Here is a 144179-nt window from a genome sequence, read left to right as displayed (position 1 = left end):
TTTATATACACGTCGTTGCTTTCCCAACGACGCACGAGTAATCAATATGCACTTACATTGCCGTTGCGTACCGAATGTTGTACTCGTGTCTAACGCCTCCTATTATCAAGCAATGTGACAGTGATGCAAAACGCAAGTTTCCTTGCATTAGTTTGTATATAACCAACAGCGCAAGAATTTGCTTCTGATTCAAGGATCGAACAACCAACGACTGCAGTCGAACTTTTGAAGAACAATTAGACTAAAAATTAAACATGGACGTGTTTGATAGGTAGAATGTTTTGTTTCGGCAAAATTTCATTCGGCTGATGGATAAGGAATAAAAATAAGAATTGAAGAATTTATCAGCTGCATTTACTCATAATGATATTCAGCTGTGTATTTATTCATAATATTGATAATGATTCATTCGATCTTCGAGCAAGAATCTTTTATTTTAAAATGCATCAAGTTTGGTCGACGAAATGATAGCACACATTCAAAATTATAGTACTTATTTTTTTATTAAATTGAACAAGAGATATAATACATCTCATTATTTTCCACCGTTTTTGGAAGGATATTTAGTTTTCGAATATATTCTTCAAAACGTTTTTACAATTCAAGTATTTTCAAATTGTCTATTCCTTTCATAAACCGCATTCACTAATTTACCACGGTTTTCATAGTTACATAGGTTTTTGATTATTTTCAATTAATTCAAATCGGGGGGTGCAAATTGGTCGATTTAAAGCTGAGATATACATTTTATCTTTCTGACAAAAAGTATTTTCTCCCAACTTTGACGGTCATGCTGGAAGATTAAATTTTTGATAGAAATATATATTGCATACTCGTTAATTTGAGCTGCCAAATACTATTAAAGCACATCTGTCGCAGCCCTTTCCCAAAAACAAGACGAAACAGCAAAATTTTCAAACTTTGCGTGCTGCACTACCAATTACTCATAGTGAACATTTTTTGTCACACACACATATAGAGTGCCGAATAACATGTAAAAGCAGATGCGAGAAAATTTCTTATGAAATAATAAGAAACGAAATACAGAATAAAATTTCTTCGTTCTTGGCTCAGTTTTCGAGAAAATCAAGTTTGAATATCATGTATATTCTTGTTGTTGTTGGTTTTTTTTAAATTAATATGACATCTCGGTCATTAGCAACGTACGGATCGGTTGTTTTAGAATTTTGTAGAAGAGACAGGTGTTTTTCAGAAATGCGATTGTGTTTTCTATATGGTCCTTACAAGTGAGAGCTGTTTCTGTTGGTTTTATGTTGCAACTTTTATGTTCCGACTTGCTCAATTTTTTTGCACTCGTGTAAGAAATGTTTGGCTGTTAGAGGTGTGTTACATGGTGCGCAGTAAGGTGGTTCTGATTTTTCGAGGATGAAATTGTGGGAAATACCAATATGGCTCGTCCTTGCTCTAGTCATTAAGATTCTTTCTCTTCTATTTTTGGTGCCGTCGGGAACTGGGTTGTAGAAGTCCTCTGATGGACCGAGTGGATTTGGTCTTTTTGTTAAGGTCCAAATTCTGTTCCAGTCTTCTTTTATTGTTACCTTAAGGTGGTTTGTTAAGTCTCGATGGAGGATGCCAGTAGATCGGAGGGAGCGGCTGGAGAGTTAGCTGCTTCTTTAGCAGCGGTGTCTGCTAGCTCGTTTCCAGTGATTCCTTGATGGGATGGGATCCAAATGAAGGTTATGTTTTTGTTATTATTAATCCATTCGGTGTATTTTTTCCTGAATTTTCTGAATAATTTCGTGCTTGTTGTTTTTCAATGTAGCTGGTAGAGCCTTTATTACACTCATAGAATCTGAGAAGATGGCTACGTTGAGTGAACTATTTATGCTGGCCACTTCTAATGCACGTAAAATATGCTTCGCCAGTGAATATTGACGCACTTTTCAGAAGTATTACATTTTTATATATCATGGTTCCAGCAAAGTTAGGATTCGTGGAATGACGTATAATTCATGTCGTATTTATAAACATTGTTTATACGACGTCAAGCAATCAGTTCTTATTTAAACACCGCGACGATGAGTTATTCGAACAGGCGTTGATATAACTCGGATTTTGGCAGCCTCTGATGGTAATTTATCAGTAACTATTCGGTATTACAGAACGAGCGATTATATTCTAATCGTCGTATGCCAGATCGAAGAATTTTCCTTGTATTTTTCTTTCCAATCCTGCTTTCTCCTAATGTTTATAAGCACGAAACATGCTATACACCGCTCAAGAATCCATAATCTTGCCATAATGGCACATGAATTTAGCAGAATTTTCAAACTCATTTTTCTCGAAAACTCGAGCGGAGAACGAAAAAATTTTATTCTATATTTTCTCTTATATTCTTCGTCAGGAATCGTGCCCACTTTTATTATTTTATTTTTTACGTTATTTGTATTATTTTATTTATTCGCACCCTGTATACATCTCTCAGTTTTTCTGCCAGAAATCGGATCGAGATGGTCGAAGTTGATGTTTAAATAAAGAGCGCGCGATGTAGGAAAGTGAAACTTCCCAAGATTCAAAGAGCTTTTACGTTGAAGCGTAAAAAGTAGGAAATACGCTGGGAGACAGTTGGAACGATAGTCGACTAAATGAATGGTTCAATCAACGTTCAGATATTGATTAGTAGCCGGATGAGGAACGTGAGAAAAAAGACTCGGAGGAAAGTGCTGAGTGAAGCGACGGCCAAGTTATAGCGTAATAAATTAAAGAGTTTCTTTAAATGATCTTCCTGTGTTAGTAGGATAATTCATAAATTATCGCTCGTTGGCGCTATTAATAATTCGAGATTGACAGTTATAATAAGTGGAACAACTTTTGGACTTTTCATACGTATCGAAATATTACATTACGTGTAAATCAACATATGTAACTGTAATTATAAATCTATATATGTGATATTACATTACATGTAAGTCACTGTCATAATTTAAAAGGCAATAATTAAAATGAATAGATTTATAAAACAATGTTTCCGTCTAAACGGAAATCGATATTAGTTTTGACAAAAAATACCGATAATATCTCTCAAGCAATTGTAAAGAGCTATAGTTTGAATTTTCAAACTGTTTGAGTTGTTTCAATCAGTTTCCCAATGTTAATAGTCATTGGCATTTTTATTTTGGCTGTGTAGATAATTGATTTTGTACATAGTAACATAAGGAATATAATAGAAAAATAATAAGTATTAAGATTGTGAGAATATAAATGTGTATTGATTTTCGTACAAGCAAATTGTTTTGTTGTTTGATCAAACGATAACGATCTATAGTTGTATCATTTTCAATCGACAGAGTAATTTTAATCGTTCCTCGAGTAGTTTCTTCATATTTATTTTCTTGTTATTGGTACTTTGGAGAGAGTTTTCCTTGCCTCGCCAAGTAGTAATATCGATTCGGCAGACATCATTCTAGTTAGGCTAGAATTTTTATTCCGGTCTTTGCCTAATAACATATAGTATATCTTGCGTAATTCAAACAATCGTTTAATCATTTTTCTTGGACAACGTCATTAATATCAAAGTAATATAAAGCCGTCCTTGGTTCTAGTGTTTAATATTACATTAGATTGTACTACAAATATCTTTCAACAATCGGCTGTATTTTAGTTAAAAGTAAAAACTCAATTTTCAAAAAACTTACTTACATGTATTTAATGACACTCTAAATAAAATACGTTCCATTTTTTTGAAAGTACAACATTTTTCGATTTACTCCATAATGAAATAGAAATGTGACATCGAAGCAGCAAAGATTACAATTAACATGAAATCAAACTGTCAATCATTATTAAATAATGGATAATCATTGATTAATAAATATAATAAATAATAAATAAACAAATAAATAATCGAATATAATATATAATATATGATATATATTATATATTATATATAATAATAATATAATAAATAATCGAAGAAGTGATTGTATTTTTGATTATGTCATGTTATTTACAAAATTGTTCTGAAATACTTGTTCGTTTATTATTATTATTAAATAAATGTTCTAAAATATCTGTTCGTTTATTATTATTATTTAATAATTGTAATTCTAAAATATCTGTTCGATTATTATTATTAAATAATTATTATTAAATAATTGTTCTGAAATGCCTGTTCGTTTATTATTATTATTAAATAATTATTATTAAATCATTGTTTTAAAATATCTGTTCGTTTATTATTATTACTAAATAATTATTATTAAATAATTGTTCTAAAATACCTGTTCATTTATTATTATTATTAAATAGTTGCTCTAAAATACCTGTTATTTATGAGAAATATTCTTACAACTATTATTGCTGTGGGAACGATTGAATAATTTCCAAGTTTCGAAAAACTTCAATTCTCCATCCACATAAAATTTTGAGAGGAGAAAGGGAGGTCCCGAAATATAAGATTTTAATTTCTGGTATTTATTTTTAGTTCCTAGGATATTAATCAAACTTTCGGTACAACGCATAATCGTATTATCAATTCCACGTTTCGTAAGTTATGTCGATATTTCGACATTCAAAATTATTTAAACCTTTCGGTTCATGGAGGAAAATCCCTTCTAGTCCTCTAATTTGAAAAATATACCTGAACGTTACTTTTTGATACAATTACAATATTTAATTCACTAAAATCTTCATACAAGAATGAAAAAAAAACATTTTTTTTCCGCGTTCTTCCAAGCAAATTGTATCGATTTGAATTTACACAATTTTGCGATCCTTCTTATTCTTTTGTTTTGTAAATTTTTTGTTACATTGAGGAGCTTGTCACTATTAATCTCATCAAAATCTGTGTAAAATCTCGAGCAAATAGTATAATTTTCATCAGTTTTCTTTTCTCACAATCAGTATTATTTAATTATTCAAATGTATTATTTTAGCCATGTACAATGTAATTTTAATGTTTACTATATGTTTGAAGATATGAAAAAGTTTCAATTTGAATGACAACGAAGGAATAAGAATTTATAGCTTTGCTTTGTGTCATATAAAACCCAGTTTCCATACAAGAGTAGAGGTATCTTTAATTTTTAATTAGAAAAAAAGTTTGTTGGAAATTTTATATATTGCAACACATAGCTAACTGCAAATTTTCGTTTGGGACATCTTTTTATCAAATCATGTATTGTATAATTTTCAGTATACAAAAATACAGATTATTGTTTTGTAATGGAAAGAAATTAATCACTCAATCAACTAGAACTACCGACGATTAGAATGTGAAATTTCTATCAGAGATGTTAAAGTAAAAAAAAAAAAGGAGAAACTTTATAATACAATAGGCTGTCTATGTTTTTATTTAAATATTTTACTAATAATTATTTAAATCTCGAACAATTATCTTACATTTATAACATATTTAAAAAGAATCATAAATTGATCAGTATTTTGATATTTAGTGAAAAAGGGTATAAGTGATTATTGATTTATTTGAATAATTACATTCAGTACGAAAGAAATCAATTACTGTTTAATTCAGCTGCAATAAAAAAAGTGTCTTTGAAATTGCTAAAGTAGAAGAATAAAAAATAAAAAAGAAAGAATAATATTTTTTCATTTGGAACTTCGTTTTCGCGAAAAATCTGGTCTGAAAATTTGTCAAACATATTTAAATCTGGTTAATTTTAGATTGGACAGGAGTGAGTAATGAACAGAAGATTAGCTTACATACAAAAATGGAAGAAAAACGTAGGACAAAGTTTTTGAAATTTTTAAATTTAATTTTCTCGGAAACGATGTGCCCTGTCAAAAAATTTCGGTTTACATTTTCGATTTATTTTTGCACGTAGACAAACATGACATTATTGGTCATTCACGTCTGTCCAATTCGAAATTAACTAAATTTAAGTAACGACGTCTTAAATGAAAAAGTTTCTTCTTCCTTTTCGATGCATATATTTTTTCACATAATTTAGTAGATGTCTTAATTTTAAGTTTTGTTAAATCTGTTGTACGAATATTTATCGACAATATATACGATAGATTTTACGAAATTAATTATTAAAATATACTAAACTAATGTCTACGTGAATATGAATATGTTAATAATTTTCAATCTCGAGATAGACTTGTTTATTATATATATATTAAATAAATAGATTTATTTGTCACATACATATTAATACATTAAAAATTATATGATTCCATTTATAAAGACTTAGTCTCCGTTTAATATCCTCTACGAGTTCACTTATTAAAAATCTATAAACGTCGGATTACGTGTCTTCGATGTTAAATAATTTTAGTTTGATACATTCTCTTCATTATTATCAATCGCCTTTTTTAAATGCATATGCGTATTCTGGTCAAGTTTGACTTTGGACAGAGCGAATTGTGAGTTAATATTTAAATCATAATTGTTGAATTTAAAAATATAACTGGCTAAATAGATAGTCAAGAGGGAAACATTCTGATTTGAGATTGTAAGAGTACCGAAACCAAGGTTTTATAAGTGAAGTACCATTTTGAAGATTCACTGAGATAATTTTTAACTCGACAACGACAACCGCCGCTTAAAATGGCAAACAAGAGCAAAAAAGCAATCGAGATGTTAAATAAACGACTGCTGTTTTATTATTATTTTGTAAGAAAGTAAGACGATTGCGAGAGGGGTGGTTGTGGGAAGGAGATTGCTCGTTCAAAGTCTATATTGTTCGCTTCGTGTTTCATTTCGTGGGCAGCATACGACCAGAAGTGGAACAACGAGCCAGTAGTGGATAGACGAAGAAACAGCGACTTATTAATCAACCTTTAAGGATCGTCTGCTGGGGGAAAAAAGGTCTGGTTGAAGGCGGAGGATGAAAACGAAGAAAATGGCATCGGGTTCTTCTTTTCTGTAGTTCTCGATTCTCAATCTGGGGAGTCGGAGTTGGGCAGTAATCAGTTACTTTATAATCGCAATAATTCCAATAAGTAGATAATCTTGATTAACTTTCGCAATTTGTTAATCAACAACTTTTCAATTACAAATACTTTTATATATTTATATCTTATATATTTTACATTATATTTATATTTTATATATTTTATATATTTTATATAATTTATATATTTTATATTATATTTATATTTTATATATTTTATATATTTTATATATTTTATATAATTTATATATTTTATATTATATTTATATTTTATATATTTTATATATTTTATATATTTTATATAATTTATATATTTTATATTATATTTATATTTTATATATTTTATATATTTTATATATTTTATATAATTTATATATTTTATATTATATTTATATTTTATATATTTTATATATTTTANATTTTATATTATATTTATATTTTATATATTTTATATTATATTTATATTTTATATATTTTATATATTTTATATTATATTTATGTTTTATATATTTTATATTATATTTATATTTTATATATTTTATATTATATTTATATTTTATATATTTTATATATTTTATATTATATTTATGTTTTATATATTTTATATTATATTTATATTTTATATATTTTATATTATATTTATATTTTATATATTTTATATATTTTATATTATATTTATATTTTATATATTTTATATATTTTATATTATATTTATATTATATTTATGTTTTATATATTTTATATTATATTTATATTATATTTATGTTTTATATATTTTATATTTATATTAAAATTTATATTTTATCACGATCTACAGAGTCAGGCAGTTATTAAATGGTAATCATAGTAATCGAAATCGTTAATCGATTAATCAATTGTTAAAATGAATTAATAATCTTGCTTAATTTTTGCAATCGTGAATAATTTGTAAATTATTAAGCAATTAATTTACATGTTAACACGATCTGTTATTTTTTCACATTGCAAAACATGTTCAGGCGTATTAACAATAAGTACGGTTGTTCTATACGGTTATGCTACAATTAGTAAGTGTTACTATTGGAGTTTGTAGCTTGCAATTTTGAATAGTAGACCAAGACCAGAGAAAATATCCACTTTTTTTCTCTACATTATTATATTATTATTACATTTATAACAATTCATAATAATTTGTCAAATTTTACAATTCTCCGATACATTTTTGATACAAAAACGAGTGTGCATCGTAACGAAGAATTTCAAAATTTCGATCATTCGGCAAGTCGTACGGAAGATTGTGCCAATAACGGCTCAACAACTACACAGACAAGATTTTCAACTATAGTTGATGGAAGATTTTTTTAGTATTAAAATTATAAGATGTGTACATTCCAAAATAATGCAAATATTAATTATGTAATTTCTACAAAATACACACAGTGTTGTACCTATACAATCGTAACCAAAAGTGATCATCATCAAATTATTTTGCAATTAGTGATTATTAAATTGATCATCACATTTGATTACAATGATTTTGGTTATACATTGATTAGTGATTACTGATTATTTAATACGTGATCAATATCTTGATTCCACACTAATTAATAATTAATTTTTATTAATCGCTAGTAATTAATTTTTATTTCTGCTTAACTTTGTTCGGAATACGTGAAAAGTTTTTTTTTTGGAAATATGAATATGTATTTTAACGCGATAAATTTCACAGTTTTTGGCACGAAAAGATTGAAACATTTGGCTAAAGTTTCGTTTACATATTAAATTCAATTAAGATCCATAACGATTAATATGAAAACTGTTTTTGATAGGTTCAAACTCGGTCCATTTAATTCACAAAAATTTTATTCCACGTTCTTTGCTTATATTCGCAAATAGAACATTCTCCAGTAAATTATAATCTGTCACGTAAATTTTCAAACTCGATATTTTCGAAAATGAAATATTTAGCGAAAGAACTTTAATCTTTCTTTTTGACTCGATTTTTCACGTAGGATCATCTCTTACTCGGAAACATTGCGTGTATATTATAACTCTTCTTTGAAATCATATCAGAAGTTTTAGTAAACCAAAGAACAAAATTGTAAATCAAAGTTTTACAAATAACACGGGGATAAGAAATAAATTTAGAAAAATTTATTGAGATTGACTTGAAACAAGAGCAATTTATTAGAATAAATTTAAAACGAATCGGAGCAAATAGAAAGCTTAACATCGCTCTTACAGAAAGTAAAAGTAAAGATTGCAGAAAGTTAAAAAAAAACTGCTTGAAATGTGAAAATTTAGAGTTTCTTAGATAAAATAATGACTGCCTCATTAAAAAGATAAAAGAAAGAAATGTCCTTTGTTATTGACAAAGTTTTCCTAGAAGAAAACGGAAAAGAGAAACCGGCGCCGATATAATTGATGTTTTCAAAGGGAAATGATTACACCGATTTCTCCTTTCAGCTTTGTAATATCATTCGTTGAATGATAATTCATGCGAAATTTCTCGAGAAAGAACGACGTACTCTTTTATACAAAGTGAAAATTGCACTTTGTTTCACTGTCTTACGAGCAGAGACAATGATTATATTATTTCCCTACTGTAGTCGGTTGTAATTATATTTAATTGCCAGTAATTATTATCCTTGTCTTTGTTTGAACGCTGCTTCAGATTCGCTACATTGTTCGTGACGAAATACTTTTAATTTGCACACACGCGCGTGAAACCTATTGAATCTAACCTAATTTAAATGTTGAATTCGATCAGAGAGAAATGATTGGAAACGATCCGAATGGAAGGATCAAATATGAATTTTCATTACGTGAAAAACGCGTTTTATGTTCGAGCTGTTCAGGTTTCGTAAAATTCTCAGCGTGCAACAGTAATAACAACAACAACAACAACAAAAAACGACAAAGGACAGAGATTTTTCGCTCGTCTGCGCAACTGATTTCAAGATTCGCTTTCCTGCTGCCGCTTTTCTGTTCAATAAGTTTAAAAGAGGGACACCGGGAACGCTTTTATTGCTATGAAATCTGGGAACTATAGCGGTGGAACAAATTTCTGGCACCGAGTCCTGGATGTGGCACGCTTCTGAGATACTGTTAAACTCTTCTTTCGTTCGTTTCACGACTCGTTTCACTCCTCGTAGCCACGGCCAGTCGTTGGAGAGATATTCGATGATCGACATTCGCTTTTCTATGGATTCGACTAGCTTTCTCTGTGGAATCCACTCTTCATTTCATTACGTTCCTTCCGGGCGGGTGAATGATACTTTCAATCAGTAGAGTCAGTTTCAATCAGAGCGATTGTTTCTGTTCTCTTTAATACTGATCGTACCACGCCCGGTTTCAAAAATTCACTTTGTGGTTTGTTCATTTAACTTTATGAAAATTCTTGTCTATTACCTGATTAATCAGTTTTCAATTTCTCCCTTCTTTTTTTGCTGGTTTCTTTCACTGAGAAAAATTTATCGTTTGACTTATCGGTTGATAGGTTGTTTACTTGGAAGCCTAGCTCTGAACTCAACTAAGATCTGCACATTTTAAATGCGCTAGTAGCGACAAAATTTCTAGAAAAAAAAAAAGAATGACATTAGTTGGAAATATTCAAAGTAACGAGAGAATATTACCAAATCTTGCAAAAGCAAGAAAGCAAGATGTTTCTCGACGTTAGGTTACAAATCAAATGACTGTACTCTGACAATTTATGAGACCAAATTAAGGAGAAAAGGATACCAGGTTCGAAGCATAAATATGTAAAAATTCAAAATAAAACATAGCGCATATCTGAATAACGTACTACAATAATAATAAAATCGACGTCGTTCTGAGTGATCAAAGTACATTGTGATTGGCGAGAAAGTTTTGTGCATTATTTGTTACAATAAATCACTAATTCGATAAGTATTGATCGTAGTTTAGTATTTAACGTGACTCTTGCAAATTTTATTTATACGGCTATATTTTCTTGAACAATAATTATATTTGGAATCATAGTTTTTGATACGTTGTTAATGTTAATTATTGATATTTATTAATTTCTGATTGTAGGTTAGGTTTAGGTTTAGGTTAGGTTTAAGTTGACTGACTTCAAAAAATACATAAATTGAAACGTTTGAAGGTTATTCTTCTCACCATGTTGATTTAATTCGAATTTCAATTTAATACGACAGTACAATAATTTATGGTCTTTTTTTTTTACTCTTCAAGAAAATATTCGAACTAAAATTCTCAGGTTCCTGAATTGAATGTAATTTCAAGTCTTAACAAACACGTTATTGTCACCCATTCATGCTGATTGTCATTTTTTATTGAAATTTTCATTTCTTTGCCTTCAAGATCATCATGGTATACTAGGTCGTTGAATTCTAGATACGAGCTACAATACTATCAAGTTAAAAATATGAAGTACCTTTTAAAAAAACGAAAGCGACCTTGACAATTATTGAAAAAAAATTTTTTTGAAATTTTTGTTGAACTCTATAGTCAATTGAAAATTGATCAACTTTTGTTGAAAACATTTTTTTGTCAGATTATCGCAAATACTTAAAAAGTGTTACATGGGTCACCCTGTATATATGTACATATGTACGTACATGTTCCTGTATTCCTATATATCAGTTACGTATATAATTTTGATCTTAAGAAATTTAGAATTGTCTTTTCTTTTAGAGAGAATGTCAAGTCTTGCGCATTTTTCAGGAAATGAAAATTTATTTCTCAATACAAAACGTTACAATTTTAGATTTTCTCATGTATGTATAATGTTAAATGCAGAGAAATTGCCTGCATTTTACATTGTTATATTTATAACACACAGTCGTGAACAATCCAGTTCACTTTTAAAGCATGAAGCCTCCTTTGACAAGCCTACGTCAGTTTTTTCCAAACACGTTTTGTTCTTGAAAATTGTGAAAATTCAGCCTCTGAAAATATTGAAACATTTTTTTTTATGATTAAATCCTAATTTTTTTATGAAGATTGAAGTTTTCTTCTTCTAGTGATCTCTTAAAACTTGCAATTCTTCTTCTGGCCATTTTATTGAATTTAACATTAAGGTTAAATAGCAAAATATAATTTTTAACTTTGATATTCAAGTTTCGATAAAATGGCAGAAAGAAATTTTTTAAGGAAAAAATAGTTTTCCTTAAAAAAAAAGTTTTAAGTAATTAATATTCGTTATTAAATTAAGGAATTATTAAAATTGACGAATTTATATAAAAAACTAAAAAAAGTTTTAAGGAATTTGTATAAAGAGAAGACTTCAATTTTTAAGATTATAGCAGATTTAGTCATGAAAAAGAAATTTTTGAATGCGTTTAAATTTTTACAGTTTTCGACAACAAAGATTGTCCTTGCTGCAAAAACATCTTTGGAAAAAAGAAACTCAAGATTGCCAAAGTAGAGGCTTTATGTTTTAAAATGAGACCAATTAGATTATTATACGATTTTATTAAAGTTTACAATATTGATTTTTAGAAAATATCGTTTTACGGACTACTCTTTGGTAAATTTTCCATATCTTTCATAATAGTGTACAATATAATTATGATTGTTGTAATAAAAACAAACTAAACAACAAGGTAAATGGAATACAACAGCTGTTATGTCACAGATACGCGTATGCCGGCAAAAGTTTGCTATAGTACCGACAAATTTATTCAAATATCTCGACAATTATTCATAAACCTACAAAAACATAACTTTGCAAAATATCCCCGAAATGATACGTTTGGGCAAAAAATTTTGCTTCTTAGATGTTGTAAAGTAACATGAAAGTTATTTAAAATTGTGTTGTAAAATAGCATGATAGTTTGGAATGATTATTGCCATGCCAACTTTTATTTCCTATGTTTTCTATGACCTGTTATTAACGTGTGCAATAAAATTCTTTTCATTTCACAGAAATTTAACGAAAGAAATAATTATACAAATTTTTAATACTTAATTTAAAAAATTGAAGAATACTTTTTGCAATTTTGATCTTTGGTCAAAAATTTCTCAAAATTAATATTCTCCCTTATTTCCTCGGACTCTTCTTATTAGATTGTTTAAAAAATTGTAGCATACACCTTCATTCAAAAATCTTGGATCACTTTCATTTTTAATATTCAGTCAATAAGTAATCCTTATCGTGAATTATCGTGTATACAATAGAATATAATACAATAGATATGCAATACATAATAGTATAATAACACAAAGATAATAACACATAATAATATACTAACAGAAAGAAAAATAATGTGCTATATTGTTTTTATTTTATATTTGATATTTATAGTATACATATGTAATGCACATTTTATTTATAGTATATTATATCTTTTACTATTAAATATAGTGTAGTATATTTATTTATAGTATAGTATATAGTATATTTTATTTATAGTATATTATAATATAGTATATTTTATCTTTTACTATTAAATATAGTGTAGTATATTTATATATATTATAGTGTATAGTATATTTTATTTATGGTATATTATAATATAGTATGTTTTATCTTTTACTATTAAATATAGTGTAATATATTTATTTATAGTATAGTATAAATATTTATATTTATAGTGTACATATTTAGTTGAAAATATCTTTCATAATCATTATATTTAATTGTATTGTATGTATCATGCTTACTCTAAATACAACAATTTACATTGCATATTGCATATTGCGTATATAATTTATACTTTTCAACTGTGTAAATATTGTAGTTGTTTTACATAATTTATTAATTTATAATTCATATTTATTGTACTATTTTCATTATATAAATGTAGTATTTTTCCCAAGATTTCTGAACGAGGGTGTAAATTCAATAAACTTCTAGGTATTTATGTCGATCATTAGGTGACATCACTATAGGAGCGGCCGTCTTGACTTGATGCATCGTGTAATCACGTGTTGTCATCTTCGCATGTTTCATGTGTATCTTTCTGTGGTGACTGTCGTCACAGCGATTGCAACATAAGGGATGATGGATTTATATTACTCCAGCTAATGATCGTAATTGATACTAATGAACAAACAAATGATCAGATAATTTAATATAAACTGTTAGGTTGTGTAATAAATTCGTTTCTTGGTTTTTGAGGATATTAAAACTATGCATTGTAGAAAATCCAGTGGACAATATACATGATTTATTCACGTTGAACAAAGGAACATGTGGTATCGATAAATTCTGCTTACAATTGTAAATAATAGAAAAATGTGAAATTGAAAATGTGTTACACAATATTTAAAATATTAAAAGATTTAAATTAAATTAAATATTTGTTATTGCAGAAAATGTTGAACTTGAGTTTGTTAAAATATTCACTGTACTATATCGACACTGGAATGTTGATCATTTCAACGGAAGAGAGATGTTTTTTACGAGTAATAATTATATAATTCAAAGAATGAAAAAAAAGATATATATATATATATATATATATATATATATATACAAAATATACATATAATACAGATATAATTTTTTCATAAAAAAAGAGACTTTCAAAGTTACTTAATTCATTTGTAAAGAATAATCAATTGTGCAATACGCGTTAATTTCATCATTGATGAAATTGACGAAATCTAATAATAATCTAACAATTACACCAAGGTAGCCCATATTTTCAAGACCACGTTCTGAAATATAAAGAATTGTGTCTTTCCCTTGAATGTCAAAATTTTCAATGAAAATTATTTTGTTCAGCTCTTGTTAATTCCATATTATAAAATAAACATGATAAGGATGTGCATTCATGTGTTAGCTTCTCAAAATCTCCAACAGAATCGTCGATAATTCCAAAATAAAAGTGGAGGTCAATAATTTAAACCACCTACTCTATACATTCATTCGAGTGGATGATTCTTTGGCTCTATAACTTTCAGTTCGGTACCAAATCGGTATCGAATCGCAGTCGACTCTGTGCCCTGACAGTTTGATTATGGGAATAATTCAAATACATATGTACGTTATTGTATACGTTTTCACACGACGGAAGATAAAATTTTTGCGACAATGTGTCTTCTTTCAGTTTCGTCAAATTTACTTTCATCTTTCATTTTCAACATTTTTCTCACGTACGTACGCTGTGTATAATTTGTATGTAATTAATATATAGCTGTTAATAGGTCAGGACAGTGTGAAAAATTTTCAAAAAATCGATTTTTTTTGTTTAAATAGTTTGAAGTCTTAGAAATAAGATACAAGAGATCTTAGCCTTTAAAACGACTTATTTTGGAATATAATAATAAATCCGCGGATACAGAATAATTGAATTTATATCACTGTTTACGATTTTAAGCTGTATTATAAAGTGTAAATCGTGTGATTCAAATATTACTTTTGGTGAGTCGAATATTAGGGGACCTGGATTCAATTTAGTTGTGAATTGTGAGAACTGTGAGCCCCTATATGTAAGTAAAAAAATGAAGTAAAGGATACATATGAAAAATGACGTTCTGAAACTCTAAACGCGTTTTTCTCGAAACTAGGTTTTTAGAAACGGTGTGCAAAACATCTCGGAATCTAACCAACCGATTACTGTGAAACCTGGTACGTATCTTTGATGTAACATTTACTAGGGATTAGGAAATTTTTGGCATAAATTCGATACATGAAAAACAAATAGCTCCTATTTTCATAATTTTCACAGAAATGAAAATGTTGGATCGTCAATCCCTAGAGAATATTGTTTTGAACTTTTTTTGCCGTTTTGTTGCAGCTAATCCTGTTTGGCTGGAATCATGCACGCCGATAGGCAATGTAAAAAAAAGTTATGTAAAAGGAAGCCGTTAAAAGGCTAAATAAGAGCCCTCTTTTTCTCTTTTTTAATGTTGCTTTTTATAGTTCATAATGTGTTAAAATAAACCACAGAAGCTCATGTCAATCAAACATTTAGTTATTTTTTTTACTAGCCCTCCAAGGTATATGTAATTTTCAGGCCCGTTACACTGTCCTGCGCCCTTAATTAAGCCTCGGACAATTGTGACAATTGTAGCTACAATAGAAGCTACGTAAAAATACACCTACATGTTACATCTAAATATACAAATTCAGGAGAAAATTTTTTAAAAAATGAAACGAATCTATTAATCCCTGATTTTTAGGTATAATGAGAGCTGAGCTATAGCTGAGGTTTCACTGTGTACACATTGCGCATTTTATGGTATTTAATACATTTAATAATAATAATAATAATAATAATAATACAATGGTATTTAATGTAATTTAATAATAAACTATCGCGATTTTATTCATTGCTTATCTCATATGCTGTACGTAATACCAAAGAAGTAAACATAAAACCTGCTTGCATGCATTGTTGTAGTTACTGTAATTACAACTTTCTCTTTCTCTGTATCTAAAAGTGTAACCAATTGATTCTAGTTGTAAATTTCCTTTGTAAAACCGTCGCCAATCTTTCTAACACAAATATTTCATATATTATTAAATAACACTTGTTATTCGAATATTTCCAATTATCCAGGAGTGTTTAATACTTTAAAAATTTTTTACTTTTTATTTTATTTTCATTGGCGGGACGAATCCCTATTGTTACATAGCTATGATGATGCAAACGAATAAATAAGAATAAAGTAAATAAAAATATTAATAAAAATAACGAGCAATAACGTATTAACTCTGTATCCAAAAGTAAAGACAAATAGTCACACTTTTAATCATTTCAATAGCCACGATTTAAAAAAGAAATTTACATCAAAGTTCCAAGGTGGTTATTAAAAACATCAATGAGGAATTAACCTCTTGCGTTGGAATGATGTGCCACGCACGTCGAGAATTTTATATAGATATTTATATTGTAATATTTTCTCAGTTTTAAGTATATCGAAGTAAAACAAAATAGGCAAAACAAATAATAAATTCATTACTGTTCAATAATTTCTATCTAGTGATATCATACCGACGAGTTAAAAAAAGAAGCGACGAATTATTGTATATTGTTTGGTCACTCGTTATGGTCCGTAATCAGGGCAAGTGGTTAAGAGACATCAGAGAAGCAAGGGAGAAGGAAAAGGATGAAAAGTTTAGGTGACATAATGGAGATAATAGTTTTGCAGCGACCAAAAGAATCTCTCTGGCTAGTGTGACAAATTTTTGCTATTATGGCATTACTACTAAATTCAGTATTGTAATATCGTACGTAAAACATGACTGGCTGCTTAGGTAGATTAAGTAATTAGGTACATTAAGGTTTTTTCTTTTTTTTATTTATGAAGTTAATTCTATATTTATGAATTTACATCTATTATACTTGTTTTATATATTATAACATATATATAATATATATAGAAATGTAATATAAATAATGCCGAGAATTTTTATATAATATGTAATATATAATTTTAATATATTTATGTAATATATAATATATAATTTTAATATATGTATATAATATATAATTTTATATATAATATATATAGAAATATAATGTAAATAATGTCAAGAATATATTTTTGATTCGAAACTCTCAAAACTCGGATGAGAAAAGGCATAAAATCAGTAAATGGAAAATCATTTGCAACGTGAATAAATGTTCACTGCGTACGTTCGGTGATCAGTTTTTCTGTTTTTCAGAGTAACAATAAGCAGATGTGCTTATCAATCGTAATTTTCGAGTGATATTGCAAAATACAAAATTTGAAGATCTTGTCAAAAGAATATCTTATTACACCATTATATATACTTTGAAGGGTTTTTCTGTACTTTCGACGAAACAAGATTAGATACAGAAAGAATTCGGATGTCAGCATTCCTAAACCCTAAGAATCTGGATTTGATATTTTGTTCAACTGCAGTCAATAAAAATTTATATAAAAGAGTTAACACCAGTTCTTGAGCAAGAAATTCTTCTACGAGATAAAATCGACAGTTCAAGTTTCGAGAGTTTCGAAACCTAGCAAAGCTTCGGATCCGAGTTTCGAGAATTCAAACAACGCGCTATGTGAATGTTGAAGCTATTTTATCACATTTTTCATATTTCTTATTTATTTCGCTTACTCTTCAAGTAGTGCACTATGATACACTAATGCAACGCTATAATACAGGGTGTCCGTAAAGTCTCTTTACAATTTAAAAAATTTATTACAAAAGCAAATGAAAAGACAGATAAGTGAAAATTAGTAAAAAATGAGACGTATGTATTTAGGTTTTAAAAAATCTCTACATGGGCACCATTAGTTGCACGAAGCACATCAAGACGAAACTCGAATTCTCTTGCCATGTTCGCTGTAGCATACCCTCATCAATGGTGGCAATGACATCAGTGATCCTCTGCTTTAGATTAGTGATGTCCCGTACCTTTGTTCGATACAAGATAGCTTTAACATAACCCCATAGAAAGTGACATCTGGTGAACGAGCTGGCCAGGGAATTAGGCCATTTCTTCCAATCCACTGGTCTGGAAATGTTTCATTTAGAAACCGACCAACATGCAGTCCCCAATGTGGTGGTGTATCACATTGCTGAAAAATGGTGGTTGAAGATCATGTAGTTATGATGCCACGTATTCAGTTAAAAGGTCAAGGTCAAACATTTGCAGTAATTGATGTCTCGTCCAAGAAAAACAGACCAATGATTCGATTGCACATGATCCTGCACCACACATTCACCTTTGGACCATCTCGCTGAGTCACATGGAGGTTTTCTGATCCCCAGACTCTCACATTGTGTATCGAACAAAAATAGGGGATATCACTAATTTAAAGCAGAGGATCACTGATGCCATTGCCACCATTGATGAGGGTATGCTACAGCGAACATGGCAAGAAATCGACTACCGTCTCGATGTGATTCGTGCAATTAATGGTGCTCATATAGAAGTGTATTAAATAAGAGTAAAAAAATTTAAATATATACGTAGAGTAAAAAAATTTAAATATATATATATATATCATTTTGTTTAAATATATATAATTTTGTAATAATTTCCACTTATCTGTCTTTTCATTTGCCTTTGTAATAAATTTTTGAAATTGTAAAGGGACTTTATGGACACCCTGTACAGTGCGTTATGCTATAGTAATATTAAAGCTATCGACGATCAAAGTCTAAAATTTCCATCAGAGACATTAAAGTAAGAAAAGTGAAAATTTAAAATACAATAGAGTATACAATAGTAGACAAATCTTGTAACTTTATAAATAAAAATCGAAGAGAAGTCAATTTTAATTTTAATTTCTACGACAATTTTCATAAATTTCAACGTAAAGAAACGCTATTTTTCGTAAAATTGTGTAAATGTGGACGTTGGAAATTTGCGAGCATTTTGTGCGAGATGGAAGGATAGAAAGAAATTTTCTCCGTTTTGATGCAACTTTATCTACTGGAAACGAATTTCGAATCCGATATCGCGGAACGAATTTCCGATTCTTCTCGTACGCGTCGGTGGAAGAGAGTTACGAAGAAGACGCGAGAGTCGGAGACCTGGAATTTCTTTCCGAAATTCAACCGTGTCCTCTGTTGTCCGGTTTCAATCCTCGTTTCGAATTCTCGACTTGGCTGACAGAATAAAGGTCCGTCTGTACGAGCCGAGCAGAAAGAATGCATCGTCAAAGCACGTGTCGATAATGTTTCATTGCTATTTTTAATTATTTATTAACATATATATATATATACACGCATTAAGGAATATCTTCCAGTTGCAAAGATATTCAGGCAATGTTCGAAACTTGTCTACAATACAAAATTTGCAAATATTAATGAATTGAAAAAATATATTGCAAAGAAATAATTAAAATATATTAATGAACTGAAAAAATATATTGCAGAGAAATAATTAAAATATATTAATGAATTGGAAAAATATACTGTAGAGAAATAATTAAAATATATTGTAAAAAGATATACTGTAGAGAAAGAATTAAGCCAAAAAATCATTAAAAAAACTATATGAATATAAATCTTTGAAACTACCTACAGTTATTTAATTTAATTATCAAATCTCGTTTCTTTTGTTTCCATCCATTGCTTTTCACGAAATGTGCCATCTTTTTCATCTGCCAAATATCACTATATTTCCAGTTTTTTTTCTAATAACACAAAATCTGTTGCAAAAAGTTTAATTTACGTTACATATACATGTTGAAACACTACAGAAAAATGCATATAAGAAAAATTTTTTATCTTTATTATTAATTTTTTATTATTAATAAAATTGGATAATTTTTAGAGTATGCTATCTGTTTGTTCCGGGGTATACAAAGAGTGCAAAATAAAAAGAGGCTTGCGACAGGCTCAACGATATGTTGTTAACAAATTTTTGGTCAGTTAAAAATTGTACGACTCAAAATGTCTTTATCTAGTCTAAAAAATTGTCTATACTTTAAATTACAACAATTTTATAAAAAAATCATCCAGCTGGCTTCATTTTAAAGTGTGAAGCCTCCACTTTGACAGCTCTATATTAGTTTTTTTCTTGCATCGTCTCATAAGTGAGAAAGCATACCTTCGTTTTTTGAAAATTATAAAAATTGAAACCTTAAAATATTTTATTTACTTTTGTCATTGTCTTGAAGACTGAAGCCTCTTTTTTACAATGATACTTTAAAACTTGCTATACAATTTTTTTTCGTCATTTTACTGAATTTTGATCATTAGGACCAAATGGCAAAACATGGGATTTCTTGAATTTTTAATTTTAATATTCAATATTTAATAAAATGGCAAAAAAAATTGTACAGCAAGTTATAAGGAATTTTTGTAAAAGGAAAACTTCAATTTTCAAGATTATAGTAGAACCAGTCAGAAAAAGAATTTTTCAGTGATTTTGGAAGCATTTAAATTTTCAAAGTTTTCGATAACAAAAGTATTCTTGTTTTTTCACCTGCTGCGCAATGTAAAAATATTTTTGGAAAAGAAGAACTTAACACTTTAAAAGGAGGCCGACTCTATTATCGTACGATTTTGTTTCGCAAAATTTAAACACTCCAAAGTATGTCTACAGTATGTTTAAGTAAGTCCACAGTATGGATAATTTTTTATTGAGTATAGTTTCATCAAATACTTTTATCCATCTCTGTTTGACATTTTAAGAGACCGATCGATATTCTTACAAAGGGGAGACCGGTACATTGAATGATTTATTAAGTAAATTTTTCTTGTAGATGCTGCTAAGGGGTCAGGACAGTGTGAAATTTTCAAAAAATCGATTCTTTGTTCTTGTTTTAAATAGTAGTTTGAAGTTTTGGAAATAAGATACAAAAGGTTCTAGCCTTTAAAACGACTTATTCTGGGGTATAATAATAATAACGTGGATACAGAATAATTGAATTTGTATCACTGTTTACAACTTTAAGCAGTATTATAAAGTGTAAACCGTGTGATTCAAATGTTACTTTTGGTGAATTGAATATTAGAGGGCTTGGATTCAATTTAGTTGTGAATTGTAAATACTGTGAGCCGCGATATGTAAGTAAAAAAGTAAATAAAAGATACATATGAAAAATGACGTGATTTTGAAACTTTAAACGCGTTTTTCTCGAAACTAGGTTTTTAGAAACGGTGTGCAAGATATCTCGGAATCTAACCAACCGATTACTGTGAAACTTGGTACGTATCTTTAATGTAACATTTACTAGGGATTGACGATCGAACATTTTTCAATTTTTAACAATTTCGAAAAATACAAACAAAAAACCTAAAAATTTTTAGCACAAATTCGATACATAAAAAACAAATAGCTACTATTTTTAAAATTTTTACAAAAATCAAAATATTGGATCGTCAGTCCCTAGAGAATATTATTTACTTTTGAACTTTTTTTACCTTTTTGTCGCAACTAATCCTGTTTAGCTGGAATCATGCACACCGATAGGCAATGTAAAAAAAAGTTATGGAAAAGAATACCGTTAAAAAGTTAAATAAGAGCCCTCTTTTTTTCTTTTTTAATGTTGCTTTTTATAGTTCATAATGTGTTAAAATAGACGACGAAAGTTCATGTCAATCAAGTATGTATTTTTTTTTTACTAGCCCTCCAAAATATTCGTAATGTTTAGGCCCGTCAAACTGTCCTGCCCCCTTAAAGGGAAAAAGGATCAAATATTTCTGCAACACTTATTAGTTTAGTCTGGAGGAAATTAATAGCTGTCACTTTGGAAATTACCGGGTAAATGAAGCCAATAAAGACGAGACGTTCTATGTTATAATAAATGAAATTACACGCGTCGAACGACATTTCTCCTCATCAAACGTATTAACACCCTGTGGGTGAAGTGAGTAAATGCGTAGTTGTGAACTACGCATTTCACTTGTGAAAGAGTTAAAATAACGAGTAAATTAAACGTTGATTTTACGATCCTACAAGAAGTGACAATCAAACGATCCTATATATTCTTTAACGAGTTCTTTCATTACTATTACGATATTAAGAATTGTGGACTAATTATCGCACGTGCACAATCATAGTATAATAATATGAGAGGAAAAATAAAATAAATATAATAAACAGAGAAAAATGAAATAAACAAATACAATAACGTGATGATACAGTAAATTAATTTTTATTGCAATTTTTCTAGAAATAAAATTTCTTTCCATAACTGCTGAACGAAAAATTTTCCAACTTTCAAAATTAAAAAGAAACAAGTCTTTTCCTTTTTCACAAAGGTGTGTAAAATTTTTTTAACGTAGGTAAATCTTTGACTGAATTTTCAATTCTAATTTGATAGTTGGAGTTCGTATTTAATTTATATCAAATTGATAAATGGAAATGTCTTTAAATTATATAAATCTTTAAATAGTAATATCAGCACATGATACACAGCACTAATTTGAAATTAGAATTAATTAATAATAATTTTATTCAATACGTATTTAATGAGCATTCGTGTTATACATGCTTGTTATTTGAACGATGTTTTAAAATCAGATTAACAGTACGCATCGTTATCTACTAATGAGTTTGAATAATATAACAGCCATTTCTAGAAATTTTGCTACCCAGTATTGCAGTAATATTGTATTTTGCCATACTTCACCCTCTTAGAAAAAGACAAAATGCTTACAGCTTAGAGCAATGTATTAAAAACCACAATGTCATAAAGTAGACTTCTTTAAATTAGACTAAATTATACAAAATTTGAATAGTCTAAGTAATTTGATAGATTTAAATAGATCATAAATTCTAAATAGTAGTATTGATTAATGAAAATTCACAGGTTAACAAAAGATTTAACATAAACTATCTATACTTATAATTTATATAACACAAGTCATTTGGATTACCTTTATGGTATAAAAAAATATTCACAGCTTCCATCTCTCGAAAAATCTGCGTTCTTTTTAATTATATTAATTTTAAGTTTAACATTTATATTCGCGATTCAATTTTTATATATAAGTTTTTTCACGAGCTTCGTGGTGCAACAGAAAAACACATGCATTTATTTGAAAAGTAACATCGAAGATCTTTGAAAGAAAACTTAAAAAAAAACATGTCTATAGAATATTGATCATTTAATTACGTATGAAATATTTTTTGCGTTCTCATGATTGAAAAACATATTTGGGACAATTAAAGAAAAGGAAGGAGATTATTGCAATACAGTAATCCTCTAAATAATTCAAAAAAACTTATTTAGGCCTGTGATATTGTCAACGAAAATAATTTCACATGATTTATTACATTTCTCGTGTAGTATCAATTAGAATTTTTTTAGATAACGGATATAAAATTCAAATCTAATAAATACAGGGTGTCCCACATAACACTTTCCACGATTTTTCAAATACTTGTGACAACCTGACAAAAAAATGTTTTCAACAAAAATTGATCAGTTTTCGATTGGCTATACAGTGCAACAAAAGAAATGTTAAAAAATTTTTTTCCGATAATTGTCAAAGGTTATCTTTGTTTTTTTAAATGGCACTTTATATTTTTGACTCAATAATATTATAGCTTGTATCTAGACGAATTCAACCACCTAATATACCTTCGGATGATCTTGAAGGCAAAGAAATGAAAATTTCAACAGAAAATGACAATCAGCATAAATTGGTGACGATAACTTGTGTTTATTATTATTTTTTTTTTATTATTAAGACTCCAAATTACATCCAATTCAGGTACCTTGAATAATTGAACGGATAGGATTTCGTGAAAAATTCACAATAAATGTTCAAATTGAAACCCATTTTGTTGTAGACACAACTCTACATAGTAAGTTTGTATTGATTGCTCTTACGATACTGTCGTAGCGAAATTCTTCTCATGCTGTACGGATTCGCTGCTTTAAATGTTCTATACTTTCTATTGGAGCAGCATGTACATTTACTCAAGGTTCCTGAATTGAATGTAATTTCGAGTCTTAATAATAAACACAAGTTATTGTCATCCATTCATGCTGATTGTCATTTTTTGTTGAAATTTTCATTCCTTTGCCTTCAAGATCATCTGCAGGTCATGGTATACTAGATCGTTGAATTCGTCTAGATACGAGCTACAATACTAGTCAGAAATATAATGTTCTATTTAAGAAAACGAAAGTGATCTTGACAATTATCGAAAAAAAAAAAAAAATTTTTTTTGAAATTTTTTTGTTACATTGTATAGCCAATAGAAAACTGATCAACTTTTGTGCGGAACATTTTTTTGTCAGATTATCGCAAGTACTTGAAAAATCGTGAAAAGTGTGGGACACCCTGTATATAATTGAAATCTGTTTAAGGAAGAAAGATGTCTTATTGCAGTTCATTATTTAAAAAAAGAAAACGTATATTATTTTATTTAATATTGTATTTTATAACTGTAATTCAAGTATGTAAATCACGTCCTTTACGTGTACATTGTTTCACTGTATTATTTTGTACAATACCTATTAACAAATATATATTATATTTACATGTTACTCAGTTTTACATTTTACTTCTCGCAGTATCGAATTCTCTCAAGAGAATTTCGAACAAAGCGATCCATTTGTGTTTCCATCGTGCTTTCATATCGGAACAGATTGATGAAAGAAAATTAGGAGAATGGAAAGCAAAATTACGATGGATCCTACTCTCCCGGCGAAACTTGCTGCCTTTGATTCGCCCTCTTTCCCTCCCTTTGATTCGCCCTCCTCTTCCCAACGTTTCCATCTTTTCTTTCGGTAATAATCTAGCGATCGCAATTGAGATTCCAGACGAGAGTCATCGACGAATACTCCCGTTTTACATCTGCGTGTCACGTTCGACCCTTTTCTTCTTTTTCAGTGACGTTGTTCTCTTCAAAGCAGCCATCGAGTATCGATGCAGGAAACGAGGTTATGCGTTTTCGAGCGTTTTCATTATTTCATTCCTTTACGAAATGAAAGACTGATTGTGTAAAATTAAGCGAACGAATGGCTCGCTGAAGAAAAATTGCTTCTTTTCCTAATTTTGCATCCAAAAGAAATATTGCGAGCAGCGTGTTAGGCATTTTACTCGTCGAAATTTGTTTGTTGAAACAAACTTGCGAAGCTTAAACTTGCGGTAAAATAATTTTAGAAAATTATAATTATAAAAATATCTTGCGCTGTATACGTATATAATACGTATATAATACGTAGGTGACCAGATCAATTGAATAATTATATTTACGATATTTATAAACAGTTGTATGCATAAATTATTCAGATGAAATATCTCAAGGAATTATCTCAAGAAATTACATTTACTTACTTTTAAAATAACGTTCAAAGTATTTCGGGCGGTATTCTGGTAATCCGGCTTAAAAGAATCAATTTTTATTTTTACATTTCCTCAAAGTATATGCTTTCGAGAATGCCTATGTAAAAGGAATTGTTTGAATTCGTAAAATTAGCAAAGTTATAAGGAAATGTTTAAAGGAAGCGGTGTACTGCTCGCAGCGCAAGTATGAATATTTTTGTACAACGGATAACAAAAACTTCAAACGTGTTTTTCTCTAAAATATTTTATTTTATAATATTATTATTTATTTTATTATTGTTATTATTTTATAACATTTTATTTTTTGTACTGCTCGATTGATTGTATGTATGAATATTTTCGTACAATGGGCTGGAGCTCGAAATACAAAAATTTTATAGCTCGAGTTATTTGTCTCAAGTTTAGTATTTTACTTCTCTACTGTTTGCTTTTACATTAACATCGACTGTTACAATTTTGTAAGATAAAATCGTACAACGATAAACCTGATCTTAAACCCTCATCTTAAATCTTGAAGCTTCTAATTTTAAAATATATCATTCATTTTATTCAATGATATTTTACACATTGTAACAGATTGCAAAGTAAAGATACTTTAATTTCAAAAATGTTATAAATTCTTATAGTATGTAAAGACATTGAAAAATTTTGTTTGTGACTTAATCTACAATAGATTTGAGATTTTCATTTATAATAACCTATTCTTGATGACTTTTTGTCGCCATTTTATTAAATTTTTAATATCAGGTGAAACTGCTATGATTTCTTGAATTTTATCGTCAAGCCTAATATTCATTACTGTAAAGGGAAGGTAAATTATAATTATAATCAGGGATTACTGTTAACTTTAAAAACTATCTTCAAATTTATTGTAGATTTCAGTCAAAACAAAATTTTTTAATGTTTACAGGAATATTTGAATTTTTACAATCTTCGAGAGCAAACGTATCTTTGACTTGCCACTGCTACATGTGTGAAAACATCTTTAAAGAAAATTAACGTAATTTTGTTAAATAAAAGCTTCACATTTTAAAATGAGGCCAATTGAATCGTTATACGATTTTTTTATATAAAGTTGCAACAGTTCAAAGTATAGACAATTTTTCATCAAGAGTGCGAATACTTTTACTCATCTCAAAATAGAAAATATCTAGCGTTTTTGAAAAAATGAAACATTGCATGGATGGTCGTCGTGAAGATCGTGTATTGCCCATCGAGAGATTTGAAAATGAATAGTAATTATTTGTATCGTATTTCTGACGATATATTTTCATAACACTAGAACAATCAAATCTGATGGATGTCAGATTTTCTTTTGTTACAATTAGAGAAAAGTAAGGAAAACCGAATACTTAATGTATTTAGCTTCGTATCAAAACGTCAGATAACGAAAAAAATTCGCATAAGGCTAAATCTCTTAACTGGATCTCATACAATAAGAAAATGATCAAATTTTTTGAAACATCTATTAAAAGACATGTAGAACGTAATACAGTTATAAAATTTTTATCTTTATTAGTTAAAAAATAGTAGAAACAATTATTTTTAACAATTTTAACAAATATGAAGTTATTCTATTTGGTCTATCTTGTAAAAAATTACGTTAACTACTAGTTTAGGAACTTTCACTGTATTTATAAAAGATTTAAATTACCCTAACATGTATATTTAAAATAATTCAAACCTTCTATAAATATGTTATATTTATATTATATTTACATTTTATTTGCGATTATTATATTATTTATATTTTAATGCGATTATATTTATATCTTATAGAAAAATCACATTAACTACTAGTTTAGGAACTTTCACTGTATTTATAAAAGACTTAAATTATCTTAACAGATATATTTAAAATAATTCAGACCTTTTATAAATATGTTATATTTATATTATATTTATATATATTTATGTTATATTTATATATATATATTTATTTATATACATTTAATTATATTTATATTTATATTTTATTTGCGATTTTGGTCTATTAATTGTTCGTCGCCGAATCTGGTTCTGCCAAATGCATTAATTTACCAAACGTTAAATATTTATATACTTCAGTATCAGATAGAAAAATGAAAAATGCATTAAAAATACATACAACAAGGACTATAAGAAATAAATATTACTTACCTGAATGTGAAAAATCTAAAAAAACAGTCACTTTACTCACAAAACATTGAAACTCTTCAAGCCGAAATTTTTAACTCTGCACAGACCATTACGATATTATTTGCTCTGAAATTTGTCATGTAATGTCAATGCTATAGAATATCATACGACAGTTGGGCTACGTATCGAAACTTAAAAGATACTGGACATCCACATGGGATCATGTCAAAGATATCGTGTATCGAACAAAGGTACGGGACATCACTAATCTAAAGCAGAGGATCACTGGTGCCATCGCCACCATTGATGAGGGTATGCTACAGCGAACATGGTAAGAAATCGAGTACCGTCTCGATGCCCATATATAGGTACATTAAACGAGGTAGAAAAAAACTTAAATATATACGTCTCATTTTGTAATCATATTCACGTATCTGCCTCTTCATTTTTTTTTGTAATAAATTTTTGAAATTGTAAAGAGACTTTGTGGACACACCCTGTATGTCGAATTGCGTGACAAAGAGCAGATGAGGGTTAAAGCAACAAGAAGAAATAAGAAATAAATTTTTAAAGGGTGAACGAACATTGTTTAAACAAAAGGACACGGAAGGAGAAATAAAACAGCGGAGGAAGACACGCGAGAATACATGCGCCTCGTGCTCCAAATGAAACATTCACGCTATATTTTACAGCGTGGATCTCCGGAACGGAGATTTTTTTGGAAATTAATTGCAACTAAGAGGTTATGTGCCGGTCATGAATTAAGTTTTATCCCAATTTCTACGGCTATAGCGTTACCGCTGCGACTAACGAACGAGACGGCGAGTTTAAAAAATTGTTTCGCGCGAAATGAACGAACAGGGTAAACGTACAAACAGTGTGGAAGAAGTGGACGGAAGAGGTGGCGGGTTGCAAGGGGGTGGATAGACGTAGGTAAACGACAGCGTGCTCCACAGCGAAGACGATTAATCAGAGAGCGGTAAACACGAGGCCCGCGGACGGAAATTAATTTGTATTCTTCTTCGAAGGAAGCGTGCCTTAATAGAACGTCTCTTTTTACACGTCTGCCGCGAGGAGATGAGAATGATGATGAAACTGATAAAAGTGGAGCAAGTGAAGTAGATACAGGGTGGCCACTGAAAAACTGAAGGATTTGAAGAAGTCATAACTTGTTCATGTACTTGTTGTAGAGGATTAAAAATATATTATGTAATTAATTATTGTATAAATTATAATTATACAAATTTTATATAAATATATATAATTATATATATATATATATATAAATTGTATAATTAATTATATTTCCAAATAAAATAATAACAAAATTTAAAAAACATGTGTTTGTGAAAGTTATTTTTGTTTTATGTCATTCAGTCTTTCAGTGACCACTCTGCAGAATGAACTTCGGGGTGAGTTTAACTCAAGTATTAAACTCGAGCTTTATTTGCGTCGTAATTAAATCTATTTCATTTTTTATATACTTTATTTATTTATCTTCATTTAATTACTTCAAATCAATTCAAAATTAATTCAAATTCAAAGCAGAAGATTAACAAGTGAAACTCCACTTATCGCTTCCGTTATACTTAAATATGATAATTCACGAATAAAATGTTTCACGATGTAAAGTGGAATTATATGTTAAGAAATTTATATATATATAGTTAATATATAAATATATAAATATCATTAATAAAAATATATAAATAATCATCAAACATTAATATATAATATATAATATATAAGTTAATATATACATATAGTTAAGTATATATAGTAATATATAAATATCATAAAGTTATTGCTCTCTCCAAACGTCAAATTCTTTTAGTTTCTTTTAACATGGAAAATATGTTTAAATAATTTTGAAATGAATGGCTAAAAATATGTCAAAAGTAAAGGCTTTCCGACAGTTTCAACAAAACCGCCATATCCTTTTTTCTTAGTAGTTCATTATTATCAATATTGTTTCTGAGTCATCCTCCGCAAAAAAAGTAACGCCAGATACCAGAAACCAGTTTCATGTTGAATAGTTTATTTCAGTCGGGTTTCATGGTTGAACATGTTATTAAAAACGATGTTTGAAAAATGTCGAAATACAGCAACTTTTATGTTTCATTGATAGTTCACGAACTAGAGCATCTTATAGACATTCCAAGAAAATGAGAACAGATAGATTAGCTTTGCTTTTACCAAATCGTTTCACCGAATCAAGTCGTTAACTAAACTTAAACTAACCTGATTTCCTAAGATCTGTTTTTCAAGACATAATCGAAAATTAATTCCTCCATTATCAAGTGTAGAAGCTTAGAATCACTTTAGCTGTAGAAATATTAATTGAATGTCCATTAATAATAATCTATTTGTTAATTATAGATTTGTAAATGAATTTCTTTTTAGAATATGATAACACATATCAAGCAACTACAGTGAGAATTAAACTTTGTAATCAATTTCTTTTGTTCATCTCTGTAAGTAAAAGATTAAAATAGATTTGAAGACATAATCTTACGTCACACGTTATTTTAAACATGTTGTAAACATAACATTCTCGACGGAAGGTTGGTTTATTTTTCAATTTGGAAATCCTTCTCTTCTACTTAGCTACATGGATACCCAAAGACTGCAGATTATCTCGTACGTATCATTTAGATGTTTATTAATACTTTTTTTATGCCAGACACTTCAGAAGAAGATTAAAAATAGTAAAACGTCTGGTGATAAAAAGAGAACAACGGAATTTGAAATTTTTGGTATTTTAATCTTGCATATGCATGATACTAAAGGAAAAAGTGAATTGAATATTTGATTTCTTCGTTCAATGACTTTGCCTTAAGCTCTTACTGTAAATCACTAGTATGTCTATGTCATGTATAATGTATAATGACGTGTGAAAAACTTTTCGGAACGTCTCTTCGTATTACGATCATTATGTGTAATTTTTCAAACAGTTCAAATGCCTTGTTTCCTACTGAACTAACTCTGTAAAAGTAAATTCAAAATTTTGTTTTACTTTCCTTGATGAAAATTTTTTCATCACTTGAATATATTTTCTTGGGCTGGTTTACTTTCAATTGAATAATGTTTGAAATACTTTTTGCATGTTTTACGAACTGCAACCTCGCGAAGATAACGTCTGTAATAAATTGTAGTGTTTTGTCTTCTTCTCGGTGAAAACTTACTGAAGAGCGAATATTAATATCCGCACTTTTACATCATTTTCTATTTTTATTTAGTTATTTTTTTTTACTTTTTTTCTATTTATTTTTTATTTTTTGTATTTTTTCCTCAGTAATAATAATAATTTACTTTTTATTAAGAATAATTTACTTTTTATTTCCACTGTATAGTAGAGAATCAACCAACATCAAAAATCAAGTAAAAGTGGCATTCATTTCCGAGAACCATTTCATACTTTCTTAAAGAACAATTATTCCTTACTTCAAATTTTTCTTAACATTTTTGAGGAATAATTTTTATTTGTAGTGAAATTATCTAATATCTAATAATTAATCCTCGGACGAGTTAATTAACCCTTTTTGATTGTAATTTTCATCAAAATTACATGTTATTGTACATATAAACAGTATGTTTTATTTGACATTTTTCTTAAAATTTTTGAAGAAAAGAATAATTTCCATGCTGAAATAATTAATCTTCGGACAGCCTTATTTGACAATGACAAAAGGTTCATTTGCATCCTACATCAATATTAAAAGTTAGTTTACCAAAATTACATGTTATTACACATATAGAACACACTTGTACAGTAATACCAATGCAAAATATAGAAAAAATGATAAATATACATATACAGGGCAGAAATTAAATTTGACCCAAGATTGGTTATCTGGTTAACAAGGTTAACAAAAAATCTCTAATCCTTTTGTAATGTAATTTCATATACTTTTTTACAGAAAATTATGTCCTGCGTCGACTGACATAAAAAGAATTATATAATTATATTTGAAAAAATAGTAGTGACCTCCATATTTCCTACACACGTCTATCTAGAGATACATTAAGTGTATCAAATTACTGCCTTCAAAACAGAAAGAAATGACATTTGGGGCACTTTTAAAGGGTCAGGATATAATGAAAATCATTGAAATTTTCAAAAAATCGATTTTTTTTTTGTTTAAATAGTAGTTTGAAGTCTTAGAAATAAGATACAAAAAGTCCTAGCCTTTAAAACCACTTATTTTGGGGTATAATAATAAATCCGCAGATAATTGAATTTGTATCACTGTTTACAACTTTAAGCAGTATTACAAAGTGTAACTCGTGTGATTCAAACATTACTTTTGGTGAATCGAATATTAGGGGACTTGGATTCAATTTAGTTGTGAATTGTAAAAACTGCGAGCTGCGATGTATAAGTAGAAAAAGTAAGTAAAGGATACATATGAAAAATGACGTGAAACTTTAAACGCGTTTTTCTCGAAACTAGGTTTTTAGAAACGGTATGCAAGATATCTCAGAATCTAACCAACCGATTACTGTGAAACTTGGTATGTATGTTTGGTGTAACATTTACTAGGAATTGACGATCGAATTTTTTAATTTTTAACAATTTCGAAAAATATAAACAAAAAATGTATAAATTTTTGGCATAAATTCGATGCATCAAAGACAAATAGCTGCTATTTTCGTAATTTTCACAGAAATGAAAATATTGGATCGTTAATCCCTAGAGAATATTGTTTACTTTTGAATTTCTTTTGCCTTTTTGTTGCAGCTAATCCTGTTTGGCTGGAATCATGCACACCGATAGGTAATGTAAAAAAAAGTTATGTAAAAAGATGCCGTTAAAAGGCTAAATAAGAGCCCTCTTTTTTTCTTTTTTAATGTTGCTTTTTATAGTTCATACTGTGAAATAAACCACAAAAGCTCATGTCAATCAAATATGTAGTTTCTTTTTACTAGCCCTCCAAAGTATACGTAATTTTTAGGCCCGTCACACTGTCCTGTCCCCTTTAATCTCGAATAGTTTCGGAGATAACTGCGTTTCTAGATTAAAATGAAGCATCCTGTATAAATTCTAGTTGAACAAACTATTTGCCCCTCAACAAACTCATATAAACAGAGTTACACTGTATAATAAATGGGTATGCATTTGTTAAAGTTCGTTTAGTTAATGCACTGTTAAATGTTACCCAAGAAACAAGAGCGTCATTACGCTTCGGATTGTAGCAATTTACAATCATTATTGTAAATAATAACAAACATCGCGTTAAAATGTAAAATTCAGTATTATTTAGAGTATTCTCGAAATGATTGTAAAACACAATATCATGAAATTAATATGCATGTAGACTAAATTATTGGCTGTAAAATATTGATGTATTGTAACCATAATTGCTACGATTGCTTGTACGTTTCCAATGATTGAATACTGGTTGAGAAACCTTTGCCAATTAATGTTTATTGCTCCACTGGTGATTGAGTCAAAATTGTGGTTCATGTACAAATTGGTCATTAATAGACTGCGGATTTTTATGCGTTTATAGAAAATTTGAACATGCAAAGAATGTACGCATTGCACGTAATATACAAAAATGTATAAAATATCCAGAGAAGAGTGTTAATTGTAATAATATGCAAAAGAAACGATTTTTTTATTTCGGTTCTATTTCCTCAATTACGAAAATTTAAAAATGGCATAAAAATCCGCAGTCTGGTTAATTGGCATCATTTGTTGTCTAATCTAAATTAGATTTTGGATATTTAGGTATTCTCTATTAGTAAGCGAAAATTATTCTCGTATCGTTCATTTACTATAATTATAGTTGAATGTCTCAATTGTTTCAAAATATCACATTAATATTATAATATTATATTATATATTCATCGTTCAATGGACCAATGGAAACAAAAGTGATAATACTATAGCAATAGGAAGCATCCTTATGTGGGAAATTTTTGGAAGCTTATTTAAAGGATTAAACCTAAAGTAAACTTAAATTATTACATATACATGTAATAATAACATATTTCATTTGCACATGATCGTTTTGTTAGTGGAATTATTGATATTTGTTTTGCAAGTGGAATTGTTTTAAGAACTGAAGATGAAGAATCCAAAGATCAGTTGTAGATCAATTTGTCAATCGATGCTTTATCTTCTTTTTTATAAAAAAAAAGTACATATTAGGTAAGTAATTTCTATCTGAGGACAATTAACTTTAATTTTAATTTCGTAAAATTTTGTGCATGAAAGACAAAGAAAATGTAGAATGTATTGCTTTTTATCTTATCTTTTATGTGTCAGTTTTAGATTGCTGTACTGTCGCTTTATGCAAATAAACTTTGTTGCATATAATTTCTGAAAATAACAAAAATCTAATCAAAATAATTTCAATATCGTTCAATATATTTTTTCAATTACTATTTTCTTTCTGGATCCTGGGATTTCGAAGAATTATCAGTTATTTACAGTTCAAAAAGTTTCAGAATGGAGTTGTTGTAACTTCCTTGTGTGTGTGTGTTCATCAATGTCTTTACAGTAAACTAAAAAATTGTTTAGAATGAGAAAGAATATTTAACTTCTCCTAAATGGTAAGCTCATATTCATAGAAATCTTTAAATTGGTTTTAGAAAAATTATACTATACTATAGGTTACTATAAGGTACTATAGATTATAGGTAATGTTTCATTTAATCATATTATTCCAAAATTTGCTCAACATTGTATGATTAAATTTCTTTTGATTAATATATTCGTTTCATTAACATTTACAGAATTTTGCAACGTAAATGTTATATTTAAAAGAAAAAGCTGTAACTTTATAATCAATAAATATACTTTTAACATATGTTTATCAATGATTTTGAATTTTTTAATTTAAAAATCCATTTTATAATAAAATAAAATTTCAAGTTTCTCAAAAATGTAGTCACTTAGCACGAGCTACATTCAGAATTACAAGAAAAATTGAAATATTTATCATTTGACACGAATGTGTTAATATAATAAAATAAAATTAACATTGGCGCCAAAACGAAATTTGGAAAAAAAGAAAAAACATTCTACATGTGCCAAAACCTGACGAATCGACTGCGAATGTTTATGCAATTTCATATTTTTACAAGGATAACTAAACAGGTAGAATTTAGATAGAAAATTATTACTAAAATCATATATTTTGTTTCGAATATTTTTGCACGTAAATTTCTCAATCCAGTCGCAAGCATTATTCCTTTTCTTGATTCAAAGCAACAGTTAACACTAGAACTACCGACGACCAAAGTATTATATTTGTGGCAGAGAAATTCAAGCGCAATATACAAAAAGAAATTTTTGTTAATATATTTTACAAACTTTTGTTAATATATTTTATCAAAAATCACTCGAATATCTAAAAAATTATCGCTAAAATTATAAATGTATAAAATTTCCATAGAAAATTAATAAATATTAATAAATTGATAAAATTATAAAATTATAGAAATTAATAAATTGATAAAATTATAAAATTATAGAAATTAATAAATTGATAAAATTATAAAATTATAGAAATTAATAAATTGATAAAATTATAAAATTATAGAAATTAATAAATTGATAAAATTATAAAATTATAGAAATTAATAAATTGATAAAATTATAAAATTATAGAAATTAATAAATTGATAAAATTATAAAATTATAGAAATTAATAAATTGATAAAATTATAAAATTATAAAAATTAATAAATTGATAAAATTATAAAATTATAAAAATTAATAAATTGATAAATTAGTCATTTTGACGGTTCTAACGTTAATAATCGATTACTCTGGTAGTTCTAATGTTAATAATCGATTAATTGCAGCTCGACCCCCCCTCCCATCACAAGTCGAGGTCGAAGAGGCAAGTCGAGACGAGCTACTTTCACTGACAATGAGTCAAACGTCCCATCCGCAAAACTGAATTCAACGGATCATGTTAAGAACTTGGGGAGAAAAATAAGAAGAACGAAGGAAAACACGGACGTAGAGGGGAATTGCGAAATGGAGAAGGGAGGCCGAGCGGAAAGAGGCGCGTCGCCTCGTGTATGGTTTTCTTGTCGTTCTGACGCCGCGGCGAGTCTAGTCGAATTTCTCTCTGATCTCCACTGTCCGTACAGTCGTGTTTCTGCGTTCGTATTCGCCGCGTCGTTGCTTCGTTGCCCGTTTCCGAACGTACCGGGGGAGATCCACACCTGGACTCGCGAGAAGGCTGTAGAGAGACAATAAGGGGCTCGATACCGGCGACGTCCCCAGGACTTGTCAAACAACTTGTTTTCTTTAATAACTTGGTCGTCAGCGTTCGACTTTTCGATACGACGCACAGATTTTGTAACTGAAAGATTTGTTTATTTATTAGTGTAAGAAATTTGCGTCAAATTTCAATAAATTGATTCGAACTTCGAGGTAGGCGAGGAATCAAAGGGTGCGAATGAAAGTAGAATATCGAGTGTTTGAAAATCGTAAAAAGGAACGAGATAAATTGGGGAACCGGAGGGATTATTTGTTCCTCGAGGAGTGACGAGGATGCGATCAATTCGTGGATCGATTATTGGCGTGAAAAAGCTGAGACTGTAACCGACTTTGGGGAAAATCAGAAGGCGAGATTGCAAAGATTAATTATTTCGAAATATCAAGGTGGTAATATCAAGAATGGAAGAAGAGAGGCAATAATTACGGTGGTGGAGCAATTGTAGAGATAAGAAAGAGAAAGTGCGACGTCGAGAAGGATAGTAAATTCGAGCGAAGAACTAGCAGAGATTCGGAGACTTCCGGAGTGAAGAATGATGAAAGAGTAAACTGAATGGAGTACAAATTTCAAATCGTAGTGATTAAATCTACGTCGGTAATTTCATTTCTTCCACGCGTATCACACAAAATTACATAATTCGTAATTTCAGAGGAGAAGGAATAATAATTTCTTGAAGCTGTTCCGATGGATTGTCTGCGCGTGACAGAGCCACGAAGAAGCGTTTGGTCAACGAACCGAGAAGAACTCGAGATTGAAAGTGAGGCGTTTGCCTGAAACTGATGCTGCTAATCTATCGATGAAACCGTTCCGGTCACCGAACGTGTCAGCTAATTTCGAGAAATAGTTGCTTTATAATCTGGCGTGAATCTCTGATGATTATCTGGCTGCAATTACGCGCGCGTAATACGTTGCATTATGCAACGGGAGCGACGCTTTAATTGATCAGAGAGAGCTGAATAGCTTGAAGATTACCGTTGGGAGTACTGTCGCGTTCGACTCGATGAAGAAGAGTGACCAGTAACGATACTAATTGTAAGACACGCTTCAGGCGTTCGTAACAACATTTTGCCATTCGGTACAGAATAAATAATAAAACGTATTTATTTCGACAAACGAAAATTGTTGATTTTAACCACTTGCGCTGGCAACTGATTGCGGACCATAACGAGTGACCGAACCGTATAACATCACTGCATAGAAATTAAATTTATTATTTGTTTTGCCTGGGTTATATACTTAAATATACTTAAAAGAAAATTTCACATTAGGCGGTGTATATGTATATATACGACGAACAATAAATCTGGACATTGGAATTAACGAAACGAGATGTTGAAATAAGTAAAAGAGAGAAACAAAGGAGTAACAGTTGAAAAAGCAGAGGATTATTCGGTGAAATAATTCCAGGTACAACGACGAATAAATTTTCGTCGTCGATTCTTGGAAGATTGCATTCAAGGTTCTCCAAAAACGGCTTCACGAACAATCACACCGAAGTTCGTGCTTCAGAGCTTGTTGGGAATCGTATCGACGAGTATCGTGTACTTTGCCTCGTGTACAATGACAATAAATAGCAACAAATACCGTGCACTCTCTGTTTGATACTTCTACTATTTACGTCAACAGTGAAAAAAGAAAGAAAGAGATTTTATTTTTTTAAATAAACGTCGACGAAAAAGACAGTCAAGTGTGATTTTCAGTAAAACGATGTTCAGTGAAATTGCGAGTCGATCAATATTGAAATATTCATGGTGCAGTTCGTTTACCATGGCGGGAAATTTAATTGTTCTGTCGTCATTGTTGTCTCTGTCAGTCGGTGTTACATCATCGTTTAAAAAGTGTTGCCCGTTTGGAGAGGTTTTTTCGGGGATCTCGAAAGTGAACTGCATCCAGGCACCACCACGTGCAACGCAGGTTTTTCTAAGTAATCTCGGCAACGGGAGCATAACTTACGATGAACTTTTTGTTTGCAAGGATGTTGAACATATTACCACTTTGTCTCTCAACGAGTTGAATTCTACCGAAATTGTGCAGGTACATGACAACTTGACCGATTTTAACTACTAATACTAATTTTAAATTGGTATCTATACTTTTATCTATTTTGAATTTGCTAGATTTTTGAGAGAAAAAATATCTTTACTCAATCTCTTTCAGAATAACGTAAAAATATCTTAGAAAAAAAAAAAAAACGAATATAACATTTTGATTAATATAAGATTAATAAATCTACGATTTTTTATTGAGTTACAACAGTTTGAAATGTTAATAATTTCCCGTTCGATTTAAAATCCTTGCATTTTATAGAGAATTAGTCGATACTTTAAACTGCTATTACAGAAAATCATAGACCTATTAATCTTATAAAATTTAATTAATAATTAAGATTAAAGTATTAATCTTATAGAGCTATTAATCATTTTAAAGCGTATTGTCACTTTGTCTCTCGACGAATTGAATCCTATCGAAATTGTGCAGGTACATGACAACTTGACCGATTTTAATTACTAATACTAATTTTAACGATTGTAAATTTTCGGTTGAATTCACCACAACATTACATTGCAACACGAGGAATTAATAGAGATCCTGATAAATATTCCGGATAAAATATTTCATGATGTCACGATAATAAACTAAACGAAAGCGATCGTGTTGATTTGGCAATAAAATTGTGGAACAGGCTATCAAAGATTGTTTATCAAAGTTTCTGTGCATTCGGTGTTTATTGCATGAAATTTTCTACAAATTTTTTTGAACACGCTTCTAATTATTGTCGTCATAAATCTTGGAATTGATACAAGTTTATTGAATTTATGTTTGTGTTAATTATGAAATTATTTATAATCGTAAATAAAAATATAAGACTATATTATTCGATGCTATTTTTTATTGATTGTATTTATAATTACTGTCAAACGGACTCGCTTATACTCTATAATTTTTAAATATATATGCTGCTTTTTAGTAGAAATATTCTTTAGAAATAAAGCGTCAGTACGAAAAGTCGAAATATTCGAATAAAAATCGCGGATATGTACTAAAATAGTAAAAATGTGAAAATTTAAATATAAATTTGAAAAACTTCTAATGAAGATTAATTTATCGTATTTAGCACACTATTTTTTTCACTAACATAAAGCTTGACTTGTACAATTATATAATTTTAAGAAGCAATTTAGATTACATATTCTTATTGCATGAGATGGTGTATTTAACATAAATTTTTGTTTTTTGATTATTAATTTTGAAGCTGTCTTAAGAGTACCACTAGTTGTCGAAAAACGAGAATTCTTAAATACGTTGTCTCGTTAATTCAAAATCACTGAAAAAAGAAATTGAATCTAAATTACGAATTGAATTATACAATTGTCTAAATAATTTTTCAAGTTTTGTCGTTAAAAAGATGCATCGCCATAAATTTGCTTTTGTTGTAAGTTTCTCAAACTTGTTAACTTCGACGTAAGCTTGTTATATTCAAATTGTTTTCACTGCCTGATTTATTTCTTACGTCTTGCTTAAGAATATTGCGTAGGCATTTGTTTGTCAGGCATATACACACACACACACACACACACACACACACACACACACACATATGGAAAGGTAAGGAGAAGAAAAATGAGAAATATTCACTTTCTGTATTTTTCTATTTTTATAACGCAGCTAGAACTGTGAAACTATAAAATTACAACGATAATAATAATATAACGTCAGACATTCGTTGTACCAGTGAAAAATAAGAAATGTCTACTCTGTACTATCTATTTATTGTTTGACAAGCTATATCATTATATTAATAAACCTAACGGCTTACAATCTTCTTTTTTGAGATTTCTAATCGTAACTTTTTGTATTCGATCTTCGTATTATGAACGATAGTTCTAATGGACTAAACTAAAATATTAAAAACCTAATTTTCTCAATTAAGTTTAACATTTTAAATATCTCCACTACTTCTTGAAATATGAAAATCTTGTAAATAAAAGTTATTCAGTATAGAAAGAGCTATGGCATGGCAATAATAATTTTTTTTTTTTTTGTTACAAGTGGACTTTCTCGGAGGCTCACGTAGTTAAGCCATAATTCATTAATCGATGCAGCTCGAAATTCTTTGTAAAAAAAAGTCGGATGCAAAATTAACCAAATCTAGAATAGAAAAATTATCAAAAAAATATGTTATTATATCGTTATCAACGACACACTCTGAAAGATTTTTTCGTACATCCAATACTATAGTTGACAAAAGAACAAGAAGTAGATTAGATGAAGAAAGAGTTCGAATGTTAGCGTTCTTAAACACTAAGAATCTGGATTTGATATTTTGTACTTTGTTTAACTGTAGTTAATAAAAATTTATATAATGGAGTTAATCCCAGTTCTTAAGGGAGCAGAGCAGTGTGACTGGCCTAAGTCGTTTTAAAGACTAGGACCTTTTGTATCTTATTTCTAAGACTCCAAACTACTATTTAAAACAAAAACAAAAAAAAAATCGATTTTTTGAAAATTTTAAATTGTCCTGACCCGTTAAAGAAATTCGTCTTATAAAATATAATCATACAGTTCAAGTTTTGAAACCTTGCGGTGCCTCGGATTCGAATTTCGAGAATCAAAAAATTAGTTTCGAACCCATTTCTAATTATTATATCGCATAATTTCTATTTCGGAAAGAACGCGACGTGCAAAGCTATTTTATGATATTTCTTGCTTCTTTCTTTTACTTTTTAAATAGTGTCGGACATTGTAATACAATTATATTACAATAATAATCTAACAAGCCTAAAATTTCCATCAAAAACGTTAAAATACAAAAATTGTGAAAGTTTAAAATACAATGGTGAGATCATTTCAAATTTCAAAAAATACGTTATTCTGAAGCTATAAAATTTCTAACAAAAATTACACATTTCGAACAAAACACGCTAATAAAAGCAGTTTTCCAATTATTTAAAACAACAGCTTAAGTAAAAGTTAATATCTTTCTCAAGTTGCAGGATTTCTGTCTCGAAATTCTCCACGACGAAACTAGTAGGAGCAACGTTCCCACGCTCGTGCTTTGCAACTCTAACGAAGACAAGGATCCAGAATATTCAGAGTCTTCACCGTTGTCGCAACTAGTGAACGTCAGAAGATGTTGCTTGAATAATGCAGTTTTTGACGTGAAGACGGGAGAGTGTGAACTCGATTATTGCTCGAAAACGGACCATTTCTTGCCGATACTGACCGATTACTTGCGACGAGACAAGTCGCACACTCACGACATAAAGCCAGTTTTTATTCACAGAGGATTACCCGAGTGTGCTTTAGGGGCGATCTTCACGTACGAGATCGATATAGCGGATATTGTCTTTGAGAACGGAACTTTAAAGGTAAGCTGATACTTGAACGTTATATCGCTGTTATATGTGAGATTCTCGATATTCTTCGAATATTTTGAAATTGGAGATTTTTGACTCTACACTGTCGGACAAAACGATAGCACACTATTGATATAACTGAATTTTGACTGATACGTTTTCGACGAGATTTAATATAGTTGATCATGACAGCTTTAATTGTTATTTTTACGTCACTGGAATAGAACAGAAAATTCGGTAAGTCGACAAATGGGCAGAGGCAGCATTATGTTATTGGCTGCAGTTGGTTATAATGAACGAATAGATGTACAGTTCGTTGACTACCGAATGAGTGCTATGATGAACAAAAGTTTAATTGAAGTGCAAATTAGAGGTCATGCACTCGTACGAAGATCAATATTTTTTTATTTCAATAGGGAAATGCGTCCATCTATGAGCAACAATTGTAAAAAATTTCTTTGCATCTCTCAAAATATAATATAATATAATATGATATAATAGTATAATATATCTGTTCTCTCTTGTTCTCCAATTTATTATAAATATGATGTGAAATTGCCGAGGAGAACTATCACGAGCTGTTTGCGTCGGCAGGAATGGCGGAAACAGATAAAAATAAAAAATATTAAATAAATATTATTATATATTTTTACTATAAATAGTAAAATTTACTTAAATATTTAAATATATTATATTATAAATAATATTAAAAAATATTAAATAATTGTATAAATTGTATAAATCATTAATAAAAAAAAATAATTGTATAAAAAAGTTGTATAAGTCATTATGGAATCGTATAATGAAAGTTATATATAAAAAAAATGGAAGTCCAACTCATCGTTAGGTATACAAGTTGTATCGATATTAGTATAATATTGTTGAACTGTAGAAATATCAACAACATTACAGAAATATCAACATTAATTACAACGATATTTACATGTTTACGTTTAATTGTTTATTGTGTTATTTGAGATGAACGCGTATCAATACCATTAAATGTTCGTGAAACTTGAGTATAAATATAAAATTTCTCAAAAATTACAGTTGTGCTATTTTTTCGTCCGATAGCGTAAAAATTTTTGACATCACGAGATGCGTTTTGAACTTTTCTTTTTTCGGAATTTCACAATTTTCCAGTTTTTTTTTTAATTAATAAGTCTAATAAACAATTGCAAGAACTCTTCTCTAATTACTTTCTATTCAAGCTTCTAAAATGAGAACATTTCGAATATTATTCCACTTTCTTGAAATTTTCATTTCATCAAACTTTCTCCGTAAAACATTCCTAAGAAGGTTTTGCTTTTTAATTTGATTTACTCGTGCTAATTTAATGCATTTTTCATAAGTTGATAAACAATGCGTTGCAATGTGATTGTAACCGCATTGAGCAACAGTTATTTAACGTTATTATGTAATTATCCTGTTATTATGTAATAGTTATTTATAGGAATGGTGTTAGAAATTTTCCTCGTTACTGGGAATGTTAAATGTAACCTTGATTCACAGTTAATTGCTATTAAAAGAATATATTTCACAACAAATAACCTTGGATACTTATCATACTATCATACTTTAAAGAAAAATTTTTTCAAACAATTTGTCGTTTAAACCGACAAAGAATATCATTGAAGCAATGAGAAATTCTTGTCTTGCACACCTTATTCCATTTGTAATAAATTAATTGATTAAAATTAAAATGAACGATTTGCATATTCTATTTTTATACTAGAACTCGTCGATACGGACTTCAAATTTTCTTTTTTTCACAATTACTTAGAGAATGCCAGTGTTTTTGTCAAAATTGATATTGTCAAGGTTTGTGCTTTAGGCGTATAAATCTATTTATTTGAAGTAAATGCGAGGTTTATTTATTATCATGTATATATGGAATATTTTGATACGTATTTCTCGAAGAGAGCGATCAGAGTGCTGTACATAAAATATTGTTTTTTTTTTTTCAAAATTTGGTACACTCACACTATCAGTTAATTATGACTGTATTAAAGAAGAAAAGATATTTAATGTTGGAAAGATTTATAATAAAAATATGAAACTTCATTTTGTTGACATTAAGCTAATTTTAAAATTTGTGTGGCTCTCTTTGGAATTGTAGAATTTAGATAAAGTGTTTTGAAAGTGTTTCTATAAACTTGAATTTAGCATTTAGCTACTAGCTATTAGTTCAACACTAATGTGGCACAACTAAAGAAATTTTGAATTTACTTTTATTAAATAAAAGAACTGCATTACATTTCTATGTAGAACCGTATTAGTTTTTACGTCAGAAGACAGTTAGAATTCTACAACGTACTACCACATTTGTAACTCTATTATAACACACTATACCGTATTACACTGTATAATATCATATTATAACGTGATAAACATATTGTAACATGATACAGTTACGAATAGCAATATTCTATGCAACTCATTTAACATATTATGTAGCAATATAACAAATTATGCAACAGTGTAACTTATAATGACAAATTACAACATATCACGACATATTATACGATTTTATCCGGTTCAGCACCTTTCGATACAGTATAATGACATATTACACATATTATGTCGTAGTATAGATTTCTACACATTACTACCACATTTGTCACTATGTCATACCACACTATACTATATAATACCATATTATAACGTGATAATGGTTGATATGGCTATCAATTATTAATGTAAATTTGAAATAGTTACATTTTTTAATTTGTGTTCACCATCAATGTGAGATAATCTTCATCAAGAAATATCAAAATACTAATTGCAACATTCAAATTGTTGCAATCAAATATCAAAATACAATTAAAATAAAATTACAGTAAAATATAATTATAAGTTTGAAACATTTTTTTATACAACGAATAGTTTACGAGGAAGTGAGCCTCTATACACTTTGACAAGCACACATTTATTTACATGACGTATTTTCTTAGTTAATCATGCTGTTTCTGTCGCATTTACTTCAATTCCATTTCTAACACAGATATCGTTATCAACTAGAGGCGTGTCAATTGCTATATTTATTCTGTATTGTTGTTACTGCTTGATAATATCGTTTGAGTATTCAGGACAATTCAGTTAGTATTTTCGTACATAGTTGATATAATTACGTATTGTTTCTATTATTTTGTTAAAATGTTAGAAATATCTTTCTAAGGATTTTTTCCAATTTCATTCTATATAATAGTGTAAATTTAAATTGGTATCTACTATACTTTTATTAATTAGTGCAGAGTGTATGAAAGTATGTGTTTTATTCCGAAAAAAATTAACTCGAAACATAGTCCTCATTACCGTGAGTAATCCTCATTCGTTCCTTGTATTAATTTTTTAGATGATATAAAATGTGTGAGATTGTGATATAAAATTTAACATTTACAGTCGCTCCAGAGAATCTCGACGAAAAATTGTCGTTAATTGAAAAAAAAGTACAACAAATTTTGAGGGATAATTGTAAAGAGGATATGATTCACTTTTAATCAAAGTGGTAAATTTAGTTATTTTGAATTTGCCAGATTTTTGAGAAAAAAAATATCTTCACTCAATCTCTTTCAGAATAACGTAAAGATATCTTAAAAAAAAAAAAAAAAAAAAAAACGAATATAACATTTTGATTAATATAAGATTAATAAATCTATTATTTTTTATTAAGTTACAAGTTACAAGTTTGAAATGTTTATAATTTTTTCATTCGATTTAAAATCCTTGCATTTTATAGAGAATTAATCGATACTTTAAACTGCTATTACTGAAAATCATAGACCTATTAATCTCATACTCATTTTAAAGCGTGAAGCTTCCACTTTTAAAGTTCTCCATTCGTTTTTACATTATTTTGAAAAAGATTAAGTAGATCTAGTAGTCTCCCAAAAATCTTGCGAATTCAAGCGTTTCTATGGATACTAGAAAAATTTTTTTGTAACTAATTTCACTATAGTCTTGGAAGTTATTGAACTTTGAACATTACGATTAAACGACAAAAAGTCAAGAAATCCCATGTTCAAAGTTCAATAGAATGGTAAAAAACCAACAGATTTTTAAAAGTACAAAGAAGAAATTTTAATTTGCAAGACTATGGTAAATTTATATTAAGTCATTCAAAAATTTTTTTAATGTCTTCAGAGGCATCTGAATTTTTGTAATTTTTTTTAAAGAAGAGAATATTTTTCCACATGATATTAAAATATCTCTGAAAAAAAAAAAACGAACTCGAGGTAGTTACAGTATAAGTTTACGCTTAAAAATGAGACAAAGTAGATTGTTACATGATTTATTTTTACAAAATTATAATTATAAGTTTAAAGTATCGACAATTAGTTGTATTGCAAAATTGATTCCACGAAGATAATTTGTATTTCTTGGAACAGTAATTGTAACACAATTGTAAAATTTCTTTTGGAACGTCAACGCATCCTATAAAATGCTACATATTTTGCTTTTTTGCTTATTTGCTTTTTGCTATTTTGCTTATTCTACGTATAGTGTATAAAAAAGGAGCGCAAGTATTCAATAAATTATTATTCATGTTAAAATTCTTTATGTATATTCATAGTTTCGTTCTTTATTATGTCTATCAAGTGCCTTGGCACTGAAATTGAAAAATATTCCAAAAAGTGGAGTGTTAGAGATTCAAAAGGTAAATTATTGTAAAACCAAGTGTCCTCGACGGCGGATGCAAGAGCTGAAAGAACAGAACTCGCTGAATAATCGATGTTTCTCATTTTTTGTCTCCTCTTCCGCCTGAATTATTTGAAAAAAGAAAACGTAATGTAAACGACGTGAGAAACGTTGAACGCCGCCATGTGTTTCCCACGCGAAATACATAGCTTACGTTAGTTTATGTAAACTCGGAGAAAACTAACGTTTCGTGGAAAGAATCGTCCGGGAAAAGGAAAATATTTTAGTTAGAACAACCTAGATGTTGTTGAATTTCATATTATATGAATATTAACCATTGTTTTAACTTGTGAAAAAGAAAACTACGTAAAAGTGTAGGAGAGTTTTGCAGAAAAAAACTAGCCTAATTAAATTTTAACAAATGACGATGTATATGATACTTGAGAGTAGATGTATGATCACATTTAAAACACATTTATTTGGAAAATTATGTAATACAATATTTGAAAATTTTATAAATTTAAAATCTCTTCTTAAGATATTTTAATTTGAAGAGATAGTTACAAATACATTAGGTTGAATAGTATTTAATTATTTGGCACGTTCATATACTTCAAATTCGAGCCTTGCTGTTTCTTTAATGAGATATCGAAACAGGCAAAAATTTGTTTTATTATTTATTATTTACATCTTTATCTTTTTGTGAGAAATATTTTTCCTTACTTTGTAGGGAATTTGAAAAACTTTATAAATATACTATTTATTTTATTAAGTTGATACTAATTTTTGTTTTTAATTTTTAACTCTTAAATTATTCTTCTTTCCAAATTTTCTCTATTTACTTACAATTACCTTTTGCAATATTTTTATAATATTCCAAGATGATAGATACTTGCAGGCCAAGCTATTTGCATTAATATAAAATTCATTGTTGCAAATATATTAAGCATTAGACTATAGAGAAATAAAAATTATATTAATGTAGATTGATATTTACAAACAAGAATGTTAAATTTGCAATAACTACTTAACTACTAAATCTTGAAGTATATATGTAATTAGATAATTACATATTTTGGGAATCATTGAACGTTTTCAATGTGTTCAAACTATCTATAATGAATCTTTAGATATATTAGTATACATATTATATTGTATACATATATTAGTATTATTATATTAGTACTACAATATAAAGATTTAATTATACGAAATATTTTATTAATATATTACATGTAAGTATCTATATTAATATAAAATTTATTACTCAATAACATATTAAATATTGGAGAAAACAAATTATACTTGAACAACAAACTATTTATGACAAATTTTTTCACATATTAGAGTATTACCATATAAAAATTTAATTATATGAAATGATGTGTTTCACTTGAAAATTATATTATATTTCAGTGGTTCAATCTATAGATAGTTAAAATAGTTACTAGGTACATATGTATGTATATCTAACTGATTGCGACCAGATGGTGTATGCCATCTTGCCATTAACCTGGCTATATTTATACTATCAAAATTTATGATCAGTACTAAGGTCAAAGAAATGAATTATTCGATCAGAGATATCATTCTTGTAACGTGCAAAAACATACGAATTCTTAATGCAACAAAAGCTCGATTATTTGAACATTTATTTATTACCTAAGTTTTATCACAAGAACGATCTACATTTTCTACTTTCTGCGTGTACAGGGTGTTTACGATTTACTAGCGTTTTTTTCTTTCTTAGATTTTTTTCTATGGAAAAATGAAAGAGAACAGAGTTGTACTGTTTTCCTTTTTTACTTTATGCAATGGTGTAGAAATTTTTTCTGATCATATTGTTTTTTAAGAACTGAAGATGACTTCAATTTTTTTAAGTGGAATGCTATTTTTTTTTTTTTTTTATATGATATTAAAACGGATATAAAGGTTCGACGATTTACCACTGAATGACTTTCACATTTATTCAAGGTCAGGAACGAAAGAAATAGCTTCGATAGCCGTTGGAAATGGTCACAGAATAAGATTTCTTCACAATATTTTAGTGTTATTAGCATGGCGCAGATACTAGGCTAAAAAATAAGAAACAAGATAGATACATAGGTCTTTATTGTTTTCCCTTAGGATTACAATTTCCGCTTCTTCTCCACCTCCATACAGTCTTCTTAGCAATAAATGCAATAATCATTCACTAGCATCGTATAACCTCCACTTACATATCATTCCCTAATATCGAATATAATAATAATATTAATATAATATAATATAATAATAATATAATATAATATTAATATAATATAATGTAATAATAATAATATAATAATATGATAATCACTACATAATTACACCATAAGCATTACCATAGCTAACATCCTACTATATATTCCATTAGGCCCGCTCTTATATCTAATTATACCCCTTTCCTTCCACCCACCCTATCTTTGGCCTCATTCTTTGTCCTTTTCTTTGTCCTATTCGCCCCTCGCTATTTTCTTCCTACTTTGTTTTCCTCCTCCGATCTGCCCTCACATTCTCTGAGTCATGCTTCCCATCCTCCTTTCTCTCCTCCCAATCATCCCTCTATATCCCGTTCCTCCGTTCCTGCAGTTCCTTCTTCCTGTCCCCTATTTCTTTTTCTATCCAGCCTTTTCAGTCATCCTTCTCCTTGTCCTTCCTCCCCCAGAATTCTTCCAACATTTACCTGCCATCCTCTCTCCTCCTCGCCACTTCTTCCACATACCTCCCACACATGCTCCCACGTCTCTTTCTCCTCCTGACACAGCCTACATTTCCTTTCCTTTTCCATTGCCCAGTACCTTCCTTCCCTGATTTCATTCCCCAGTCTGTACCTGGCGAGCCATTTCACCCTATTTGCATTCCATTTCCCTCAATAAGAAACAATTAATTTAAAATTATATGAAAATAATATATAACGAAGGTGTCGACAATGATACGCGTCTTTTCATACTGATTCATTCACAGTTTTCGAGAAAGTGATTCAAATGGTGCAAAGCATGAAACTTCAAGCAGTTGCTTAGTTTGAAAAATTTATGAAACACAGAGGCTAAAAAGTTACAATTAGACACAGAGATCTAAAAGATCTTCAACATTTTTGATGTCTAAAATGTATGAAATTTATTTTAGAGAGGTCTGTTGTTCCGTTATCCAATAATTTTATTATCTGAATGTAGATTAGTCTCCCAATTAGTTCCGATAATCGAGATGAATTTTATACTTTATTGATCTATTCCATATTCAATTTGACTATAAAGAAAAATGAGAACAAATCGCAAAAACTTGTAACATTGTACAGGTCAGAGCCGTTTTATTATTCCCTGGCTTCGCTATTTCTTTTCATATCGGTGCAATTTAGCGCGATATGCGAGGCAGGTCGAGCCTTAATTACAATTAGAGGTGGACTATTAATTAGCCCACATTACGAGACCGATTCGTACAAATGTACATGTATCACAATTTCATGAGCCATTTACACACCAATCTGATTAATTTCATGTCCCGAATTTTAAATTTTAATGCCAAAGTATCGGATAGATGCTCAATTTTTTGTATCTGAAATAAATTTCCTTAACGATTAGGCATAACTTTGTTGAATGACTAAAATTTGTTCGACTGTGGAATGTTAAATAATTTGTTTCAAGGGGGCAGGACAGTTTGACGAATAAAAATTACGAATAATTTGGAAGGCTAGTAGAAAAAGAAGCATATGTTTGATTTTGTGATTTATTTTATGAACTATAAAAAGCAACATTAAAAAAGAAACAAAAGAGGGCTCTTATTTAACTTCTTAACGGCATCCTTTCACATAACTTTTTTTTACATTGCCTATCGGTGTGCATGAGTCCAGCCAAACAGGATTAGCTGTAACAAAAAGGCAAAAAAAATTCAAAAGTAAACAATATGCTCTAAGGATTGACGAACCAACATTTTCATTTTTGTGAAAATTATGAAAATAGCAGCTATTTGTTTTTAATATATCGAATTTATGCCAAAAATTTCTACGTTTTTTGTTTATATTTTTCGAAATTGTTAAAAATTAAAAAATGTTCGATAGTCAATCCCTAGTTACACTAAAGATACGTACCAAGTTTCACAGTAATCGGTTTGTTAGATTCCGAGATATCTTGCACACCGTTTCTAAAAACCTAGTTTTGAGAAAAACGCGTTTAAAGTTTCAGAATCACGTCATTTTTCATATGTATCTTTTATTTACTTTTTTTACTTATATATCGCGACTCGCAGTTTTTACAATTCACATATTCGATTCACCAAGTAATATTTGAATCACACGTAATATATTTCCCACTATTTTATTGCCAAATCAACACGATTCACTTTCAAAGTTTACTATTATGTTCTAATATTATTATATTTTTCAATTTTATTAACATTATATTTTAATGAATCGAATTAATTTATTATCTGTAAATAAATTATAAAATTAATAATATTTAAAATGCAAGAAAATTTTCCATTCTATTTAGTTTAGTTAAATTAAAACCATGACCTATTATTATATCATTTAATTTAATATTTAATTTATTTTATGAATTAATATAAAATGTATATTTTCATTATTATTTACATTTTTTAATTTAATTACAATTAAAATTTTACGATTTCGAGATGTTATTTGCGAAAGAACATTTTTAGATAATCATATATTTTATATTAAAATTATATTAAAATTTAGAATAATTAAATTTATTATTTCAGAATCATTTTTTTTTTTTTTCATTTTTTTTTTTTTTTTTTGAACATTCCTTTATAGATTAATTTCTCCATCAATTGAAATTAATATGTTATGACCTCTAAAAATAATTAAAATATTATCGTGAATGTTTGATCCAAGATATGTATTAGTAGCAGGATCTCTATTAATTCCTCGCCTAGTGACATTTAATTTCGTTCAAAATCAGTTTCTCATTTATCCTGAAAGACAATATTTTTCTGAGTTGTGTTGCCATTATATTTTTCAATTTAAAAAGCGTGATAAAAATATATTACTTTTTCAATCTTTCTCGATTGATTTCTCATTTATCTCGTTTTAGTAATAAAGAAAAAAAAAAACGGGCAAAATTCGGGAATATTTGATGACAATCGCAATGTTCGTATTACGAACACCGTTAATATTCGTAAATATGCATGTTTACCAAAAACATTGGCAATGGTCGGTCTTGCACCACTAATCTAAACAACGCAAACTTGTCAGACAACTCAATAATTGTACCTACATGTACATGATTGACATTCTTGAAAACTAAATTTAGAAATTAGGAAGAACCGGTTGCCATCTGTGCGATCGCGACGATCGTCCGTTTCGCTCTTGTTCATGAGCGCGTTAAACGAATGGCTGTTTCGACGTGTTCATCCAAGAAACATAGGGGATTTCCGTCTTTTCAACCCGGCCACGCGTAAACGATGGAGGCAGTTCGTTTGTTTATAATAAACAAAGTTCGCCTTAACTCTAGATCGTAGCACCGACCAGGCAACAAACTAGCGGTTTCATCAACGTCCTCTTCTAGCTAGGAAGATGCCCGTAAGAACATCCAGATTTTTCTTTCATTATAGGGAAAAGTAAAGTAAAACCGGGTAGCTAATGTATTTTAGCTTCGTAAAAAAAAAATCGTATCGCAAAAGACAAATTTACACAAGGTTGAATCTCTTAATTGGGCCATCAATAAAAAAATTGCCAAACTTTTTGGAAGAAATTGTTTGGCTCGCGGGAAAATGAAATTTTCCGGAGGTATACAAATACAAATAAATAATTTTCCTCCATAGGTGTGTAAAATAAGCGAGTATTAAAAGGCAAATGAAACAGTGATACAGTGAGATGAAATTTTTATGTTTAAAGTTAAAAAATAGTGAAAACAATTATTTTTGACAAATATAAAGTAATTCTACTTGGTTTGTCTTATAAAAAATTATGTTGATTACTAGTTTAAGAACTTGTAAAAGGTTTGAATTATTTTAACATACATATATATGTATATTAATTAAGATAATATATTATTAAGATAATTATATTAATTAATTATTCAAATATATATATCTTAATTAATAGAACAAAAATTGCAAATAAAATATTGACCATCTTCTATACTTATATTGCATGTGCTCATCCATAACACATAGTGCACTGAATCCAGTTCTGCCTCATAGCCAAATGCTGCTGTTACCTCAAATGTATTAATTTACTAAAAAGTTAATTTACTTAAATACTAAAAAGATGAAAAAAGAGTCAGAATGCTTTATAAATGCTATAGAATGTACGAATATTACTTATGCTATATCTGAATGGATTCCTGAATGTGAAAACACTAAAAAAACAATCACTTCATTTACACAATTTTGAACATTGAAATTTTCAACTCTGTACAGAACGTTACAATGTTTACTCTGAAACTTGTCACATAATGTCAGAGGGTCCAACTGAATATTATGCCACAGTTCAGTCTCGAAGCACTTATTTTAAAAAAACAGTAGTATCTGGTTTTACTCTACGTTTTTCTAACTGTTATTTTTATACAACATTTCATTGGTCACAATTCTTAACAGATTGGATCTCAGTTCACGCACATTAAATATGAATTCACCTGTTTGAAGCAATGAAAATGTTCCACTAAATGAAATCAAAATTTTATTCAAAATTGATGAATATAGCTAATGATATGAATAATGTTTTTTAGTGTCGGGTAGTCATGAATACATTTTTCTTTATGGCAGAGTATTCGGAAAATTTGCAAATATTAATATTATATGTATTATAATTAAATAAATTTTTAAATTGGAAATTAAATGTAATATAATTAAAAATTTAAATTAATGTATAATAAAATAAATATAAAAATAGTCAAATAACATCTTCAAAGTGTCAATATCAAATTGACAATTCAAAATGAATATGATGAATTAATGAAAAATGTAAATTAAATAATCGAATTAATGAGATAATTAATATTAATGTTCCAATTAATACACGAATACTATGAAATCCTGTTGATGAAAAGAAATTGATAAATTCTATCATTTATACAAAAATAAGCATTTTTATATTCAATTATTTGAATAATAGAAAAATATAAACCTATAATTGTAACTAATAATTGTAATTAATAGTATTTTCATTCTTTTTGAAAATTTATTTTCAAAACAAAAATAAATTCCTTCTTATACCGATTGTCAGAAAAAAAATCACTATCGTTGTAGCAGAAATAATCAATTGTCATTTTTATTATCGTTCTCAACATCGCTTGGTCACATATGAAAACTGCCGAAAATTCTTCAGATTGATTCTCCATTTTTGATTAATTGCTCAAATTGAGGATCTATGTAGCAAACACAAAATCATATAAATTTGATGATTATTATTCATACAATAACTGTTTAGCGCAAATAGATTAGAGAGCAAGTAGAATGTTCATTGTGATCGTTAAATTTGTTTTTTCATGCTTTTCATGCTGTAATCACATCGAAGAAACAATATAAGTTACTATATTTGAAAAATTAACGACGACTTCTAGGTTTTGTGAAATCATGATTTTCAGAAAAATTTCATTCCAGCGTTCGATGATAGTGCAACTTTGTCCTAAAAAGTTTCTTTATACAATAAAAAATAAGACAGAGATTAGGATCGTCCCATTTAGCTAAGATACATAATTATATTATTTATTTCTCCACAAATTGCGATCAGCTTATTCTTCGAATCGACTGTGTACGAGTTTTATTTATTATTTAAACAGTAAACAGTTAATTATTAACTCTTAACTAAATATTAAATATAATATTATAAGGTTAATAAAATACTGAAAAATCTCGTAGCAAATTTTAGGAGACCTCATTCTACCTAATGACGGTAAATTTACGTCACGAAGAAACAATGTTTTTCAATGTTTTTAGAAGTATTTGGATTTTTAATATTTTAAATATTTGTAATATTTTTAATATTTTTGATATTTTAAATACTTTAAACATTTTAAATATTTTATTTGGATAATGTTTTGAATTTTTGGAATTTTTGAAAAAAAGCAAAGGAGTATGCGAGTAATTCAATATGATAGAGGTCTCAAGCTTTAAAACGTGACCAATTCTGACTGATTCTTATACGATTTTTTTGTTCTTACAAAGTTGCAACAGTTTAAATCATCGACAATTTGTCATCCTAATTGGTTCAGTTATGTTCTTCACCGTATATTCTTCATGTTTGATACGGTTAGTGAGAGAATTAAAAATTATTTTCAAATGTGATTTATGATCGTGTGTTTTTCGTTTCATTGTTTGTTAATTTTTCAATGGAGTTTAATGGATCGTGTGATAGCTGGCTCCCTAGATTTTCCACGAATCGGGGTTCTATTAGATCCATAATGGATTTTTAATCCGGGTTGTTCTTTGGGTGTAATGGACTTTTAATTGCTGTTTTCGTTTAATTGGTTTCTCTTTAGAGTGAATAATATCGTGAAACTTCGCCATTTATGATTTTTTTTTAACACTGTTAATCTTTAACTAGAACGTTCATGCACAGATTCATTTCACAGATTCATTTCTATGTATTCCAGAACTCGATACTTTATTCGTTTATATCACTCAAATGTTTTTCTATTCTGTTGAAACAAAAACTGCAATTACATGTTAAAAAAATTATGTAGTAGAATATTTAATTTTTGTTATAATAAAACTCAATTTTGTGACTAAATAATCGAATTTTAATGTTAATTCAAACTTACTTCTTTTTATATAATATATACTATTATGTATAAAATAAATCAACTATGTATATGTGGAAACTAAGAAGTTTTTGAAATGATAAATATTGAGAAACTTGTAGAAGAATAATAATACAAAGAAAATTATTATTGACATCTGTAAGCTAGAAGAAATAATTAACCCTTGGAATGTTTAATTCGCAGATATATAATCTCATAATTAGATATTAGAGTAGATATATAATTTTATAATCAACAATAGAATTAGAGATCCAAATATATAGTGAAATTAACAATATAGTGAATAAATATATCAAAAGATGAATTCTTGATTTGTTGTATGCTTCTCATTCACTATTGATCTTCTAGATTCTAACTAATTTTGAAAGCGTTCAATAAAAATGGTATAAATAAATAATGAATAATTAGAGACTCATCTTCGTACATTAAATAAAAATGTAAATAAATACATAAAAATTGTGTGAACCATGTTTAAAACTTTTCAAGTTCAGTAGGGAATCTCAATAAATGAAATTGAAGTTCAATATTTCTGTTGATAGAGACCATTGCGAATTAAAGCATACAGAACCTTTGTATAAATTAATTTCTGCTTTTATTCAAGATAAAATATGTAAAAAGAAATAACATTCATCTTTATCCGAAGCAAAAGAAGTTTCTGAATAATTATTTTTGTTAGTAAAAATAGTGATGCCGACTCATTAATCGATTAATCTGATTTACTAGGCTGTGTAATAAATTCATTCGCCTCTTGGTGTTATGTTTTTGAAGATGTTAAAATGTATCATAGAAAATCCAGTGTTCAAAAATCTTAGGACACCTGTTAGTTTTAATTATTTTTAATTCACCAAACTGTGTCGTCCGCAATGAAATTTCACTCGTTAAATTTTTTTAAGCAAATTTCCATTCTTCCTGAGGAACCTCTTAAAGATGCGATTTAAAAACCGACTGTACAATGTAGCAAACGCTTTGCTAAGTAATTCAAAATTTTTTTACATTTCTTGCAAGCTTGGAAGATAAAGAGATTAATTTCTTTCCTTTCAGTATGTGCTTCAGTATTTATTGTAGAGGATGAAGTTTCTCAATTGTGCGTGTATCCACGAGGATGAAAGAAACCTGTGCTGTTTCCAAGCTATATAACATTCGATAGTAATACTATTAAAAATCTCAGTATGCACTCTTGCTCAAAAATCTCTAAACACTTTTTATAATGAATAGAAAATTTTTATAATGAATGGTAAAATTTTTATAATGAATGATAAAATTTTTATAATGAATGGTAAAATTTTTTAACTGCACGCAATTGTCAATATATTAACACTTGACAGATTCTTTCCTGTCATTTAATAGTTCAAGTAGATAGTATAATTTTTCAATTTTCAATTCTTCCAGTTTTGAAACAAATGCGGGAGGATTGTCCTGAGGATTTTGAGCGGGAATGTATAATACATGCAATCTGAACAAGGAGACGAATATGGATAAATATTGCTTATAATTATAATTATAAATATATATAAATAAATATAATATAAATTTATATTATATAAATAATATATAATAATAAATATAATATAAATAAATATATTAATAAATATATAAATATATTATATATTATATTAATAAATATATAAATGTTAATAATTAATAAATATATAAATATATTATATTAATAAATATATAAATGTTAATAATTAATAAATATATAAATATATTATATTTATTATTATATAAATAATATATAATAATAAATATAATATAAATAAAATATAAAATAATAAAATAAATAATATAAATTTATATTATATAAATAATATATATAATAATAGTAAATTTAATGTAAAATAATATAATGAATAATATAAATTTATATTATATAAATAATATAATATAATAATAATAAATATAATATAATATAATAAATATAATATAATATAATAAAACGAACATTATAAATATGAAATTGGAAATACAATACACAATTTTAATATTTAAAATATTTAGAAAATCATTTATTGTTGCAAAAAATATTGGGCTTGTGATTAATGAACGATTCAAATTTATTGTAATATTTACTGTACTATTGACACTGGAATGTTTATTACTTCCACACAGGAAAGCTGTTCTTCACAGATAATAATTATATAATACGCGTAGATATGAAAAGACTCATAATTTGTTAATTTTATCATGTATGCGGACAAACGCATTACACAAGCTCGTAATCAAAATTTCAAAATGAAATACAAATATCTGGGACTAGATCGTAACAATTTTAGAGTAACATTTCAAGTTTCAATTTTCGCTGTTCGATTTACGATACCCAAGGGTTCACGGTCTTTTTAAAAGAACCGTATTTCATATTGATTTGTTGCGCCCCGTATTTCTCCGCTTTCATAATGATTTGATACGTCGTGCCATGATTTTACGAATCGTTCGGTGATTCTGCCATTGCAAATCCCTTTATTGATATAAATAATAAACAGACGAAATTTTTACTATAAAATTCACACAAATTCCACTCTTATGTGTAAGTATTCAATTTTGTATCGTGTTTTCTACAAAATTAAAAGAGCACTAAATTGTAATCGAAAATTTGGCGATATTTGAGTTTGTTCTAAAGAGGGAAACTTCTACTTTTCGAATCGCAACACACAAAAGACAACACAGTTACACGCTAAACGTATCCGATGTACAATTTTGGATCATTTTAATGCCGCCGTAATTTCAGTGGCACATTTTTCATTCAAAATTGAATCGAAATCGATCAGAAAAAGTCATACTTCAAATTTTAAGGGGAGACATTGATCTTGAAGGCCTCGGTGGATTTAGTTCTGAAAAAACGAAAAATAGAGAAAATTTGAAATTGCAAAATTTTCGAAACAAATATATTCACTTTTTCGAGCCGTAATATTTACCTTGAAATATCAATATATTATATTATTGTTATTATCATTCGTTTCATTTACGGAAGATAATCCTTAAAATCTTTTAATGCATTTTCGCCTAGATAAAATGTTTGATCATCGTAAGATATCTTGAAAGAAAGTTGAAATATTTTTTTCTATAACGAATAGTTTAGGAAATAATTGGGGTACTTAAAATTGGTCACTTTGAATGGGACACTCTGTATAATAAATTAATTAATATAATAACATTTAATAAATAAATGTTATTAATGTTATTACATTAAATTTAATAAACAAATACATCTAATAAATGAAATATATTTATTTCTCTACATATTTCAATACGTAACAATTAATTTTGTACCATTTAGTGGTTACTAATGAACATAATGTTGCCACTTTAAAATAAACTCAAACACAACAATGAAGTATAAAACAACAATAATAATGAAGTAATCAAATCATTATTTAAATTCAATGTGTGTATATAAAAATCGTTTCTATTTGGATAAATAAGAAATGGCACTTATAAAGAAAAATACAATGCTATTCCAAATGAATATTTTTTTTTTCTTGCTTAAAGAGAAACACGCGATTAAAATAAAAGAAATAACAGGCGTAAACTTTCGTTTGAAAAAAATCTGTTCCGAGTGAAGAACCAACTGGACAAAATTATACCGAGTTTACTTTTCTGAATAAATTTATCGGATCGCGGTGTCCAGCCAATTTTTTAGAATTTACGTCGTCTTACCTCGTCGAGAACCACGTCCCGACAGATTTTATGCGACACTTTACACGAGTGAATTTTATTTTTCATTCCGAACCCACGGGACGTAACGCTTGCTCAGCTATTTTGCAGTATATCTGCTCAATATCTGGAAGCGGGAGCGACTTGGTCCGGGATTTGATATTTGAACTTTATAGCTCGTGTCCTATAACTTTAAGGTTACCGCCGCACGTAACGAATTTAATAGAATGACATTCGTTCCCCTTTAATTCGCGCTTTCGACCATAACCAGACGAAACGAAACGAGAAAGTCAATTTATTTTTCCCTCCCGATATTCCCACTTTTGAGAAAGGCTACTCGAGATCTGTGGATCTTTTAGGTACGACACATTTGCGTAGTATTTCCCTTTTGTTATTCATTCCTCGAACAAGCTCAAGCTCCTTGTCCGTTTAGATAAATTATTTATTAACAAAGATAAGAATTTCGAGTGCAAAATCCAAGAAAATTGAGTCTAATAGACACGAAACTCGTTTAAGGGGTCAGAATAGTTTGAAATTTTCAAAAAATCGATTTTTTTTTTTTTTTAATAGTAGTTTGAAGTCTTAGAAATAAGATACAAAAGGTCCTAACCTTTAAAAACGACTTATTTTGGGGTATAGTAATAAATCCGCGGATACAGAATAATTGAATTTGTATCACTGTTTACAACTTTAAGCGGTATTACAAAGTGTAAATCGTGTGATTCAAATATTACTTTTGAATTGTGAATCGAATATTAGGGGACTTGGATTCAATTTAGTTGTGAATTGTAAAAACTGCGATGTATAAGTAGAAAAAGTAAGTAAAGGATACATATGAAAAATGACGTGAAACTTTAAACGCGTTTTTCTCGAAACTAGGTTTTTAGAAACGATGTGCAAGATATCTCGGAATCTAACCAACCGATTACTGTGAAACCTGGTACGTATCTTTAGTGTAACTAGGGATTGACTATCGAACATTTTTTAATTTTTAACGATTTCGAAAAATATAAACAAACAATTTGGAAATTTTTGGCATAAATTCGATACATCAAAGACAAATAGCTGCTATTTTCGCAATTTTCACAGAAATGAAAATATTGGATCGTTAATCCCTAGAGAATATTGTTTACTTTTGAACTTCTTTTGCCTTTTTGTTGCAACTGATCCTGTTTGGTTGAAATCATGCACACCGATAGGCAATAGGTAAAAAAAAGTTATGTAAAAGGATGCCGTTAAAAAGTTAAATAAGAGCCCTCTTTTTTTTCTTTTAATGTTGCTTTTTATAGTTCGTAACGTGTTAAAATAAAGCACAAAAGCTCATGTCAATCAAATATGTAGTTTCTTTTTACTAGCACTCCAAATTATACGTAATTTTTAGGCCTGTCAAACTGTCCTGTCCTTTTAACGATAACTCGATTCTAAAAACTTTGAACAAATTGAGAACAAATTGGGGTCCAGAATTCTGCCGAGTTAATTCAAAAGACAAATGACATTGGAAAAAAGACTTTCAGTATTTAACCTCTTGCGCTGGAATGACGTGTCACGCACGTCGAGAATTCTTTTGTCCCAAAATTGCAATATTTTCTCAGTTTTAAGTATATTTAAGTAAAACAAAATAGGCAAAGGAATAATAAATTTATTCCTTCTCAATAATTCCGATCCAGTGATATCATACCGACGAGTTGAAAAAGAAAGCATCAAATTATTGTATACGGTCACTCGTTATGGTCCGCAATCAGTCGCCAGCGCAAGTGGTTAACAATCGGACATATTTCGCGTACAGAGTGATCCGTTTTGAAACGTTCCACACAATTATCTCCTAAACTATTCTTTGTAGAAAGAAATGAGAAGGAGAAAAATGGTTCAATTTTCAAATCTATCGTAGATTTAGTCATCGAAAAGAATCTGTACAATTTTCGGGAAAGAAGTATTCTTACTTTGTCGTCTATCATGATATTCATAATATCAAAATTTGTGATGTTGTAAGTTCAATAAAATGTCGAAAAGAATGTAATAATTTTTAAGGGATCATGTTTTTTTTATTTAGTCCTATTAATATTTTTACACGCTATGGAAATTTATAACATTTTCAAGGAGAAGAGTGTCTACAGTTTCTCATTTGCTGTCTGCTGTAGAATAAAATGAACGGTGTATTTTGAAATTATCATTGGTATAGTACCATTTTCTTTTCATGAAATTATAGTCAATCCTTCGAACATCGGTAATTTATGTTTCGGACTGTATAATAAATATAATATATTAATATAAACATGTATTAAATATATTTATATAAAGATTTATGAGTGATATATGAATTTTATATACATTTATTTTATACACTTTATTTAATATACTTTATTTTATACACTTTATTTAATATTTTATACACTTTATTATTATATAACTTTATTTACATTTATTTTATACACTTTACATTTATTTTATATGTTTATTTACTTATATAATGTTTATATACATTTGTTTTACCTGCACTTACATAATACAATAATTTTATTATTACATAATAATTGCACATATATAATGTTTATATACATTTATATATATATATTTCATATATATGTATATACAGGGTGTGGCACTTCTGATTGTGTAACAAAAAATGTTTTGAACAAAAACTAATCAGTTTCTAGTTGGCTGCAAAGTACAATATAAAAAATTCCAAGAACCTTTTTTCTTCATTAAAAAATCAAGGTCACATTGATTTTTTTAAAATGGCACCGTATGTTTTTGACTTCGCAGGATTGTTGTTTCCGAAAAAACAAATTCAACGACGTACTATACTATGACCTTCAGATTTCTTTGTCCTCAGAAATTTAGGTTTAATCAACAGAAATATTAATATCGAGAATTATTTTGTTTCAATCATGTACTCTTACACACTTTTCAATGTTATAAAACATTTCCGGACATGGGTGGATATTTTGTAGCGTACATATTTGCAATTCTACGTGCATTTCTATCACATTTACCGAGCATAAGCAGCATATCTACCTTTTCACTTTTAGAATACATGCTTAGTTTTGTACTGATAGATTAAGACTGAATATCGGAATTGTCTTAGCAGAATGAACGATTGTAACTTGGTAGGGTGAAAGTTATTTTGATATTAATGTTATGAAAAAATATTAACATAACTTGAACTGTAGTGCAAGACCGTTAAACCGACAAAAGTATCCAAATAATGTGTAATTAATCGTCACAGATACCATTTCTGGATCAGAGTTGATTCTTACTGGTTCAGAGAACATTTTTATGAAAAATTGAACAATGAACAATTTCTGTTGATTAAACCTAAATTTCTGAAGTCAAAGACATCTGAACGTCATAGTATAGTAGGTGGTTGAATTCGTTTTTTCAGAAGCAACAATTCTGCGAAGTCAAAAATACACGGTGCCATTTAAAAAAATCAATGTGACTTTGATTTTTTATCGAAAAAAAAGTTTTTGGAATTTTTTATATTGTACTTTGTAGCCAACTAGAAACTGATTCATTTTTGTTCAAAATATTTTTCGTCACACAATCAAAAGTGCCTGAAAAAGGTGTCGTGGCGACAGTTACGTGCCACATCCATATATATATATATATATATACATTTATTTTATACGTTATAAATATATAAATATATAAGTATAAATATAAATACAAAAATATAATTATACAAATGTAAAAATTGCGAAATATGTATGAAATTTGTATTTGCACTTATTCGTGAGATGCTTTCATGCAGAAAAATATCGTTCCTTAATTTTTTCAATTGAAACCAGTTTAAATTTTAGATTATCAAAGAACCAGTTTCACACGGATTGAAAAACGACTTGTACATTTAACAGGATTAAATGTCTGAAATGTATCAATTAAATTTATTATGACGATTATTGTCTAAAACACTAATTGACATTGATATTTCACTTTACTTTGAATTTTTGAATTTTGCAGAATTGTTTGAAACGAAAGTAACGTTTTAAATTTTGCGCCTCAAAATCGAAAAATTTACGTTTGACCAGAGGAAGCGGATTTTTATAGGGTGGCCACTGAAAAAATCGAAGGGCTTGAAGAAGTCATAACTCGTTCATTTTCAAAATGATAGTGATTTGAAGTATTTTTCACACATAGTACTGAAAAAATTCTATTAATTATATGTCCAAATAAAATAACAAAAAATTAAAAAAAAAACATGTGTTTGTAAAAGTTACTTTTGTTTTGTATCATTCAGTCTTTCGGTGACCACTTTAGATATCAAAATGATCGTGCACCAATGTGCAGCGTCGTAACAACGATGCGCTGAAACTAAGAACCGCATTGCGGACGGTATTAGATAGAGTCTCTTGTTCCAACCGGGCGTGTCTTTGCGCAACCGATACCTGTAAATCTCTAAATCCAACGCAACGCTTCTCTCGCCAATGAATTCTTCTTGCTTTTGGCGAATTCTTTCTTTGGTCGAGCGTTCTGGTGTTTCTCATTTTCGATACACATCAGCTTCGGAAAGCACTCGCACACTGAACAAAAATTATTGATGTTGTTTCAAGCTTTTGTAACTTTTGTATTATGAGCAAAATTTTTGGCCCAGATTTGCCATTACATTGGATCGCTGAAGCTGAAAATCGAGGCCAATTTCGAGATATTGGGAAGAATTTATCGATTCCACTGCGATAAATTTTGCTCAGATGTTTAAACCTCTCACGTAAATAAGAACAGAAGAAAAAAGATTTGGATTAAATTTCATTTTCTAACTTTTTTATGTACATTATTCAAATTTCATTATATACATATGTACATATAAATGTGCATTGTATGCATTTCATATAAAATGAAATTTGAAACGAATATAAAAAAGTTGTAAAATGAAATGTAATCCAAATTTTTTTTCTTCTGTTCTTATTTACTTGAGAGATATTATATATAATATATATAATATATATATATATATAAACTATATAATAAAATTATAATATATAAATTTTGTTCTTTAATGTATATTATATATAAGTGAAGAACAAAATTTTCCAGTGTTCACTCAAAGATGTTTGAGCTTGCAAAATTTGCGGGAAAAAGAGTATCTTTAATATCTCTTTTCTCAAAATAATCTAAAACATCTTTGAAAGAATTCGATACGTACAGTGACTCCTATTAATATTCAAACAATAAATATTGAAACTGTTGTAACTTTGTAGAAAGAAATCGTGAAAAACAATAAACTAAATTCGTACGAAAACTTGAAACCTCTGCATTCATTCTATTTCAAAATGTTTTTACGTCACACAGCAAGTGAAGATACTTTTCTTCTCGAAAATGTTACAAATCCTCATGGTATGTGCAAACATTGAAAAATTTTGTTCATTTACTGAATTTACAATGGACTTGAAGATTGTAGCTTTCAAGGCTGCACGATTCTTTCTTCATGCTATATTTCTATTAACTTATTTTTCACGTTGAGCAGAAATGTGCAATCAATTTTTTTCCCGAGTGAGCCTGAGTTTTTGAGAAAATAAATGTTGGAAAAAAAAAACGTCAAATTTTCAACCTTGAAAATTTTTCACACTTCAACTCCAAAAGTGTTTCAACTTGTTTTATGAAATAAAAATGACACTACAGACCCAAATATAATGATGAATATTTTTCGAGCGTTACAAATACTTGAACACATTCAAATCGCACCAATTTTCATGAATATTTGAATTTATCGTGAAAATTAAGGGGGCAAAACAGTTTGACGGGCCTAAAAATTACGAATAATTTGGAGAGCTAGTAAAAAAAAAGTACATACTGAGTGACATGAGCTTCTGTGGTTTGTTTTAACACATTATGAACTACAAAAAGCAACATTAAAAGAGAAAAAAAGAGGGCTCTTATTTAACTTTTTAACAGCATCTTTTTTACATTGCCTATCGGCGTGCATGATTCCAGCCAAACAGGATTAGTTGCAACAAAAAGACAAAAAAAGTTTGAAACAATATTCTCTAGGGATTGACGATCCAACATTTTCATTTCTGTGAAAATTATGAAAATAGCAGCTATTTGTTTTCTTTTATCGAATTTAAAAAATTTCTACGTTTTTCGTTTATATTTCTCGAAACTGTTTTAAAATTAAAAATTGTTCGATCGTCAATCCCTAGTAAGTGTTATGCTAAAGATAATCGGTTGGTTAGATTCCGAGATATCTTGCACACCGTTTCTAAAAACTTAGTTTCGAGAAAAACACGTTTAAAATTTCAGAATCACGTCATTTTTCATATGTATCCTTTACTTACTTTTTTTACTTATATAAAGGCGGCTCACAGTTCTTACAATTCACAACTAAATTGAATCCAAATCCTCTAATATTCGATTGAACGAAAGTAATATTCGACTCACACGATTTACACTTTATAAAACTTAAAGTTATAAACAGTGAATGCAAATTCAATTATTCTGTATCCGCGTTATTATTATTATTATACCCTAAGATAGGTCGTTTTAAAGATTAGGACTTTTTGTATTTTATTCCCAAGACTTCAAACTACTATTTGAAACAAAACAAAAGAAATCGATTTTTTGAAATATTCAAACTCTCCTGACTCTTTAAAAGTTTCGAAAAAAGTCTAACTAGAATGAACCTTTTTCTTGCAAGAACCATTAGAGAAGGAAAAAATGAAAATAGTTCCGCTAACGATCCCTAAGGGGGTCATAGGAGGTCATTACTAGAAATATATCTCGTGGACAAAATGGTCGAATGAAGTTTTAACCATTTCCAATTCATTCACCATTTCCAATTCACCGGAATTTCTGAAATCAATTTCCAATTCTCGCTTCCTTCCTACGCTGACGTTGGGTTTTCCACGTTCTCTGGCTAATCCGCTCGATCTGCCGCGTACGGCGGTGGATTTTTACGCATTTTCCCACGAATATTTGGAAAACGTCACTGGCTGCGCCGAGCTGAAACTCGTCAAGACTTTCGAGGAATTCGCGGCACCCAAGTGGATCGGTTCTTCTCGCGAACGTCAAAAACAATTGCCGAAATAATCTTTGGTACAATATTAATTCTCAGCGTGTTATTCTGTTATTTTCATTTTTATTTTCTTTATAAAAAAAAAATGAACTGCGATATTTATTCATTTATTAACGTGATGCCTAATGTTGCATCAGTTATTTGCGTTGTTCTTTTGCTGAGGAATTTCGTTAAAATTATCGTGTGAATAAAATAATCTTAGGTTCGTAGTGATATTATTAAAAAATTATTTCGATGGCGCATATTTTATGAGTTGAGTGCAAGATTTGTGACTTGAACAGATTTGAGAATTTGAACATTTTTAAAACATATTTTACGTTTATTTAAAGAGTGACGAGTCGTGGAAAAACTAAATGATTTAGAAAAAGGACAGATACTCTTAAAGAAATGAGCCTTTCAAACCGAAAAAGATCATGAAATGTAGTCAATCATTTTGGACAATTGGGCGGTACATTTGTCACAAAAACATTTACTAGTCGTTCAACAAAAATTAGTCGCAAAGATAAAGATTTCAAAATTTTCCAAGACGCTTGGAAAAATCAACTGAATGCCTCTCAAATGAATGAAAAATTAAAAAATAAATTATGCCAGTTGTTTTTCGACGGGTATAACAAATTTCAAAGTCGAATGGAGAAGTTCGCTATACGAAAAAGGATTGAAAAAGCTTCTAACCTAAATCTCTAACGAAGATTCACAAAGAATCAAAGTTGAAATTTACACGAAATCACATGATATGGAAATTTCTTACGAATGGAAAACCGTAATTTCCTCAGATGAGAAAAAGTTTAATTTGGATGGTCTCCAATATCATTGACACGATTTGCACGATGGAAAAGGAATAAAAATGAGCAAAAACTGAAACGATATGGGCTGCGTTCGATTATAATAAGGCAAGTGTAATGTGGTTTCTACCGAAGGTAAATGCAGAAACATACCAAGAACCGTTATTGGTGGATCGAATTTCATATTTCAATATGATAACGCTCCAATTCACCGTGCAAAGCTATGCAAACATGGTTTTAAGGGGTGAATGTTGAAACATTAGCTTGGCCATCGAGGACTTCCGACACGAATCCTATCGAAAACTTTTGGAGAATTTCAGCACGGAAAATGTACGCCAACGGAAAGCAATATTGTAAATTTGAACAACTTAAAAATGGAATAAGAGAGATGTGCTTTCAAACTGAATTAGAAACATTGCACAAATATCCTCTGTGCAAAGTTTTTATATAATATTGAGTTTTATGTTATTAATAACATATTATAATATTATTATATTATTATATATTATATAATATTATTATATTATTATATATTATATAATATTATTAATATTATTTATAATATTAAGTTTGATATAATAAACTCTGTGCCACACAAGATAGTTGAGGTGATTAAAAATAGAGGACAAACTAAATATTTAATTTTTCTTTATCAATAGTATTATGACAAGCTTTTCATTGTTTTTTTAAACTTTGGTTAAACTTTTAATAGAAAAATATATGAAAAAATGAATCTATGTTTATTTCGTACAAGAATTTAAACTTATGTACAGAAGTTGTATCATTAATAACAACAAAAGTTATATCATTCAATTAAAATATATGTGTCAAAATATATGTATGTTAATTCCATCGAAACGAACCAATCATAATGAAAGAAAATAAAAATATCGTGTCAAAAAGACTTTTACAATACATTGCAAAAGCCTAATCTAAAATTATTTCGGTGTTGTCTCTCGCTTTGTCGAATTTGCCATTTTTCCCAGTGCTCCGAAACTCCATATTTAACCCCTTCCGCTGGCGACTGATTGCGGACCATAACGAGCAACCAAACCGTATATAATAATTCGTCGCTTTCTTTTTCTTTTACTCGTCGATATGATATCACTGGCTAGAAATTATTAAGAAGTAATAAACTTATCATTTGTTTTCCCCGGCTTACATTTAAATATACAGGGTGTTTCGTCTAACTGAGTATAGTGAAATATCTCAGAATGGATTGAAGCTACGAACAAAATGTTCATACAAAAGCTGTTTAGTATGATTGAATGTTTTACGTAGTATTAACAATTTTTTCATTCATGTAATGGTGGAGGATGTTTCAAGGAACTTCTGAACTTGATGTTTTTAAATCAGACCATAATTTTCTTCGTATTACGACAGCTGGTTTCAATACGAATCCAATGATGTACCATTTCTTCCAGTTAGTCCTAAATTAAGAACGATGAAGTTCGCAATAGTCGGTGGCGGACATGGTGTTACAAGTCGGTTGCCTTGATTATGACGCGTTATTCTGATTTTATCCCGTGCTGAATCATTGTTCTGAGGCTCAATTTCAGTTTCGGTGAACGGATTGATAACACATTGTTATTGCTAAATCAAATATTAAAAATTTGAGACTTTTCTTTATATCATTGATCGTTTTCTTCATTTTCATTACTCATCATTAAGCTTCCATTAACCTGAATTTAAAATTTTCTTACCTTATCGTACAACATGACCATCATTCATACACCTCTGAAGTTGCATTAAAAAATTATTTTCAACTTTCTGCCGAAGTCTCAGTTGATATATTTTTTTTTTTTTATATGAGGGTTTAGCGTCGCATCAACTACAAAGTCTTTAGCGACGTGTTGAAATTGTCTCTTTATATCTGGTCTAGTAGTTGGGTCTCCTTTAGGTAGTTCATAACGTTTTTTTGTTGTTTCTGACAGGTTAGAGCGGTGTTTTGGTTTAATCCGTATTTACTTCTTATGTTTCGGTATTTTCTGCATTCATGTAGCAGGTGCTGGGTGGTGATTTGTTGATTGCAGGTGTTGCAGAAAGGTGGTTCTGTTTTGCTTAGGAGGTATTCGTGTGTGTCAGTTGATATTGTTTCACACGTGGCTGTGATTCTTCGGCGTAGTTCATCGGTATTGTCAGTTGGAGTTTGAAAGACTTGCTCTTTCAAATACCCCCATAGAAAAAAGTCGCATCAGGCGATCTTGGGAGCCACTGAACTGGTCCGTTTATTATTTAACGTATTGTTCAACCAATTTCTGTAGCGTAATGTGGAGGTGCAGCGTCATGTTGAAAGGCTAACTTTTGCCCCAGTATCTCTTGCATATTGTTCAAAATAATGGATAAATTCAAAATATTTTCAGAAACCTGAAATAAGTTGTTGCATTAACAGCCTCCTCAAAAAAGTAAGGTCCAATCACTCTTCTGCTATGAATTCCGCATCAGATCATCATGGCATTTCGGTATTGGTTGTTACTTTTTTGAACCCAGTGCAGATTATCTTTTGCCCACATTCGATAATTCTGACGACAAATCATGCTATTGGTGTGAAAAGTGCACTCATCTGTGAACATTGTGTGACATTCGATGCTGTCGTTCTTCATCGTTCATTTCATCATCCTCAATTCAAAACTAACTGGAAGAAATGGTATAACATTGTAGGTCATTGGATTCGTATTGAAACCAGCTGTCGTAATACGAATACGAAAATGTATGGCCTGATTTAAAAAAAATCAAGTTGATGTTGAAATATCCTCCACCATTATATGAAAAATGAAAAAAATTGTTAATACTACGTGAGACCTACCTTTTTATATTTTAACAGCTTTTGTATTAAACATTTTGTTCGTAGCTTCAACCTATTCTGAGATATTTCACTGTACAAAATTATGTGTATAGACTATCACAGCTAGATTCTGCACCTCTGGCTCGGTGGAGATCCGTTTGAAAAGTAATATCTGTGCAAAATTCTTCTCGACCGGTTTTCTCAAGGTCAAAGTTTTTCATTGCTGCATCGCATTTAAAAAGTCTTCAAGAAACCATGAATCGGAAATGACTCGTTCTCCTGAAAAATGATTACATATATCCACTTGTTATTAAACTCGCCATGTGTAATATGTTTATATTTTGCAATGAAATAGGCTCTGCTATTGCCGATTGGTGTCATATCGATGTCGAGACGAATTCAACACTGTATAAACTAATTAGAAACAGCGTATTATAGCGACAACGAAAAGTGTAATACACAGTGTGGAAATCTGTATCATATTTTAAGGTTATTTCAAAGTCACAGTATAATACACTGTTGAATTTTGTTTCGGCATCAGCAATAACTTTGTGATATCAAAAACATATGGTGCCATTTTAAAAAAGTCAAGGTGATCTTAATAAATCTCAAATGACTTGATTCTTACGTAAAAAAGTCAAGGTCACCTTTTCAAATGGCACCATATATTTTTGATATCACAGAGTTGTTGCTGATGCCAAAACGAATTCAACAGTGTATTATATACTGTGACTTTGAAATAACCTTAAACTATGATACAGACCTCCGCACTGTGTATCAGACTTTTCGTTCGCTATAATACGCTGTCTGATTAGTTTATACAGTGTTAAATTCGTCTTGACATCGATATGACATCAATAGTCAATAGCAGAGCCTATTCCATTGCAAAATATAAACATATTACATCTATGGCAAGTTTAATAAAACTAAAAGTGGATATATGTGATCATTTTTCAGGAGAACGAGTCATTTCTGACCCATGGTTTCTTGAAGATTTTTTATTTTCTCGATGAGTGGATCACGATGCAACAATGAAAAATTTTGACCTTGAGGAAACCGGTCGAGGACAATTTTGCACGTTACTTCTCAAATTGGTTACTTTTGGTACACCCTGTACATAATACTGAGAAAATGTTGCAATTCGGGACAAAGAATTCTCGACGTGCGTGGCACAAGATGTTAAAACCTATTTGCATGATATGCACAGATCTACTAGCGCTACTAGCCCGCATTATTGCACAACAATAGTTCTTGCGTTTTTTGTTTATTATTGATTTTACTTGGAAGTTACGTGCAACGATCAGACAAACGACAATATCATGCAGTAAATAAAATGACAATTCAATTTAATTTGTTTTACGGCGATGAAAGGTGGTGAATGAATATCGAGATTATTCCGCTCACTGATGCAAATGGGTTAATTTTCAAATCTCGGACAAAATCACCCGCCTTTCAATTTTTTACAATTATGCCAAGCATCTCCGCGTAATTTTCCAGGCGACGCTGTCGGGAAATCGGGATCACGTGGAAAGTTTGACCGAACGGAACTCTTGTCTGGAATTGACGCCGGACTTCCGCTCGAATCAACGGCTGGTGGTACGCGTGTGCAGAGACGCGGAATACTGCCAGGGCCGCCATTGTGTAAAAAAATGTTGCCTGGAGGACGTGGACAACAACTTTAGGATCAACGGCCATAGGGTCAACTGTTCGGCACTTGGCGACAAACGGAATTTCAACGAGGACTTTTCGAATTTCACTGAAACGACTTGGAACGCCACAGGTTTGTTTCCCGACGATGCTTTTAAGAATAGTACTCATGGCGGTTCGTTTGATTAGTTTGGCTAGTCAGAATTAAAGACGGTGGACTTTTACGCGCCAAATGGAAAATTTGAGATATAGAAATATAGAAAATATAGAAAATATAGAAAATATAGAATGATAGAAAATATATAGAAAAATGACGACAAAGTGTCCAAAGCGTAATAGTGCTTCCTGTAATACTCAATACGTGAAATAATTTTTTAATTCCACTTTAATTTCACTCGTCATTTTTTAACAAAAGTTGAAAATACTTTCGTATTAATTTTTTTTTTAAAGAGAATATTTTTTTTTTTTTAAAGAAAGTATATACAAAGTAATGCAAGTAATATAAAATATAAGTAGATAAAATAATACAAGAATATATAATGATTAGCTGTTTAAACTACGATTCCGTCGTAAATTACGAGAAGCTGAAATTTTATATGATTGTATATTATAGAAAAGTATTTTTAACAAAATTAAAAGAAAATTATAATTACAAATATGTGTAATAGTACATAAATTTTGAGAAGTTTGAATTTGTAAAAATTTCCAAAAGGAAACATATATTTCAAACAAAAAATTTACGATAAATGTTGAAAGTGGATGCTTCGATTATTTAAAATAAGTCCAGACAGAATATTGTACGACTTTTTGTTATAAGGTTGCAGGAGTTTAAAGATCAACAATTTTTTTTATTACAATTTAGTGGTCCTTTAATTTTGTGGAGTAGTGTATATTTTTTTATTTTTGCCATTTTTTTTTTTTTTTTTAATTCCTAACAGTTACTAATATTTGATATTCTGATGCAGCCCTTTAAACACAAAATTGTGCATTACAAAGTTGCACATTGTGCACTATTGCCAAAAAAGATCATAAATGTTTCTCATTTCGAAGCAATTTAACACAAATATCCATACTGGCAACCAACATAATAACCAACGTACTATAATTTGAAATGAGTTCGAAGCTAGTTTTTAAATTCTCGACGCTTGGATCCGAAACTTTGTGAGGTATCGAAATTCTCGAAACTAGAAGTGCTAATTTTATTTTGCAAGAGGAATTTTTTGTTTTAAGGAATTTTGTTTAATATATAATTAGACAAAATTAATAAAATTAATAATAACTTTTTTACAAATTATGATTGACAATTGAACAAAATACAAACAAAATGTCTTAATTCTCTTTAAGATCCGATCTACATCTCTTCTTTTTCTCAACTATATTTTGTCGCATGTACTAAAAAATTTTTCTTTCGCGGTAATACACTTTTCTGATAATTTCTAGATTTCGATATTTTACATTATCATTCGTAAAGCATGATTGGTCACACAACAATTGTACTCCACACCATTAACAATTGGAATTAAATTTTTAGTATCCATCTTCGTGTTTTTTCTTCTTCAAATTTTTCCTCTACCATCAGATAACGTCCTGAGAATATTATACTTGCTTTCATCTGTAAATACGACTTTCTTCCAAAATTCCAAATTCGTTTTTGTTGTTTTTGTTGATTTACTCTGGATAGAAATTTCTTTCTTCTCGCTACTCTTCTAAACCTAACTCAAACCTAACCCAAATCTAACCCAAACCTAACTCAAACTAGCTTTTCTCAATATCCTTCTCACAGTTTCTGGATGACAATTCTTGCTCGTGGTTTCCACAATGCGTTACGCTAATTTTTGAATTATTATGCCCTTTACGAATTGTAGTACGAACATCACGAGCATTTAATTCTGTTGGACGGCCAGTTCTAGGTTTGTTAAAAGTTGTACCTCTCAAATTAAAATTTTTTAATTGATTGTACTGTTGTACGACTTATTTTAACTATATTAGCGATTTTTCTATAAGATTTTCTTTCTTCTCGTAGTTGTACCACTAAATTACGAGTATCTAAAGAAATTTTCTTCCTTTGTCGACATAGTGTATTATATATTATATATTATATATATATATATATATATATATATATATATTTGTATTATATATATAGTGTATTATATATTATATAACAAGGTATGTATTTATTATCGAAGTCGTTTTACACTCTAACTGAAGCTATGGAGCCGAAAGTCTGTATTTATAATACAAATCATTATGTTTTTATAAGGTCGTTCAGGTGTGACCTACTAGTTTACGTTTTTTTTAATTTACTTCGGAAACACGTAAATATATTGACGCAAATCATGGTTATCATGTGTTAATATGCGAATGTAAACAATTCTTTGACTCAGTGTATGTTCTTAAATTTTTTTATTAAGTTAGATATATAGCAAATTTTGTGGGTGTATGAAGACTTCCGTGACTGACTGTACATTATAAAAATAAAAAAAAAAGTCTTTAATCTCTTTAGTTTTTGTTTGGTTACTTACGTCTGTGTTTCGTGTCCCGTAGAATACGGTGTGCAGAGTGGATTGAATTGTGGCTATGTTTATGCCGAATACATGAACCATACGCACAGTGTATCGGCAAATGGATACTTCAAACTTAGTCCTTCAGTGTGGATTCCACCTAAAATGTACTGCATGGACTCTCTATCGAATTCCAAATACGACGGTCTAGTCGTGTTTATTTGCTTCGACGAGAACGAGAAAGAGGACGAGGACGAGAACGAGGACAATGTCAAGTAAGAGATTTTATCTTCTCTTACGATTACACCATAGAAAATACGTCTACAAGTTTTCGTTTATTGACAGGTTTATTTACACTTTGAAACATAATGTAACAAAATATTGATTTCTGTTTTTATGTAGAATTATTGAAAAAAGCAGATTAGAATTGAAAAATATTAGATTGGATCGAGAATGCAGCAGATCTACAGAAAAGTATTAATTTACGTTTACAACCCATTAGTTTAGAAAATATTTTTTTTATAAAATCTGTGCAAAGAACAGTATGAATACGACGCTTGTCCTTCCTCGTTTTTCATATGATAGACTTTATATAAAATTAAAATTAAAGTATCACCCAAACTAACAGTTTCTCAATATTAAAATAGATTAATACTTTTTTACAGATAGTGACCTGCTGCATCATAAAAAGAATTACACAATTATACTTGAAAAAATAGTAGTGACCTTCGTATCTCTTACACGTGTCTATCTAAAGACAAACTAACAATAAGTGTACTCTCTAAATTACTGTCCTCTGAAAACAGGAAAAAATGCATTTGAGACATTTTTTTTAAATAACGAATAATAATTATAATGGATATGAATATTTTCGGAGGTAATTGCATTTATAGATTAGAATGGGACGCCCTATATATTTTTGAAATGATATCGACTTGAATGTTATCTGCAGTGACTCCAAAATGTTTTCGTATACACGATGAAAAATTATCGATGTTTTAAACTATTACATTATTAATGTAATTGTAATGTAATATATTATATTATTTATACTGTAACGCTATATCACATATTATGTTAACTTTGTGAGAAAGAATCTTATAACAAAGAGGAGACTTCAATTTTCAAGATTTCATGATTTAGTTATGAATAAAGTTTTTTTAATGTCCACAATGACGTTTAAATTTGCAAAATTTTTGAGAGAAAAAGTATCTTTGCTCAATCTCTTTCAAAATGATGCAGAAACATCTTTGAAAAAGAACGAACGCAGTGAAAGTAAAAGCTTCACGCTTTAAAATGAACGAATGTTTCTTTTCCTTTCTTTTATTAAATTATCGCTATTTTTTATTAAATTATTTAAATTAAATTAAATTTTGTTAAATTTATTAAATAAATATTTTTTATTAAATGATATAAAATTAAATTAAATTTTTATTATAAATTATTTACAATAATATATAATATTATATTTATTATAAATTAAATTAAATATTTTTTATTAAATGATTAAAATTAAATAAAAAATTTAGGACTTTGTATGAATGTAATTTACATGATGGTAATAACGGAACAACTTTTCCCCTGCTAAAAGACGATCCTGGGAGCTACCGATTACTCATTTTGTCAAATAAATATTATTTCAAATTTATTGCTATTTAATATCTTAGATTCTCAAATGGAGGAGTGCTTAAACAGAATTTGAGATTTCAACAAACAGAATGCATTTTTATTTTAATAATTTGAAACGTAAAGTAAAATATCTTCACTTTAATAATCTGAAGCGTAAAATAAAATATTTCATTTAAATGTAATTTCTGGTATTTTAAATTTTTAAGTATCGTATCATCCCATAAGCATATGCAATTTTTTCGAATCATTCTTTCCTAAACCTTAAAATTTCTAATTATAATGATATTGAAAGAAATTAAGATGAGAATTACAACTTCTTTAAAATGATATTAATAATGATGTTTACAAATAATTATGGTAAAAAAATATTTTTGACAACGTTGAATTGTTTGAAAATTCCAAGAAATCGCAGTACTTGTGGAATGATGTAATTTTTTTTTTTTCTTATTCTAAATTGACAGGTACAATTTCGTTTTGTTTCTGTTTTATTTCAGCACGAATGCGAATCATTTCATCCAAAACGAAGAAAATAAAATGTTTCGAGACAGAATTCAAATATTTTCAAATAAAATTAGATATTTCATTTGCCAAAGTTATACGTACACTTTAAAATAAATAAGATTATTTACTACTTATCGTTTAAAGTAGTATTTCTTTTCATTATAGACACGAACAGCAACTGAGTCGACAACTAAATCAAAGAGAAATAAAATAATGCAAAAAGAGACATAATCGGCTTTTCCGCGTCGTTTGCTCGCATCAATCCATCGCAGACGCGCGCTTGTAAATGTCTAAGCCGATACATCGCCGCTGTTCACTCGCCGAACCTGTTCGTTTCACCTCGGAATATTTAAACCGGATGAACCAGTCGAGATTTGTAAAATTCAACAGAAGTTGACTTCGGGACATTTGCACTTGTCCTTCTTTGTTTCTCGTCGCTTGCGCCAGTGACCAGTTCTACATAAATTTTTCACTCTTTCAGTCACTCTCTTAAAAATTGCAGCAGAGGAAAATTAAGCCGGAGGAGAGAGTGGCTCCCCTATGCTTTGTTGTTAAATTATTTAGAATTTTATTTGCAGCGCAGAAATTAAAATATTAGATTTTATACAAAGTGATTCTTAAATACATGTCTATATTTTAACCCGCGTAATAAGATAAATAATAAATGTCGTATGAATTTATTAGAGTTAAATTGAATTCACTTTTGCCCATTTAGATCCATTTAAAATCATTTTACTTCTGACGTAATTTAAAATTTATTGCATATTCGATTGAAGTGGATAATGCGCACGATTTAGAAGAATGGATTCAGAATGTATTAAATTTCAGGTTATACTTGACAGTTTTGAGAAAGTGCAAAATTCAGTGTTAAAACATGCAATAGCACATTAAACATTTTTCAATAATTTTTTAATAATTATAAACATTCTAATAATTTTCTAAACATTTTCTATACGTATTTTAACTTGTAAATTCACCACTCAAAATATGAACATGCGTTTAAAAGTCATTTTGTATATTTAGTTATTTGCATATCTACAGATATGCAGAAAGATGGGAATTAAATGTCGCAAAAACGTCGTTCTTGGAAGCTTATTTAATAATTCAATCTTTTTGCTCTGCTTAAAAAAGAAAATATTTCTCGCAAAGGCTTATCTGTTGAAATGTATCTTACATCATTTAATCCTCGATATTTTTAAATGTAAACTTTTCAAACTTTGCAAACCTCCCTGAACAGAAATTGAATCAGAAATAAGTGTATCTTGCTAAGTTTCAAAGCTCATTCTCTGGTATTTCAGAGATTAAATATTTCGTTGTAAAAATTAATTTTTTTAATATGACGAGGAACATGCGTAGAAATGCGAAAAAGTGATGATCTTAAAATTTATTAAAGTCGACCTTGTTCCTTCTTTTTTCTATGGACCTGTGTTAATACTGCCAAGAATCACCAAAAATTAAGATTTCCAATTACCCTTGATTCCTTTGTTCCCAGCAGACTTGGGCAAATTTTATTTTAAAAATAAAACGAGAAATAAATTGTTTGAGGTATTATTTCGATTTGTTATTTTTATATATGACTATATCCTCGAATTTGAATCAAACTTCTCGAAAGTACAACTTATTTTGAAATATTAGTATTTATTTCTCAAATTTAAATTAAATTTCTCGAAAGCTTACAATTTATTATGAAGTAACAACCATTTCAAATAACCTCGTAATTTCTTTATTTCTATTGTTCCATTTCTATTTTCTCAAACGAACTAACGAAAATTGTATTTCGAAGACGGGATAATTACAAAACGAAACAACACTTCAAATAGTCGTCCAGGTCAGAGCGATTGATAAAATTGGAGGTGGAATTTTCCGCTCAAGGTTACTCGTCGCAGTTGAGAAGGTTAGCTCGAAAATAGTCGTTTGTCATACTTGTCCAATTATATGAAATCGATCACTTCTTTCGTCGACTCTGAGCAAATGTACATAACCAATCAATCAAAATGCCAGCGCACCTTGTTTCAAGCGACACACGTGTATACCAGCGGTAAATATTTTGATCAGATTAATGTGAGCAGCTACAATCAACCCTTATATGCACTTTTTACTTATGAGAATACGTACAATCACTGAACACTATTTACAAACAGGGATCGAAATTAATAGGTTCTTCTCGCTTTTATAAATATTCTGTTCAAATTTGTATATTAAATTAATTTAATAAATCTATATGTTAAATATATTTACAATTTATTTAATTACATTAAAAATATATCTGTTCTTGTGAAATTTTATAGAAAGAAGTATTACGCTTGGAACATTTTTGAATAGTATTTTCATGGAACGGATATATTAGAATCTGTATAATAAAAGTTCCATGGAAACGAGTTGTTTTAGAATCTTTAATTAAAAATCCATTTCTACATTATTCGTTGAATGGTGTTCAGTGTCGATATTTGCTACGAATATCAAGGACTTTTTTAATACTGACGAAAAAATTATCTGTTTGTCTGACAAAAGAATTTTTATTCCCTTATTGTACAAGTTCTATTTTGTTTAAAACTTTTACTTTCAAGAGCATTTATTTATCTACGCTCGCCGGGACTGGTGATGTAAGAACATTTTTCGAGAAAGTTCTACGATCCATGTTTGAAATAGAACTTATTTAAAAATTCTCGAACATTTTTGATTCCTATTTATAAATATAATATATTGCTATGGTTGAGAGATTAATCCCCGTTAACAAAAATCGTATATCCTTGTTTAATTGTGTATTTTTTTTCATGTTGAGATGTAAAACAAGATAAAAGTTGAAGATTTGTTTCTTTTCCAAAATTGAGTTTTTTATAAGTCGAAAAAAAAGGAATTTTAAATTCGTGATCAATGCGAAAAAAATAAAAAAGGAAATGTCTGTTCACTTTGAGCAAAATAATTTCACTTGGGCCAAACTTACAAGCTAAAGTTTGAATTTTTTTCAGATTTTAGTGCTGAAGCATGTTCAATTTCTTGCATATACGTAGAATAAATTTTCTTAATAATTTAATAAATTAAATAATAAATAATAAATTTATAATAATATAATAATAAATTTTCTCAATAATTAGACTTAACACTACCAAGTGACAAAAATTTTTTCATTGCATTTTCATAGGAAATAATTTATTTACTCGGTAGCCAATACTATTATTTCGTATATCGTTAGGTAAAAGCTATTCCTGTAACAATAAATTTCACAGCGTCCATTTAAGCTTAAATTCTGAAAGAAATTTCCAAAAAGTATACACACGTGTTATTTCATGAATTGTTTTGTCGATCAATTTTCAAGATATTAAAAAAAAAAATTGATCGATTCTCAAGATATTAAAAAAATAAAAGAAAAGATTTCTGCATTTGTTTGAACGAAATCATCCGATCCCTAAGAAAATACGAGACCAACGAAAGATCGATTTCAATCGTGATCAAATTACACACAAAGTTTCGTAATTCTATGAATCTCCAGATTCTCTTACTTTCTTCGTAAATTTCTTATTACTAAACAATCGTGTTACTCGTTTAATTGCACGATAGATTCGTCTAACTTGAACGAACGTGAAATATTCGTGATAAAGGCCCTGTTTCGTCGTCGAGTATTATTTCAAAAACCATAGATATAAAAGATTGGACGAGCCTCGAGAGGGATGCTGGTCAACCGTTCAAACCTAACCTAAACCAACATCTTTCGCGGCAGCACGTATTGTGCCTGCATCACTGCCAGATAGCCAAGCTGTTCGCCAGTGATGCTGACAATGTATACACTCGTATATCTTCAAGCAGAAGAATAAATAACAATGGCACAAGTCCATTTGCCTGATGAATAGAAGAAGGGCCATTCACCGGGACAAGTCGTAACGAAGTGGCTATACATTCGTGTTTGCTCGTTCGCTTCTTCTCTCGTAATATATGTGCGCATCTTTTTGTGTGTGTGTGTGTGTGTGTGTGTGTGTGTGTGTGTGTGTTCGTTTTCCCTCTATTTACTGTGATCTATTCCAGAGCAGCGTTCATTGACGTTTCAGCAAAATTTCGCGACTTTTCTAAATTTCTAATTGCTCTTTTAATTCTAGAGCTGTTGAAGTCGAACTTGTTTTTACGAAACGGTAGGGATGGTATTGGAGAAATTTATATTGACTTTTTTTATTGAAATAGAATTCTGTTTGGTTCTCGTTTTAATTTATTATCCGAAATGAAACTTGTTCTGAATCATATTCTTTAGACGCAGCTCGACACTCTCTGTGAAAAGATATCGATCCATGCACGTCGACAAAAGATTGATTCAATATTTTGACTTCGATTTTACAAAATCTGTTAGTATATGAGGAAGATTATTAGAACAATGTGAACACAAAATTCTCAATTCACGAAAATTTAGATTACTAATTCTAATAAAATATAAATTAGCCATCGAATATTAATTATTATAAATTATTAACACGAGCTTTCCATAATTATTGATTTATCTAAATAGTAATTAATTGATTGCGACTTAGAATTGGCCAAAATGGTCAAAATTTATAATTTCTTTTATAATTTTTCTTAGAAATTTTACGTGTATTATATATTTTTAAATATTTAAACGACTTTTCGTAAAGTGTATAAATAAAAACTCGTGTTCCCTATTAGTTTTTCTTACTTTAATATCTAATGGAAATTTCGTGTTTTAATACTAGAACTATCAAAATGGTCAAAATTTATAATTTTTTTCAGATTAGTTTTCAAGACTCAGCGTTCTTGAGCATTTTCAAAAATTTAAACGATCTTTTATAAAATAAAAGTTTCTGTGTTTTTGCTGTATTATAATTTTTTTTCTATTTCTTGCACTTTAATTTCTCTGATACAATTTTTATACTCATGTACTTTGGTAGTTTTAGTATCAATGAATACCGTGATTATGATTTCATTCGGTAATCGATTACAGAGATAATTGCGAAAAAGATTAATTAGCGTAATCAATCTCGTGATGGGCATACACACACACACACACACACACACACAATATGCTTTCATACCATGAAGGCAAATAATATTTTCAATCATGTTCCATTTTGAAACATAAATTATTAATGTTAAATCACCTTTTCAGTAATTTCATTGTGGATATATGTATGCATAATTCGTGGTTTAATTTCGTTGTGGAAATGCGAGATTATTAAATATTTCACTCGCTTTTCAGACTTGATTCCTTCGTTTCATAATGCGTGACATAATTTTAATAGAACTTTCTGCCTTGTTAAAACAAGTAAAGATTCACGAAGTAGATACAGGCAAAATAAAACGAATACAACAACTACTACTACTACTTCGTATTTTATAGAAATAGAAATGATCTATTTTATAAATATTTTACATTTTATTAACCACTTGTGCTGGCAACTGATTGCGGACCATAACGAGTGACCGAACCGTATACAATAAATCGTCGCTTTCTTTTTGAACTCGTCGATATGACATCATGGGATGGAAATTATTGAAAAGTAATAAATTTATTATTCGTTTTGCCTGGTTTATACTTAAAATATACTCAAAACTGAGAAAATATTGCAATTTTGGGACAAAAAGTTCTCGACGTGCGTGACACGTCATTGCAGCGCAAGAAGTTAAGTAGATGTTGATGGTATATTTTATATGTATTTTACATTTTTATATCCACCATTTTATACGAACAGATGTTAATAGTATTTTAATATGATACGTGTATATACAAACAGAACACATAAAATTTTATAAAAATAATAATTTCATTGTTCTCTCTGAATAATATGTTGTAATTAAGCAGCTGCTGTTTACACGTACTACACAAGTTTGTTAAACAGTTAACATTTGTAGCAAAATACTGTTTAAATAATTTTTTGCGGTAGTAATACAAGGGACGAATCACGCACAGCGTGACCAGTATAATTTTTATTATTTGAAAGTAATTGCCGAGAAAATCCTACGAGTAGCAGTGCAGTTCAACCTTCTCCGTTGTAACGCGTTGTAGGAAAAGTCGCAGTTCCCTCTTGACTTTTTCAGTGAAACGACATTTTTATTTGTGAGTGTTGCGTAAGCGTTTCAAAGCTATTACGTCGTGTATACAACCTAGAGAAATAAAAATGTTACGAGAAGTGACTATAGTATACAGGGTGTCCCATTCGAAACGTTTCACGATCAATCTGCATGCTCTGCTATTTTAAAGCGTAAAACTTCTATTATTTCAATTATCTCAAGATGTTTTCACATCGTGAATAGCGAATAGGAAAGTAATTGTACTTTTGTTCTCGAAAGTTGTACAAATTCAAACATGAAAACGTTAAAAAACTTTTTCTCGCGATTGGATCGATTTACTAAATTACAATGAAGTTTAAAGTATCGAAAATTTTTCGTTTAGAAATTGTCATGCAGTATTGACTCTACACGAAAACAATTTATCTGCTAGAATATTTCATCATGACACGATGGTGAAATATTTTTCATCTTACAAGGAAAGGATCCTTTTATATTTTTATATTCTACGTATATTCTATTTTCATATTCTCGTTAGAATATTTTATAGTTTTATAATATATTTTAATATATTTTATATTTTATACTTTTTTGAATATTATATATTTTATTTTTAGAAGAATATTTTACATTTTACGCGTAAATATTATTCGCGTTAAAATCCCCAAGATTGATCACTATTATTCTCCACTTTAATTTTTACACCTGCTGAATAAATGTGAATATTTTATACATACAAAGTACACACATTCACAGAAGAAAATTTAAAAAAAAAAAAAATTAGAATCGTTTGTGCTTTTTCTTTACAGAGCGATAATCTCCACCGTTCTAATGGGAATCAGTTGTATCTTCCTGCTATTGACACTGATCGTCTATGTCTGTCTACCTGTGCTTCAAAATCTCCACGGCAAAACTCTGATGTGTCACGTCTCGAGCCTTCTCACGGCTTTCTTTTGCCACACCGTGATACAATGGTTGTCGAATGATAAACTAGGAGAGGACGTTGTACTGTGTTACATATTAGGTACGTTGTTTACTCATTTTCGTACAGTGTTCCGAATGTAAGTAAGACACGCACGAAATATCGAAATTGTTGAAATAGATCACCGAGTATGCGGAAATATTAAAAGTTTTTTCTAAATGAATAACACAAAACTTTGATCCACTACTTTTTGCCATCTTTCTAACAGCTTCCGAATTTCGTGCTCAAAAATGTCCTGGTTTTCGTGGCAAAAGACTAATCGAAGATGCATCGTCAAGTCAAAGATTCTTTCTCGTGGAGAATTCTGAAGAGAGTGAAAGTCTGATGGTGAAAAGTGTGGTGAATAAGGAGGATGAATCTCATCTTAATTGCAACAATTTCTATGAGGTCTGGCATCGTGTCGAAAGACAACTCCTTTGCGATTCGCTAATTCTGGACGTATTTTGCGAATGGCATTGCTTAATTTGTCCAGCTGTCGATACTACACACTCGAATTAATCGTTTCATTCCTTGAAAATACACGCTTTTCCAATCCTACCAAATTGACAACATAACCTTCCCTTGATGAATCTTTGCTCTTGAAGTGCTTTCGGCCGGTTCGTCACGTTTGCTCCACGATCTTTTCCGCTCGATGTTACTGTAAACGATTCATGTTTCATCGCCTGTTATCGTAAGCTTCAAAAATGGATCGTTTTCCTCGCGTTTTAAAAGTGGATCGCATGTGGTAATGCGTTTAATCAGATGAACTTGTCTAACAACAAGTTGGTGTGATGTCCAAACGTCGAGTTTACGCACGTATCCAAGCGCCTTTAAATGATTTTCCACGCTTGATTTTGATACATTCGGAATTTCTGCCACGTCTCGTGTCGTGTAGCGATGATCCGCATCGACTCACGCCTTTATTTCGCCGCTATCGATTTCCACTTACAATTGACATCAGCCTTCCTGAATATGGTGCGTGTCTTTAATGTCGAAATCCACCAGAACGAAATTTGGCAAATCATTTTTGGCCCATTCAGACAAAGCATCTTTACCATGCACGTCACAAATCTTTTTACACGCTTGCGTCGTATTTGTTCCTTTTCAAAATAAAGCAACAAAATATGTCAAAAGTGCTCGTTTTGATTTCCTGTTTTTTTTTCACGTAATAAGAAATATTCAAATTTTTTTTTTTTTTTTGAAAAAGTGAGCTTGATACGTCCTCTGTCGAATGGATGAAAAATCTCCAGGATTGGACTAAAGCTACTTACATTTTAAAACGTCTACAACCATCGAAAAAGACTTTCCTAACCATCTTTCTAATATTTAAAACTGTCGAACATGTCGAAATTGGCGGCTCATGTTTTAAAGAACTATTCTATCTCGGGTCAGTCAAAGAAAATATTTATTAAAGTTTAATTTCAAATAAAATAATATTACGAGTTATGTTTTAATGGAGTCTCTTTGGATATCTCGTCTGAAACAAAAAAGTGACATTTAATTACTGTGAATGAAAATGAGATAAAAATCAGGTTTATTAAAAAATATCGACAATTTTAATCCTTCGTCTTTGGCTGGTTAAAGAGTAAAAACAGATTTAAAAAGTTTCCTTTTCACGCGATGACAATTGTTTTAAAATTTTCTGCCTGATGAGTTGATCAATTAGAACTTTAAATATCGTGTCAGTCATTTCGAGGAAACGAGGTTTCGAGAGAGGCACGTTTAAGGAATAATTCTGTTACACTTTTTTTGCATCATTCTCTCTCCATCGATAAATATATAAAAATATATCTGACATGATCTGAAAAAACTCCCCTGAGAGTTTAACGTGTAATGCAGACTTCATTCATTCATTTCCATCAATGTCAAAAGAAAAGGAGTGGTATTATAATTGAAAGATGAATTAAACGTTATTGAATATTGAATTTAAAGGATTAAATGTTAAATGTTATTGAATATAATATAAATATTGATTATTGTATTATTAAATACAATTTAAAAGAGGGTGAAGATGGGTCAAATTTAGCCACGTGAGAAGTTTACGAGTAGAGATATTAAAAACAGCGAGTCAGAATTATTAAAATCTCCAAAGAACAGCTGAAATGAATTTTATTCACTATCAAGTTCAGCAGAAGAAATCTCTTGAATTAAATACAACATTTGATGTTAATAGAAGTTTCTCAAAGCATCTAGTGATTATTAACAAGTATCCATATTTGGCAATTGTTTAATTTCCAGCTGATTCGCGCCACAATCACAAATTTGGTTCTTTCAGACGAATTGTCATTGTAAATAAAAAAATGTAAATATTCTAACACACGTATAAGAGTTTCTTCAATTTCGTAAAAGCAAAAATATACAATAAATACACCAGAAAATACACATGTCCAAAATTGTGTGTCCACGCGTTACTAACTGACTAGAATTGAAAAGAACGCAAGTTTCTGAAAGTATTTATCTTCATTTTCAGGATACATCCTGCTCTTCGCCTTTCTGTCAGCCTTCTCCTGGTTGAACGTTATGTGCTTCGATATATGGGAGACATTTGGGTAAGATATTACTGGCCATTTGTATTAGTTTTCATGAGCATGTTGCTTCACCTTTTCATTTTTTATTTCTTTTCTCCATTTTGGTCAGTTGTAACTGTCGCGAAGAAGATTTCCAGAACGAATCAAGTGAATCAAGTAGAAAATAAGGTGGAAATTAATAGAAAAGTAGAAAAAGACAGCAAAAATTAAAAAAAAAAAATTGATTTTTGATGAAATAATTGACAGAAAAAAACCGTCTTTCTTTTTTCACAAATTATGCCATCCAATTTCTTCGCATGCACATTTGCACACGAGTCGCATGGACACGCCACCATCACAGATGATTTCAAAGATTAATATTATTCAGTACGATAAGATTTATAAGAATAATACCTATAATATTTACAACTGAATATTTGCAAAATTGCACAGAATTTTTATTACTGAAAATTCCACTTAAGACTGAAAATTAAAATATTTTTCAGCAGTTATTTACACACACACACAAAAAGAAATTACATGCTTACATCAAAGGAGAATTGTTTTATTTCAAGGAGGCAATTATTTAATTTGGTCAGATTAGTTAGAGATAGGGATACAGTTTCATTTAAATGGCTAAAAATGCTATAAAAACATATCTAGTAGGAACTGGTATATATATTTGTGTGAGATTGATACGGGTGGCCAAATATTTCTAGCACGTAGGCTAACAGCCCTGATATTTGGCTTGAACTTTGTAAAGGAATTGTTGAATTTCCGGATCCGTGCGCGTGTCCACTCTTGTTCTCACAGCTGTGTTTCATCGCGCACTCTCGAGTATGAGTGTTTTATTTTCTCCGTCCTTTTCCCTTTTACTGTTATTCCCTCTTTGCTTTCCCTTTTTTCGACACCTGTATGTTTCCCTATCTTCCCTCTTTCTCTTTCTCTCCAGTTTCGTTCCTCCCTCCTCTCTAATTTTCGATCGAGCTGTTGATTTAATTCGCGCTGTCGCCCCCGTGAAAAGTGCAGACACATCACGCGGTACAAGCTGCGAGATTGCTCGGATTTAATCGTCGATTTTTCAATTAATTAAAGCCATTTTTCCATGATTTTCAGCTCTTAACGGGGTACTCTGGTATAAGAATGCACTTATTCGGGATTCTTTTCTAAGAAACCATGATACGTTTTGGTACGCAGTTTTCGCACACAGATTTATTCATACTTGAAGAGTAATTACAATTTTTTCTTAACGAAATTAATGAAAGTTGTGGAAATTATATAGCCTTAAAGCATGTTTTTAAAAATGGTTTCGAATGGCTGACGTGATTCTGACTCATCTGGTTATTTGAAACGAAAAAACAAAATGCATCTTAATTAGTATAAATATGGCTACCGAATGAACCACGGAAACAGCGAAATTTCAAAAATTTTAAAAATGGCAGCATTTTGAAGTTTAAATATCGATTTTTCTTGTGCTTTTCGTTTTTTGGGTGGTAAAAAAAAAAAAAAAATAGAGGAAAGGAGAAAGGTGAAGATCTCCAAATTTCAAGTCAATCAGTCAATTAAAACGTGAGATATCTCGTCAGTCAGTTTAAAAAATATGGAGAAAAACACTTCTTTTTGAAGTTTTTGTTACCCGTTGTACAAAAATATTTTTACGATCAGTCGAGCAGTACAAAAAATAAAATGTTATAAAATAATAATAATATAAAAATAAATAATAATATAAATAATAATATTATAAAATGAAATATTTTTTGAGAAAAACACATTTGAAGCTTTTGTTACCCGTTGTACAAAAATATTCATACTTACGTAGCACACTTACGTTGCAAGTTTCCTTTAAAACATCTATAACATTGCCAATTTTACGAATTCAAACGAATCCTTTTACATAGACATTTTCGAAAACATATATATACTTTGAGAAAATGTAAAATAAAAATTGATTTTTTTTAAGTCGGATTACCAAAATACTCCCTTAACGTAAGCTACAGCCTGTCTCTAAAGTTTCTCAAGGTTAAACGACAATTCGAATTGACTTTTCGTTGAATTTCTTCGTTCAATGCCTTTCAAGCCAATTCTAAATACAAGTTGTTCAGAGCTTCTCTCTTAAATATTTACTTTGCGAGGAATTTTCGATGAAATTTTATCATTTTGTTCAGAATCTTCTACAGATAAAATGTCGTATCGCGAGAAGTTCATAAATGTTTAAAAAGTTACAACAAAAATGAAGCTACACGTACTTTTATGTGCATTTCGAAGATTTCGTTGTCAGTCTTTATGCGAAATTGAAATCAATGTGCCATTGAATTTACCATGGACCGAATTTCACATCAACTTTTATTGGATTTTCATTCTTGTTCAACTGATTCATTATTTGCAAATGAATATTATTCAGGAATCACAGCCAGAATGTAATCAGAATGAAAAAAGTCACGGGACAATTATTTCTTTAATTAAAAAAATTTTTGCAAATGACGATTGCAAGTTTTAAGAAAAATTTTTTCTCTCGGTTGCCGATAAAAATCTTTTTTCTGTCGTTAATTTTTGCAAGATTTGCATCGAAAAGTAGCTTCTACGATTTTTAAAACGTTTGAATTGAAAACAATACTTTATATTTTACACGTTACTATGAACGACTGAAATGGAGTTTTCTTCATCGAGCAATCGAAAATAAATTTCTCTTATCGATAGCAAGCAACCTCTCCATCAATAATGTTTGTCAGCAACGAGAAAATTTTTCGGTCACTTGTAATTGTTATTTGTTATCAAAATGTATAATTCCTTAATCGTATAGTTTTTTAAAAAAAAAATTTCTATATTTTAACACTCTCAACAAATTTCATAAAAATTTTCGCGAAAACTGTTACGTTTAGTCTCTGATATTTTTCTATGAGCAGAAATCTGAAAATGAACCAAAAAATTGGTTCTTTCGTGTCGCACTTGGTATTTACGCTTTTTAACGAAACATCCATGGGCTTTTCGTTACATGACATTCTAGTTTCATTTTCTCCTACAAAAATTGGCCAAAATTTAAACGCTCTGTATATACAGAGTGGGTTACCACATGTTGCCATCTAAATTTACGTCATTGTTATTACGCGTAGCGAAAAAATGTTTCAGATGAAGTTGAACGGTTTCGAGAGGGGCACATTTTGATGATACTAATTTTCTTGTAGCTTTATAAAAGAGTATTGACCTATTTATGTTAAAAAAATCATTAGTTTAGGAGATACTTTAATTTTAATTTTGTAAAATTATCGTATGAAAGACATGGAAGAAGAATGAATTATACTGTCTTTGTCTTTCACGCACAGATTTTACAGAATTAAAATTAAAATATCTCCCAAACAAATGATTTCTTCACATAAATGAGGTTAATTAATTAATAGTTAATAGTTAATAGTCAATTAATACCTTTTTTGTAAATAATATCAAGGTGCATCAACTGATGCAATAAAAAAAATACATGATTCCATTTAGAAAAACATTAATGACCTTCATATGTCCTCTACATGTCCACCTACAAGAAAACTAGTATCATCAAAATGTGCCCTTCTCGAAACCATTCAACTTTATCTGAAACATTTTTCGTTATGCGTAATAATAATGACGTAAATCTAAATGACAATATGTGGTGACCCACCCTGTATAAGAAACTAGAATTCTCTTACGTGAACGATCTCAATGTTCCTAAATAATTTTAAATACTTGCATTTCATTGCAACTTTTTGCCAGCGACAAAATCTGTCAGTATTGAATATGTTAAAAAAAGAAAAAAATGTTGCTAGAGAGTTTCTTGCGTCAAGAAATTCATTATGAACAATTTCTCGTTTCGTTTGCTGTAAAAAATCATGGTTGATAAATCATCGTCATTTCTGCGAGAAGTATGGTATCTTAGTGAAGTAGAAATTGATTTTAATTTACAGCGAGGCTACAAAGAACCATGAAAGATATAAATAATTGTTTCGTGGACGATTTTAATTCATCGAAGATCCTAGCATGTATTCTCGCACTTCACACCGTCGTTTGTAGGAGTTTGTGTTTCCAAGCTGTTGTTTTAGCTGGTAGGCGTGTAAATATTAGTAGAAAATAGATTCACGTGAATCGAGAATCATCCTTCCGATTCTGCTCGTCCCTCTAATCTCCGTTTGTGTGAAAATTTTTCGTTCCAGCCGTCATCTTGTAAATTTGTTCCTTCGAGCAACGAATTGATAAAAATTTGTACGATAAATATTCGAAGTGATTCACTTCACTGCAATTTACCGCGACTGACAAGTCTCTGATGACTTTATTCTGATAAATTTACTCTAACGAATTGAACGCAAGAATTGTCTTAACAGCGTGATAACTGTTACCACATGCTGATAGTTTCTCATTATGTGAATTATTAAATAAATTCAAAGTACAAAGATTCTTACGGTTTCTGACTTGTCCCCAACGAACATAATCTATTGGTGGTCATTGAACTTGACACGAGCTGGATTTATGTGAATTTGAAAATACGCAATAGAAAAAGTGAAATCTTGAGTATCTTATCGGACAATAACTCGATATTTTTAATTAATCGAATAATTCGATTTTACAAAATCGATATTTTTATCGAACAATTTTTTTATATATTATTATTATTTATAAAGGGTCAGGACAGTTTGAAATTTTCAAAAAATCGATTTTCTTTGTTTTGTTTTAAATAGTAGTTTGAAGTCTTAAAAATGTGATACAAAAGGTCCTAGCCTTTAAAACGATTTATTTTAGTGTATAATAATAAATCCGCGGATACAGGATAATTGAATTTGTATCACTGTTTACAACTTGAAGCAGTATTACAAAGTGTAAATCGTGTGATTCAAATATTACTTTTGAATTGTGAATCGAATATTAGGGGACTTGGATTCAATTTAGTTGTGAATTGTAAAAACTGCGATGTATAAGTAGAAAAAGTAAGTAAAGGATACATATGAAAAATGACGTGAAACTTTAAACGCGTTTTCCTCGAAATTAGGTTTTCAGAAACGCTGTGCAAGATATCTCGGAATTTAACCAACCGATTACTGTGAAACTTGGTACGTATCTTTAGCATAACACTTACTAAGGATTGACGACCGAACATTTTTTAATTTTTAACAATTTCGAAAAATATAAACAAAAAACGTAGTAATTTTTGGCATAAATTCGTTACATCGAAAGCAAATAGCTGCTATTTTCATAATTTTCAGAAAAATGAAAATGTTGGATCGTCAATTCCTAGAGAATATTGTTTACTTTTGAACTTTTTTCGCCTTTTTGTTGCAACTAATCTTGTTTGGCTGGAATCATGCACACCGATAAGCAAAATATAAGAAAAAGTTATGTAAAAGGATGCTGTTAAAAAGTTAAAAAAGATCCCTCTTTTTTCTTTTTTAATGTTACTTTTCATAGTTCATAATGTGTTAAAATGAACCAAAAAAGCTTATGTCAATCAAATATGTATTTTTTTTTATCAGCTCTCCAAAGTATTCGTAATTTTTAGGCCAGTCAAATTGTCCTGTCCTCTTAAATAAATTTAAATAAAATATTATTTAAAATTTTAGAAATTTCTTTTATTGTAGCCGACTGATCAACTTCTGCAAACTGAAAATTGATCAACTTTTGTTTAAATCAAAGGCGAAAAATAAAAATTGTCACAGAAATTTTTACGAAAAAGATCAGTAATTGAGATTGTTTGTTATTTAAGTAGATGATATTAATTTCAAAATACAGAGAAAATTTAAAACGGACTATATTATGAAAGAGTCGAATGTTTCGGTAACAATTATAAATGACTAAAAATTTTTTTGACAAGGACACTTTTGTTTCAGTTGCTAATATTGTCAAGTTTTGTAATGTGAATTATCTAAGAAAGAGAACCAAAATAAATTTTCTTCACTGGAAATTGTTATGAGTAAACCATGAATTTTTATGCATTTGTCGAAAATTTGAACGTGCAAAATTGCATAGAATGCAAATACTGTAAAAGAATATGTATAATATTCGTGCTATAATATCAATTTTCCATCATGATTTTGTTTTTCAAATTGTAATTCAAAAGATATTCATTTGCAGAAAAATCCGGATTTAGTTATTAGCAATTGAAATAAATTTCGTTACTCATCGATAACTGTTATGAGCAACCAAAAGAGAGTTTCCAATCCAAATAATCACCGATAACTGTTGCCAAATGGTTATTGGCAGCCGAAAAATTTTTTAGACAATTTGTAATAGTTATATCCAATCAAAAACACTTTAATCAAAAAGTAATTGTTATGATAATTATGGTTTATTAAAATAACTTTTTAAAATAGTTTATTAAAATAACTTTTTTTAAAAATATTCTAGTTATGATAATTATGGTGTGGTTCGAAACACTTTTTCATTGGAAATGTTTAAAAAACACTGTATAATTTACAATTTATTAAAATATTCAATTTTAACGTAATTGCTAAATAACATACAGAAATATTTAACGCTTATCGGTTTGTAATAATCGAAAAGAAGAATTATACTGAAAAAAAAAATACAAAAGAATCGATATAAATTTTCGAATATGACGTTAATTTTAATTAACAGAGAAATCGTCAAATAGTCGTGACTAATGCGTGTATAATAGAAAAATTGCCGATAATTATTTAAGTTCACTTTTGCTGTTTGTATTTGATTAAAATAATATGACAAACCCATATTTGCAGATTTTCTAATTTTTATGTCACTTGGTGGCTATAGTGAAGTATTTTAATAGGATAAGATTTTTTCCCCGATTCCAAAGTATAGTAAAAGCCTTTTAAAATCTGCGAATTTTCGTAAAAGATTGAGGACACGTTTAACTGGATTGTGAGTGTTGATGCTTTTAAAAGATTATACAAAATTATAACATTTCTAGAAAATATGTGAAATTTTCAATAAATGTATTATAATTGGATAGCGAATCTTTATACAGGCATAATTTATCGAAGTGTGTAAAATGAATGCCAAATATATGTAACAAAATTTATTTGTTGTAGCCATTCAAAAAATTATTCGTAAACTCTCGACGAAAAATTGTCGATATTTCAAATTGTTACAACTATGGATGTTTATGCGTTTTCAAATTTTCATGAACGTAATTGAAGAAGTGGAAGTTAAATAGAAAATTGTTCTACATGTATCATTGTCATTAAAAAATAGTTGATCAATTAAATTAAAATAAATTAATATAAATAAAATAAATTGAAATAAACTAACATAAATAAAATAAATTAAAGTAAATTAATATAAATAAAATAAATAATTAATTAGTGAAAAAGAATAGTATTAGAAGAGTATTTTGGACATTTGATATGTTTTCTTATGTTGTCTCCATTATGCGAAATTTTGAATATCAAATTTCAAATGCATAGAAATTATAAATGCATAAATATCCGCAGTCGAATTATAACTTTGCAAAAAGAAAATCGTAATCGTTTAAAACGATCCAATTGGCTTCATTTTAAAGCATGAAGCTTCTACTTTGACAATCGTGTTAGTTTAATTTTTTCAAAGATATTTTTAATATTTTTAATATTAATATTTTATATTATCTGTCATCAAGTAGCAGATGGGAAAATAAGGATACGTGAAACCTTCATAACTTATATAATTATTATAATTATTATAATTGTTATAATTTTATTACCTATTACTTATTACTTATCATAATTTTTCTCAAAAATTTTACAAATTCGAATGTCTCTGCGAGCAATGAAAATTTTTTTTGCAACAGAATCCACCATAGATTTAAAGATCCAAAGAGCCTCTCATTTACAATGACCCCATGAAATTTGATGCGACGTTTTTTTTGACTTTTGGATAAAAAGTATATCTTCTGCTATTTGAACAATCCATTAAATCAGCCGGAAAACAATGATTTTCGCGTCATTGCGATTTTTCGATCGTCTATACGAAGTCAAACAACTTCGTAAATAGTTGTAGAAAAGTTTGCAATTTTGCAAAAACTAACCAGATCGCAATTTTCGCAATTTGAAGGAATATCTAATATTGCACTATATACTTTGCGAATTTTCTGAAGTTTCTTGTTTTATTTTCATCTCGATTGGTCATGCAGCGAAAAATAAAATCGGTTCCATGGGAAAATTTGTTCAGGTTATTTCGGTATCCAAAGTGTTAATTCGTATCACATTGAAATTGTCTATCATTCTATGGAAATATTATGATCATTTCTCATTGGAATCTTTGCCATTATCTTCCAAATAATTAATCCAAGAAATGTGTCAAATAGAACCAGCATTGTTTCGAGGGAACATTTATGTATACCATACGAAGGTCGCATATCTTGTAACAGGATTAATTTCTAGACAATTTCTCATCCATCATGACTGCCGAGCTCGGAAAAAAATACATGTTTCTGAAAAAATAGAAAAAGAAAATAAAACACTTTACTTCCCAAGGTCTCCACAGCTAACGTTTCTGGACTTTTCTGTTTTTATGAAAGATCTTCAATTTAGATTTGGAAATTACAAAAATGTAACACGTCGTGCGGTGTAATTCCGTTTTACTTTCAATCTTCAAGATTTTTTTACTTATAACATCTCAATTTATCCATTTATTTAATATTGTGCAATTTATATGCGTTTATTTCAGTTTATGTTTTTCATTTCTACTTTGATATTTTTCTTGCGGATCATTATAATAATTGTTTTAAGATATCAATTTATCAGAATTTAATTTACGTTAAATTTACGTGAAATCATACGAGTATTAATTATTACTATCGTTATATAACGCACAGAATCTACAATTGTCACTTTTCTACAATTATGCAGTAAAGAATGAATCATTAATTATAATTACACGGCAAATTTTCGTTATTAAGCAACAAATTGAACGTGTTATAAGTGGAATTATTAATAATTGATTTTGATTTAACGATGCTTTATATACAGTGTAATAATACATTTATTCTTCAAAATTAATTAATATTTTAATCGATACTCGTAAATAGACGGCGGATTTTTATGGATTTTATGGTTTCTTTATGGTTTTGAAAAATGTATGCAGTTCTCGTAACATGTAAAATTATTCAAAACGTAATAATTTCGTACAATATTTAACAAACAAAATAACTTTTTGTTTGGATTCCGCTTCTATTAATTATCTTTATAAAAATACAAAATTGGATAAACATCCGTATAAAATTTAACTGTAAAAATAGATTTTAATGTATTGTTCAAACGTTATCTGTATCTATCTATATTTTATTATATGTATATATAATAAACATATTATATGTATCTAAATATATTCATAAATAATAAGTTTATATATTTTAGTATAAATATCTTTCAGGAGGGAACCGGATAATTTTACTAGTTTGGTAGATTCATTCTGAATGAAAAGTGTCATATACACTACGAGTTTTTATTCACTTGTTTTTTATTTCAAAATATAAATTTCTTAATTGGAAGAAAGAAGTAACATTTTATTTTCCATGTACTTTATATCTTTCTTTTACTCGATTTTTTACTAGATTGGAAAAAGTATTCAAAACATCTTCTTCTATTAATTTGTATACAGGGTGGACTACTTGAATGGAATCATCTATGTAACTCTGTTGTTTTTAGAGACATGGATAAACTTTGTCGATAAAAGTTACTAAAGAGACATGATGTAACAGTAATAATTTTTTGGTAGGTGGAGTGATTTCAAAAATTTCAAGATCACCTCTACTTTTTTTAAATAGAATAATGTACTTTTTCATCTACTAATCGTTGTAGTTCAACGTTTTCTATAAATAAAAAAGAATTTAACTTAAATGTGTCGAAAAAATATAGTTTAGCAGAGATATTTTACTCTTAATTCTGTAAAATCTGTTGTGTTTGTATCATACTGTCCCTGTTTATTTGTACTGTCTGTTTATGCATAGATTTCGCAGAATTAAAATATCCCTGAAACAGGCAATGTTTTGACATCCATAAATTAATATTCTTTTATAGAAAATGTCGAGTTTTTATTAATAAAGTTTATCTATGTCTCTAAAATCGTCTCCAAAACAATGGAATTATTCAAGTGATCATTATTTAGGTAATCATTCAGTCTGGAAAGAGAAAAAAGAATGAAGTGTATGAAAAATAAAAAATTATTTCTGTATTCCAGTTACAAACATAAAATCTACTTTTTGAAATAAATAAAAAGCAAGTGAATCAAAATCCATAGTATATACGTATTTTTTATTATATACGCTAGTAAAGTCACTTTCTTTTAAATGTTTCCCACTATTTTTGGAGATATAAAGACACGAAAATTTTGACGTAAATTGCTCGAACAAAGTGCACGTGAAAACTGTACCAATTTTGGTTCAAAGAATTTGTTGAGTTTCAACGTTACACTATTTTTACCCACCTATTTTTACACAGTACAAAATTGTACGAAGGTAAAGTTCTATTTTTAATTTGAGCCTTAGTTTAATTTTTAACAGTTATATAGTTTTAATATAGTTTGAATATTTAGTTTTATTTAGTAATATTTAATTTTATTTTTAATTCGAGCATTACGTTTGAAGATTGAAATTCTTTTAGTTTTTGTTCTTCATTTGATAAACACAGATTTTGTTACACAGCTTGTTTCCTAAAATATATACTTGTAGATTTAAAACTTTAAGTTATTATTACGAGTAGATTTATGCAAATTTATGTTTTTATAAATTAAATGTAGAAAAGAAAAATTAGACAAAAAGGTTGATTTCTCTGTTAATTATTTACATTCTTTGATATTTTACTTTCTGTACATCCTTGTATCTTCAAGTTTCTTGTTATTCTAAAAATAACATTACATGCTCCACGAATATTACCAAGCTTAATTTCGTTTTAGCATTTGTTTTGTAACTCTTAAGAAAAAATGAATGAAATATCTATCAACTATCCCTCTCCTCTTTCCTCCAGAAAGTGAAAGTTTCAAACCTACGTCTTCTATACAGCGTTCAAAATTTCTGTTTTCAGAAGAGTACGCGGCACTGTCATTCGGGGAAGAAGTCAGAACAAAAGATTTGCGTTTTACTGTATTTACGCATGGGGATTGCCGATCTTTATCACGTTTCTCTGCATTATGGCTGACAAGGTGCACGTTCTGCCAACGAACATGGAGCCCCACTTTGGCGAAAAACGTTGTTGGTTCGAAAGTAAGTTACCAATCGAGAATAACACGTTTCTTGTCTTCTGAAAACAATTCTGTAACGTTCTACAATTGCAAATGTTGTCTTCAAAGGTATAAATATTATTTTTGGTAGAAGAATAACGTCAATTTTTAACTTTCTAGTCGTAGTAAATTTACTATCTCTTTCTGTGTTTAAAAAAAATCATTTGTAAATCCACTTACATCCAGTGATTTTTGCAAATATCAGATCGAACTAGCGAGCCATCTCTCTTTGAGAGTCGTAGGGTTCTTTACCCACGTTTTACAAGCAAAATTAAAATTTCTTTTCCTCGATTGACTTTCTTTTTTTTAGACAAAATGGTAAATATAATCGTGCAAAATTTTCAAACAACTGTGACTCGCGCTGACATTTTTCCGTCATGTCAGTTCATTTCAATGAAAATTCGAGTTCAGTAATTCCGAGTTCAATAATTGACATTCTCCGTCGTGATTGCACGCCGTAATTAAACCGAGAATGTGCAGATTCTTCTTGAATTTCATAAAACTTTCATGCCTTTCTGATCGATCGATTAAATAACCGAAGTTTTATATTTTCGAACCATGGATTCCGCAGTTTTTAATGATTCTCTCAAATCGAATTTTTAGACAAATAATATATTTGGAGTAAAATAAAATTGAAAGTTTTAAAGTATTTTTATTACTGTAGCTTGTAGTTTTTAATTTTTATTAATTTATAACATTTCATCAAGAATAAATTATAATATTGTTATTTTTAATTTTCTTTAAAATAAATTAACTGGAATATTAATTAATCATTATTTTTATTACTTTCTTGGTTTTCCAGAATTATTTTATAACAGAAATAAAATACCTATTGCTTGTGCAAATTTTCAAGTTTTAAAACTTTAATTGAAGTTTCAAAACGGCTTTTGATGATTATTAAATGAAATTATGTCTGTCGGTTGTTTCTAAAATTTCATTTTTAATTCCAAAGTAGTCATTGATAATAATTAAAAATTGGTCAACATTAGTATATTTCAACAATTGATATATGAAACAATCGACAACAGAAAGAAATGTCACGTTGAAATATATATTTTTAATTTTATTGTAAAATACATCTGAAAAGATATATTATCTTATATAGATATATTTATTTTTACGAAAAAAAATTTAAACTTAAAAAATTAAAACTTAAATTTTCAAGATCATGTTCTTTACGTATTTATATTTATTAGATACAATTTAAAAAAAATATATATATATATATTCATACGAAAAAATATCACCTTGAACAGTTCTTGAAAAAAATATTTTTACCAGTTGTTAGCCGTTTGTGGATACTATTCGTGTTAGGCAAAAAATATTTTTTGCATCATCACAATTCGAAAAGATATTTAGGTAGCCTCATTTAAGTGAATCATAGTATTTGAATATTATATAAAAAGTTTCGTAAATAAAATCATTTCCAAAAAGTGAAAATTGTTTTCTTAAAATACATAGTGATCTCAAACAATAAATTTTTATATTCAATGTTACCAGACGATCTTTCGAACAATTTTCGAAATTGATCAATTCCCATGTTTCATGACAAAATGATGTATCGTCGAAATTCTTTCGGTTCAAAGACCAAAGTGTGGTATTTTTAAATTTAGTTTCCTTTTTTAAATTGCTCGACAAATGATTGCAAGAAGAAATTTACCTTTCGAATTCTGTTGATTGAAATTGATAAATTCTTTTTACCTAAAATGAAGTCCATTCAGGAGCAGTCATTTCCAGTGTCTTAATTTGAATATTCTTTCTCAAAAGACTGCGTAGAAAATGATTGTTTTGACTTCCACGAAAGAATCCACGGAATTCTCATTTTAGGATTAGCTAATATACTCACGAGTGAGATTGAGGTTTGAATTGAATCAACACGGTGAAAAAAGAAACTTTCAACCGTTCACATCAAACACAGCAACAAGTTGGACTTGCGTCACTGCACTGCGGAGTGGAATACAGGGTGGTCCATGAAATTGTCTCTGGCTATGTGTAACTCCGTTACCAGTTATAGAAAACTATCGAAAGAGAAAGAGTATCAAACAGTTCAAAGAGTATGACATTCGTAAGACTATTTTTTTTTTAATTTTCTTTTCTTAATTTTTTTAAAATGAAAATGCAAACTATTTTTTAAAACATTATTAACTGCTTGCGCTGGAATGACGTTCCACGCACGTCGAGAATCTTTTGTTTTAAAATTGCAATATTTCCTCAGTTTTAAGTATATTTAAGTATAACCCAGATAGAACAAATAATAAATTTATTACTTCTCAATAATTTCTATCCAATGATATCATACCGACGAGTTCAAAAAGAAAGCGAATTATTGTATACGGTTCGGTCACTCGTTATGGTCCGCAGTCAGCTGCCAGCGCTTTTTTTTTGGTTAAAAAAAAAAAAGAGATTATTAGTTGTCGAAATGCTTTGAGAAAAATGTCTTTATCGAAGATGCTCGAACGTTTCTCCGTTACACTGTAAGTATTTCAGACAACACGTAATTTCTATCCTACTCTCCTGCAAGTGAGTACGATCACTATGTTATTTTAGTTCTTCTCTCTTGGGTTTTCTAATGGCACCGTGTTTGTCCAAATTCTTGTTGTCGGCGATGTCATTCTCGATACATTTTTACGCAGTATCTTCTTCGATAAAGATATTTTGTCAAACTTAATTCGATAATTGACAATTCTTTTGCCGTTATGTAGAACGACGTCCAGAAAAAGAAGTATGCATCTTCATTTACAAAAGTAATGCAGTTATCGATTAAAAAAAAAAAAAAAAAATGTAGAGTTACAAATTCGAACCATTCATCTTTCTCGATTGTTACATTTTTTTTTTTTTGTAACCGAGCTATAACCTGAAATAATCGTATGGACCATATCCTGTATATCTAGACGTGTCTATACAACAGACAGCGATGCTTCTGCTTTTTCAGAGAAAGGAGAAGTAATCTTCAAATATTGCATCCGCGTTTGACAAGCGTGCGGCAGGCTCGACGCACGCTTTGTGTATGCAAGGTCTCAGCTAGTTCTGACAGCGAGCTGCGAGGAAATAACAGTATTAAAAAAGAGAGAGAGAGAAAAAGGATATTCGTTATGACGGAGAAACAAATATTATTAATATTGTTGGACTTCAGTGATGGAATTGAGTAATTGGATACATGACGAGTTAATCTATATTTTTCAAATTTGAGCATGCAGTTGCATACACTTGTTCATTTCAAAGTTTTATATAGAGTGGCCACCGAATGATATAAAACAAAAATAACTTACAAACACATGTTTTCTTAAATATTTTTTTTCTCATTTTATTTGGAAATATAATTGGATTTTTTTCAGTATTATGTGTAAATTTTCATGGATTAAATTTTTTTTCCATGAATTTTTCAAACCCTTCAGTTTTTCAGTGATCACTCTATAATTAATAAGCTTGCTATCGGTGGCGAAACAGTACGCAGAAATATTAATATTTTCATGTCGAAAATGACAAAAGAATGTATTATATGAAAGTGATGACGACAATATTTATATATTAAAAAATACTATACATATATTTTATTTATATTTAATATAAAATTTATATAATATAGTACATATAATATACATAATATCATATAATATTAAATATATGAAATAAAAATGTTTGAATGCTTACAACTGTGGATTTTTATGCAATTTCATATTTTTGAAAGAATGATTTAAAAACTGAAATCCAAGCAGAGAATTGTTTTACATACCAGATATTACAAAAGGCACTATACTTTGGATATATTTTGTATATATCTTTTTATATTCCGTGCAATTTCTAACCTCTTGTCTTAAAATATCAAATCACACTCGTGATTTCGATTTGAAAAGAAACGAAAGAAGCAATATAATGCTATTCTAATTTTACATTTAAATTCTCTAATTTGAAAATGTTTCGATACGATGCTACAGTTGTAATAATTAATGCTTACTTAAGAAGTTTGGAAAGAAAATCATAAGACAGGCAGTTAGAGTGCATTTTATAAATGCATAAAAATTTCTAAAAATACACTTTATTTGTAATTCTCCAACAAAAGCATTTTTAGACGTAAGTTTATATGAATTTTTCTTTACTTGATGTACAGGGTGTTTCGTAACTTGTGGGACCCACTTCGGGATCTGATTGTACGCCTAAAAATAATGAAAAAAAGTCATATAAATATATGTCCTATCTGTCTTCGTTTATGAGATATAATGAATTTTATAAACAGAGCAAACTCTAGTAAGCTAGTTTTACCAGGGATTGTATGTTCAATTTTCATAATAATCATAATTGGGATGAAGAAAACCCACATGTTATTGTGCATTCAAGACATCAACACCAGTTTAAACGTATGGGCAAGAATAATTGATAAATTTTTAATTGGATCTTTTTCTCTTGATGGGAAACTAATAGGCACAAAGTACGTTGATTTTTTGAGCACGCGTTTACACGAAATATTAAAGGAAGTTTCAGTCGATATTAGATTATTCGTATGCGGTTTATGCATGATGGAACTCCGCCGCATTTCAACCGAGTGGCTAGGCAATTTTTAAATCAACACTTTGCAAATAAATGGATTGGTCGTGGAGGTCCTATTGCCTCCAAATCCATTAGATTTTCATTTGTGGGGACATTTAAAATATATTGTACGCAACATCGATTGAACATGCTGAAATACTACGAAATAGAATAGAGCAAGACTTCCGACAAATTCGAGAAACACCAGGAATGATAGAGAGAGTAACCAGATGAATGACAAGAGGCGTGCAGGCTTGTCTTCAAATGCAAGATGGTCATTTCGAGCATCTTTTGTAAAAGTAATTAAAACAGAAAATTCATTATATCTCATAAACGAAAACAGATAGGACATATATTTACATGACTTTTTTCCATTATTTTTAGGCGTACAATCAGCTCCCGAAGTAGGTCCCACAAGTTACGAAACACCCTGTATATTTTCGGGACATTCTGTACACGTGTTCAATTTTAGAAGAAACTGAGGAGAGGAGGGCAGAGATTTAAGATTGAGGCACGAGCTATTTGTTGTCGATGTTGGAGATGATTTACCGTTTGGAAAAGATTACACAAGCGGTTATAGATTATAAGTTGGTATCCAACAATATCAGTGATTTTCAAACTGTTTTAGCGTGTAGCACGCAAGGACCGTGCTTATTGATCAGCCGCCCCCTCGTCTTGTGAATGTCTTACTAAGCAAATCGCGATTTTGTTGTTATTAACTTTTCCTGAATAATGTCGGGAAAGACAATGAATAAAATATATATTTCTATTTACTTAAATTCTGACGAGTAGACGCGCTAATTATACAAGAAAAGAGAGAAATTCACACAAATCTAGGATGTAGAAATTTCTAGGAAATTCACAATTAAAACGTCGATCATCCGAATTATTTCGGTCTTGAAAAATCAAATTGTCACTAATCAACTGCACGTTAAGAAGAACATACACTACCGGCCAAAAGTTTGGAATCACTACGAATGTATTATTAAAGGAAATTACACATTTTTATAAGAACTGAGGATGTTTTATTTATCAAAGCGTCTAGTAGACAATAATTTTTACATTTTCTTTCGTTCCTTTCATAAAGAAACAGATATTTTTCGTCTTTTCATTGAAAAAACTGCTTCTAATGGCTGCCTGGCATATTCTGGGCATCCTGGTAATGAGTTTTTTAATTGTTTCTAATTTTATATTCTTCTACGCTTCTTGTAGTATTTGCCAAAGGTATTCCTTCGATGTTAGACAGTGGAATCGGATATTCCTATTGATCTCTTCCCATAAAAGCTCAATTGGATTCAAATCTGGCAACTGTGACATCTCATGTTCTATAAAACCTCCTGTGTTTCTTTTAGCAACAAGAACACAAGTGTAATGAGTGCTTAGGGTCCTTATCCTGCTGCATAATAAAATTTCGACCTATTAAATGGCAATCTGGTGGTATGGCATGTTGCTCAAATATCTGTTTAGAGTCCTCCTTTCTCATTGTATTCTCTACTTTTATCAATTCTCCTATTCCAACGGTCGAGAAACATCTCCACGCCATAAATGAGCCTCCACCATGTTTGACAGCCGGTACAATAAATTCTGCCGACATTTTTTGTCTTACGGATCGAAGAACAAATGTTCTTCGGTGCGACCCAAATACTTCAAACTTGGATTCGTCAGTCCAAAGGACTCTCAAATGTCCAATTTTTGTGACATTTTGCCCAATTCAACCTCATTTTGCGATTTTTTTAAATGAAAGCAATGATTTCTTGACAGCTATGCAACCGTTTAAATCACCAGCTCTTAGTCATGTTTTCACTATGGTCAGAGATATTGGAGTCGATCTATGATTAAGATCTGCACGAATTTGTGACGCCGTTAGCCGTCTGTTAAGTTTGCGTGTAATCTATATTCTAGTATATATCTTCAGCCTTCGACGTTATCCTGAGTCTTCCTGATTGTGGTTTGGCTTTTAAACAGCCAGAGCTCTGAAAACGTTTTACCGTACTCTAAACTCCCTTGTATATCTTCAATTTGCATGCAATGTTCCGCAAAGAATAATCTTCTTTTCTAAGTGTAATAATAGCACTTCTAGTTTCAACACTAATCTGTATCGTTTTTTGCCATTTTCAAATATTGGAGCACAATTTTAACTGGTGATCTCAGTTGAATGCCTTCGTGAACGAGAATGATAACAATGTGTGGCAAATGTGGCTTTTATCAATTTTCTCAGTGTCAGCGTCAATTAAGCCAAGTCTAATACTGTAGTACTAAACTCTCATTGGATAAACAAAAGAATCAGACAGCCCTATATAACGCGGAAACAGATAGTTATTTTACGTGGTAGGGAAATAACGTTTAACGTTACTTTAAATTGGGATTATAATCTATACAAGAGTATTCTCAATGCAACAATACAATTAAATATCTTAAAATTTGTACATTCTTGTTAATACCTAATATACTAGAAGTGCATCAGTGCAGAATGTATAAGAATATTTTGATAGAAATCTGCGTGATTCCAAATTTTTAGCCGGTAGGGTAAGCTTAACAATCAGTAGCTTTGAAACTTTTATCATCTCATAGTCTGATGTACAATTCAAGAGCTTTGAATTAATGCAAGAGCAATTTATATACAGCTGTTCGATATTTATGGCAAAGATTTGAAGACGGTCAATGACCGAATCTTTTGCGATTAGAATACAGGATCCATTTCTCATGGCACGTTAGGTGTTGGTTTCGGTTAGGTTTATGTCAAAGTTTATAATATAATTTAATATAAGGTTTATAAAGGTAATAAATATACTACAAGATTTAATAAGAAACTATAACAATAACCATTTATTTTCATTAATGTATAACAAGATTTCATGACGATCGCTTTGGTTGATTATTAACAAATTATTATTAACCGAGAGTACAATATATTTTCTGCTATTTTATTTTCTTCTTTCTTCTATTTTAAATCAGCGTCGCCGCTAAACTCGCTTTTAACCTCTTGCGCTACAATGACATGTCACGCACGTCGAGAATTTTTTGTCCCAAAATTGCAATTATTTCTCAGTTTTAAGTATATTTAATTATAACCCAAGCAAAACAAATAATAAATTTATTACTTTTCAATAGTTTCTATCCAATGATATCATACCGACGAGTTCAAAAAGAAAGCGACAAATTATTGTATACGGTTTGGTCACTCGTTATGGTCCGCAATCAGTTGCCATCACAAGTAGTTAAGAAATATGCGCGCCACCATAGTGTGTTGTCTACCAGAAAAATCTCTAGAATTATAATCAGTAAAAATCAGATAATTTCTCTTTCTACTTGATAGTTGAAATAAGAAGACATACTTGATTATAAAGATCGTGTTTGTGGTAATTTTGTAAAGTAATCAGGAATTGAAAAAATTCAGAAATTTTTGAATAAATCCTATTTGAAATTTTGGACATGGACATTGAAAGATGAGAGCAAATAAATAAATGTTTTAATAAAAAATGAACGTTTCAGACGGAATAGAAAAATGAAAATTTTTCTGTCCAGACAGAAACGGATAATTTGTTCGTCAATATTAAAAAGTTTTTGTAGCAAATACCGACACTGAATAGTATGAAAATGGATTTCTAATTCAGCAAACTTTTATTACGCAGATTCTAAAATATCTATTTCATGAGAACACTATTCAAAAATGTTCCAAATGCGACACTTTCTATAAAAACAGATATTTTCTCATACGACGTACATATAAAATCGAACAAAATTTTTTTAAAAAACGGAAAGAACCTGTCAATTTCGATCTCTGAAAATAATCGTACAATATTAGCAATATTATTGTTATCAATAAGATTGCCAGTCTGATCTAGATAATTAAATGTCACGAATGTTGAATGTAACGTGAAATTAAATGTTGGTAACTTATTGATGTTACAGAGTACATAAGTCACGGGGAAATAATTTTCTTCAGTGCGCCAGTCGGCGTCCAGCTGATAATGAACATAGTGTTCTTCATTTTCACGGCGGAGGAGTGTAACAAGGTGAAAGCCGAGATAAGCAGAGTGTCGTCCTCGGATCCTAGAAGAAAACGATTTCATGCTGACAAAACTAAGTAAGCTTGTCGATATTTATAAAAGAAAGTTGTACGTAATATCTAACCATAACCATTCTTCTCTCTTTTTTTTTTCGTACTATTAGGTTGTTGAAATATGTATGAAACACGTCCGATTTTCACAATTATGAAATTATTAATTTCACAATTATACAAAATTATTTGGAACATAACGACTGAAAATAATATTTATTGGTGATCAATTTAAACCTTTGAATTTTTGTGTTTCAATTTTATGCTCAGTTATATACGAAGAGGATTTATAATATTTTAAAGAGATGTTTAACGTAAAATTAATATCAATTTTTCCGTATTTCCGTGTTTGAATTTAGGATATTTTTCACTTTTTGAGAAACGCAAATGAGTCGAGAATGGCCGAAAGGATGCAGCAAAACGAAACATAATATAATTCGATTATTTTATTACAAAAAAATAAATTACGCGCCGAAATGATCCATGGATCGATATTGAATTTGAATACGTTCTTTAGAAAACTTCATAGATTGCCCTAATACAGTAAAAACTGATCGTAACGTCAATATTCCAAAGAACTATTTATAAAAAGAAATAACCTGCTGATGATCAACTAAAGATTTTAATTGTAATTATAAAATTATAAAATAATTATAAAATTTATAATTTTAATTAAATTTAAAATTTATAATTTTATAATTATAAAATAGTTATAAAATTTTTTTACAACAGTTAAAATGTATTGAATATAATAAATTAATATTGTTAATAATAATTTGATTAATATTATTTTTTAGAAAGATATAAACTAAAAGTTTTATAAAGAATTCAGTCATTGCAACGACCTAATAATTAATTATTCTTAACCTTAATATTAACACCGGTGTAACTAATTTTTATTACAAATATCTTAAAATGATTAAAATAACGTGAATATCATCGGCAGAAAAATTTTAAAGACATAAATAACTAGATAGCGCTGTGAAATGGAAAATGAACTTTCATTGGATTTTTATTCTAATACAATATTTAATTTGCATAGGTAAAATATATAAATTTCGCATAGTAATCAACATGTGTCGATTTAAAAAATAAATATATTTATAATTAAATAAATATAATATCTAATAATGTTATTATTGTATTAAATAGTTTAATTACAATTTTTATTCGCCTAATAACTTTACACATTAAAATTAAAGGATCTTCTAATCAAATTAATTCAAAAATAAATATTTAAATAATATTTACAATATTATTCTTCATCCTTATTTCCTTAGTTGAAGATAAAATATTTTCAAAATCTTTATATATATATATTAAAAGATTCAGATAATTTTAAATAGTCTTTTCCGGACAGGCTAGCGAATCGGACGTGTTTTGTCGCTCGCGAGTGCCAATTCAATTGTTTTGATTGCTAGGTGACCTTTGTTATATGTGAGCGTGATAATATATCGCCTTGACAATAGAATGATACATAGTATGTGTGACACCGACGAGTACCTCGACCACAGAAGTCCAACCATGGAAACAAAAATTACACCGATTCGAAACCAACCGAAATCTTCAAACATACAGCCTGAAAAATTTTACGCATTAATCGTAACCAATAGTTTATTCCCCAGTAAAGAACAAACAATTATAATTGATCCCATAGACGGCACAACCGTGATTATATAATGGCCGTAGCAAAAACCACTGGACTAACCCAACGCCATCCGCTTTGCATCCCGTATATCTAACGACAGAATTTGTATCTATTTCGACAGTAAAACTACAACAAAACAATTTACCAACAACTACAAAACACTCAACGAACACCACAGTCAGACCCTTGTTAAATCCATCACAACAAATTATTTTATCTAACGTTTCTCCTACTATACCCCACGAATTCATTGAAAAATTTCTAATGGATAAAAACATAAAAGCAACATTCAAACTCAGTTTTCTCCGAGCTGGACTACAGGAGTCCTTCTTAGCACAATAAAGCACATGATGAATTTTGTAAGGCAAATTTTCGTAGATCCAGACGATGCTCAAAAAATCTCTGAATCGTTCCTAATAACATATGACGACACACAGTACCGAATATTCGTTTCCATCGACAAAGTCAGTTGTTTTTTATGCAAACAAGAGGGACATATTGCAAAACAATGTATCTTACACATCCAACCAACAATGTCCTTAACAAATAACTTAACAAATAATAGGGAAACCAACAGCAGCGATATACCAAGAGAAATGGAGCAAACATTATCCTCCAGTAACACACAAGAAACCACAAGCATTCCACACAAAAACCAAACCGAAACAGAAAACTAAGAAAGAAACAAAAATTTCAACACCACCACTACTGACCTATCTACAATCAATACCAACAACACACTCAACGACCCTCTACAGAACACAAAAATATTTAGATCCCCCGCCACTTACAAAACATCATTATCAACTTCAACTGAAAGCCAGTCAGATGATGAACGAAATTCAAGAAAGATGATAAATAACAATGACTCAAATCCGAAAAGAAATCCCACAACCATCAACATAAAAAAGAAACCCAAACATAGCCAATCGCTAATCAGAATCACAGAGCAAGTGGATGATCTACTCAAGCCAATCAAACAAATCCTAGAAGATCCCACTAACAACTTTGTGCTCAACTACATACAACTCAAAAGTTTTCTGGAAAACGCCATTGGCAACCCAATCGACAATCACCAAAAGCTACACTTTCGACACAAAAGCCATAATCCATATGCTTAAGTCAACACATTCCTCCCTACAAGACCCGAGTATAAAAAAATCGACAGCATCGCCTTATAAAAAAACTAAAAACTGACACTTCAATAAATATATCCCCTATAACAACCTAATCCTCTACAAAATCATTACCCTTAAACTATAACGTATAAAGACTATAAGCACGTATGAGGACTAAGTACAATGCACATATAAAAATCATCACTCCAAATAATTCAATGGAACCCTAATGGCTTCTACAGTTGACTTGAACACCTACAATTTTTAATTGACAATTTCCAGCCTCAAATAATCTGTCTACAGGAAATGAACTTCAAACACCAGAATACTGGACAGATTAAAAACTACAAAACTATTTCAACAAAAACCGCAATTCCACACACGCAAGCGAAGATGTAGCGATTCTTAACAGAAACACCATATATATAGCGAAGAAGTAACGTTCTCATCCAATTTCGAAGTTATCGTCACCAAAATTACATGCCCTACAAATCTATATATATGCAACCTATACATCTTAAACAGCCAACAACTAAACAAATCCGAATTAACTCAGCTAACGAACCAAATACCAAAACCGTTTATCATTCTCGGAGACCTAAATAGCCACAATACTCTCCGGGGGTCGTACAAAATCGATAGACGAGGAGCTATCATAGAAAAAATAATTAACTCAACCGATCTCGTGCTACTAAATACAACCGCATCTACCCATTTTTGCTCGACATTCCACCGGTTCAGTGCGATAGATCTAACTCTCTGTAGCCCACCTATAATCCAAAATATCACATGGAACACAGTCGATGATTTATGTGACAGTGACCACTTCCCAATAAAGGTAACATATAGTCTGAACCGAAGCAGCGAATCCTACAAGCCGCTAAAATGGAAATTTCAAGAAGCCAACTGGGAATTGTATCGAGAGTCGCTAACAAACCCCCCAATTTGTACTAAATCCTATCAATTCTAATACCATAAACATAGCTGTGAAACGACTAACAGAAGCTATAATAGAAGTAGCCAACATAGCTATACCGAGAATAAAAAAAACTAATAATCCCGAATCCAAATTCACTCTATGGTGGAACGGACAATGCTCACAAGCTATAAAAGACAGTAAAACACGCCTTCAACAGGTATAAAAAAACATAAAACTACAGAAAACCTCGTCAACTTTAAAAAACTCAAAGCAATAGCCCGCAAACACTAAAAAACAGCAAAAAACAGACATGGATAAACTATGTCTCATCTTTGAACTCAGCTACACCACTCTCATCAATCTGGAAAAAGATAGAAACAATAAAAGGGTAAAACGCGGTACCTGCCTTGGTCAAAAAAGATAACTCACTCACCACAGATACGAATGAAATCTCCAAAGCAATAACATTCCAAACAAATAATAATGACAATTATACCAAAGTATTCCAGATCTACAAAAGGGAAATGGAAACTAATCAGACGACATCCCTAACAACAGACCACGACCTACCACATCCACTTTAAATATGCCTCTTCAACTCAATGAACTTCAACACTTTTTAAATAAGTGCTCGAATACCAGCCCAGGACCTGTCGGAATACCGAACATACTCCTAATTAACCTGCCACAAGAAGTACTCAATTACATGTTATCAATATTTAATGGTATATGGACCCAAAATATTTTTCCAACCAGATGGCAAAAAGCAATAATTGTTCCTATTCTTAAACCAGGAAAAATCCCAACGAACCCAAACAGCTACCGACCGATAGCATTGACAAACACTATGTGCAAATTAATGGAGAAAATTATAAATTACAGACCGATGGTTCCTTAAAAGCAAACAACTGATTTCCAAGTTCCAAAGTGGCTTTCGACAATCCCATTCCACATACGACCACCTAATAAACCTGGAAAGTAACATATGTGAAGCCTTTGCCAATAAACAACACGTGATAGCAGTATGTCTAGATATTAAGAAGGCCTACGACATGATCTGGAGAAGCAGAATCCTAAAAATCCTTCAAAACTATGGCCTCAAAGGAAATATCCTCAATTTTATCAGCAACTTCCTATCCATCAGAGTCATCGATGTCAGAGCCAACAACACTCTTTCTCCTCCAAAAATCCTAGAAAATGGCGTACCACAAGGCTCCGTCTTAAGTGTATCTCTATTCCTGAATAAACGACGTATTAAACTGCATAACAAATCCAGTCATGGGACTACTATTCGCCGACGATTATATGCAAAGGTAAAAATCCACATACCATTCAAATCTTACTCTAAGAAACTCTGGAGAAACTACAAAAATGGACACAGACATGAGGCTTCAAATTTTCTAGTACCAAATTAGAAACAATAATTTTTAGCAGAAAACAACCACTCACAAATATAAACCTAACACTCAACAACCAACCATTAAAAGAAACTACTTCCATTAAACTACTAGGAATCACTTTTGACTCGCAACTAACTTGGAAACTTCACATCGAAAAACTCAAAATTGACAGCAACCAACTATTTAAGATCCTTAAAACAATAGCTGGAAATAACAAAGGGAGCAGATATAAACGTATTACTATGAACATATAAAGCAATAGTACGATCTAAGTTAGACTACGGATCGATCGTCTATAATTCCGCCAATCCCAACATATTAAAAAAAAGCTGGAAATCATACACAATAGTGCACTCAGAATAACAGTCGGTATCTTCCGTACCAGCCCAATTAACGGCATTCTAAGTGAAATTTCAGAACCACCGTTACAGATTCGAAGAAAGTATCTAAGCATTAAATTTGCAGTCAAAGTTGTCTCCACTCCACTAACCCCGTATGTCAAAACACGTTTAAACAGAACAACCTCAACCTCACACAAAAAAAAAAGAACACCCCCTCCATTCTACTGCAGGATTAAGAACTATCTAAACGACTTGCAGATGGAAATTCACCCTACAATGAAAAGATCTATTCACAACATACCCCCATGGACCATCCCAACAATTGAAACCAATACCTTATTACTCAACTATAGCCAAAGAAAAAGTAACCCGTTCATGTTAAAATCACTGGTTCAAGAGTTAGAAGAAACTTTCCCAAACCACATACATATATATACAGATGGACCCAAACCTAACCCAAACGGATCCGTATATGCAGTAATAGACTAAACAACTTAACTAAACTCCACCCAAAAACTCCCATCCTTCACCGTGAACTCAACGCGGTTAAACACGCTACCGAGCTTACGTACATAAATCAAAACAAGAACTTCACTATTTTCTGCGACTCTATAAACGCCATTTCATCAATCCAGAATCTGTGGACAAATGACCCAGTCATCCAAGAATGCCAAGAGCTTTACATCAAATCGACAAATAGAAACAACACAGTCACTGTAATCTGGGCCCCCGCCCATATTGGCAATGTTGGAAATGAAAGAGCCGACAAATTGGCCAAAGAAGCTGCCAATTCACCTAACTCCAACCAATACAGCAATAGCCTACCAGAAAACAACCACACTCCACCTGCTCAAAAAGAAAATAAATGACAACTGAAATAAAAACTGGAAATCCACATTAAAACCACGTCAAAAAATAGTTAAGAACGACTTCTTCAAGAAGAGCATCGCCTGCAATCTACCAAAGCACGACCTAGTCATAATCTCAAGAATCATAATAGGACACATAAATCTCACCCACCAACATCTCTTCCACAAGGAAAAACCTCCAATCTGCGAACTATGCAAAGTGCTGTTAACGATGGACCACATTATTTTGGAGTGCAGAAAATACACTGAAAAACGCCTAGAATGCAACATAAAATCTACCCTGAATGACAACCTAATAGACAACAACACAATCAAGAACCTTCCCACAATATCTAAAACAAGAGTATACAAGAGATTATGATTACCTGAGTCGCTAATAACCCGCAAAGTGGTTGATGTGATTTTTAAATAACGAAACAAAAAAAAAAATTTTAAAATACCCATCTCATAATTAAACTCGAATGATACTTTCTTCATGCTCATTCAATTTTACGAACAATTCCAAATAAATTTGGATGAGTGACTATGATATTTATGTCAATTTTTATTTTGTAAAAAGATGTATAAAATCTAACAACTTTGATACAATATCAAGTAAATACAATAAAGCCTTCCATATTCAAAATAACGAGTGAAACAAAAGTATTCAATTAATTTTCAGACGGTAAAACACTTTTCTAATGGTAAATATTTGAAAATGTTATATTCTTTAAGTCTTTTTAGCACAAAGTAGGTACATCACGTTTATGTTCTAACTTTCATTTCGTTTCGCAACATTCTCATTATTTTTGTTTGTTGTTTTATTATAGTTTGTGGGAAAATTTTGCCCACCACATAAATGAAACATTTTTTTCTTTATTGTCTCATATTTCTAAACTCTTTCTAATAATTATGAAAAGCACGACAAAACGTATGATACATATTCGATAATTCGAATAAGAAATATAATACATACAAAGTAAATTAAAAATATAAAACAAATTAAAGTTAGAAAATCCAACGTTTTGTGTATTAGTGCATAAACAGTGTAATAACCATTTATATACTCGGCATTCTAATTTTTGAAAAATCTTTTTAGAGGTTTTTTTTTAGAAATGATGAACTTTCTAACGCAAGAATATTTCCAAATTTCTGAAAAGGCGAGACTCTGTGGGTGAAATATAGAATTTGAATTCTACATACGAGAGAAGAATATGAATTTACAAAGTAGTGAATATATTGAAAAAAGCTCATTTTGGAAAAAGTGAAATTCAAAATTCGTTAAAGTTTTTTGTGACCTTTACTAAATGCAGACTATAATAAGCTTTCCAAAGATATCAAATAATCATAAAAAAACAACACGCGAAAGCAAACATGTTGAATATACACAATTCGACATAATGTGGTTATTTGCTGCAAATTCATAGAATTTTACAAAGATTAATGACAACTGGACTGCGAACTTTTATTCAAATTCTGAAATGTGAAATTGCACATAATTCAATGTTTAGAAATATGCAAGAAAAATACAAAGAAATATACCGAATATATTCAAAGAAAATATTTTATATTTAATACATAAAATATATTTATATTTATTTTTATTTTATTTATATTTATTTATTTATGTTTACATTTATATTTATATTTACATTTATATTTATATTTATTTTTATTTATTTATATTTACATTTCTATATATTTATTTTTATTTTTATTTATTTATTTATATTTACATTTCTATATATTTACTTTTATTTTTATTTATTTATTTATATTTACATTTCTATATATTTATTTTTATTTTTATTTATTTATTTATATTTACATTTCTATATATTTATTTTTATTTTTATTTATTTATTTATATTTATTTTTATTTATTTATATTTTTATTTATTTTTATTTATTTATTTATATTTACATTTATTTATTTATTTATGTTTAATATATAAAACATATTTATATTTATATTTAATATATAAAATATGTTCAATGAATATATAATTACAATTCAAAGAAACATATAAAAAATATTGAAAGTGCAGTGCTTTTTATAATACCGTAGATAAAACAGTTACCTACTTTTAATACTGTAGATAAAACAGTATTCCTAAAAATCTGAATTTGCATAAAAATCCGCAGTCCAACAGTGACTTTACTTTCACAACGCTTGTGCATTGTTGTCAATTCAGATTCATCATGAACGTGAAGCTGTTTACCGTCATGGGTATATCCTGGATCGGAGAGATCATCTCCTCGCTACTGAACAAGTACACCACGCTCCAATACAAGGAGGAATTTTTCTACGTGCCGGACGTGATTAACAGTCTTCAAGGTGTTTCCATATTCGTTTTATTCGTGGTGAAGCGACGAGTTCACGAAGCGCTGAGAAAGCGGCTTGGCCACGGCGGTTCGAAGAAACGGTACGGAATCAGCCAGGGGAACTCGACGCTGCAGGACCCGTACAAAGTAAAAAAAAGCTCGAGTAACAGCACGTTGACATCCAGCTTCGCGGTCAGCACGACTCCTTGACCAAAGGAAAAAAAATTCTAGGTTACCAGAGATCACGTTTCGATCCAAAGAAATTCAATATCATTGTCAGCTGCGAAAAAACATTTCCTTAGAACTCATAGTCGTTGTTTGCAATGAAAAACATTTTAGTCTTTTCTATAATCTTTTTTCATTCTGGGTTATAACAGTCGCGGTCCTTTTTTATTTTATTAATTGCAAGTTTCGAGACGAGTCAAGTGAAACGCAATCTCTATGTTTATTAATCTATCTTGTCAGTTTCATCGTCTCACTTCAATTCTCATTGCTTCTGTATTTTAGCCATTTTTTTTTTTTTTTTTTTTTTTTTTTTCATGCTTGAAATCATTCAGGGAACACGCTTCCGCGACGATGCTGAATTTTATTAAGCGAATTTTGTTTCATCGCCTCAGTGAAGTGATAAAATGAATTTAAATCTATGTCTTCGTATCGATTGTTTCTATTGAAATATACAGGGTGTCCAAAAAGGTTGGGACCAAAGTTAGACTACGTGTTATTCAGGTCAGATGAGAAGAATTCATAATGTCAAATTATGTTCGAAAATGGTTTATTGAAAAGATATAAGCTTTTAAAGATATTTGTGATTTATTGTGACAGTTACAAGAAACGTTCGAAAGTTCCTCCTTCAGCAAGAATGCAGGCTTCCATTCGTCGAATTTGTGATTGTCGAACTCTTTCAAATATTCCATACTTGTATTGGAAATAACAGTAAATGCATTTTGAATACATTCCCAAAGTATCAGGTGATCTAGGAGGCAAACTGATTGGTCGGTCGCGACCGATCCAACGTTGAGGGAATTGTCTATTAAGAAATTCACGTACATTCCGTCCAAAATGTGGCGGGGCGCCATCATGTTGAAACCACATTTGACAGCGTGTTTCCAACGAGACATCATGCAACATATCGTGAAGATTATTTTGCAATAATCTTATTGAGAATTTGTAATACATATGCGATCCTGTACAACGAATTGTAAAACGAATTTTCTTAAATCTTTGAACGCTTATATCTTTTCAATAAAACATTTTCCGACATAAGTTTATACGAACCTTTTCTCTGTTCTGGTTCTATTTGACCTCAGTAACACGTTGTCTAAGTTTGGCCCCAACCTTTTTCGACACTCTGTGTATATAACAAAATGTCCATGTTTAATTCAATACAGAAAACGAAACTTTGACGAGAAAACGATAAAGAAAAGAAGATTTTAGTATTATAGTTGTCGAGTTTATAATTAAAATTTTCTTTTTTTTTTTTTTACAAAGTTACAAGAATTTCAATATTTAGCGTCCGAATATTAATGGGAGTCACTGTATATTTTCAATCGTGGGAATAGAAGAAAATTGCAAGGAGCATGGCCAAGTGAGTATAATGTTGAATTGAATTTTGGACAAAAAAATTTCAAACAGGCATCATTATGCACCTCTTTGCGCAATTTTAAATTTTCCCAATCGCAGTTAAAGAAATTGGAATAGAAATTTAAGTATTATACCAAATACTCCACTTTTGATGTTTTATATGTTTTTGTGCAATATTAGTAATTTATTTTTGCATTTCGAAATTTCCGATAAACGCATAAAAATCCGCAGTCGAATCGTGACGCAAAATCCAGACTCGCCGGAGTAGGAGTGGAAAACATTAGTAAAAATGATAAATTTCTAATTTATTTCGCTGACTTGTAATTTTTTTTAACATGACTTTTTTTTGTAAGAAACAACTATATAATTTTCTCAACGTTCTCTGGTTGACTTTTTGTTTCAATGATAAAATTAAAATTCTTATCAAAGAAAGGATAGCTAAATTACCGTATATTGATTATTTTAAAGTATATTGATTATTTTGGAGGCGAATTTGAAAATAGAAATTGGTGGATAAATGTAAATATTATGTCTTAATCTGTTATTGAACTTTTTAGGATACAGATCGATAGCTGCATAAAATGTGAAATTGATCTGTTCTGAGAGACTCGTACTTCATCTTTTTCTTCATTGAAAGAAAATTGACTATCGTGAATTTCTTCAAAAAAGACAAAATTAATAGAGTGCAAGAAATATTGGATTTTTATCGAAGTATCCAAGAATCGCTGAAGGAGTTTCCTAAGTGTATTCATGCTTGGGAAAAAGCATGGCAAAAATGGTAAAATTTCTAATTTATCGGCTCTTCCCAATTTTGACTATTTCGCCACAGAGTGTATAATTTTCTTTTCCTCCGATTGATTTCTTGTTTTAGTGATGAAACGAATATCCTATTAAAGAAATGGTAGCGAAATGGCCGAAATTGGGAGAAGTAAGCCAAACTAGAAAACTTGCCATGGAAATTTCCGCTCGCTTGTTTCGATCGTCGCAGAAACCACTCGCGCAGTTTGACAAACGCGTTTAAACGATCCGCGACGTTCTGCATGTAACAGGAATATCACGTTTCGCTGATCATCACCGATAGAAATTCGAACGAACAATATGTCAGTCGAAAAGTCCAAAGGAACAAACAGACAAAGCGATATCGATCTGCCATTTTTTTTTTTTTTTTTTTTCTCCATCGTCTGTGGCGAATCTTTGAGAAACACGTGAAAAAATATTAAAACGAGTTAAATTGGCGATACTTTATATTACACACGCGAGTCGAAGTTAAGTTGGAAATTTAGAAACGGCACTAATTATGTTTGTTTCATTTCATTAATCCATATATGTAAATTATGTTTCTATTTTCATAGAATAGTAAGTAACTCTTGTTAATATTCGGACACTAAATATTTAAATTGTTACAATTTCGTTGGAAAATCCAATAATAATAAACTTTGACTCATTTTAAAGCTTGAAGCCACTATTTTTTTTGAAATGCATCGTTTATTTTATCCCATGATGTTTTTACTCTGTGCAGCAAATATTTCTCTTCTCGAAAATGCCATAAATTGTCACAGTCATCATTCGAAGATTGAAGATCAAAGCCTTCCCTTTCTAACGAGTCCTCGAAACCTACAAACCTTTTGAATATCAGGCGAAAACGAATACAACGAGGGAAACTTTTTAATTTTCCAAATTTTCGTGCAAGTCTACATTCAAAATTCAATAAGACGAGAAAAGTATTGTACATTAAGCTTTAATCTTTGAATTTACTGTAAACTCAGTCGTGAACAAATTTTTTTCAATGTTTCTACGTACTATGTATAATACGTGTTTATAAAAATTTATAAAATTTTTTTTACACGTTAATTATAATTTATAAAATTTTCGAGGAAAGAAGTACACATCTTCATTTTGCCAGCCGCTACGCAGTATTTTAGAGAATAAAGTAAAGATATTTCGTCGAAAGTAGAAGCTTCAAGCTGTCAAATAAATCCAGGTTTATTATTGTGCAACTTCTTTTTATAATATTATAACAGTTTCAGTATTTATTAACGAGAGTCACCGTAAATAATGGTTAAATAATAACTTGATTTCTCGTTACCATTCGTTACCACTATTTTATTGGAAGAAATGTAATTTTCTATTCAAATTATATTAAAATAATTACCATTTTTTGCTTTATTTTTTTGCTTTGTACAATAAAGCTACATTCTGTTCTTAATTTGTTGTAAAATATTACATGAAAATTTAATTCTCGCAACATTAAAGAAAAGGTCTTACGATTTTTTTTCTTAATTTTTAATGAACATCAGTTGTTGTAACATATTACGTGCATTAAAAACATTATATATAATTTGTGTTTGTTAATCTTCAGTTTGAAGAATTAAAATTGAAAGTTTAAATTTATATTTCAGAAGGCTACATTTTGCTTCCGCAAATACGACTCGATGCTATAATTCAAAGAGTTAATTAACGAGCTGATACGAAACTGATGTTTTTTTTATACATGTAATATTTATTGATATTTAATTATTATCATTTAACATTTTAAAACATATTTACGAGCAGAGAACAATTACAATATACACCGTGCTTTGCACGCCCAGCGAGAAATATATATATATATATATATATATATATATGTGTATATAATATATTTGAAAATAATGAATTTTTTTGTAATGCAAAAATCAAGACTTTATTCGTAATTTTTATAGTATAAATATATGGTGTTTATAAACAAATATTCAAGAAAACTTATTAATACTTACTTGGAAAAACTTATCAAAAATACAGTTTTTTAAATCTATTGTTTAAACAAATTCTCTGCAAAACGATATACACCATTAAATTTGTTGTTAAAAGACACTAATTTCACCAATTTATATGAAAAACGGTATCTTTAATAATTTTCGAGATATTCGACAAAATGTTTCGCAACCCCAACTCTGAGGCTGGTTTTCATCCCTTCAACATCGACCATTGCCAATGAAAAGAAATAATATATAGGGTCGAATATTTTTTTGAAAACTACATTCATGCAAATTTTCAAAATCAACGATTCAGACTTCGTTATGTTCCCTTGTTAGTAGCAGATAGATTTAATAGTAATTTTTACAGCTCTTGTGTGAATGGCGGCAGTACATTAATTTCATTAATTTAATTTACATCTGCAACGATTCCTGTTAATATTCGAACTTTCAATCTTGTATCGCAAAAAGTCGTTTATATATACTGTATACAAATAATTTTGTATGTTCATGAAAGTTCGAAAGAACAAGATAGTTGTAATATTTCATAAAAATTGAAAAAAAAAATCTGCAGAGTACAAATAATATTAACAAAAATAGAATATATTATGCACAAAAATAATCTAAATATATCTAAAGCATATATTTAAAATGTTCAAATAATAGTTTCTCAGCTGTATCAAAATCCAAATCGATCAAAAACCAAAAGACGAATGTTGGATGTCTTCGAAACACAGAGTTGCTTTCATTAACATTCATTTATAACATAATACTAAAATTGTCACAATTAAAAAAAAAAATCGCTCAATATTAACCTCGAGCTTATTTTATAGTTTGCAACTATTTTTTCATTATGTAGCAGATGTTTCAAAATCAAGATGTTTTTCTTCTCGAAAATGCTATAAACTGTCATGGTATGTAGAATATTGTATTGTCAATCATGTCGTAGTGAATAATTGCCAAATTTCATCAAAATCAACAATTTCAACTTTGGCGTGTTTCGGTCTTGATTTGCTTTTGACTACCAAGTCTCAGGATTCGCGTTGGTGATTGAAACGAACGGACGACGCCGTCTCTCTTTCTCGAACAAAAGCGACGCACCGAAAAAATGCTCGCAGTGTTTAAACCCGCGTATTAAATCTCGCGATAAACGGCTCTCCCTGATAGTCTTATATAGGGTGGCCACTGAAAAACAGAAGGTTTTGAAAAATTCATAGAAAAAGAAAAATTTTAATTTATAAACACGCAATACTGAGAAAAAAATCTGTTAATTATATTTCCAAATAAAATAATAAAAAATTGGAAAAACATGTGTTTGTAAAAGTTATTTTCGTTTTGTCGTTGTTATCGTTCAGTTTTTCAGGGACCATCCTGTATATCCGTTTCAGCCGTGGAAACGTCGAATCGGGAAGGGAAATAATCGCGCTAGACAATCGCTCGACATTTCCCAAGCTCGAAATCACCGAGAACCGATATTTCTGAACCACCGCGGCGTTTTGCATTCGATTTGCAAATTTTTTTTACGAATATTCGGTATCCATTTTCAGGGTGTCTTCTCTACCATCTTTTGTAAGATCTATTTATTGTCAGGAATGTAAAAAATTATTCAGAGCTGAACGAAAGCATTATTATTTTGATTAATAATTATTGCGAAATCCTGATTATTAATTATTGAGTTATTGGCCACTGATTAGTGAATGAAAATATTATAGTAACTAATCAAAGCTCGCTTTAAGGGGTCAGGACAGTTTGAAATTTTCAAAAAATCGATTTTTTTCTTTTGTTTTGTTTTAAATGGTAGTTTGAAGTCGTAGAAATAAGATACAAACGGTCCTAGCCTTTAAAATGACTTATTTTGGGATATAATAATAAATCCGCGGATACAGAATAATTGAATTTGTATCACTGTTTACAACTTTAAGCAGTATTATAAAGTGTAAATCGTGTGATTCAAATGTTACATTTGGTGAATCGAATATTAAGGAACTTGGATTCAATTTAATTGTGAATTGTAAGAACTGCGAGCTGCGATATATAAATAGAAAAAGTAAATAAAGGATACATATGAAAAATGACGTTCTGAAACTTTAAACGCGTTTTTCTCGAAATTAGGTTTTTAGAAACGGTGTGCAAAATATGTCGGAATCTAACCAATTGATTACTGTCAAACTTGGTACATAACTTTAGTGTAACATTTACTAGGGACTGACGATCGAACATTTTTTTATTTTCAACAATTTCGAAAAATATAAACAAAAAACGTAGAAATTTTTGGCACAAATTCGATACATCAAAAACAAATAGCTGTTATTTTCATAATTTTCACAGAAATGAAAATGTTGGATCGTCAATCCCTAGAGAATATTGTTTACTTTTGAACTTTTTTTGCTTTTCTGTTGCAACTAATCCTGTTTGGCTGGAATCATGCACACCGATAGTCAAAGTAAAAAAAAGTTATGTAAAAGGATGCCGTTAGAAAGTTAAATAAGAGCATTCGTTTTTTCTTTTTTAATGCTGCTTTTCATAATTCATAATGTGTTAAAATAAACCACAAAAGCTCGTGTCAATCAAATATGTATTTTTGTTTTACTAGCCCTCCAAAGTACACGTAATTTTTAGGCTCGTCAAATTGTCCTGCCCCCTTAATTTTCACGATAAATTCAAATATCCATGAAAATTGGTGCGATTTGAATATGTTCAAGTATTTGTAATGCTCGAAAAATATTCATCATTATATATTTGGGTCTGTAGTGTCATTTTTATTTCTTAAAACAAGTTGAAACACGTTTGGAGTTAAAATGTGAAAAATGTTCGGGGTTAAAAATTTGACGTTTTTTTTTTTTCCAACATTTATTTCCTCGAAAACTCAGGCTCACTCGGGATGAAAATTGATTGCACATTTCTACTCAACGTGAAAAATAAGTTAATAGAAATATAACGTGAAGAAAGAATCGTGCAGCCTTGAAAGCTACAATCTTCAATGTTCCATTGTGAATTCAGTAGATGAACAAAATTTTTCAATATTTGCACATACCACGAGGATTTGTAGCATTTTCGAGAAGAAAAGTATCTTCACTTGCTGTGTGACATGAAAACACTTTGAAATAAAATGAATGCATAGAGGTTTCAAGTTTTCGTACGAATTCAGTTTATTGTTTCTTTCTATAAAGTGTCAATCAAATATGTACTTTTGTGTTTTGCTAGTCCTCCAAAGTATACGTAATTGTTAGGCTCGTCAAATTATCCTGCCCCCTTAATCACACGCGGGCACTGTTGAGGTCAACAATAACATGTTCAGTACTGCACTGATGATTATGAAAATGGCCTACTCTTTGTATTAACACATTTTCAAAGTTTTGCATTTGCAAAAAATTTTTGTTAATATAATGACAGAATAAATACTGTAATCAAATACTTGTTCTTATAACGTAAATATTCTCTTTGATTGTAAAATTTTATTTGTATCTCGTAAGTAGTTGTGTTTTCTCAAACATCCAAGCGACTTGAATCGATTTCAAAGTTAATTGAAATGACTAGCAACAATGAAAAGTAATGAACATTGGAAACAAGTTAGAGACAAACGTAATCATAATTTGTAGTGTCAATTTTTATTTTCTTTGAATGAAAATTAAATGGTTACTGTGCACATTATTTTTGTAAGTGGTGAACCATTCGTAGAAACAGATACACGTATCCAATACATTATATTATATTAATCGTAGTCATTTACAGTTTATAATTCTAATTTTCACTAATTCAATTTTTATTTTTTAAATTGGAAATTAAATGGTTATTGTACACACTCCTTTTGTGTGAACTATTTATGGAAACAGGTATCTAGTATATTTAATGTATCTAGATACATTAGTATATTTAATCATACTAAAGTCTACATATATAATATGAATATGCATATAACTATTATATTATAATATAATTAAATAACATATAATATACATAATTATTATATTATACATATTTAATTAATTATACGTATTACTGTATTATATATTATATCTATGTTATTACTATATTATATATTATATATTATATATAATATACATAATTATTATATTATACATAATTAATTATACGTATTACTGTATTATATATTATATCTATGTTATTACTATATTATATATTATATATATATTATATTATTACTTATATTATATCATTATACTATATTATAATTATATGCATTACATATAATTATTGTGTTAACAGATATTTAATACAGCTAATGTATCATGTATTCTCACAAAGATATCACCAATAAAACTAAATGTGCTAACATTCCTTTGACCCACATATCAATACGAGAATAAATTTTTTCAGTAAATTCTTCAGCCTGACGGTTCTTATTTTCTCTTATTTATTTATTTATTTGTTATTTGACAATTTTTTCGCTAGAAGTAATGTGCGAGCATTGGCTGCTTCCTTTATTTCTTCGGCGAAAAGGTTGGTCTTTTAGTCGAGAGGAGAGATGCGAGCGTTTGCGCAAACGTTGTACTACTTCGAAGACGTTTTCTGCGTTTCCGGCGTGATGCCGGGGAACGCCACGTTGCAGAACAGGGATTTCTGCAATTTCCGCAAAAGTTTGCCTGGGAGAGGGCTTTGTTGTCGGATTTTTTGATGCTTCTCTCTGTTTTCCGAGATCCTGCGTCGAATTTTCCCGAAGGAAGTTTGTATTTTTAAGCTTCCGATTCTTCTATGTTTTCTTCTTGCGTTGTTTCTTCAGAGAAAGAGTCTACGAATCGAGACGTTTCCAGATGTCCTACACTTCGTTCATTCACGCAATTGTGTACTTCTCGTCGAGTCCACTTTGCATCGATTAGCCTCGAAACGAGCAATTGAAACTGACGATCAAGACGATGCCACTTGAAATTGCGGTTTGAAACTTGAAGTGATTTTTACAATTCGACTCTTCGAGCAGTCTTGAAAGTCCAAAATGACTCTACTTTGCTGATCTCGATTGACAATGACAATTGACTCAGATGTGATTAGTGAACTATTAAAACACATGCACGTTAATTGGTTGTCGTCAAACGAGCAAACTCAGCACACTTGTTATGTAAATAACAAGTAAATGCGTTTTGGTAGGAGAAAATGAACGATACCTAATTCGTACCAACGTTCTAACTTCCGAAATGAATTGACAAAGATCACGATGAAAAAATTTCTTTCAGTCATACTCGGTCGATTGAATAGTTACACGATTATAGAAAAACAATTCAGGAATGTACAAAAAGATAGCACGTTCTAAAAATTCTTCTTCTTCTTCATATCTGTTTCTTTTACGTCGCAACGATAGCGACAGGTCATTAGCAACGACGGTGGTATTAGATATGTGTGTAGTAGTTTGTGTTTTTTGAGATATTTTAAAACTCTTTGTACGTTATTTTGAGAAGTCAGGTTTATGTTTGAGTTGGATTCCGTGTCTCTGTCTTTGGGATTCTGTGGTGTGGCATTCGTGCAGAATGTGGGTGACTGTTAATGGGTGGTTATTGCAATAGCTGCAGGTGGGAAGTGTAGTTGTTTTAATTTTATGTCAGCTTGGTATGACCAATTCTTAGGTGTGTGATAATTATTCCTTCTTTCCTGTTGCTAATGTTTGGTGTTTGTTGGTGAAAGTCTTGGATACCTTTTTGTAGTTGAGTGCTTTTAGTTGTGATCCATGTATTGTTCCATTCATTTTTTTATTACTCTTTTGCAGTAGATTATTTGGTCTTCGGAGGATTGGAAGGTGGTTGCGATTGTTAGCAAATGAGGAAACTGTGGCTAAAAATGTGTCTAAATGTTATTAAATTTCTTCTTATCAAACAATGACAATACCACTTGATTCCACGAATTTCTTAATAATGTCATATGAAATTTTAACGATTCTTTAAGAAGGTTCCTTATCCATCTCTTCTGTTTAAGATGTTCATGTACTAATCTTATTTAATTCGTTTATTCCAAAAAAATAAAAAAAGCAAGAGATGTATAGACATTGGCAAATTGATTTATATTTATCAACAATCTATGCGATCGTTTACGCGTCAAAGGAATTGTGAATGAGAATCGTGCACGCATAGTCGAAGGATTAACTGTCGGCTTATTAGCAAAAGAGAAGCAAAAATAATTATTGATACTGGAGACATCGAGAACGAGATGTTTCTAGAAATTAATAAACATTAGCCTGGTAGTTTCATGCGTTATTAATCGATCTTTCGTCAGACAAATATTGCCAATCTCGGCGGTGGTGTAACTGAAATCGACGTTGTAATCTTTGTGCTGATAGATTCTTGGCAAGTGGCCATTCCGACCAGCACTCTCCAATAAAATCTCCTTAATTAATCGATCTCCAAAGGTGTAACAACTAAATTAGTCAAAATGACCATTTTATAATTTTTTTTTAGAACAGTTTCGCAGATTTACGTGAAAAATTAACACGATGTCACCACGATTATGTCTTTTGTCTTTCAAAAGACAAGGTTTCGTTATTAATGTTAGTTTCAGTAATTACAAGCTGTATTTGTAACGAAATATTATCACACATTTGAATCGTTGGATCGATTTAATTTTATAAAAGATGTATTACCAATAAATATAAATATTCCAAATATTAAATAATATACATATATCGTTCTTCGTTCAGTTTTTTTTTCATATTTGATAAGTGTAATGGAATTTAAATGCAAATAATTCAGTATAAATTCATATTTTAAAAAAACAAAAAGAATATAAGTGGAAAAAAAAGTCATCAAAGTGATTTTTCACTTATTTTCATAGCAAAAAAATTAAAAATGATGTCGAAACATTTTTCTACAGATAGTCCGAAGAAATTCGTTGTAGTTCCTCAAAAATCAAATTACGAAACGAGAGAGTAAATTAATATCGAAACTGTCGTTGTTAATAAATGTTTCATTACTTTGAAAAAGTATTTAAGCGAATGTTAACTCTTGTTTTTCTATTTAAAACACTGAACAACATTTGGGAGTTATTTGGTACGAGGTATCGATCATTGATGCTGTTTTATTACCTTCGTTCTTTCGCGTGACCAATGACTTCCGTCTCAATTTTCCTGCTCGATTTCCTGCTCGGTTTCTAGGCGAAAAAAGTCGACTGTTCCTTCTAATTTTCCTGTTCCTTTATATCAGTCGCGTTGGTTGCGTTTTCTTTATATTTATTCATACGTGTATTGAACTCACACAGAAACGAAGTGAATAGAAAGATATCCCTCAGCATACGTTTTCACAAATAAAAAAAGGAAAGAATTGAAGAAACGTATTGAATCGCAAAATTAATACGTAGAAAATTTTAAGTAAGAATCTCCGAGACTCCGCCACATTTATTTCTTTCAAATATAGAACATACGTACTATGTTTCTCATAATACAAAGTATATCATCAGAATTGTATGTAATATTCAATTTCAAGTTTTTCCACAGGCAACATATTCATTTGTAATTATTATTTCTCTTACTTCTAACATACAATATATGTGTATCTCATAAAGATATTTCTGACAACACAAAGTATACTAGGAGAAATTGCATATAATATTGAACTTTCAAATTCTTAGGCAATTTTATTCCTAATTATTAGAATGAAAATTATTATATATCATACATTATTATATATGTATAACATATAACACGTATATTATTATATATGTATAATAAATAACACGTATGTTACATATAATATATAACACGTATATTATTATTTATTATATAATATATATTACATATTACTATATACGTATGATATATAACACGTATTATTATATATTATATATTATTATATGCGTATAATATACAATATAATACGTATGGTATTATATATTATATATTATTACATACGTGTAATATACAGTATAACATGTATATTATTATATATTATTATGTATTATTTATTTCTAATTACTACATTCCAAATTATTCGTATTCCACGAACCATCTTCTCAAAGATGAAAAGACGACAAGTGAAAATTCTTTGATCTAGTGCTTGTAATATGTTGCCAGGGTCATCATTCTGAACTTTCCTCCACGTGTGTCACCTAGTTTCCGAGATGTAAAAATATAATTTATATTTTACATAATTTATAATTTATATTATGAATATACAATTTATAATTTATATTATGAAAATATAATTTATAGTTTATATTTATATGATTTGTAAAATGTAATATTCATATTTAGGAAGCAAATTTTTCTGATTTTCAATGACTTTTGGACTTGCAAGGATTTTCTCGAGATTATACAGTTAATTGTTTGGGATTCCAACCTCCCCATCGATTTCAATCACTTTGAAATAATTCTGCTCTGTATTTTATTTTTAATATTTGGGTTTCATTGTAAACAACCATAGACGAGCTATTGATTGATCAGCATTGGTATTAACATTCATTGAACTAAAGTATTCCGTGTTACAAAATAAAACGAAACTAAGCAAACTTTTGAAGATACGCAAAAAGTGTGATAAACTTATTCAGAGTTTAATTTTCAATACGAAGCACAGTTATGTCTTTTTTAGATGAAACTTGACTCAAATCTAACTCAAACTTAAAATCGCAAGCAAGAAATTTCACAAATATACTCACTAAAGCGAGTATAATATTGAAAATGTAGTATTAATAATGTTGAAAATATTTTTAAATACTCATTTTGCAATGATATTAGGAAACGATCAGCTCTTTTTGAAGGGATTCGGATTAGAATTATTTTGAAATAATTCTTTAAAGTACGAAAAATGACTCTTGGTAAATTTTATAAAAAAAAAAAAGATATGTTTGGCGACGTGTTTTGTGTGAAGTCCAAAATTCTCAATAATTAAGAATCTTCTGTTAAAAATCACTGCAATTGGTGGAATTTGTTATTTGAAAAATATAAATTACAATTTTATCTCGATATCTCGAGAAATAAAGTCGAACGCTGACAACGTCCAGAATGACGACCTTGACGACATATTCCTAAAGCAAATAATTATCGATAAAATCCCGAACCGATGGTTATTTAGAAAAAAAGTTGTTATATAAATCCTCTACGTAACTGCACGAAAATATAACGATTGCTTCGATTATTCAATTAATAAAATTGTTTTGACTCTGAATAAAAGAATTTAACTAATTTAATGGTAATTTCTTTTTTTTATCAAATCAAATTGAATTGAAGAAACGAAACGCAAGTGTGAAAGCAAGTTGAAATACGATGAAAGATGATGGTATTAAAAAGAAGGTGCAAAGGAATTACATCTAAGATCATTATCTTTAATATCAACATAATAATAGAGCTTAAAGATTAGAGCGTTCAACAATAAGGCTTCATTCTCGTCATACGCGCGTTCGTGCTCTCCTCTTCAGCAAACTAATTCAGAAGTGCTTTTAAAAGCTGATTAATTAATCGATCGATTCACGCGCAAGTGCAGTTTACATCAAATTCGATCGATCAATCAATTCGCTGGCTCTGCTGCCTTCGCTCTTTCGCTCTCGTATTCAAGGTTAATTATACAAGCAGCTAGTGTGTATAAATGTATCTACAGACTCACGTGCATGTCTCCAACATGTCCGCAACAAGTGCCTTCCTGCTTCTTACGCTTCGTCAGTCATTCAACATTCTTTTTATCACTTTTGCTTATCGCTAAAAAGTTCACCGTTCGTACAATTAACTTTGAGCTTAAACTCGAATGAATATCACCACACTTGGTGCAAAATACGTGATACTTTAATATTCATGGACAATTTTCAATCGACGAACTACACATTTTCAAATTTATTTCTAATGAATATTTGCTCTTTTTTTTTTTTATTAATGATAATTGTACATTTTACGTGGAAATTTCTGTCTATGATGGAGATATACTTTAATTCCGAAAGTCAGGATTTTGATAAAATATAAGTGACTGAAAAAAAAAAAAGCTAAACACTTTTGTGATTTTTCCGCTCGATGAATCTGTAGATAAACTTATTGAGAAATGAACGTCGCAAGAATCTAATAATGTTTGGAATAGTTGCACGTATGTATACCTACTGCAGAAGAATATTCTAAATTATTAGTCTGCGGATTTTTACGCATTTATAGATAATTTAAAGATACAAACAATTGAGAATTAAATTCAGAGACGTGATAGCGTATAGTGGAAACATATAAAATATCGAAAATACATATATTACATTATATAATATAACATGAAAAGATTATATTATATCATAATACAAATATAATAATATTTATAATACAACATAAATATAATAATAATAATGTTTGACAAATGAAACAAACCGCTGTCTACTTTGAAAATTATTCCCCCAGAAACATGATTTCGCCTAAAAATCCGCAGTCTAGTTGTTATTATGCGTAAGAAGGCGAATAGTCCTTTCACAAAACTTTGCAAACGTCGGTCAAACTAGAATCCTCGAGTCTTACGAAACTATTTCTAACGAGCAACAAGACTCCCGAATTGTCCAAGTTTTCACCAACGATCAGCCCTTTCAAATCGCAACGCAGTCTTTGCTCCGTTTCTCTTACGTTTCTTTAGACATATCGATTATGTTACTTAGACTATGCGTACAAAATGTTGGATAGTTGGCTCGCTAAATATCTCTATTATTATTATTATTATCGCTAAAGTAACTTGTCCACGATGTTGGACTCGAGGGACTTTTAACACAGGCAGATCTAAAGTTCGAATTTTGAAAATGGCGCAATGTCCTTCACTTTGGCCAATCTTGTGCACGCGTGTTTTTTTTTTAACAAGATTTCTCATCTTCAGAACGTTGAATTACTGCTAGTTGAGATTTTAGCTCATAGTTCTGAAGACGGATGTTCCATTACGTGTGCTAATAAAGAGAAAAAGAGAGAAAAAAAAAATGGAAAAGTTCAATTTCAGTTTTGAATTCATTGGGTGTTGAATTTAAAAATCCCTCCGTTAGATAATATTATATAATATTATATAGATTAAAGAGGAAATATTTAACATCTACGCTCTTCTCATTATCATATTACCTCAGCATCATTTCTCTTTTGTTTGAATAATAACAAAAGGTATCTCATAAAAGTAACAAAGATACACTGTTTCACAAATTGAAACAATACAAAACGCTTGCCTTATGTCCATTTGTTTAATTTCTAACTCTATTGTCTATGATCATACTATTGTCTATTATAACTTGATTTTCATAATTTTCTAATTTTCTAAATTTTAGTAACAACAAAGGTATCTTGTAACAATAACAATAACATTATTTCAATATCTAGGCAATTGTTTTAATAACAACAAGGGTATACTGTTCGCAAGTCGAAACAATATAAAATATATTTGCCTTTTGTCCACTTTTCAATTTCTAACTCTAATATCATCTAACATTAAAAACTCATTCTCTTTGAACGAAGCAGTTTTTTTATGCGTTATCGAGAAATCAGAATTCTCACAAACGATAGGAACGATCTAAAAAAAAACCAACGAAGATTTTTCATCTCTACAGGTCCGAAGCTTGCCTCGAAATTCCAAAGTAACGAAAGTCTTGGTCCCTCGACCGTAAAATAATCGTCCACGTTTCGAACCGAATTGGAATCTCGAGGAACGAAGCTCGAAGAAATGAAAACGTTTCGTCGATTTGAACAGCCGACGGTGTAGAGTCGGTGTAGACCGAGTAGAATCTATTCAGAAGAGCGCGCACTTTACGAATATATATATCCAGTATCGTATGAACGAAGAAACGTTGGTTCTTGTCGAGCCAATTCGTGTCGTTTCGATCTGCATACAACCACGCACGCACACACCCACACACACACACACAAATACGCCTAGTTAGACATACACATACACGTACACGGTTCGCAGGATCTCGTCAAGGGAAACGAACCTCACCCTCGATCCCCCGGTGTCAGGAACTTAACGGACGCGCAAAGTAACGTTAGGAATAAAATACGAAACGAAAGGAAATGTAAATTCGCGACGTGAGCTGTTAGAAGATTGCCAGCTGTAGGGGGTGGGGGAGAGGGGAGGGTCACGTCCTCAGGGCTTCCTCTCGTTCGCGGTCTCCTCGAGGTCTGGGTCCTCGTTGATGATGGAGATGTCTCGAATCGAGGGTCTGCGTGCCTTCCAGCCCTCGGGTGGCGACGCGGGCGTCGTGGTTTTCGTCAAGAGTTTCGGCCCCGACAGGGTGATGAGGATGGCGCCGGTGGGGGCGGTGAGGAGAATCGACAGGACGCACATCGTCACCACGATCTCCGCGTAGTACACCTGTTCCGGGTCGTTCGGGTTCACCTTGTCGAGGGCAGTGGGCGCGAGGGCGGCCTGCACGGTCGCCTTGGCCATCCAGGACAGAGCGATGAACACCTTCTCCTTCAGATTGAGCTTCGAGCCGATCCCGACCAGCACCGTTACCGCCATGCGAATCAAGATGGCCACCAGCAGGCAGCTCAGCCCCAGGTACACCGTTTTACTCTCGAGCTCGTCGATCTTGATTTGGGCGCCCGTCAAGCCGAACAGGATCGGCTCGAAGATCATCCAGAAGATCTCGAAGGCTGTCGCCACCGGGTTCTGGAAAGAGAAGAGGCCCGATTAGTCGAGAATTTTCAAACAACTCTTGACTCACGTTCAGGGGCGAATTTTTAATTTCAGTTTAACCTCTTGCGCTGGAATGACGTGCCAAGCACGTCGAGAAGTTTCTGCTCCAAAATTGTAATATTTTCTCAGTTTTAACTATATTGAAGTAGAACAAATAATAAATTTACTATTTCTCAATAATTTCTATCCAGTGACATCATACCGACGAGTTCAAAAGGAAAGCGACGAATTATTTTGTACGATTTGGTCACTCGTTATGGTCCGCAATCAGTTGTCAGCGCAAGTGGTTTGGTTAACCTCTTGCGATGGAATGACGTGTCACGCACGTCGAGAAGTTTTTGCTCCAAAATTGTAATATTTTCTCAGTTTTAAGTATATTTAATTATAACTCAAGCAGAACAAATAATAAATTACTTTTCAACAATTTCTATCCAGTGATATCATACCGACGAGTTCAAAAGGAAAGCGACGAATTATTTTGTACGATTTGGTCACTCGTTATGGTCCGCAATCAGTTGTCAGCGCAAGTGGTTTGGTTAACCTCTTGCGATGGAATGACGTGTCACGCACGTCGAGAAATTTTTGCTCCAAAATTGTAATATTTTCTCAGTTTTAAGTGTACACATTTAAGTGTGACTGCCGCGTGTAACACCTTTCACGATTTTTCAAGTACTTGCGATAATCTGACAAAAAAATGTTTCACACAAAACTTGATCAGTTTTCTATTGGCTATACAGTGTAACAAAAAAGTTTAAAAAAAAAATTTTTTTTTTTTTTTCAATAATTGTCAAGGTCACCTTCGTTTTCTTAAATGGCACATTATATTTCTGTCTTGGTAGTATTGTAGCTCGTATCTAGACGAATTCAACGACCTAGTTATATAACATAACCTTCAGATGATCTTGAAGGCAAAGGAATGAAAATTTCAACAAAAAATGACAATCAGCATGAATGGGTGACAATAACTTGTGTTCATTATTAAGACTCGAAATTACATTCAATTCAGGAACCTTGAGTAAATATTTATACTGTTCCAATAGAAAATATAGAACATTTAAAGCAGCGAAGAAGTTTGCTACGACAGTATCGTAAGAGCAACCAATACAAACTTACTACGTGGAGCGGAATTGTGCTTACAATAAAATGGATTTCAATTCGAACATTTGTTGTGAATTTTTCACGAAATCGTTTCCCTTCAGTTAGTCAAGGTTCATAAATTGAATGTAATTTCGAGTCTTAATAATAAACACAAGTTATTGTCATCCATTTATGCTGATTGCCATTTTTTGTTGAAATTTTCATCTCTTTGCCTTCAAGATCATTCAAAGATCATGGTATATTAGGTTGAATTCGTCTAGATACGAGCCATAATACCATGTCAAAAATATAAAGTACCATCTAAAAGAAACGAAGATGACCTTGACAATTATCGAAAAAAAATTGTTTGAAATTTTTTTATTGCACTGTATAGTCAAACTGATCAACTTTTGTTGAAAACATTTCTTTGTCAGATTATCTACTTGAAAAATCGTGAAAAGTGTTACGTGGAACACCCTGTATTTAAGTAAAACAAAATATCATTTCTGCATGGAAATACTTAAAAAGGGAGACGAAGCAAAAAATGATGGAGCTAGTCAAAAAGGTCTGGGAAGGAGAAGGGATGCCGGAATAATTTCACCCATATATAAAAAAGGGGACCGGGAAGCGGTAGAAAACCATAGAGGTGTGACATTGTTCAGTACAGCATGTAAAATATATGCAATGACACTAAATGATAGAATCAAGAAACAGATCGAAACAAAAAAGATACTGCCGGATACCCAAGCAGGTTTCAGAAAGGGAAGGGGAACAATGGATAACATATACATATTACAACACGTGACAGAGAAAGCAATAGAGAAGAAGAATGGAAAGCTATATGCATTTTTCATAGATCTAGGGCGGCCTTCGATAAAATAGTCAGGAAAAGGCAGGTATTAGTAAAGGCTTAGTGAATAGAACAAGAGAAATATACACAGAGACAAGGAATAAAGTTCAAGGTGGGTGAAGAAATGGACAGAAGAAGGAGTGAGACAAGGTTATCCACTCAGCCCCACACTATTTACGATTTTCATAGCGGACATAGAAGAAGAGTTTAAAAAGGGACAAAAAAGGGGGAAGTAGTAGAAAAAGAAAAGTTTTGGACACTCTCATACGCAGACGACACAGTCCTACTGGCAAACGAAGAAAAAGAGCTGAAGGAAATGATGAGAAGGCTGGAGAAATATCTAGACAGGAAAAAGATGATACTAAATGAGAGCAAGTCTAAGATGATAGTGTTTGGGAAAGGAGGGGGAAGGAAAAAGAAAGAGACATGGAATTGGAAAGGTAAGGCAATAGAACAGGTTACAGAATTCACATATCTGGGGTACCGACTTAAGAGTAACGGCAAGTACAATGAACACATAAAATATGTGGCAAAGAAAGCGAATGTGGTAATGAGGCATGCATGGGGAATAGGAGAGAGAATGTTTAGAAACAATTATGGGAAGAGAATGAAGATATTCGACAGTCTAGTTGTGGGAATCCTGGCCTATGGAGCAGAAGTATGGGGATGGATGGAAAAAGCGGAATTAGAGAGAATGCAGAGAAAATATATTAAATGGACGCTTGGTCTGGACATCAGGATACCAAACTATATAATCATGGAGGAAACGAAAAGAGAGAAACTAAAGATTAGTTTGGCAAAAAGGACGGTAGAGTATGAAGGAAGGATAGAAAGAGAAAGAGAGGAATAATCAAAGGATGCATAAAAGAAAGGAAAGCAGGAAAAGGGAACCAAGAAAGAATAAGGGAAAGACAAGATCACCTCAAAACATGTGGTTTTAGCCAGATAGGAGTAGAACAATTGTGAAGAGAAGGGGAATCAGTAGGGAAAATGCTAAGGAAAAGAGAAGCGGAAATACAAAGACAAAGACAGTGGAATAGAATTCAGAAGACGAGATGCAATTGGAAGTATAAGTATCTGGCAACAGGAGAAGGAAAAATGGAGAGCAGAAGGTGATAGCCAGAGCAAGATGCGGTACCCTAATGGAAGTAAATTTTGGGCGAGGATGGGGAGGGAACATTAGAGCATTGGAGAGACTGTAAAGAGATGGAGACACCAAATGCAAGTCTGGAAGAGATACTGAGTGAAGAAGGTGGGAAAGAAGCAGAAAAATGGTTTAGGCAAATAGAAAAGAGAAATAAAGATAAAGAGAGACAAGGAGAAGAGAAAGAAGAAATAAAGCAGGTCTAAAAAGAAGAGAGCAACAGAATAAACATGAAATAAAATGAAAGAATTAGGTTAAGATATTCAAGTAGACTAGCAAAAGAATAGCATAGTTAAGATAAATATAAGTATAGGATAAGGCAAAATAGGATACAAAAATATTATGTAAATATTATAATTATACATGTAAAAGCTAGGATAAATGCAATGCGAAATGTGCAATGTCAATTTCAAGGCCAAAGAGGCCGAAATAAAAATATATACATACATACAAAATATCATTTCTATCCAGTGATATCATACCGATGAGTTTAGAAAGAAAGCAACTACTGTATACAGTTTGGGGTCACTCGTTATGGTCCGCAATCAGTTGCCAGCGCAAGTGGTTAATTTAATTTCATTTTATTTCTGGTAAGCGAAAAAATAACACGTGAAGAAATCAAGTTTATATTTCAGAATCTTTTTATAGTACGTAAATTAACTGTCCACACACTGGCCAAGGGCGTTAATCGCTGTTTCACTAACTTTGTAAACCGATTTATTTTATAAATTCGACAAATTGTTTGTTTAAGGCAAGGCTGGCTTTCCCTCTTCAAAACTAGCGCGAGTCAATGAAAGGCTGACAATTTCCAATTGTTGATCGTTCGAAAACTACTCGCGCGGGATCTGGCGGAGAGCTGCTCAACAGAACAATCTCGATTATTTTGCGGAACGAAGTTCGAAGAGGAAGCTGAAAAAAAAAAAACTCTGTTTCGAGAGATAGTCGACAATTGGCGATTCGCGAGTTCGCGCTGTTCGAGTTTTCGTTGTTCGATCGAGTGATGCTCTAGCAGTGTTTGTTCGCAAGGAAATACGGTGCATGAACAGCTCGCCAGGGACTAATCCTCTTACGCGATACTATTGCTACGTAACGGTGACACGGTCTAAGCGTTCGTCGATCGTGAAAAATGGAGAGAAACAAAAGTTTGCGTCTATAGAATTTTGTTCAGCTCTCCGACTCTTGTCCGATCTTTTTCCAATGGCCACTCCCAATTTGCCATACAATCTCGTGTGATTCGAAAATTATACTTTCTGTTAAATTGCGTAACATGTTCGTTCAATGACGAAATAATTTTGAAAGTCTCGTCTTTACGATTTTCGTTTCAGAGTTAAGAATATCGACAATTTTTCATCGAGTGTGCAAATACTTTTGTCCATAATATTCCGCACGTCATTTTCTAACTAAAAAAAAAAAAAAAAAATACAAATATAACATTTGATCGTAAATTGGATAAAAACTTTCAACGGTCTGTTTCTCCGGAGACTCGAGTGAAATACTTTTTTGACTTTTATACTTTAGTCCAGTGGTAGCCCGACCAACGCGTTAATTAACACGGTGTATCGGGATCAAATTCTTCGTCACGTCTTATAAATCACCGGCGGGGATCTGATGAAATTTTCACGACGAAAGGAAAGGACGAGTATATATCTCTGGGAAAGCTGATCCCTTTGATAATTAAAGTCTCGCGTTACAGGCATTCTCCTCGAGATGTTCTTGGCTAAAGTAGGCTTCGAATCTGTCATGAATCACAGCTTCCTGCCGCGTCGTCGCGATATAATTAGCTCGCTCAGGATGGCGCCTTTATTCTTCCGTCCTCTGTCATGATAGATCGTCAACGTCATTAATATTACGCTTCTTAATAACCTCGACTCGACGACCTCACTCTTTCTCGTTGTAAATCAACATCCATTAATACCGCAATCAACGCGCTATTCGTTTCATTCGTTCCGTTTCGAGTCGCTGGAACGCTCGTGTTTACCAGAAATACTTGAAATTGTCAGGATTCCCCTGAAAATCAAGAAAATGGGGGCTGCTGTGAATTTCAAAGAGCCGACTGACGTTTCTTTCAGAAGTACTAAACTTTAATATAATAAATAATATAATTTAAGTGATCAGGACAGTTTGAAATTTTGAAAAAATCGACTTTTCTTTTGTTTTGTTTCAAATAGTAGTTTAAAGTCTTAGAAATAAGATACAAAACGACTTATTTTGGTATAATAATAAATCCGCGGATACAGAGTAATTGAATTTGTATCACTGTTTACAACTTCAAGCAGTATTACACAAAGTGTAAATCGTGTGATTCAAATACTGCTTTTGGTGAATCGAATATTAAGGGACTTGGATTCAATTTAGTTGTGAATTTGTAAAAAGTGTGAGCCGCGATATATAAGTAAAAAAAAGTAACTAAAGGATATGTATGAAAAATGACGTTGTGAAACTTTAAATGCGTTTTCCTCGAAATTAGAGTTTTAGAAACGGTGTGCAAGATATTAGGAATCTAACCAACCGATCACTGTGAAACTTGGTACGTAACTTTAGTGTAACATTTACTAAGGATCGACGATCGAACATTTTTTAATTTTCTACAATTTCGAAAAATGTAAACAAAAAACTAGAAATTTTTGGCACAAATTCGATACATCAAAAACAAATAGCTGTTATTTTCATAATTTTCACAGGAATGAAAATGTTGGATCGTCAATCCCTAGAGAATATTGTTTACTTTCAAACTTTCTTCATCTTTCTGTTGCAACTAATCCTGTTTGGCTGGAATTATGCACATTGATAGGCAATGTAAAAAAAAGTTAAATAAGTCCTCTTTTTTTCTTTTTTAATGTTGCTTTTTATAGTTCATAATGTGTTAAAATAAACCACAGAAGCTCATGTCAAACAAATATGTACTTTTGTTTTACTAGCCCTCCAAAGTATTCGTAAATTTTAGGCCCGTCAAACTGTTCTGTCCCCTTAATACAAAAAAATAAATATAATAATAAAAAAAAATTGTCAATGTTGTTACATTTTTCTTAAATAAAAAGAAATTTGTGAATGAATATATAACACTTTCAATTTTTTTTGTATCAACTTGTCTATTGCAAATAATTTGAAAATTTTCTTAGTATTAACTTTTCTTTTGTTCAACATTAAAATTACGTGTAATTTAATACACAGGTGTTTATAGTAAGTTTCAGGTAAGCATAATAATAATTATAATTTACTCCGTTTTTAACTACAATTTCTCCATTTTTTACTGGATAATTTATTATTATTAATAATTTATTATAATTATTTAAAAAATGAAGAAATAATATAAGCAACCGTTTTTAAATAAATTATTTATGTTTTTTGAAAGGCTGTTACGTCCACGAATGTTGCAGACGCTAATGCTGCGACCAAGATCGACATTTTCTCCCAAGGAAAGGAAAACAAAATGGAGGATCTCGTTAACGCGCGTCTTTTGTTATCGTTCAGCATAATTTCGAAGAGTAAGCATCGTTGTACGCAATGTAGTTGATTATTCTTTACTCACTGTATTAAATATAAACTCATTTAAATCATCCATACATTTTCGATGTTTGGAATGTGATTCATTGTTGGAAACTTTAATATTTAGTGTTATTGTATAACATTAACGTTATTATACGACATTTTTTTCTGGTTTTAGCAAGTGCAGTTCATTCCAATTCGAGAATGTTCCATCTAGAGGTTTATTAATTTCCACGAAGAAAAGTTTTATTTTAACAGAAATTAATTCCTCCTCTTCTCCTTACATTGTGAGCGCGATAATCTAGCATAACATTGAGAAAAATCAGGCATTGATTTGAGTGTTACGTTCATATTTTTTCACATTAGATGTGTAACAATTTTTTTCATAAAGTACAAAGAAAAAAAAATGCATCGATAGAAATTTTTCTGAATAAAATAAGAGTCTAGGGTTAAAACTTTTAACTTGTTGATACGAGTTTACGTTAAATTTTGCAAATTATACCAATGCTCACTCCTAAATAGACATGTGTAGAAACAATAAATAAATATAAAATGTTTGAAAATATAAATAAAATAAATAATTTATTTAAAATAAATGTTAAAAAATTAAATAAATATATATAAAAAAACAATAAATAAATATAAAATGTTTCAAAATGTAAATAAAATATATAATTTATTTTAAAATAAATGTTAAAAAATTAAATAAATATATAATGTTAAAATTTAATTATCAAATGAAATTATAACAATAAGTTACTGCTATAGATTATAGTAGACAAACTAAATATTTGGCACGAACTTTTTGTTTGAGAATTCATGAAAATGAGAGAACGTATTTAACGCAATATTGCATGTTTTTCCTAAATATACGATTATTGTATCTGTGTTACGCAGTTCCATGTGACTCAATTTTTAAAAATTTAAAATCGTTCATTTAAAAGAAAGAAATAATGTTTCGTTTCATTTTTGGCTTCAAGGACCTTAAAAAATCAACAGAGTCGATATTTTACAGCTATATTTTACTTGATCTCGATCTCGAATTGTGCTTTTCTGTTGTTAACAATTTTTCCAATTACTCAACCGCTTGATTTTTTTCGTGCTAATATGCTAAAATACACTGACTCGCGCTAGAAAAGAAATCGTAAATAATAAATGTAAAAATATGTTTTTAAACTGCATAGCAGATGACAAAATGAAGATGTTTTTCTTCTCGACAATACTATATAAATTGTCGCGATACGTAGAAACATTGAAAAATTGTTTGTCTACAATGAATTTGAAGACTAAAGCCTCTCCTTTCTAACGAAGCCACAAAATTTGCTGTATGATTTTTTTTCCATCAATTTATTAAATTTTTTCACCAAAATTTATTAAATTCTGAATAAATTGGGCGGAAACGAATGCAACGATTTCTTGAATCTTTGGCACCGATGTAATATTCAAAGATCAATAAAATAGCGAAAAACGCTCAATTTTCAAGTTCATCGTAGATTCAGTCGTGAAAAAAATTTTTGCATGTGCTATGGTAGAACTATAAATATAATATTCACTCATCCACCCTCTACGTAATGTAAAAATATTTTAGAACAAAATGAACAATATATTTCGAAAGTAGAGACTTGAAGCTTTAAAACGAACTCCGATTTTAGAAAATTATAACAGTTTAAATATTTAGTATCTGAATATAAGTGAGTGTCGCTAAAGACGGGACGATATTTTTACTAATTTTAAAACTACTTTTTTCTATTTATTTCAACGTTTCACTTAACATTATACGTAATATCTTTTTCTTCAGATACAAGACCAACAAACTTAAAATTACAGAGCAATTTATAAACCTAAATCTAATCTAAACCTTCTTAGCATTTTCTCCTATATCAATCAGATGAGAGTTGGGCAAAATGTATAATAATAATCTGATTAATGATTAACGATTAACGATTGCGATTAACGTGGAAATCAGAATATCAATCGTGATTGCTGATCATCAAATAATCAGTAATCACTAATTAATGTATAATGGGAGTAATCAAAATCATTGTGATCAAAGGTTATGATTAATTCAATAATCATTAATCATTAGACGATTATACTTTTGATTATACGATTGTACAGTAGTTCTGATAGATATTTCTATCAATAAAATTTTGTAAAAGCTTTTATATGTTTGCTGTTTGCATAGTTTTGAAATGTGCACAATCTTACAATTTTATCAGCAAATATTATATTAATATTCAAAAAATTTTCCATTAACTGTAATTCTTGAATCGTTTCTGACACAATCTTTCGACTCGATGACTCGATGATAATTAACTTTAACGATAAACTTGATCAAAATTTTGAGATTCTTCGTTTCGATAGCATTTATTCTTACACCAAAGATACAAGTTGGCCACTGAAAAACTGAAGGATTTGAAAAAAAGTCATAAATTGTTCATTTTCAATATTTTTTATTTACTTTCTTTTTGTAGTTTTTACACATAATTTTGAAAAACTTATTATTGAAAAAATCCATTAATTATATTTTCAAATAAAATAAAAAATATTAAAAACATGTGTTTGTAAAAATTATTTTTGTTTTATATCAGTCTTTCAGTGACCACCCTGTATATCAGACAATAATAGACTTTAGCAAATTATTATAAATTCAACGATACAGATACTGTTAAATATATTCTTTCTAGTTTGGATCTATTCAAAATGCAATTCCAACAACATTTAATTGCATGCATCGAGTGCATTTAATAGCATAACTTTGAGTGAGTAACATATTTTTGAACGTGTTATGGCAATGTGAGGGAATGACATATTAATAAGATCGTAATAAAACGCAAAATTGATCACTCAGTCATATAAAAATTACTGACTATCGATTACAAACTAATCGCCCAACTCTGATTTTGTAAAACAAAATCGTGCAACAATCCTGGGTTCGTTTTGAAGCATGAAGTTCCTATTTTCAAAATGCACCGTTCATTTTACTCTAATAATAAGATATTTTTACATCACTTGGCAAGTTCTCTTCTTGAAAATACTATTACAAATTCTTACAGTAAGCAAAAACACTGAACAATTCTTTTCACGGCTAAATCTGCAATGGACTTGAAGATTATAGCCACAACTTTACAATTATCCTCTGAAACTTGATGTACGATTTGTTTTCGTCGTTTTAATGAACTTTGAACATCAGGTGAAACGATTTCTTTCGATTGAACTTTCCTCGTCAAACATTGGGGTTAAAATGTACAAATAGAAAATATGTAAATGCATTTGGAATGGAAAAACAAAATATGTGTAATATGACACTATAAAAATATTCAATAAGGTTTATTAATAAATTTTTAATAAAAATGTAATAAATTTCCAGCACTAATCTCCAGTCTGCCTACTTTTATTCAGAATATTCCACTTGAATGGATCCATTCGAATTATCTGTCAAACTATTGATATTGCAGAAAAATGTTTCAAGTGGCACAGGAATTATTTAATTAGATTTTCTGATTATTTTTTAGGAATTATTTGATTATTATTTAAGAACTAATTTTTAATTATATTTTATTTTATTGAAATATAATTAAATATAATACACACTATACAAAATTAAATACAAAAACTTTGTTAATATTATTTATTATTCTTATTATTATTATATTATATATATATTATATATTATATGTACATACATTATTACACACATATACATATATATTATTATACATATATACGTATAATGTATAATTGTATTGTATACATAAAATATAAACATATCGTATACAAAATACACACTATACAAAATTAAATACAAAAACTTTGTTAATATATTTATTATTATTATTATTATTATTATATATATATATATATTATATGTACATACATTATACGTATATATATATATATATGTACATACGTAAAATGTATAATTACATTGTATACATATAATATAAACATATCGTCGACAATCCATGAAATATTAAAAGTAAAATTGCTCCGAGTATTTGAAAGTAAAATCGTTTCAAAGCTTCTGAGCAGTAGTGAAAGTCTCCGTGACGAAAGTTGATTTCTCGTAATTGAATCGCAGCGCTTGTACGCCCGATACGTATTAATTAAGACGGTTCGATCGAATAAGTTAATTAGGGGATGTGTTTTCATTTCGTTCGTTTCAATCGACCGGAGTTGCCTCTCCAACCCCTTCTTTTTTCTCCTCTGTCCCCTTCTCACTTTCACAGCACTCGCGCCACCTTTATTTTTCCCCCCTCCCTTACTTTTTCCCTGTTCTCCCCTCTCTAAGCGTAACGCCAACCACCCCCCACTGCTTTCTTTCTTTCTCTCCATCGCCTTACAATTAGTAGCAGCACTTTCGCGAGAGGCTTTCACCGCGACCCTGTAACCGGAGCACAGCCGACGGTATTTCGCATAATTAATGAAATCGATCGTCGTTCGTTGAAGGCGCACTTCATTATGTAACCTCCAGTACTTAATTACCAGCCCCCTCCCATTCTACGCTAACGCATCGTCGCCGTTTCGCCATTTCGTTTCACGTTTGTCCGAGACCGGAATTCCTGCGAACTTGCGCGACAAATGCATTATCATTTATTTATATGTTAAACTAATTTCCGCGTTTCGTTGCGACAACTATGCACGGAGAACGTTTGTTTTTAAAATTTACAATTTGAACGTGTGAAGATGCTGTGAAAAAATATCAAGTATCCAAACACCTAATTAATTCACGCATTAATTATAGTGATGGATGTAATATAATAAACGATAGACGTTACAATAATAAAAAGAGCAATTTTCTATTCATATTCTGTAAAATAATATTATAGTATAATAGTAGAGTATATAATATTATAATATAATATAGTAGAATTTCCGCGTTTTGCGACTCATAGGATGCACGGAGAATGTTGGTTTTTAAAATTTACAATTTGAAGATGTGAAGATGCTGAGAAAAAATATCAAGTATCCAGACATCTGCATTAATAATAGTGATGGATGTAATATAATAGACAGTAGACATTAAAATAATAAAACGAGCAATTTTCTATTTATATTCTATAATATTCTATAATATAATATTAATAAAATGCACAGATCTGCAATAACAAGGGCTTCATTTGCCTTTTTTTAAAAGTAATTTGAATAAATTTAAAGTCGTAAATTTAATTAGCATAATTTTTTAATTTTGAATTAAAATAAATTTTAAGTCATAATTTAAATAAATTTTAAATTATTGGCAGAAATATTAATTATAAATGTTAAAATATTAGAACTGTTGTGAACAGGCCCAATATTATGTGTTGTAAAATCAATGAACATGTTCTATTTCTCTTTTAAATACTTGTTGCAGTTTGTCATTTAGAATTAGTTTTGGAAAATGGTCAATTATTTAACACGTGAATTAATTTGCAACGTGCGCCCAAATTTTTATTTCATTATTATAATCTAAAATGATTTAGATGTTCGAGTATTTCTAAAATAAAATAAAATAAAACTAAAATATTATTGAAAATATCGATTTGAAACTTTTTGAACATGTCTTAACGATGCGGTGTAAATAATTGCGGCTGTCCTTATTCAAACGTATCTAAATATAAAATAATAAATTCCTTTGCGTGGACAAGAAGCGTAACGTCTTTCGTACAAAATAATTCTGACAATTAGAATTATAGAAAATGGCCCGAACATTTGTATAATAGTTAATTATTAACAATTAACCCTTGATCACAAATTTAATTATACGAATGAATTAATAACTGGCGCAACATATAATAATTAACATTTAAATCGCGTTTGACATTTCAGTAATCTTTATAATAATCAACGCGTATTCTGCTATAATCGATATATGAATATCTGCAAATGAAATATATGAAAATGTCAAAAGTGTGAAAAATAACGGAGTATTAAAAAATATTGTAATACTCATAGCTCAAATTTTATTATACATAAAATATTATAATATTATAAAATATATTATAAAATATTATAAAATATATTATAAAATATATTAGACTTAAAATTCGAAGGAAGAGAAATTACAAAATGAAAGAAAAAATTTAGGCACTTTTCATACTGTTGGCTGATAATCTGTCCTCTGTGAGTGGAATTTCTTTCGATAGTGCCAAAATGTGATATTTCTCTTTCTCAATTTTCCGTACGTGCAAAATTATCGAATCTACGATGTTTCATTCGTGGATTCGACGAAAAAAATGTTAAAAGGGAAAGACACGAAAGTGTCGCGAGGGATGTGTCTGCGAACACATTTACTCGCTGCAGTTTACCTAATTAATAGGTAAATAGTTTTACGACAGCTGAATAGTTTATAGCGCATAATTATGCTGCAGACTTTACCAGCTTGCGTACAACCTTGACATACTTGAAATACCCGATTCCACCGAATCCAAAGGCATCGTCAGACTCCAAAGGGGAACCTTCCTCCTGTGAGCTATAGTCACCGAAATAATGTTAGATTCACTGTTAGCTCCAAACTGTTTGTTGCTTTTTCTGTTTTTGATAAAAAAATTAATCGATATTCGTTATTCGTTTGTTTGTGTGCGTGATGAAACAACGTTGCGTCAGTTGTTTGCTTTTGAATCATGTGAGCGAGCAATCGTTGTTTGCTGAGAAATTTTCAATAAAAAAGAAAAATCTTGGGCTCGTAGTGATGCATTAAACAATTCTGAAGCATTAAACAATTCTTTCGACATACTTTGGAAGGTAAATACAAGACTTTATGATAATTTGAACATTTTGAAACATATTTCATGTTTAGTACGGAAGAAAAGCAATATTGTAACAGTGAACTTAAAAATGGAATAACAGAGGCGTAATCTGAAACTGAATTAGAACTTTATACAAATTAATAGATTCTATGCCACCTGAAGTGATCCACAAAGAAGGACAAAAACTAAATATCGATGTTTTTGATTTTCTTTTCATTAATAGTATTGTGATAAGCTTTTTATCATTTTTCTCAAGCTTTGATTGAATTTTAATAAAAAAACATATTTATTTCGCAGTTACATCATCAATTACGATAAAAATTATATTACCCAATTAAAATATGTGCATTAAATATTAATTCCATCGAAACGAATCAATCGTTTATAAAAAATAAAAATATAAAAACTATTGTGTCAAACACACTTTTACATTATAAAAATATGGCGAACCTAACATTATTTCGATGACTGTACTTTCTCGACGACGGATATCCCGCAAATCTGCGCGTCTCTCTCGTTTTCATAAACGGAAGCAAATCCTGTTGCTGTCAGCTGCCGCCGAGTTTGACTTAATTCGGCGAGCACTTGCGCTGGCAACTGGTTCGCGGACCATAACGAGTGACCAAATCGTATATACAATAATTCGTCGCTTTCTTTTTCTTTTGAGCTCGTCGGTATGATATCACTGGACAGAAATTATTCAAAAGTAACAAATTTATTATTTGTTTTGCCTGGGTTATACTTAAATATACTTAAAACTGAGAGACTATTGCAATTTTGGGACAAAAAGTTCTCGACGTGCGTGGCACGACATTTCAGTGTAGGAGGTTAAGGGATGGAAAGGATTAGAGGTCCGAACGCACAGGTAACTGTGACGTTCTTCCTCTCCAGCGTTTCCACTTAGCTCAAACTGATAAACTTACTCGCGATATTTTTTCTCATGATCTCTATGAGAGTTGTTTGCAAAGAATTAGCTCGTTTGGCGAAAAGACGCGAAAAATTACCAAGGGAAAAAGTACAACAAACTCTCGTTAATATG

General features: G+C 30.0%; 2 protein-coding genes across 2 annotated transcripts in view; one reads left to right on the top strand and one right to left on the bottom strand.

The window, feature by feature from the left end:
• Positions 1-37118: 37118 nt before the first annotated feature.
• On the top strand, positions 37119-114469 carry LOC122535096 (G-protein coupled receptor Mth2-like). The gene is made up of 9 exons (XM_043666315.1): positions 37119-37925; positions 40880-41260; positions 70355-70637; positions 73052-73283; positions 81954-82168; positions 84576-84654; positions 95604-95782; positions 104236-104410; positions 112853-114469. Exons 1-9 carry the CDS (start codon positions 37599-37601, stop codon positions 113190-113192), a joined length of 2211 nt encoding a protein of 736 aa, XP_043522250.1. The 5' UTR covers positions 37119-37598; the 3' UTR covers positions 113193-114469.
• A 13069-nt stretch (positions 114470-127538) lies between these two features.
• Positions 127539-144179, bottom strand: part of LOC122535116 (sodium/hydrogen exchanger 9B2-like) — a 147927-nt gene continuing 131286 nt past the window's right edge. Inside the window, exon 5 of the mRNA XM_043666344.1 lies at positions 127539-129828. Within this exon, the coding sequence (XP_043522279.1) occupies positions 129301-129828 (528 nt within the window). The 3' untranslated portion in view covers positions 127539-129300. The remainder of the gene's footprint in view (positions 129829-144179) is intronic.

Source organism: Frieseomelitta varia, unplaced genomic scaffold, assembly GCF_011392965.1.
Source record: "Frieseomelitta varia isolate USP_RPSP 00005682 unplaced genomic scaffold, Fvar_1.2 scaffold_150, whole genome shotgun sequence".
Taxonomy (NCBI): domain Eukaryota; kingdom Metazoa; phylum Arthropoda; class Insecta; order Hymenoptera; family Apidae; genus Frieseomelitta; species Frieseomelitta varia.
The sequence above is the reverse complement of the archived record's forward strand: the minus strand, read 5'-3'. Positions and strand labels throughout refer to the sequence as shown.

What these genes read in the sequence shown, in the direction of transcription:
- LOC122535096 (XM_043666315.1), top strand. Translation starts at nt 37,599, where the DNA reads ATGTTCAGTGAAATTGCGAGTCGATCAATATTGAAATATTCATGGTGC. An exon ending in ATTCTACCGAAATTGTGCAG is followed by an intron (nt 37,926 to 40,879) that starts GTACATGACAAC and finishes ATCTTTCTCAAG; the next exon opens with TTGCAGGATTTCTGTCTCGA. An exon ending in GAGAACGAGGACAATGTCAA is followed by an intron (nt 73,284 to 81,953) that starts GTAAGAGATTTT and finishes TTTTCTTTACAG; the next exon opens with AGCGATAATCTCCACCGTTC.